This window comes from Mya arenaria, chromosome 17, assembly GCF_026914265.1.
Source record: "Mya arenaria isolate MELC-2E11 chromosome 17, ASM2691426v1".
Lineage (NCBI taxonomy): Eukaryota > Metazoa > Mollusca > Bivalvia > Myida > Myidae > Mya > Mya arenaria.
This window is the reverse complement of record NC_069138.1, coordinates 16811536-16949331: the sequence shown is the minus strand read 5'-3', so window position 1 is coordinate 16949331 and position 137796 is coordinate 16811536. Positions and strand designations below refer to the sequence as shown.

Sequence of the window (137796 nt, the reverse complement as noted above, 5' to 3'; positions counted from 1 at the left end):
TCGTTTGGAAGGTTGTGTCTATATAAACATCATTGTCTGATGTGCAGTTTGCTTAACTTGAATAAGACAAAGTTTGTAAGCATGAACAACACTTTAAACAGGCAAGTCTGCATTAGAGCAGGCATGCAGAAATGTAAGGTACAACACTTGCAATACCCATTTCGTGAGTGGTTGCCTTCTATGGTTTTCCTTCTAGGTCTATGGCAATTGAGACCTCTATTCAGCTTTTGGTGATAATTTAATCTAGTAATATAAGTGCTGATGGAACTGTGGGCCAACCCCCTTTTTCATGTAAAACACAAGAAACAAAACTGTTGTATTGTCCGATGGGCCAGAGTGGTTGCAGAAGTGAGCTTAGAGCTGTTCTGGAAGCAGAAATTTGCTAAGCTCTTGAGTGAATATGTTCCAGAAGAGCTCCAGAATTGGATCTGGTGCAGTGTTATTCCCTGGTGCGAGTTCCCTGTATTTGTCCATCTGGAAGCAAGATGGAGTATCCCAAATATCATTGTATATGCAGGGACATAACTAGCTGTATGATGTTTAGATAAAGACATTTGTGTGTCAGTGCCTGCACTAGCCTCATCACATTTGCAAAATTAAGTGAGCTTATAAGGATGTGTACAACAGCAATATTGTCACAATTAAAACGAATATTTTTGTTGGAAAGAACCAAAACAGAAGTGGTACTACAGTGGGAAAAAGTTCACACCCTTGATGTCAGACAATATTCCCAGTGGTGCTGAATTGGCAGGCCACTTCGTGACAGCGACTGGAAAGCAACCCCGAAACTCATACCTTCCCTCCCTGAACCATTTTAAATCAATTGGATGTGTTTGTTACTGACCATACACTTATTTGCAAGTGTTTGTATTTGTTCATTATTGTGTGCGAATTAAGAAATTGTATAAGCCGGTTGTTTCTTGTCTCACTCTTGACAATAAAGTCCCTGCCATAGCAGTCCTGGCTTTTCTCAATGAGCAATCCCTGCAGTTACTAGCTAAGGTCCCAACCTCAGCGGTCCCGGCTTTTCTCAATAAGCCATCCCGGCAATAACTAGAAAAGGTCAACCTCAGCGGTCCCTGCTTTTCTCAATAAGCCATCCCGGCAGTAACTAGAAAAGGTCAACCTCAGCGGTCCCTGCTTTTCTCAATAAGCGATACGGGCAGTTACTAGAAAAGGTACCAACCTAAACGTATCCTGTTTTTCTCAATTAGCAATCCCGGCAGTTACTAGTAAAGGTCCCTACCTCAGCGGTCCCTGCTTTTCCCAAAAAGTGATCCCGGCAGCTACTAGCTAAGATCCCAACCAAAGTGGTTCCATCTTTTCTCGATAAGCGAACCTGGCAGTTACTAGCTAAGGTAACGACCTCAGCGATTTCTGCTTTTCCCATAAGGGATCCTGACAGTTACCAGCTAAGGTCCTGACCTCAATGGCCCTGCTTTTCCCCAAAAGCGATCTCGGCAGTTACTGGCTAAGGTCAAACCTCAGCGGTCCCTTCTTTTCCCAATAAGCGATCTCGACAGTTACTGGCTAAGGTCCCCACCTCAGCGGTCTCTGCTTTTCTCAATAAGCAAATCTGGCAGTTACTAGCCAAGGTCCTGACCAAAGCTGTCCTAGCTTTTCTCATTTAGCAATCCGGGCAGTAACTAGCTAAGGTTCAGACTTCAGCAGTTGACTTTTCTCAATAATCAATCCTGGCAGTTAACAGCTAAGGTCCCGACCTCAGGGGGTTTGGCTTTTCTCAATCCCGGCAGTTAGTACCTACAGTCCTAATCAGAGCAGTCTCAGCTTTTTATGCTCCCCTAAGGAAGAGCATATAGTTGCCGCTTTGTCACTCCGTCCGACTGTCCTTACGTTCGTCACACTCTTGTTCCAAGAATAACTTAAAAACTATTGATGTGATTGAAATAAAACTTGGTATAAAGATAGATGGCATTGAGAGGAAGTGCAGTGCACAAGCACCATAATCCTATAAGAGGTTTAAAAAAATAAAAGACAACAGCTTATATTGAATATATTTGGACTATGAACGTATAGAATCTGTCTGGTAACGTCCTAGTAATAGAAGAATTCTGGATCTAGGATCTTCTGGTATTTTTAAAAAATAATGTACTTATATCCAGCCCGAAAGCGTGACTGTGTCTGCATGAAATAAATTGTCCTAGTACATCTTTGAATAAGCCAGGTCTTCCTCTTAGAAGCTGGTTATATGTGTGCTGAACATGTCCCAGCTGGTTAAATGTGTGCTGTACATGTCCCAGCTGGTAATATGTGTGATGAACATGTCCCAGCTGGTTGTATGTGTGCTGAACATGTCCCAGCTGGTTATATGTGTGCTGAACATGTCCCAGATGATTATATGTGTGCTGAACATGTTCCAGCTGATTATGTGTGCTGAACATGTTCCAGCTGGTTATATGTGTGCTGGATATATCCCAGCTGGCTATATGTATGCTGTACACGTCCCAGCTAGTTGTATGTGTGCTGAACATGTCTCAGCTGGTTGTATGTGTGCTGAACATGCCCCAGCATGTTATATGTGTGCTGAACATGTTCCAACTGGTTATATGTGTGCTGTACATGTCCCAGCTCGTTCTCTTTGCTAAACATGTCACAGCTGGTTATTTGTGAGCTGTACAAGTCCAGCTGGTTTAATGTGTGCGAAGTTTAAAACTAGAAGCGCCGCAATGCGACGAAACCAGGTTTTTGTTATGGGCAATCAGGAATTATAGCCAATTAATTTGTTGTATGACTTTATCTTTACTTTTATCAAAAAGAGACGTAACTGAAAATTACTGTTGGCAGAAACCATTTTCTATTTTTAGTAATAGTGACCTTGACCTTAGCCCCTCCCCACTCAAAAGCAATTCCAAGTTTCGTCTTCACATACGCTACCTACACACTAAGTTTCATCAATATCTATCAATGCTAACTTATGTTATTGGGCAGAAACCATTTTTCTATTTTTAGTAACAGGCGACCTTGACCTTAGCCCCACCCCCCTCAAAATCCCTATCTAGCTCTGTACATAAGCTACCTACACACCAAGTTTCATCAATATCGGTCAATGCTTACTAAAGTTATTGGGCAGAAACCATTTTTCTATTTTAAGTAACAGTGACCTTGACCATTTTTCTATTTTAAGTAATAGTGACCTTGACCTTAGCCCCTCCCCACTCAAAAGCAATCCCAAGCTAGCTCTTCACATAAGCAACTTACACACCAAGTTTCATCAATATCGGTCAATGCTAACTAAAGTTATTGGGCGGACGCCATTTTTAAATTTTTAGTAACAGTGACCTTGACCTTAGCCCCACCCCCCTCAAAAGCAATCCCAAGCTAGATCTTCACATAAGCTACCTACACACCAAGTTTCATCAATATCCGTCAATGCTAACTAAAGTTATTGGGCAGAAACCATTTTTCTATTTTAAGTAACAGTGACCTTGATTATTTTTCTTTTTTAAGTAATAGTGACCTTGACCTTAGCCCCTCCCACTCAAAAGCAATCCCAAGCTAGCTCTTCACATAAGCAACTTACACACCAAGTTTCGTCAATATCTATCAATCCTAACTAAAGTTATTGGGCAGAAACCATTTTTCTATTTTTAGTAACAGTGACCTTGACCTTAGCCCCACCCCCCTCAAAAGCAGTCCCAAGCTAGCTCTTCCCATAAGCTACCTACACACCAAGTTTCATCAATATCTATCGATGCTAACTTAAGTTATTGAACAGAAATCAATGTTTGACAAACGCCCGCCCGCCCAACGACAACCTCATTCTAATAACCCGGTTTTCGTTGAAAACCTGGTTAAAAAATATATTGGAATGCTTTTTGAGAGGTCTAGTATCTGCACAGCTATGCTACCCAAATGGCACCAAGAGTATGCAAATACATGGATTTTCTTCCCCGAAATACAGACAAACCAAGATACATGTGCCCAACCACAACTTTGTTACAATACTGTTCATTGTTTTCCTTAAAAAAACTTCAGCACTGGAACATAAATAGAAAGTTACATGAAGCAATTGGGATCCTGGTTGCTGGTCGACGAAAACAACTTTGCATTATTCAACCACGGGTAACGAAATATGTTTAAAAAGTTTATACTTTGGATTCTTGAAAGAGCTGGGCACTACACTAAACCCGACTTTGACGTGACACATCGCTTTATATGGTAAACATTTATGCTGGTACTTCAAAATCTCTAAAAGCAGGATCAAGTAATAGCCTGGAAACATAAATATGAAAGTGGTGTAAAACTACACCCAAATAATTCCTTTCTTACATGCTAGGAGCCCGAGAAAACCCCAAGTTACATATTAGTGTACATGATTATACACCATCTTGAGCAATATTTTTAATTTCAAAGTCTTACATAAAACTGTTTATTCATGTACAGCTGCTTTGCTGTTTGAAATATCAAAACTTGACGAACATGATATATACAGTAGAAATTGGAAATAAACTGTAAAGGATGGCATATACAAATCACAACAAAGCTACTGACAAGTAGGAAGAATAAAAGAGGTTCTTTTTGTACCTGTTGCTAATATTTAAAACATAACACTATTGATCATATGCTGACTTGCATGATTATCTTTAATTTACTGAATACAACTACATATAAAGTTACCCAACCAAAGCATATATAATAATTTTCCATTTACCTCATTCATTCAGCCAAAAGTTAATCTTAACTTTAATCGAACTCTTTTAAAAACCTTGAAAATACCACTTAAAAGAACAAGATTACTGAAAAGCAGAATAAATGTATGTGTAGCTATGAAAGCACATCCAGTTTCCATGGAAACAATAATTTTAATGGAGTGATGCAGTGTGTGCTATTTTTTTCCAGGTTTCGGAGCCATAGGCTGTCCTTTATCTTTTCCACGAAGCTTAACACCTGAAAAAGAACAGAAAAGCTAAATCTGTGTGTGAAATAATGTTTTGTTAGTGTGTGTAATAATGTTTTGTTAGTGTGTGTAATAATGCTTTGTTAGTGTGTGTAATAATGCTTTGTGAGTGTGTGTAATAATGCTTTGTTAGTGTGTGTAATAATGCTTGTTAGTGTGTGTAATAATGCTTTGTGAGTGTTTGCAAAATGCTTTGTTAGTGTTTGTAATAATGCTTTGTTAGTGTTTGAAATAATGGTAAATGTTAGTGTTTGTAATAATGCTTTGTTAGTGTTTGAAATAATGGTTTGTTAGTGTTTGTAGTAATGCTTTGTAAGTGAGTGTAATAATGCTTTGTTAGTGTGTGTAATAATGCTTTGTTTGTGTTTGACAAATTGTAATAAATTAATGCTTTGTTTGCGTTTGTTATAATGCTTTGTAAGCATGTTTAATAATGTTTTTTAATGTTTGTAGTAATGCTTTGCTAGTGTGTGTAATAATGCTTTGTTAGTGTTTTAATAATGCTATGTTAGCATGTGTAGTAATGGTTTCTTATTGTTTGTGAAAGTGCTTTGTTAGCGTGTGTTAAAAATGCTTTTGTAAGTGTTTGAAATAATGTTTTGTTTAATAGGGTGTGTAATAACACTTTATTATTGTTTGTAATAATATTTTATTTGATAGACAATAATATGTCACCGGTCTAACAAAAAACAAATATGATTTAATGGTTTGCTTTCTACCTTTAAGCTGGGATCAATAATCTTACTCCCAGCTTTAAGGTGTGAAATTTAAAAAAACTATCTTTTATGAACTGGATGAATTCAATGATATTAATAAATTATATTAAATGAAAAGATAGATTTTTTAAAAAAACTGAGGAGGTTGTTACAATGGATTGTGAAATAATCTAAATAAAAAGCAAACTTAAACTTGACAATATAAAACTAGAAGCGCCGCAATGCGACTAAACCAGGTTTTTGTTATGGGCAATCAGAAATTATAGCCAATTAACTTGTTGTATGAGCAAGTTCAATCTGCAGCTTCATATAAGCTATATTCACACTAACATTCATCACTATCCATCAATTCTAACTGAGTTGTTGGGCAGAAAAACATTTTTTCTATTTTTAGGAACAGTGACCTTGACCCCACCTCCCAAGCTAGCTCTTCACATAAGCTACCTTCGCTCTAAGTTTCATCAATATCTATCAATGCTAACTTAAGTTATTGGGCAGAAACCATTTTTCTATTTTTAGTAACAGCGACCTTGACCCCACCCCCCTCAAAAGAAATTCCAAGCTTGCTATTCACATAAGCTACTAGTACCTACACACAAAACTTCGTCAATATCTATCAATCCTAACTAAAGTTATTGGGCAGAAACCATTTTTCTATTTTTAGTAACAGGCGATCTTGACCTTAGCCCCAACCCCCTCAAAAGCAATCCCAAGCTAGCTCTTCACATAAGCTACCTACACACCAAGTTTCATCAATATCTGTCAATGCTAACTAAAGTTATTGGGCAGAAACCATTTTTCTATTTTAAGTAACAGTGACCTTGACCATTTTTCTATTTAAAGTAATAGTGACCTTAACCTTAGCCCCTCCCTACTCAAAAGCAATCCCAAGCTAGCTCTTCAAATAAGCAACTTACATACCAAGTTTCGTCAATATCTATCAATGCTAACTTATGTTATTGGGCAGAAACCATTTTTCTATTGTTAGTAACAGTGACCTTGACCTTAGCACCACCCCCTTCAAAAGCAATCCCAAGCTAGCTCTTCCCATAAGCTACCTACACACCAAGTTTCATCAATGCTAACTAAAGTTATTGAACAGAAACCAATGTTTGACGAGTCCGCCGCCCGTCCGCCCAACGACAACCTCATTCTAATAACCCGGTTTTCGTTGAAAATCTGGTTAAAAAGTAATTGTTTTCAAAATTTTTACTTAAGGAATGAATTGCGGTATTGATGTCATTATCGGGGTATAAACGCAGATGGGGTGGTTTAAGTATGTGCAGAGTCCTTCGGGCTGCGTTCATATCCCAAATAATGACATGAATCACGCAATTCATTACTTATACTTACAAAAATAGTTTATTATTTCTTTGAGTAATTGTTAAAAAATACTTCCTTTCATTTAAAAAAAACCTTACAGTGATTCTTTCTCACCCATTTTGTTAATAGAACGATCTGATGGTAACCGGAAACAGTTCATCAAATTAAGTCTTATTAACACATGAAAAAATCTTTGAAATCAACTTTAAACGTAAAACTGAAATGCTAATGACAACAATACATTTAACATATCATAAATTTACACTTTCTAACATGTTGATTTAATTTTTTCGTGGCCTGCTTGCACATGCAAACAATTACAAGAAATACACTTTTGAATTTATATGTAAAATATTCGCAACTGCTGTAAGGCAGTTCATTTAAAAAAGTTGAGGAGTAAATATTAGATCTTAGAGGACAAGATATTGAAAATTACATATAATACATAAATTATACATGTTAAAATATAATATTTCTGATTCTTTGAAATAAAGATTAATTGATAAAACAAAACTGCCATCCAATCATATCAGATGGGGATTTATCTTAAATTGATGATGAAATCAAGGTTTTTTAACTTAACACAACCCAGTACTTTTATCACAATTTTTGATAAATGATCTAAGATCCATACCAACCATGAAAGAAAATTTTATAAGCTGACCATTTGACTTGATTTCCAATCCATGAACATAAAATTGTCCAGTGTTTCATTATAAATCCAGTTCCATAATCAAACATTGAAAATAACCGTCATCCCCATTTTGATTAATCGTAGGCATAGAAAAAAGAAAAACACTCAAATTAGCAATTATCAATTAAAATAGTTGATTATTTAAATTATAATCGATCACCATGTTGACACATTTACGATTGATCATTGGAGAAACATTACCAATTACGTACCCAAGTTTCTTTCAAGTTTCGAGATTATCTGTTGATTCGGGATGGCCTTTCCGGCTTCATACTCATTTATCACTTGCTGTTTCTCGTTGATTTTCTGAGAAGGAATATCAATATTGAGTATATGCTTTCAGGTGATTTATAGAGAATTACCAGTGAAATAAGAATGACATTTTGGAAAGTACATTGTTGAAATATTGTCCTAGCCCTGTGCATGCTGACGGTTGATTTAAAAGTGAGAGCTGGCTATAAATTCAAATCAGTGAAAAATATCTCGAGTTCACATACTTTAGTAAGTTTGCAATTCTAAAACTTTTGTTTGCAACTCTTACAAAATTTGCTATTATTGGTAATGGTTATAAACAATAATATAAATGATTAAAAAACTAAACTTACAGTAGCAAGATCTTTCTGAGTCCATCCCTTTGCCTGCCGAGCCTGCTGTATGATCTTGGAGACATCGAGGGCCACGTGATCATGGTGAAGCTCTTCTGTCTCTCGGTCAAGCTTCGCCGTGTTCTTCGCTGCAGAGAATTGCTTGTTCTGCCCTCCAGCGACTGATAAAACGAGCAAATAAGTAAAGACGGACAACACTGAACAATTCATGACTCCAATGTAATCAAAACTCTACATAGAGTATGTATTAAAAGTTGTCATTTTTCATATGAAATTAGTAAAAAAATTAATTTGTTTCCTAGGAGATATGCTGATGTGAGCTCACAACACCTTTATATTGATTAGTTATATTCACCCCAAACAAAGGTATCGCTTCAAAAGGAAAAAAAAAGTTTTTCATTACAATGAAATGGTAACAATAGGGAAGTACTGATCTTATTTAGGCAGAACTAATGTGCAAGCCTTTACACTTTTACTATACACACTCAAACATGTAACTTAGGTTTAGAGCTCTTACACTTCTTTTCTGTATCGATGGCAACACCTTGCCTCTGGGCTGCACTTAGTTGCTGAAAAAGAAGATAAATATCCACTAATAAAACTTATTTTTTACGAACGTAAATATGAAAACTGTGATATGATATTTTGGCAGTAGTCTTATGTCAATAATTGCCAGACATTAAAGCAAAAAAATTGGCTAATTCCAAGACAAAATAAAAAGTTGTCAAAACAGCCAATCTGTGAGAGTGCAGGTTAGCATCTCTTTATTCAACTGATTCAAGTAATCTCAGGAACTTCCGTAAAGATCTGGAGATGGAAATAGAAAGAAACATTTACTTAGATCTTGGGAATGGTTATGCAGTTTGTGTGTAATGTTCATGGAATCATGTAGTCCAGAGCCCGGAAAATAATCATTTCTGTTTTAGTGAATTTTATAGAGTATTTGATTTTCGCTTTATCGCTATGACTTCTTTATGATGATTTCGTGTATTTAATACTAATGTTATGGTTTTAGTATTAAATGTCTTTAAATTTAGCTAGTAAATGATTAATTAATACGAATAAATTGTATTCTTAATAGTTTTCGTATGTTTGATAAACTTGACACCCCTACTCTGTAACGTTAGTTATATATAATGGTTTCATCCGTAGAGTTTGTTAAGAATGGACCATTTTATTTTGGTCACGTGATGTTAGGGTATATAAGAAGCGAAAGGCATAGAAATAGTTAGTTCGTGTCTCGACGCCGATGTGAGAACATCAAGTTAATAATATATAGGGAAGCTTTGAAGTATCTTTTTGTACTGTTTAGGGCGGGTTCTGAACTATTGGAGGCTAGGAGAATTAAAGTGAAGCATTGCGCTACAGCTTCTAGTTTCCAGGTTCGGACATCCGTGGGGTTTCTTTTTGGCCTCTTAGTAAGCCTGGATCATTGCGATACAGACGGAACAGGGTCAATGGTTTGATTCCCCGTAAAAGCTATACATTTAGGACTGTGGGTTTCGCTGATATTTTGTGATTGGTTTATAAGCGTTTTGTATGCTGGTCCTGTTTGAAGTTATAGCATAGTTCTTGTATTGTTTCTGTTTGGTCGTTCTTGCTTTTGGGATAATTGAACGTTGATTCTTGAACCATACCAATTATTTCTAATCATTCGGTTTTGTAAGCAATCATTGTCAATCACGTGTATATAATATTAATTTCATACTTAATTTTTGGGACAATGCAGTCCGAGAATAGGTTTATAGTTTAATTTAAGGTAGCGTGTCCGAGCTAGTTAGGGAAGAAACGTTACATGTGTTGGTTACATTGTTTGACTAAATAAGTGTTACTGTATGTCAAATGTTTTTTCAATTATTTTTGATATGGCAAACCTTGTCCAGGAAAATGTAAATTCCACAAAATAAGGTCTACAGTAATTATTTAGACTAGTAACATGATCATAAAGTCCCTATGTTCACCATGACACCAGACCTGTTGAGTTTTAAGAGTCCCAGATTTGGGCTGTCTCTTGCCAATGTATCTAACTTCGTCCCAGTCAGCTTCTGCCATTTTGTGATAGTGAAAATGTGATAAAATACAGATATAAGACGGTATTTCAGCAAAATGTGCAACAATAATGTGTTCTGGTCGTAAACAACGTAAAACGGAACTTTACGACATTCAATCAATGGAAAGAAAAAGTCCAGAAAAGAAAACTGACGCAATTTTTCGGGGGACAGACAACAGTTCTAACGTTGTCAGAATTCGCGTAATTATGTATATATATGAGTAAAGTATAATTATACTCTTTTTTGCGATATCGGCATGCAAGTATGTTGTTTAAATGATGTTTTTTTATTTATGTATACGATGTGAATGGAGCCATTTTTGCAATGGCATGGTTTGTTGTGGCTCTGGTACACAGATACTCCGTCGTGACTAGCTGGCGGCACCACAGTGGCTTGATGACAAAGGCTCATTAAAGTCACAATAAATATTTTCATCTAGCCAAAATTATATTTTATACATACTTGAACATGTATATCACCAAAATAAAACATTGCCATAAACATAAAATGAGATTTGACAAATTATGTTTATGGCAATGTTTTATATGTTATATACTTTAATGAGCCTTTGTCATCAAGCCGCTGTTGGCGGCACAGGCGGCGAAGGCTTGACGAGGGTGTCCGATCGTGCGTATCATCGTAACGCCCCGGTTGATCTGTACGAAAAATAATTTGAAAGCCCCCGGGTCCACGTGCTATAGCCGCGGCGAGTGTCTTCGTTTTCAAGCGGCACCGTACCACATCAACCTTGTTTTTAATGCACTAACTTTTATGTGTGAAACGGGGTCATGGGCAATGTTAAACATATTTTGATTTGACAACGTGATACCTTGTATTGATATTTCGAAAGACCTTTTTTTCTTACAAGAGGTGTACATGTACGTGTTGGTTATGTTTAGACGACCAGGGACGTGTTGTTGTGCAGAACTTTGAGGTTAAACGGCGCGCGGAAATGGACAGTTTCATAGCATAATCGATATCATTGCTGCCGAGGATTACAATTACAGATGCAGTACTGGTAATTAACACGCGGATCGCCCAGCGGAGGTAGTCCATCATGTCTTTTTAAATGCTAGTCTTCCTTGCATGGAAGAGGCGTACAAGTCTTCTCCGCTAAAAGCCCCCAATTTTCTGGCATGCGAGTCTCCAAAAAGTACGGCGGTACGAACGGTTCGCCATGATTGCAATATGCTTATTTACCCGCGTCATCGGGTAATATCCATTCAGCGAGTAAGCTACAGTATTCAGTTAATCTACACACTTTAAAAAAACCATAACTAAAAGTTCGGCAACAATATTAATAGCGTGGATGCTTTGGAATATAAAATACATCAAAAGCTACAACAATATAGGTGAAAGATTACTTGATCATTTCACTCTGGCTCGATTGAAATGATATCATTTGATCATTTTACTCTGCAGACAACTCGAGACTACTGTTTCCATCTTTTATAAGACTTCCCATGACTTGAAAAAAATCATGTATGTAACAAGTAGAATACTTGTCTTAAGTAAAATACTATCTTAAGATTATATCAGGTACATAATGAAAACGAACAGCACAACTATATCAATACAAATTTTTAAATAAATTTCATTTAAGGCTCAGCCTAAAGGGAACTTAGCCTAGGTTACCTGTCCTTACCATTTCATTATCGGACTCTTGTTGTGCAGAGTACGCTGGGAACCAGACAGAAAAGGAACTAGCTATTTCGTACCCTGACCATTTCGTACCCTCCGATTTTCGTTTATTTCGTACCCTTTTTGTAGTCATTTCGAACCCTACCCTATTTTATCTATATTTAAAATAAGTTTTTCATATGAAATACATTAAAAAAATGACAAGTTTCCCATTGAAATATGTAGTGCAGTGATAGCCACATTGGTATATCATTGTCAATATCAAATTACGCAAGAGTTTTAATAAAACAAACATTTTTGCAATTGATTATAACTATTAAAAAGAATGAACTTACCATTGTATGTATCAACTATTTCATGGAACATACTGTTACAATTAACCCGATTGATAGGTATCGGTTGAATATTTACTTGGCCACATGTGCTAGTAATAGAGTTGATAGATCATTTCTACCTACAAACTCTAACCGCGTACAGGTATGCACAAGCATTTTGAATTTGATTAATTTCCTTCAGCTGTTAACCTTCATCAGTTCAACAATTCATTTGTCTTTTTAAAAATGATGCTCCGTAAAGGTTTGTCCAAAAGCGGTCCAGCCTTATCAAATACTAGTGGTTCAGATCATCAGTTATAAAAACCTGAACAATTATAGCAGATTGTAAACCAACCAGGCCATGGTTATTTCCGACATCTTGTCGAGAAAACTTCGTAGGTCTGCGCTCCATCCTTCTCAAAAGCATCTTTGGGCAAGTCCTCGAAATTTCCATTGGGGTTTTCGTAAACCCAAAATTTAACGGAAATGTGACATTCAACTTTAATAGATATAAAACTAATTCGCTGTCCCCACAACAAAACATCCTTTGGCTGCACAGCATGACTTCATCCCGAAAAAATACCGTAAAATCCAGAGCCTGAGAACGACAGTGAATAGATATCAATTTCGAAAAATACTGAACCCAGTCTTCCGTTTTTACGCATACACACTATTATAAGTCCCCATTTGTTAATCTAAATCTGTTGAACTTGTTGTTGAATGAACAAAAACTGTCATATGCCCTAGTTACATTAAAATGTATTTCTACGCGTTTTGTTTTTTTAATTTCCGAAATGCTTTTGATTAAATACTTGTTTTGTGCCTCAATAAATGTTAAACATGATGTTTCGTTGAAGGTAGTGGAGTTTTATCTAAAAATAATTTCAATTGCAACAACCATTTCCATAAAGTGTAGAACTTTTTTTAGTGGACGGACTACTCACGCAAATAGGAGGTAATCTTGACATAGCGGTCATGCCGCTGTTACTGCCCTTCGCAGAGACAAAAGAAATGGACTATCGTCAAACAAATTTAACTCCAGCGGGAAAATATATTGAAAAACCACGATAAATGCATGAAATAATAAAAAAAATTGTTGCAATCGGTGTAAGATCGTATTTGATTTCACTCGTTGGGACAGATCAAATATTTGATAAAGGGCCGATATGTGACACCGGTATGTAATAATTCCCATCTAAAAACGAACGCGATCAGATCCTCTTATATAACATCAAATATTGCACTCTATTCGAATGCGAAATGGCTTCAGGACGTGCCAATTAAGCTGTGGTATGGACATGTTTTCAAAGTATTTAACGTATTCCTTCTTATTAACGAGCCGTTGTCTGTCGCCCTGTATTGCTGACTATTTGCATTGGGCGCAAAAAGCAGAGGGCGGGAGGTGTGAATGCGTTCATATTTTTTTTAACGCAGAAAAAAAATCGGAGAAAAGGTAGACTATATTTTTTTTTTTTTCTTCTTAACCGTAAGATATCGGTGAATAATATTATGTTAATAAATCGACGGTCATCAGTCAAGTGTCCACATTATAAGCAAACAACCGTGCAGCCGGCGCCTCGAGCAGGCTACCCTCAAAGCCTGCCATGTTAGTATTAATAAAACTCATGCTTGGTTAAAAACATATTATAAAAACATTATTGCAAACAGGGTTAACATGCAGATAGATGCCCAAATGCTTGATGAGCACCGTCAGACAGGGAGACAGGCCGATTATTCGAGAGTCTTGGCGAGCGAGCATCTCAGGAAGGCCTGGATCGATCTGTTGATTCTAGTAGATGTAGTGGCAAGGACGAGTGAAGGCTTAACGAGGGTCTTTGCTCGCGAGTATCTTAGTAGGATCTTGGTCGAAGTTGAAGTGTTAAGTCAGATCCCTGTGTCATAGTCGCAGCGAATCGCCGAGGACGGTGCCAGCAAGAGCCGTTTCCCAGGCTAAGACAGACTCTGGCCATGCTTGCAAGGCAGGCAAGCCTCTGGGCAGGTACGGGGATGCAGTCAGGCAGATAGGCTCGCAGTGTGGGTCTGGTATATCAGAGGCTTCGCTTCTGCCCAGGCAGGCAGACAAAAGAGTTTGTGGCCGTGCATTTTAACAGGTTAAACAGGTAACAAAGTGCAAGTTTTGTTTATCTATTTGTGTGTAAATCGCATGCTTAAAACAAATATACAGTGAATACAAACAAAGGTTACATGCAGAAAGAATTAGCAAACATTTAACAAGAATCGTGCAGTGGCTGTGGGGTGTCTCCGCATCGTCGCGCTACATCCATGGCATTTGGTTTGAAAATGCGTCCTTGTTGAAACCGTGGTCGAATGTTAATTTAGTGCCGGATTTAAGCTGTGTTAGCTGCGAATATAACAACCAACTTTCTGCCATGACATGAAGGTAACGCCCTAGATGTGTGCTAGGGTGCTTCCTATCGTGGTTGAACATCGCGCCTTTTAAGAACTTTACATCATGACAGGGACCATTTACAGCATCTATATGCTTAGTTTGATCTTTATGTTAAACATACTAGAAGTAGTTTTCCTAATGATCATTTTCCTCATCCCCATGTTCATACTTCTTAATGGTCGATATTGGGTCATAGTCATCAAGACTCAAGGTTTTTGAGTTCGGTGCACATTCACTTGGCCGAGGACAGGTATGCCTAAACGATGGGGGTATGGCTTGCGAATGCTCCCTCAGAAAGTGCCTTGTTGTCGCCAGCGTGCCGTGCATAATACACTGTTTGACCTTCGGGAGGTGTTCTCTTGAGACCGTTTCGAGTGTTGTCGTGCAGCGTAGAGGGACGGGTGGCTAAAACTTGCCCGTCGGAAGATGCATCTTCAGAGCAGTCAGACGTTTCAACTTCGTCGTGTAGCGGCAAGAAAAGGGAGGTCGAAAATGGCCTGTCGCTCTGCGCAGAAGATACATCTTCCGAGCAGTTGGACGTTTCAATTCCGTCGTGCAGCGGCAAGGAACGGGAGATCGAAACTTGCCCGTCGCTCTGCGCAGAAGATACATCTTCCGAGCATTTGGACGTTTACATTCCGTCGTGCAGCGGCAAGGAAAGGGAGATCAAAACTTGCCCGTCGCTCTGCGCAGAAGATACATCTTCCGAGCAGTTGGACGTTTCAATTTCGTGGTGTAGCGGCAATGAAAGGGAGGTCGAAACTGGCCCGTCGCTCTGCGCAGAAGATACATCTTCCGAGCAGTTAGACGTATGATTGGGTACGTAGTATGGCTGTGTTCTTAATTTTGGAACAGGCAGCGTCTTCTTACCGGTGACTCGATTGTTTGCAGATGCTACCAAATGAGTAGCATTAACCCCTGTTTTGACAGCCCTTATGAGTACATCCGTCTGCCTCTAAACGTTGGTAAAGGGGTCTGGTCAGTAGGGTCTGCGAGCTGTGGCGGCTCGGAGGTAGGATCGGCCGTCCACTTGTCTATGTCTTGCATGGTCACATGCTGCACTCGTTCGAAGTCGCGTGGGAGCCATACAGGGACTGAAAAAGACACGGGCAAAAAAGACGATTGGGTACGAACATTAGATAAAACAAAATCGGCGCCGCATTTTACACAGACAGCTGATCAAAAGTAGACAAATATGGCTGCAGTTATACGCGTTAGTTTACTGTTTTCAGAATGTATCATATACCAGAAATATAAGTTGTTTTAAACTGTTTACATGTGCACATTATATGTTAGTCATTTCTTTTAATAATGTCATTGTTTTCCAACAAGATATGTGTGTGCATGTCGTGCATTTAACAAAAGTTTAAATTCAAAACGTTGCCGCTTTGAAAATTTCCATTCCGGCCTTTTTTATCGTCTAGTTCTCTGAATTGTGCTAGAGCCTTTGTAAATTAATACATAATAATTTATTTGAAACCCTTTTTGGAATTTGTTGTCAAGTTGTTTTTACTTAAGTTAACTTAAATTTATAACAATGAGATCCTTATTTCCTACAGTATCAATATACTGTAGTGTAGGTTTATATAGCACTAATTTTAAAGGATATTATGTGTGTCTCAGGTGGACGAGTGGTTAACGACTTGGCCTGTTAATCCGTCGACACTGGTTCGATTCCCCAAATCTGAAAGTAACTTTGTTGTTTTTTGAAGGGTTTTCTCATAAAATGATGTCTTTTTAGTTCAATTTATCTCCCAAACATTATTGACAATGAAGACAAATGTTAATTCCATGTCATTATATGATTAATATAATGCATTCAAAAAAAGTTTGATATGTTTATAATTAGTTGTGCCCCCCCCCCCATTCTTTTAGAAAGTCCTGGATCCGCCGCTGGTAGCCATATCTCCGGCAGAGACCGACTTTTCGTGGGATCTCTTAAGGTGATCACACAAATAAATCCTCCTATACCGGCAAAACGGGCAGGACCTCCATTTCCTTGTTAAAGTAAATTAAGGTTTAATATGTTGTAGTATTGCTTTTAATCTAGACATTCTTAAAACATTGCCAACTTGGAGCTTATCATGCTAACGACGATCTTTATCGATTTCTCCTTTCCGTGCAGTAGAAGCGTAAATAATGAAAGATAATGAAACTTTTGATTTAGTTCCAAAGAATTTACGTTTAAACCTTGTTACAGCGAGAGTTTCTGCACATCCGTTAAGATACAAACAGGACGATATTCACGTAATAATATAACTCGTAACAGGAACGGGGGTGAAAATCACCTCATTTGTATTTGTCGATGTAAAGCACATCCGTCCCTCGGCCAATAAAATTATTCGCAGGTCGGTCGAATATTCGCATCTCACACCCTCTGCATTTTTCGGTCTAGTGCCGGAAGCTCGCGGAGGCCGACCAGGCAGGCGTGTTCAGCTAATAAAAGGACCGGGCGTTCAAGCCGACAGGCAAGCCTCGCACAGTATACACTATTTTACCCCTTTAAAAGAATCCGAAAGCGGAGAGCCCTTCGGAAAATTCCCTTTTTGCTGGCCAATCTTACAAAAAGACACCGAATGCGTTCAAGTTTGGTATGTTATTAAAGTTATATACGGATAACCTGATTGTGAACGAGGTTTTAAAAAAATAGAATATTTTTTTACGAAGATAAAATAAATCGAGAAAAACGTATTATTTTTATTTTTTTATTTTTGAATGTTTTTTTTTTTATTTACAGAAAACAAGTTTTATCAGCGTTTTTAATTTTTTATTGAAAAAATTTAATAAAATATTAGAGTTTGGTTATTTTCCTGAAAAACTGACAGATGGATTGTTCCAATTCATAGAAAGGGAAGCATTGATGAGGTTAGTAATTTCAGGGGGAAACGTTTCACAGGTCTGATTAATGAGAGGCTTTGTCAATTGGCAGAATATTATCATCTACACATTGAATCAAAGGCTGGGTTTAGGGCAAAAATAGGAACCATTGAATATATTTTTGCATTACATGGGTAAATTAATCATACCATAAGTCAAAAAAGCTATATTGTATATTTGTTGACTTTTCCAAAGCCTTTGATTATATCTTATGAGAGAATCCTTGGTTTTAGATATATAGAATCGGAATCAGAGGCAGGCTGTATAACCTTATAAAATAATTGTATGTTCATGTAAAACCAAGAGTAAGACTCAACTATGAGCTTGGTTATATTTTTGAAAGCTGTTGAGGCGTACGGCAAGGTGAATACCTCTCGCGGGCCCTATTTTAATGTATATCACTGACTTAGAAGAGGTTTTACATTTACAAGGCGCTAAATGCATTGGCACATACATGTTAAAGTTTATCCTGCTTATGTACGATGACGACATAGTCATATTTGAGGAATCAGGTGAAGAATTACAATCAAATTTAAATATACCCAGTGAGTATTGTAACAGGTGGAAACTAAACCTCAACATTGACAAATCAAAAGTTTATTTGAGACACTATAAAAGTATGAAGAAGTTGTAGTTTTATTTCACCTAATAAATTATCTTGAAATGCATTCTTTCTGCAACCTGATGACGACCCCTAACAGCTGTGGCGCAACACTATTTAAGATATAGTCAGCAATTTAACGTATTTCGGTGAAGTTTTTACAACAGTTGGTTATTTTCTGCAAGCAGCAACAACACTCGCTGGACAACCAATAACAGCAATATTCCATTTGAAAATATATTTAAAGAAATTTACAAATATAACATCCGGTAATAGTTAGAGCTGTTTGATAAACTAATTAAACCTATACTATTGTATTGGTCAGAACTCTGGGGTACCTAAAAATGGATAGCCATTGAACGCATCCATACTCTTTACTCTGTGCTTGGTGTCAGAACAACAGCACAAACTGACTTTGTTTACGCCGAGACTGATAGACTTGATATTTATTCATATAGTATAATTAATATGGTACGGGTTTGGTTTAATGTAATTAATGCACAAGCACACACATATCGTAACACGGTTTATAAAATAATACTGCATGGTATTGAAACACGTATAAATTGGGCAATATGTATCAGGAAGATTCTTAACCGATTAAGGATTTTATCATGCGTGGCTTAACCAGGATGTCAATGATATCCAGCTTTTAATGTCTCTGTTTAGACAATGTGTCAGAGTTATTTCTATTCAAAACATGATTTAGGACGCTAAATTAGAATTATTTACTTTTCTTTCCACAAAACAGAGATTTTTTTTATATATGTTTTACCTAAAGAAGAAATACAGAATCAGTCTTCGGCAAGACCACTTGCATGGTCAATACGCCACCATTATCTAAAACCATGGCACGGATAACAGCCATGATTCGGGAGGCGGAAATGATGCAGCGTTTATCAGCTAGAATGATATTCTCTGAAGAAGAAGCAGCGTCGCAACCAAGCTGCAGCAACTCCTGTTGCCGACCCTCCAGAAGCTCAGAGCCCAGGATGTATGGCATTGTGTACAACCTGTCTTGACTTGATATGGACAATTTTGACCGCAATATAAATATAATTAATATAGATATAAATATACATGTATACTTTAAAAAAAACAGCATCTAGTTTACCTGTCCTTCCCCGACATCTTGCAAAGAGTCTGAAACTGCCACAACGATGAACATGTACATGTCGAGTATGACTGTTCAAGACGGGATACGTCTCGAGTGTAGCTCTTTATTGTTGATCTAAGAAAAATGTAATGTAACTGGATACAAGTATTAACTTCCTATATATCTGTTAGTTTACACGACCATATCGACTTCATACAACTTACAACACTACTTACAAAGTAATACAATGCGTGCAGGGATTTTGTTAGAGCTGAAGACAATTTACCGCTAAAATACCGACATTTGTGGTATTATATTTCACTCGATAAAAGCAGATTTTCTCTTGGTATTTATTATCTCATAAAAGTTGCATCAACAAGTCTACCGACTTGTCTTTTTAAACTTGTCTTTTTAAACTAATAAACATTTACTTTATTTGTGTTTTTTGGTTGTTGCAGATTTCTCATCTGATTTTCTCACAGTAGAATGTGAGTTCAATACAGGATTTTCTTTCGGCCATATTTATAACCGATATTCAGTTTTGTTCCCAAACTGCTGAATAAAAGTGCCCAATCAGAAATTCCAAAACAAATAATGTTTTCTGTTTGAAGTTTTGGTTTAAATCAATACAGTTAGTGTTTTTGAAGTTTTACTAAAAAAACAACAACAAAGAGTTAAAAAGAGTACCTGAGTATAATCAACTTAACTGATTAGTTATCAAAAGAATCCCAATTTTGTGAATAACAACGCCAAACAACGCCAAAATTCCCATTATCAAGGATTTTGGGCTGTTCTCTAAAATTCCGTGGCATATCTGTATTAACACACTTGAGGGAAGTAGGTTAGAACTTTCGACAAGACACTGAAATCTTTATGATTTAAGCGGTGATCAATTGTACCACGTGTTATACTAAGAACATGTTTAGAAATCAGAATAATTAAGCCCTAACCAGGGACACACCCTAGCTGTGCACTGTGTCCAACACTCTTTAACACGTCTGATCTTCACCATCCATGGGATCGGGGGGGGGGGAGTGGGGTGACGCCGCAGGATCTGGGGCGGGTCCAGGATATGTCGTTAGGGAGGGAGTAACGTAGGGGCGAAACTTTTGACATGCAACCCCTTCCTCGGAACCAAACTATATATGGTTTAAATGTAGGAAGGGGGATTTGGTGGTCCTCCGTCAAGAAAATTATTTTTAATCTAAAATAGAGCATTTGATGCTGCTTTTTAAAGAAGTAAACATCGGCAGTCTTAATTTCATATTCATGTGGTGCCGTTAAAGCACGTTTCCAAAGCATTTGAAGATAAGCTGTCGTTTAATTGTTATTTGTATTCAAAGCTTTTACTCCTTATACAACGAAACGTAACAGCAATTAACAAACAACTTGTAGATTGTTTTCAAAAACTATGGATATTGCAGCAACGTGCTATTAATTTTACAAAATATACCTCCCTAAATGGTCCAATAATATTCGGTTGACAGTTCAAAACTGCTCCATTTTCATGGCGCTGTGTCATAAGCTCTAAATTAACCATAAATCACAGTTCAAGTGCTTACTTCCTTCCCCTTTCACAGATTCAAATAAGTAACAGAGCAAAACAACTTTTAAGATTTTCGTTAAATTTTGGAGCTAAATAAAACAATATAACAACAACAACAACAATGCGACACGCACGCACGCACGCACGCACACACACACACGCACACATATACACACACACGCGCGCGCGCATTTTTATTCATATCAAAGTCCTTGATAAATGTGTTACGTTTTTTGATGTTGTTTTATCTAATGTATTTATGTCCATGATAATAACTCCCCTGTGTGTTGCTTACATCATGCAGAATAGTCTATGAAATGTATTTGTTTAATTAAGTAACGATATATATTGTAGCGTATGAATATGAAAACCATATTCTTATGAAAACCTCATTATTCACTTTAACAAAATATGTACACACTAACACGGTCAAAAGTATTAATAAGCTTTTTTTTTATCATTTTGCTGAAATTCAAAGATAAACATAGTCTTGTATATGTATTACATTCACCAATCATAATCTCTTTTTTTACTTCTGTAACCGCCTGAAGAAGATAATGATCAATAAGCTGTAATTATTTTCAATATTATTTTTCGTTTAAGACGCATTGTGTTACGATGACTTGCATTTAATGTTTCAAGGTTAAATCGAGGGAAATCACCATACTCTGTAATACTTCATCAGAAAGAATTAAGAAGAAAAAAATCCACCATAATTTAGATTGAGAGTCATTAAAATAGTCCTCCCGAGATGAAGTGTTTGTTTACCGGACTCGAAAATGTTGCGCAGAATAGTGTCAAGTTTGGCCTTTAAGATGTAATCTTACTCATGCATAATATCTACCACGATTAATACTATTGTTTTATTATTCCAAAAAGGATGAACAAATGTCGAAAACAATGGTTCTTATGAAGGATACCTATTTTAATTTGAAAGAAATGTGCATAAACCACAGTATTACTACTTTTTAGATTATAGTAGATCACAGTAAATCTTTTAGCATTCACCAATCATTTAATGTTGTTTTTTTGCGGTTCAACTATTAAATATACAGTTACAATCTTGTTATCATTAATTAACATTTTCCATAATTGCATTATTTAGTAAGTAGTTAAAGATTTATGACTCAAAATGTATGTTTGTTATACAAGTGTATGTATCGATTTTAAATAAGAGCGTCACTTTAACAGTACTGTACATAACTGACTTCATTCATGATCCGATGTTATAAATAGCATGTAGCTTAACACATATGAGTGAGGAGGGATATATTCATGCCTGTGCGAGTATTGTATCCATCTTAAATCTAAAACGGATGACAGAACAAGAATGTTTACTTTAAAGAAGTTTAAAACTATTTATAAAAAAATGAAACTTAAAACATTGTCGATGTCGTTGTTGTGCGTTGTTGGTGTTGTTCTAACAATGCGTATACTCCAGCTGAAAGGTAAAGGATATTTTTACGCTTTTCTTAAAACTATTATAATTTTTTTTAAATGAAATTCACAATGTGCTTTTGTCGTGTACTATCATTATATTTATTATACTACAAAGGATTATTATAGAAGCGTCATGTACATTCTTATTTCTTCCTCTTTTGATGTTATATTAGTTACAGCCATCATGCATGACTTATTCACATAATATACCCGCAAGTAAACGGGCGCATGGTGTAAGACACTGAAACTCACAAAGTGTGTTAGATATATTTACATGGCATGCAAAAAATACTACTACTACTACTACTGCTACTGCTGCTGCTGCTGCTGCTGCTGCTGCTGCTGCTGCTGCTGCTTCTACTACTACTACTACTACTACTTCTACTACTACTACTACTACTACTACTACTACTACTACTACTACTACTACTACTACTACTACTACTACTACTACTACTACAACTACCACTACCACTACCACTACCACTACTACTACTACTACTACTACTACTACTGCTACTGCTACTGCTGCTGCTGCTGCTGCTGCATCTACTACTACTACTGCTACTACTACTGCTACTGCTGTTGCTGCTGCTGCTGATGCTGCTGCTGCTGCTGCTGCTGCTACTGCTACTACTACTACTACTAAAATTCGTCACCTTAGTGCAAGAACTCAATATCTGTTTCTATATTTATATGCAGTTATTGAGTTATTGCACTAAGGTGACGAAATGTACTACTACTACTACTACTACTACTACTACTACTACTACTACTATTACTACTACTACTACTACTACTATTCACCTAAAATCACTTGAATGATAATGATAAAGAGGTTTGTTTTACATAATTAAAACAAGTAATGGTAAGAAATCAAGGCAACCCATGTCTCGCATATTCGATTAACATAGCTTTTGATATTTTCTTCAATATATATTTGATCAACAGAACTGTTTCTTTGTTTGGAAATATGTTAATATTCTTGCTATTTGATATCTGCTTAGCTTTATAAACTTCCTTCATTCACGCTTGCGTTCATTCACCATTGCTTGCACGAATATTAATACATAAGGACCTCGTTATTCAACACGTGATTTAAATTAAAACTTAAAAATGGAATAGCTTTTTTTGGTTCACATTTCTTTTAGAATATAAATGTTTCACTTCAATTTATATATGAATTTCTTTCTTTTTTTATATTATTTCCACCTGTCACTGTGCATCAAAACAACCTTTGTATAAATGTGTATTTTATTGAATAACATTGTGTTGTTGTAATGGGGGAGTGGAGGAAGACATTTCATATTCGGAGAACCTTCCATGGTCATGTATGTCTTAACACAGTTGCAATAACTGAGTAAATTATAAACTAGATTGCATACACTGATTCAAACAGTAAGTCATAATACATGTTCTTTAGCTCAATAGTATGCATTAACTGACCACTGTTATACATGTATTAGTTTGTAATTTATGCAGATTCTTTTAATTTTACAAAATCAAGTATGGCTAAAAGGGTTTAATACATTATCTGGCTTTTTTAGTTAAACCCGCCGTGTTTATGATATATTCAATCTGTCACGAGTCATCATATAATGCACAATTGTATTACCCGATTACAGGAAATATTAGTCATCGATCCTTTGTCTAGCTAACTATTGTAATATATTTCCTTGGCGAGTTGTATATAATTGTGAATCATATTATGACGCGTGTCCGATTCTTTATCATCACATGCTTTTCTAGTACAAAATAGCATACACTGTACTCGCCTGTTTCACTTGCACTAGTAATGGGTTGAAAACCACTAAGCAATGTTTTTCCCGCGCTACATGCATTGCAGTAATGTTGTACCCGCGATACATGCATTGCAGTAATGTTGTACCCGCGCTACATGCATTGCGGTAATGATGTTCCCGCGTTACATGCATTGCAGTAATGTTGTACCCGCACTACATGCATTGCAGTAATGTTGTACCCGCGATACATGCATTGCAGTAATGTTGATCCCGCTCTACATGCATTGCAGTAATGTTGTACCCGCGATACATGCATTGCAGTAATGTTCCACCCGCGCTACATGCATTGCAGTAATGTTGTACCCGCGATACATGCATTGCAGTAATGTTGTACCCGCACTACATGCATTGCAGTAATGTTGTACCCGCGATACATGCATTGCAGTAATGTTGTACCCGCGCTACATGCATTGCGGTAATGATGTTCCCGCGTTACATGCATTGCAGTAATGTTGTACCCGCACTACATGCATTGCAGTAATGATGTTCCCGCGTTACATGCATTGCAGCAATGCTGTATCCGCGCTACATGCATTGCAGTAATGTTGTTCCCGCGCAACATGCATTGCAGTAATGCTTTACCCGCGCTAAATGCATTGCAGCAATGTTTTTCCCGCGCTACATGCATTGCAGAAATGCTTTTCCCGCGCTACATGCATTGCAGTAATGTTGTTCCCGCGTTACATACATTGCAGTAATGTTATTCCCGCGCTACATGCATTGCAGTAATGTTTTTCCCGCGTTACATGCATTGCAGTAATGTTGTACCCGCGTTACATGCATTGCAGTAATGTTGTACCCGCGATACATGCATTGCAGTAATGTTATACCCGCGTTACATGCATTGCAGTAATGTAGTACCCGCGTTACATGCATTGCAGTAATGTTGTACCCGCGTTACATGCATTGCAGTAATGTTGTACCCGCGATACATGCATTGCAGTAATGTTATACCCGCGTTACATGCATTGCAGTAATGTCGTTCCCGCGTTACATGCATTGCAGTAATGTTATACCCGCGTTACATGCATTGCAGTAATGTTGTACCCGCGCTTCATGCATTGCAGTAATGTCGTTCCCGCGCTACATGCATTGCAGTAATGTTGTACCCGCGCTACATGCATTGCAGTAATGTTGATCCCGCTCTACATGCATTGCAGTAATGTTGTACCCGCGCTACATGCATTGCAGTAATGTTGATCCCGCTCTACATGCATTGCAGTTACGTTGTTTCCGCGTTACATGCATTGCAGTAATGTCGTTCCCGCGTTACATGCATTGCAGTAATGTTACACCCGCGTTTCATGCATTGCAGCAATGTTGTTCCCGCGCTACATGCATTGCAGTAATGTCGTTCCCGCGCTATATGCATTGCAGTAATGTTGTACCCGCGTTACATGCATTGCAGTAATGTAGTTCCCACGTTACATGCATTGCAGTAATGTTGTACCCGCGATACATGCATTGCAGTAATGTTATACCCGCGTTACATGCATTCAGTAATGTCGTTCCCGCGTTACATGCATTTCAGTAATGTTATACCCGCGTTACATGCATTGGAGTAATGTTATACCCGCGTTTCATGCATTGCAGTAATGTTGTACCCGCGTTTCATGCATTGCAGTAATGTTGTACCCGCGTTTCATGCATTGCAGTAATGTTGTACCCGCGATACATGCATTGCAGTAATGTTATACCCGCGTTACATGCATTGCAGTTATGTTGTTCCCGCGCTACATGCATTTCAGTAATGTTGTACCCGCGCTACATGGATTGCGATAATGTTGATCCCGCTCTACATGCATTGCAGTAATGTTGTACCCGCGTTTCATGCATTGCAGTAATGTTGTACCCGCGATACATGCATTGCAGTAATGTTGTACCCGCCTTATATGCATTGCAGTAATGTTATTCCCGCGCTACATGCATTGCAGTAATGTTGTTCCCGCGCTACATGCATTTCAGTAATGTTGTACCCGCCCTATATGCATTGGAGTAATGTTATACCCGCGTTTCATGCATTGCAGTAATGTTGTACCCGCGATACATGCATTGCAGTAATGTTGTACCCGCGATACATGCATTGCAGTAATGTTGTACCCGCCCTATATGCATTGCAGTAATGTTATTCCCGCGCTACATGCATTGCAGTAATGTTGTTCCCGCGCTACATGCAGTTCAGTAATGTTGTACCCGCGCTACATGGATTGCGGTAATGTTGATCCCGCTCTACATGCATTGCAGTAATGTTGTACCCGCGCTACATGCATTGCAGTTATGTTGTTCCCGCGTTACATGCATTGCAGTAATGTTGTTCCCGCGTTACATGCATTGCAGTAATGTTGTTCCCGGGATTCTTTAAAACCACATACACCCACTCGTTTTAATGCGTTTGTAACTAGAATGTACTCTATGATGAAATCCAATAAGAATTAAAAAAAACACTACATTATCAGTCAATTAAATTGCTGATTTCAAATTGCATTAAGTACTACGCTTTTAATCATTAAGAATTTTATCTTTTGTGGGTGTTTGAAGGTCCGCCTACTGCCAATCATTCGAAACACACTCCCTGCGTCAGATTTTGCGTTTACAATGTGTCAGCCAATTCGGTTGTATTCTAGTTCTAGTCAGTTAGATGACCTGAAATAAGATTTTAATGATTCAAAAGGGCTCGTTCGCTTTGCTCACTCCGGCTTTTCTTAATCATTAAAATCTTCATGTCATCTAATTATTAAGCAATTATTATTGGCAAATAATTTGTTTACAAACACGTTGTTTTCCTGATCGATAGAAGTAGAGCAACGTAATACTACACATGTATAATACAGAATGATATGTGATGGCTATATTAAACCTGAAACAAGGTTAGGCATCTGATAATCATGATGTATACAAAAGTGTGTAATATTGAATAAAAATTGAGGGTGTTCTTAACTGAAAAGCATCCCATATAAATGCATATACGCAAGTATAGGCGGGACATAAATAAAGGTAAAACGAGCTTAAATTCAACATATTCATATTTATTTGTACATTCCTAAAGATGGTGATGTCCTTTATAATATTTGTTTTTTAAGAAGAAATAACTGTCATGAAATAATTACTTTACGGTCAACTAATTTGAGTAATGCAAAAAAGCAAACATCCGTTTTTATCTCTATTAAACCAAATACTAAAATAAATACAATTTGGTTGTACATTTTGCAGTCATACCGGTGACATCAGAGACCATAGCTGAACCAAAAATCTTTCCAAGCATCGAATTTCCTTTCATGGAGCCCGAGGTTTCGGAGGATCTCCCAACCGATGTACAAAAAGCTCCGAAAATTCCGCATATAATTCATCAGACGTACAAAGACATGTTTATACCAGGTGAATTCGAGGGATACGTTCTGTCATTCGTGAACATGAATCCAAAGTGGACGTATTACTTTTGGACGGATGCATCTGCTAGAAAGTTTATTGAAGACAAGTATCCAGATTTTCTTCCTGTATGGGATGGATACAGAGTAAATATTAATAGAGCAGATGCTCTGAGGTATTTCGTCTTGTACGAATATGGAGGAGTGTACGCAGATCTGGACTATGAATGTCTTCGACCTCTAGACCGAGTGACAAAACTGTACTCCGCTATTTTCCCACCGGAACCGTTTGAGCACAGCGTCTTCAGATTGCATTTACCTTTTTTAATAAACAACGCCATCATGATGTCAAGAGCGAAGCATCCATTTCTGAAACTGATGATAGACAATCTTGCGAGTTTCCAAGCAATGTTTGAACAACTTGATGTTGCGGGTCCTTGTTTTGTTACAACAAATTACATGATCTATAACAACTTTTCGAATGGTGACGCCTACAAACTGGAGCGAAGACCTGATGGAAACAGTTCACCGTATTTTTTCCAGGGACCATTAGATCCCATGCATGAGGATGCAGTTTATATACCAAATACGCACTATTTCATGAATACTTTGTCGACATCGGGCGTAAACGCTGAAAAGATGCGCGAAATATGTGTAAAAGCAGACGACGAATCTTATGTATTGGTTAAGCGTGGTTGCAATGAGCTCGCAAAAAGAGATAAACGAGACGGTGAAAAGGAAATTACTAGAACTTCACCAAAGTTTACATATACTGAACACCATTGGGCAGAAACGTACTCTGCAAAAGAAGAAAGTAAAAGCTATATACATATTAAAAATATTAAATCAAAATATAAAATTTACCCTGATGCTATCAGCATTGAAGAATGACATGACTACATGATAGGATTTTAAAGAACTTTATTGATAATATGAATTACAAACACTAGAAAACTGTCGTCAGTGAAAAGAAGTTTCGTGTTAGAAAATAATAAACTCAATGTCACAATTGATATCCTATATACGTAGCTTCTGACTTGAATTATTTTAAATATAAATGCTAAAAAACTTATGCCAACAGTGTTGTGGAGAGAGGAAGAGTGTCTCATATGACAAAGTGATACTTTATTTATTTCAGTATTGTTGACCTATTTTCTCTCTCATTTCTTATACATGCACACATAACAACTTTTTTACAATGTTAAAGCCATTTAGATAAAAACGTCTTCGATATCTGAAATAAAATCATTTTTACCCTAAGTATTTCTTTCTCAGATAGTGACAAATGAGACCAGAGATGGTGATTTGCTTATACCATCTCTGGTCAAAACTGGAACCAATGCATTATGATAAACCAACATAACCCATTCTGGTCGAAACTGCTACCTATGGCTAACATAGTTATAATATCACAATCATTTAGATTAGAAAAAGGAAGGCGTTCGACAGGATTGCCCCTTGTCTGCGACATTGTTTATTATCTGTCTACAGCCTCTCTCCAACCATATAACAAACAATCCTCAAATCGAGGGGATTACAATTAACGGGAAAACTATAAAATAGACATTTTTTGCAGATGATTCAACTTTCTTCAATAATGATAGTAAGCAATCGTTTGAAACGCTTGTTATGACACTTGATTTGTTTTCTGACTGTTCAGGCCTAAGCCTCAACATTAATAAATCTGTTATTCTTAGAGTGGGATCAGTGAAAAATACAAATACACATTTTTGTAACACTAAAAACTTTATATGGACATCTGAAAGTGCAACCACATTGGGAATGACTTTTACAAATAATAAGCAGTTAAACTTACAGAGAAATATAGAAAGCAAGTTTAAAGAATTCAAAATCGTCTTAAATCAATGGCAACACAGAAAACTCACCCTTATGGGGAAAGTTACAGTGGTTAAAACGTTTGCTCTTCCAAAACTTATATACCCTTTTGCTGTCCTCCCAAACCCAAGTAAACAAACAATTGATGATATTAAAAAATCGATGTATGCATTTGTATGGGACAATAAACCTGAAAAAAATCAAAAGAAAAGTATTACATCAAAACCAAGAATACGGTGGTCTGAAACTTACAGATATAGAAAACTTTATTCGCTCACTAAAAACACTATGGATAAAATGGTATCTAGACCCATCTAATACAGGGGATTGGAAGATTTTTATGGACGAAAAACTAAAAAACTTTGGAAATAAGCTTATTTTTGAATGTGACATAGACCAACGATTCATCAATCGAATCGCTAGTGAGAAAACTTTTCTTAATGATGTTTTAACGTCATGGTTAAACATAAAAAATAAACATGATGAAAATCTTGACACACCTTTGAGTAAATCAGTCATACGGAATAATAAATCATTGAAACAAAATGAAAATACATTATTTTATAAAGGATGGTTCCAGAAAGGTATAAAATTGTTTGAACATATATACGATTACAGAACTCACTCTTGTTACAAATTTGATGAAATTAGATTTTTATATGATATTCATGAACAGGATTTCTTAAAGTACCTAACACTTGTTAACTCTATACCAGCAGCCTTTAAACTGAAACTTAAAGGTGAAACCATCAACCAATTAGCAACAGCAAAATTAACTGATAAAATACAAGCATCAAAACAAACAAATAAACTTCTTCAATACAGCAAAAATATATTTTCAAACCACCATCTGAAATTAAATGGCAACACGTTTTTCCAAACTTAAATGACAATATACCATGGGAAACTATTTACAGACAAACGTTTACAACGTCAATAGACTCGTCCCTACGAAGTTTTCAGTATAGGTTTCTGTTAAGAATAATACCAACAAATAAATATCTGTATATGTGTAAATTAAAAGAAACCAATCTATGTCACTTATGTAACATGGAGATAGAAACTATAGAACACTTATTCTGGGAATGTCTGAAGATACAACCATTATAGAACGAACTAAATAATTTCATTACATCTAAATCAATGAGTATTTGCATTACCAAACAGGAGGCGTTTTTAGGAATTCTTGTTAAAGGAAAAAACACCCTCATTTGTAATTTCCTTATTCTGTTAATGAAATTTTTCATATTCTCAGTAAAATATAAAAAAGCAGTACCAACATTTCAAGCATATAAACAATACTTAATACTGAGAGAACAAATTGAATCGCAAATTGCACTATCAAACAACAAATATGAAACCCACGTAAGGAAATGGCAGTGTTTAAAAATCAAATAATAAAATAAATATCACAGCAATAATAGCACAAACCATAAGAAGCTGTTTTTCTACTATTTATGATATACCAATACTCATACAATCCATAGGGAAGAGCAAGAATATATATTGTGTGTCGATGTGTCTGCGTTTGTGTGTGTGTGTGTGTGTGTGTGCGTGCGTGCGTGCGTGTGCGTGCGTGCGTGTGTGTGCGTGTGAGCGCGCGTGTGTGCGCGTGTGCGTACGCGCATATAGAAAATGCATAGATTTTTTGTTTTTGTATGAATCTGTTCTTAAACTGTTTGTTAAAATGAATGCTATGCAAAAAAAAAAAATGAGAAAAAAACACATAGTTATCAATACATATTGTGAACACCACCTTGTCAGTGAAAATACAAGGGTATGAAAACGTTTTCTCAGACCACGTGTGATTTGAGGAACATGTACTAACAATTACGTACTTTTGGTAAAATACATTTAGTATCTGTGTCCATCCGCACGTGAGGTTCATTTAGGAAAGATTTGTTATTTAAATGAGTAATTGTATACATGCATGAATTATTAATAACAAACAGTTTGTATTTTTGCTTTCGTTTTATATTCAGACGGCCACATTGACGGAAATATCATGATTTAAAGTCAACACTGTAGTTATATCACAAAGATTTTACCGTCTTAATACAGTTAATATAAGTCTTAAGCCAAGACGTGTTTTAAACGTATATTTGAGAATGTATCAATAGTTTTGCAGAGGATGGTCTATTTTTAGACAGGCGTATTGAGTTTAAATTTATTTGTAAACCCTTTTAAAAACCTAAGACGTTGTTCGAACATGTGGATTTAATGATAAATTTATTAAAAGATGAGCGAAATCAAATAAAATTCAGCACGCTATCTTTATTTACTTCAGAAAAATAATAATTAGAAATATACACGCTTTAATAAACTGACGATAACTTTTCTATGGTATGCGTCATGCTTGGACGATACGAATGAGAAGATGAAGAGCAAACCTGTGCTGAAATGCTCGCATGAGAGGACTAGGTAGTACAGGGTATGATGATATACATCGATATACCATAAATTATCAAATGCAAGTCACCGTAAAAAGTTTTTAAACGAAACCAAATGACGATGCCCCCGGAGTTGTCAAGAATGAAAATCAAATTAAATATTGGTAAACACTGTCAAAAAGAATAGAGATTGAATGATTTGCAATTCTGCTAATTTAAACCAGATGTCTGTGATGATACCTGTTACATGCTATACAAGATGTTTGTGGTGTTTTTATAACGCTTCTTGTACACGTTAGTTGTGAGGAAAAATAGTTTTTGATCCTAGCCTTAATTCATTCACTTAAAGTTATTATCGAGTTACCCCCCTTGATAAACAGAATAAAATACTGGAGCAGAGGCTACATGTCTGTGATACGAAAGTATATATATATATATATTATTACTTTAACAACAAACATGTACAAGCATATTCAATTAAATTATGAAAAATAGTGGATACCATTCATTTCCAGGTTACAAAAATGCACATATATTTCTCAAATAGATGCAGTCAACACACACATCCTCAATACATTGTTGATAGGGCAGTATTGCCCATTTTGACTTAAAAACATATTCATTTTGTATAAAGACATTGCGAAAACTGCAAATGTTTTTTTATTAAAAATCTGATAAAATCTTCTTTCGTAAAATTTGCTCTACTCCGTACACCTACACATGTTACAACGGATACATGTATTATGCTTGCTAAAACTAAAAGTAAACTAAAAATAAAATGATTTTTTTAACATGTTTTTAGTTTTGTTTTGGTCAATCAAACGATTATTGCACTGTGAACGGCCCTTTACACTAAATGTGTTAAGACGAATTACATCTAAAGAAACACGGACGTAGAACAAGAACATATATGTAGTTTATCATACAATTTAACTATATACGGGCTACTGCAGTAATTCTATCAAATCGTTAATGTATCGGTATTTTGTGTATTGAACCGTCATTGGAAGTAGATGAAACCCGTGCTTTTTTGCCGCACTATTTCAGCTCAAGGGGTCAAATCGATAGAGCCTTGTGGAAAGTAAGGCCCCAATCACTCTAGGCCACGTTCCCACTACGTCCTCAAAAATCTTGTAGGACGCAGTCAGAACTTGGTCAACGTAGAAGGAACGCAATAGACACCGATAAGGACGTGGCATGGTCTCTATGGACGTGATGGACTTGAGCGGACTTTGAACATGCTTAAAAAACGTAGAGAGGATGTGGTCGAATCAGGACGTAGTAAGAACTAAATAAGAACGTATTAAAGACGACGTGACGGCGTAACGTAGTTCAAGCGTAATACTGGACGGGAAATACATGTATTGTAATAAGAACATAATGCGGACGTGATAAGCTCTTGGTAAGCGCGTGGTGCAATTTTCCTGGTCATAGTAAGAACGTTCTAAGAACGCAATGAACGTGGTGCATATTAAGAACGCATTGGACGAGGTGCGCGCGCGAAGATGCGCGCAGCAAGAACGTATTTTGAACTTGTGAGGCGAAGTGGATGCCTGACAGGGATTAGTAGGGACGTAGTATGAACTTGAGTAATGCATTATTTTTTTTAGAATTTGACCGCGTCCTCGCTGCGTCCGTCTAAATTGCCAAGACGTAGTGCGGTCTTCATGGTCTTCGTCTAGTGTGATGGGAGTATAACAGCAACATACACTGTTGTGGCATTTGTCTGGAACCATACCCAACATTACTATGTTGGTCTTGCTTCTTCCGCACCAATTTCTTTTCTTGCAACAGTTATTTGAACAAACTAAAACGTTCATACATATTGACTTATTGCTGCCATATATAAGTCACCAGAAGTGAAACACCCCTTTCCCCTTTTTATATACCATGGAGCTGTAAACTCGTGGATTCCCGCCAATACTACTCTGCCAAGCGCCAAACCAGTTGACAGCTTTCAATTTTGAAACCGAAATATTTATAATAAGCGGATGCAAAATTGTCGATATACAATCTGATTCAAATGGAATGAGTTTTTTGAATAATAAACAACTATAAACGTACGATACGTGAAATATAAAATGCCCTATTGATTCTGAAAACATGAAGATGTAACGCGATATTAAGTATAAATTCAATGTATTATAGTTGCTTGTAGGACCATGCAACTTCTTCACCGATCGATATGGTCTCACGGTATAAAGAAGTATTGATTTAACATAAGCAAACCTTTTTATCACTTATAATTAATTAATATACAATAACAAAGGCTATCGTGTGGCTCTAATTGCCAATAAACAATAGCAAATGATTACCATATGTGATTTAAGAAACCATTTTGAGTCATATAATATTTTCTTTGGTAAGCTATACAATCAGTATTGGACTCCAATTCATTAACAAAGGGAAGGTAAACAATCGGAATGCCTAAGTTTAGATGGAATTTGAGACGTAGATTTTGTACGAAATTCTTTAAAGTGTGTTTAATATTTATAGTTTTTACTGTAATAGGAAATTATTTGTTTCTGCAATCAATAAGGAACAATAAGGAAAAACAAAAAGCACTTAAGTATACATTTCCTCAAAGGAATCTACAAGTGAGTACATTAATAACAAGTTATAAAAATAACCCAACTACGTCACTTCCGTGTAAGGCAAAGGATATCCGACTATCTGATCATGCACTTCCGGTTACTGGGCTTATCAGCTTTCCGGGCTCTGGGAATACGTGGCTTCGTCATCTTCTTCAACAACTGACAGGTTGGTAGCTTTATAATTGAATTGTCGGTGTAATATTGCGCCATATTTGAGGATATTTTCTTTGGGTTTGTATATATATTAACTCCCATATCGCAATTGTAACGAGTAGGCGGAGCTTTACCGTTCAATAACCAGCATGCGGATACATTGAAACGTTATTGACTGATATTGCACGCTAGTTATTGAACGTTATCTTGTCAACCACTACCCTCGCAATTGAAAGTAAACACCCGCGTTGAAACGCTTGTGTACACTTTCAATAACTGAAGTTTTGGGTGCAGTAACTATTACTCATTGTATTGAAGTAACTATTACTCATTTTACTGAAGTAACTATTACTCATTTTACTGAAGTAACTATTACTCATTGTATTGAAGTGACTATTACTCATTGTATTGAAGTAACTATTACTCATTGTATTGAAGTAACTATTACTCATTTTATTGAAGTAACTATTACTCATTTTATTGAAGTAACTATTACTCATTTTATTGATAACAGTTACCGTGGCTTTATTAATAACGAATAGTGTGTATGCTGTCATAAAGTGAATGTGTTTAACAATGTATGTTTCTCGTTGAGTGTCTGTACAGCCTTGATCCTTATAACGGAAACAATATCGGTTGATGCATATATATATATTATATATTTTTTTGTTAAAAACAAAAGAAAGGCCTATGATTTGTGTACAACAAATAAAAAACATTAACCTTTATAAATGTTTTTTTTTTTAATTAATATCTTTGGGGCCACAAAATCTGTTAAAGGGCGCGTGAATATCGCTAATAATTTTGAATCTGTAAACAAATCACACACACATATATGTGTTTTGATCAATAACATGTTGTAACAAAGGCTGTCTCGTAGAATGCGTTCACCTTTTGTTAATATTAAATAAAGTAAAAAAGTTAAACATTATAATGCATTTAAGATTAAAATAAAATGCATCCACCTGTTTTGTGACCCTTGAAACAGGATCACTATTAAATAGAAGGTTCTTAGGCTAGTTCTTTTATGTTTTATTGATCAAACAAATAAACGGCTTTCTACTATTAAGGAAATTAACATTCTTCTTTTAAAAGACGCGGAGTTCTGATTATATACATGCTATAAATGATCATTGAAGCAATACATCATCAACGCTTTTATGCTATTTTCGTCTGCGTCTTGAGTATTTCTATATCATATTACCAAATATATTCGTTGTTTAACGTTGGTTCTATACATTGAGTTATACATTTGATCTCAGAGAACAATGAACAAGGTTAGCGCTGTGCATATGTAATTAAGGTTTAAGTTGAATAGACACACCAATGCTAAACACAAAAATACGTATCCAAGGAACTTGGATTACGAAACGAGTTCGTGATATATTTCAAAGCAAATGCTTCTTGGGGAAGCAGTATTCATTTGAAACAGTCCAGCGTTCCGAGGCCTAAAAGCATACATCACATAAAATATTTTAGTTCAATATTTGTTAAGGAAAAAAAAAACCTGTCTTTGTCATGAATTCGATCTCGAGAAACTGTTAAAAACGTGACGTTTTTTATTAAACGTATAAAACATCACAAGTATTACACTGATTGTTAACCACATCGTTTTACATGTATTACTAACACTAGTGGATTAAGGGGGAGGGCACCCGGCGCAATCGACCCCCCCCCCCCCCCCCCCCCCTTCGCCTAAATGTTTTTTTTATGTCAGTCTCTAAAATTTGTTAATAAATCTCGAGGGAGTACCACCAAACCTCATTGCCAACATTTTAAACCATTGGTTTCGATTCTGAAGGAAGGGCGAATGGCAGAAGTGTGTGCCTCTAAGTTATGCACCCTCGAACGTCAATTCCTGGATCCGACTCTGACTATCCCCTACGGAAAGAAATAATAACTTCTTTGAGTATAATTTTCAGGCATTGGTACATCGAGTGTCTATTGCGACCGGTCCTTGGCGACAACGGGCTTCCCTTTTGAGTGTGAAAAAAGGTGGAACAGAACTCTTGCCGTAAAATCACACCTTTTCAACGTGAGTGATATACACAGTTTTGACAGGTAAAAACTTACTTGTTTGCTACTTCGAAACTTCTAATCAAATTTGTTCGTCTATATTCGTTTTCGAAGAAAAAAATGTAGAGCTATGTATATATCCATTTAGCCCTTTCGGTCAAGGATATCCAAAGCACTTATTTCCAACGGCGTCCTTTGTTTTCGACGAAGGGACAAAACTCGGACGAAACAGTGGTGGGAAAGGAAGTGGGGTTGCAGTACGATAATACCCCTTGGTTCTTTTATGTGTTCGGTGTAAAGACTTTCCTGGGTTAAACCAGTACTGAGTACACCTCTTTTTCAAGTACCAACCTTTAAATGCCGAGATACAGGCAATGGAGCTACTTGTATCAACATTTTACGTCTATTGGTTAGACGCGGCCAGGGATCAAACCCACGATTTACCACTCCGTAGGCGGACGCCTCAACCAAAAGGCCACGGAGACGGAGGTTAATATAACTTTAGTGTCGCTTTCGGTGTTGTTTGATATGAAACATAAATATTTATATTATTCATTTTACAAAGTTTCATATACTTGTTTTTGAATTCACAGGAACATTTTGCTGATACGAACTCCAGCAGACGCCTTTCTGTCCTACTTCACCTACGCAGCAGGCTCTAGTAGCCATACTAAAGTCCCCTCCAGACAGGAAATAGCCAGGTGTAAGTATGTTCAGTTTAATGGCATGTGTCTTTACCCAACTTCAAACGTATATTGACTACCGAGCTTGTCCCTGCAGTTTTCATTGTTTTATTGATTTAAACTGCAATATGCATAAACTCAAAGTTGATATTTTTTGTTGAAAAAGCGCAACACTGACAAGTGAGAACGACCCCTAGCATCGGCTTAGATTATAGAACAGAACAGAACAAAACATCTATTAACCGGAAGGTCAATGTGGCCGAACAATGTACAACATGGCGACAAATACAAACGAATAACATTTTTATAAATCGAAATTACAAACAAAATATAAAAGATAAAATAATATTATATTATACACTAGTTGATTGTATGTAAATTATACCCCCCCCCAAAAAAAAAAACACAAAAAAAACACAAAAAAAAACACAACAACAACAATTGCAATGAGCCGTATATTAATGATGTTTTTTTTCCATTCGAATATACATTATGTATTTAGACATCTCTATCTTAGAATCTCTTTTTCACTGTACAAGATATGTAAAGTCTTGTATTTATTAATAAAACAGCTGTTTCATACATTATTGAGGGAGTTGTGCTATAAAGCAATTGACATATAAAGTTATAATCATCATATTTACAGATGCTAGATGTTATTCTATACAGATTCAAGTGTTTTCAAAGTCGATTCATTTTCTGTATTAATTAACGCAACTAATTTATATATATTTGGATGTTGTCTAGGTATATATCTAATTCTAAGATCGTCATACAAAGTGCATTCAAGATGAAAGTGATACTCATCTTCTTATAAGGTACAAATAGTGCATATATTATCACATGCAGAGTTATTGAATGTCTAATCCATCTACCTGTTTCAATGCTTTATCTATGTGAGGATAGCCGCAGTTTAGACACAGACACTCGAATCTTAGTAACATTAAATATTTTGAGGTATGGCTGAACTCGACATATTATTGTGTTGAGTAAATCCCAAACTTCTTAAGCATTATTTAAAATTTGGGCAATGACTTTTCCAAACAGATTAAGCATATGCTTAACTAACATTCTAACAAACATATATATATTAACTAACATTCTAACAAACATATATATATATATATATATATATATATATATATATATATATATATATATATATATATATCTACTTAGGGCATTAAGGAGACCGTATGTATTTTACGGAGACCAGTGTATATATAATATTATTTTTGAGGCATTAAGGGGACCATCCATATTTTATGGCATTAGGGGGACAAATTATATATATCTTACTTTTGACAGTGAAGGCTCCCGTAACCTTAAGAGACAACTTTGTAATAGTATTTTTATATAATTGTGTGTAATAAATCCACAAACATTGACCGGTCGAAACGGGAGGACTGCAAATTTCATAGGATATTCATCAGAAATCTTTTACAGACCATCTCATTCATTAAATGAAATTCAGCTTCAGTCACTTGGTATATGTACCGTTTGATCAACAAAAAATGTAATGGCCAGGGGCGGATCCAGGAATTGTCGTTAGAAGGGGGCGTTACTAAGGGGCGTTTGCAGGAGGATTGAGGGTTACTCAATCAAGAAATTTTTAACAATTTGTAGTCGGAAATGATGCATTATGTGCGTATTTATTTTCTTCTCATATATTGACATAAAAAGTAAACTTGGACGATTTTAAAGGCAGCGCACGCCGATTGCGCCCCATTCTCAATCCGCTAGTGAATGGTGACTTAATATTTGATATATTATGGTTAAATAGAACTTTCAGTTGAATTATATAGAAACTGTAAATTCTAAATACAAGTTCTGTGCTTGTAAAAACAATAAAAGTTTTGTCTGCACAGGAATGTGTCTGTTAACGCTTGAACAGTTAGCTCATGATTAAAGAACATTGTTCATTGGGTTCATTGTGACCCATGGAAGTTTTTTTTTATTAAATTCCAACTTCCCCTTAAATTTTACTTGCCTAAAACTTTAACCTAAGTCAATCAGGGGCCATAACTTGTATTATGGAGTTATGTAACCTCATTGGCTGATGGTCCTGAACAATTGTGTGAAGTATTAAGTCAATTGAATGAAGGGTATAGAACGCCTTAACCAATAGGCTACGGAGACGGTTTTAATGCATGTACTTAATTGCAGATTTAGGGGGGGGGGGGTCGGTCCCAGCGCGCGCGCCGTCCCCCACCCCTTTGAATCGTCTGTTTATAATACGTTCTCAGTCAATATCGGGAAAAAATACAATATTAAGATAAAAATGCACTATTTCGGACTATAAATTAGGGGAGTCTAACCCCCACCCCGGTCCAACATTTTAAGCCATTCAATTTCTGTTCTGAGGGAGGGGCGGATGTGGAAAGATTAAGCCCATGAGTTTCACGTACCCCTTCTTAAGTCAATTCCTGGATCTGCCACTGATATCTGTAATCAGATTTGTTGTTTCATAATGTTATAGTTCCTTTAAACAGTTTAAACCTTTTATGGCATCAAAATAAACAGACGCATGTTCAGTAAAAACATACTCTGTATACAACGTTCTCGTACTCCAGAGCGATGATGCTATGCATTATATTTATCATCATCTGACTGACTGAGTAACTGCCAAAACTTTTCCGTTTAAAGAGACTCTCTCATGTTTTGGCACCAAACATAGTTTTCCTCGTAATGCATCTAAAAACACTTACATGTATATTTATTTTACTCCTTGGTACTGAAATTGCAGAAATAATAGTAACCAGGTTGATTTTCTTTTATACTTCAATTGCATTTTTAAAAAACCGATTAAAGTATTAAAAATTAATCTTGTTCAAGTTGGGAGCAAGCACATGGGGGTGCAGATAACACATAGAATAAAAAACGGATCGCTTATCCACTCGCCCACAGGGACTCATACTAAGGTGTTGAATATTTTAACCTTAATGGAAGTTATTGGTTTATCACGTGATTATGTCAATCAACTGATTGTGCAACAGCCTTTTGTTGAATCGGGTTAGTAACGCATGTCAAAATTTTGGACTTCAAAGACTATGTTTTAGCACATATCAACATTTATTGAAGGGTTTCAGCCATCAATAGCTTGGCTTTAACACTTCGTTTGATTCGCCATACTTTATTTCGTAATAACAATCTATAAAATCCAAGTAAAAGATGCATTTTCAAAACACTTAACGCTTCGCTTATATTCACTCAAAAACTCATGTTCGAAAGATTTAAAAAAAGTATGTCATAATCATATGCTTTTTAGCGGCTGAGTTTCTTAATATTTAAATCTCTTATAAATTTGCCAAATAAAATTCAACATGGGTAAACAATTATAACAAATAACGTATTGCAACATATTTATAAAAAGATAAAGTCAATTGAATCAAATGACCATTTTCAATGTACTTTCTTTCTCGCGGAAAGTGGACATTTCATCTTACTCCAACAAGTGTGGGGTATGGTTGATTCTCTTCGTGACTGAAATCAACTTTTTTAAACACTTGGTGTATTTCAAATCTAGTCCATATAAACAGCCCCTTCAGATTCTTTGACGATTGCATTTCCATGGGAGATCACTGCGTATGATAAACATACAAGTGTTGTTTAGCCACACTGTGGTTTCAATTATGTCAGGGGCGTAGCTACCCCTCTATTCATGTGAATTCATGTGCTGGGGGGTTCAGGGGCGTGCCCCCTCAGAAAATTTTGAAAACCATGGTGCAATCTAGTGCATTATTTAGTACTGGAAAATAACCAGTTTTAGATTCATGTAGTCAAGTTCGCATACTGCAACTTTGGTTGATTTTTTTTGTCAGAATCATGTGGATTCAGCCGCGTATTCACGTATAGGCGGCTACACGCCTGTATGATGTGCATATGAATGTATAATTTGGTTTAAATGATGCATAATTAATGTAACACCTCCTTGCTGCTACACCAATAGAAACTTCATGGGATGTTAATAGTAAAAGAACTAGCACTGACGTTCCCATTTTTGTCCGAGTCATTTAAATAACAGATAACAAATTACAAGGTAAACAAATTTGTTTTGACTTCTTTAATGAATTATATAAACACATTGTACAAAGATATCATGACATATTTTAAACAATAAGTATGGTTGTCAATTAAACAGTATGCTAGCTTTAAAGATTTAGGCAAACCATTGGAATTTTACGGCGGTCTTAAAAGGTGTATTTAAAGCTGCAATCTCACCGATTGATCGTTTTGACTACCGGTACTCTTTTATTGTTTGTCAATAAATGGAGTATTTTTTGCAGAAATGTCTAGACCCAATTTTAAGTGATATAAGACTGCTGAAAAAAGATCAGATTGCAGTTCATCATATTTATGTTAAAAAAATGATGTTTTATGACTAAAAGCATTACGAACAATGACTAAAAGCATTACAAACAATTTAATGTAAATTACTTTTTCGGCAGTTTTACCAAACATTTTTGATTGGTTCTATTGTGAATTATCTAATATGACTGAATTAAAGGAATGATAACCAAATCAGCCGATTTTGAGACAATTTTGTGTCTAAACTGACAATCTGTAAGAGTGCAGCTTTAAGTTTTGATCTAAAGCTTCATATACACATTGTTATATTGTCAATAACTGTTTAAAAGGTCTCATGTACTAAATAAGATAATAATTTTCATAATATCTAAAATTGATTAAAATAAATAAAGTACCATTATACCTAATTCTTAATAGTGCCGTTTCTCATCTGACAATATCATTCAAAGCCATCATTTCAACTATGAATTTATTTTTAACTTTCAACTTTTCTATAGCATATGCAACAAAATATACCAAAAATACAAGCCATGAACAATATGATTGTTCAACTTGCATTATCTTTGACCTTTTGATATGACCATTTTCCAGTTTTGTCTATTTGTAAGTTGTGCCCTGAAGAATAAAGTATGACTGTATGAATCAAAAACAAGCAATAAAAACACTAAAAATATACCCCAATCCCTGTAATTTCTAATACAGTAGTAAAATCAAGAAATTAAACATTTAGAGCTGCACTCTCACAGATATACCGTTTCCACAAATTTTTTTGTCTTCGAATGAGCAAGTTTTTGCGTAATTATCTGCAAACCAATGATAAAAGATTGCTGACAAAAGATCAGATCGCAGATTTCATATTTCCGTTCGAAAATTAATGTTACTAACGGTTTAAGAAAAGTGCATAAAAAATATCAATGTTTTAACTTAAATAGAAAAATCTGGGATTTAATTTTTCGCAAAAATTGGATGGTTCCAATCCGAGACATAAAATGAAAAAAGTTGTCAAAACATCCAAAGTGTGAGAGTGCAGCTTTAACGTTTGAAAGTAACTCTGTTTGCCTCGTGCCCCTAAACAGGGTTTAATTATATGCCCAGTGGGCTTGTCCCTGTATATTTGATTGTATGATTGCAGTAATGGATACTGGTCTAATGATCTTCTGACAATTTTTCACCAATTTTAAAGAATGAGAAAACATATTAAGCTCATATAACGCTGTACAATTTAATCTCATTCAGTTGAGAAAAATTCCCTAAAAATATTAATTGTGGAGACATATCTTATTTAAATACATACAGAAAATGGCGACATCATTTACCCTTTAGTATGAAAAAGGCAGTTTCCTGATATTTGAATAGCGGTTTTTTATTTAAGTATCTCAATTCATAGTATGTATGAAGTTTCAAAGGAAACCAAATCATTGTAACGATTGTTTTCAAAATAGATTCACACTCTTGATAAACTTCTTTTCCTAGTTTCAACTTTTGAGACTTTTTGATGAGCCTGCACCTTCCCCCTCTTATGCAGTGGCTTCAAGCAATAAAGCTACCAGCTCAAGTTGCACAGCTGGTGAACAAGACTGCTGATAGTCGGCAAACTACACACTTGATGCCATAATAAATCATGTCCATCGACTTCCAGAATGAAGAAATGACAGCAGCACAGAATTGATTTCAATTGGACCTCTGTACTTTCATCACCTTGTTGTAGTCAAAGACTATGTCTTAGTGTGCAGTGCGGGATCTTGAGAAGCTTTCTGCTCGTCTGATGAAGTAAGTTTGGCAGAGTGTGACACTCCTATCTGAAGTAAGTTTGGCAGAGTGTGACACTCCTATCTACTCATATGGCTAGACACCTGTGATCTATGTCTTCTTGTGTGTGCCCAACCATCACCTGAAGAGAATTTAGAGGAAGTTAGTGCTTGATAACAAGTCAATGTGACAAAACAAGGTCTTTCATTTATGCCACCAAGAACTATTATTCCAAGTTTCATAACTCGTATGTTAACTCAAAGCAATTGAGCAGAAACTGTTTGGTAATTAATTTTAAGTCACTGCTTCCACTTATAATGCAAGTAATATTGAACGTGAACCGACGGACCCAAATGCAATTCTAAATAATTTTTATGTGCAGAAACCTTAATCCTATTGACACAAAAGTAATCCAATTGTATGTTTTCACAAAACATTCTACAACAATATTTGTCAATTTAACTCAAAGATTGATTATTGTTTTTTAGTCAGACAAACACAGAGATGGCCCTATATCGCTCACTTGATTTGAGAAAGGATTCTAACTTAGTTATTGTTTGGACACATACTGAACACTTTTGGTCTGACTTTATAATGCAGCTGGTGAAAATATTAAAAGTCCCTTAATAATGGGCTTACAAAAACATAAAAAAATGTATTTGTTTAAAAAATTACAAAGGGCCATAACTCTTACAATATTTAAGTTTGTATTGAGCAGAATAAAAGGCTTTGCCTAAAATACAACCTTAAAACTATATTTACAAATAAAACAAAAAAATCTACAAATATGTTTTTAGTATCTGGTTTTTGAGAGTGAATGATCAGAAGAAAACATCACACATTCACAATCATATTAAATAATAATTTAGTTTTTTTTTAAATTATATTATATTTCAAAAACACTGCAAAAGACAAGACACTTCCGTTTCAATTTCTTGATTTAATACAGTGATGATTATCAATTCTTATGAAGGGAGATGGGTCTTACACTCTAACCAGTGCAACTTGCATGTTCTTAGTCGCTCAGTTATTACCTTTCTTAAAATTCTCCTCTTGATCTGAGCCACGCCAAAATGATGGGAGATGCTTTTGTTTTTCCATCAGAATGTATAGCACCTCTGTGTTTCTGTTTGTCTCCTGAAATAGTAAAAGTTTATTAATAATAATAACAATAATAATAATCAGTGACTTTTATTGAAATTATTTTCACCGATTGTGCCTTGCACATTGGGGAACAAAGTTGACTTCTGAGGAGAAGATTTTTCCATATAGACATATAGCAAAAAATAGCTCCGCACCCTGGAGCAATGTTTTTTATAAATCAATATCCAGTGAAGAAAATTCATACAGGGTATTGAAACATATTTTGCTTCAAATAAAGACTTTTAACAAAGATAACTTAACTAGCTCTTCATCATATTAAATAAAAATTAACACAGTTTATGCCACACACGGAGCCCCGCATTTGATCTTTTACCAAAGTTTGATTGAGAGTTTAGTTTCACAGGTCTATTAAAGCTGCACTCTCACAGATTAAACATTTTGAAAAAGGTTATATTTTTTATCTTAGAATGAACCAATGTATGCGAAAATGATGACAAAAAAATGTCTTTGAATTCCCGTCAAACATGTCCGAACCAAATTCAAACTATGGATAATCACTGTCATTCACGATGAAATTCAGCATTTCTTGCCCAGTATATATACCCTTACTTTAAGCAGAAGGCAAATTAAAACAAACACATTTGTACGAAATTTAATCAAACTTTAAATGGTAGTAGGATTGTCATTTGTTCACGTAATTTTCAAGAATCAGGAAGTGGGGAACATTATAAAGCCATTTAACAATACAAACAGGACGATTTTCTATTGAATGTACAATAGTAGTACCGGGGTAATATGCAAATGGTTATTATCTCAAGAAAAGGACATCAAGACCAGTTCATTTACCAGTAGCATCTGACAGTCAATAATGGTTCTGAGTTTAAAGAGCATAATTTTCATTTTATTGTTTGTTTAATCATTGTATATTTAACACCAGTTGTGAAGAAGGAGTTATCATTATATAATATTATATTATCTGGCAGTGGTTGAAAATGTAAAGTGAGACCAGTTTTTTACCTGTTATTGAACAAACTGTTATGTTGGCAGGACTGTCCTCCTCAGCAATGCAAGAACAGCAATGACTGGCTGGCACTCTGTAAAATGGCGATTAAAACATTTTGTCCAATTAAAACTGTCCCTTTCTAAACAATCCATCAGCAATATATATAAATGAGCTGCGCCATGTGGAAATGTATCTTGGGAAGTTTCCATTCCATGTAATGATGTCATAAAGATGAGCAGAAGACATTACTTACTATGCAGTAAAAGTTCTTACTTTAACAGTAAAGATATCTTTTTTTGAGAAAATTTATCAAAGTGAGCTCTTTTATGTCATGTTTCTAAGTCTTGTACACATCTATGTTACATATATAAATAATAAACAGGAATAAAATGAGGAGTTGTGTACACACTTATTCCTCCTTATGTACTGTGTAACTCATGAAAAACAATCCATAATTCTAGTAAATCTCTAGAATTCCCTTACTTTTCTCGCTGTACAAAAATGAATGAGGAGTTGCAAACAAGCAGGGCCATAAAACTTTTGCTATTTAAACTGTACCGCAACAGCAATTTAAAGACAGTGATACTCATTGATGGAATAGGCACTTAGACAGCTACATTTTCTGAGAAATGGAGATCAGACTAAATTCTCCAGAGATAATTTATAGATTTATTTGAAATAAAGAACATGTTACAGTGTTTGTGTTAAACTTGTTACTTAACCCTGATTTAACAAAATCATTACCTTCAAACTGGTGATAAAATAAAAACAAATATACCTTATTAAACACTGTTTACAATCACATCTGTACCCCCCCCCCTTCTTACATACTTAAGCGGCTGTTACCAAAGTAAAGAATGAAAGGTCCACAAGGCCAATTATAAACCATGAACCATGAGAATCCTGTTTATTAATGCGATTTTAAATCACCCAAAAGGCTTTCTACACATAATGGTTCCTTAATTTAAATCTAGTCTCCAAAGGTGTCACAGTGGTGATTTCATTGAAAGACTTGAGATACGTTATTTAAAAAAATGACGACAGGAAAGCTTAAACGCAGAAGTCTGGCCGGGTATATGAGCCTGAAAATAAATACGCAAAAGCTCACCATGCTGCTAAGGAGTCTTATAAATATAATTCCCGGCCCCAGTTCAGCTGGAGATTCCACACGGCTGGAAAACCGGCCCGGTGCATCCAAGCTTCACCATCAGCAGTATCTGCAAGAGGAGGGTGTAAATCTGGGAAAACGCATTTATAATCAATTTGCGAAAGTTCTTATCCGTCATAAGTAGTGAACATGTATGTGGCTTATAGAACATCTGAAATTAAGTTTAATGAAGGAGACAAAGTTCGGTCTGGGATCTAAACCTGGATTTTGATGGTGAAATTGTAAGGGCCGAATTCAGAACATCCACTCTCACTCACACTCCAACCACATTCCCGTAAGGGACACTCAAATGATCACTTGAGTGGAATATGGGGAGTGACACTCAAGTGATCTGTTCGTATTCACACGCCTCGCTAACACTCCACTTCATCAAGTGAGCAATACAGTATATAATTATACATGTATGTTTACATGATCATATCGAATTATCTGTTTGACTATGGTGATGTTTACATTATACATTGTAAACATATGTTTATTTGAGATTTGAGTACCTTATTGTTAGTTATGGCAACAAACAAATGATAATAAGCGTTATTCTAAAACTGATATTTTCATTTTAAAACAATTGGTTAATAAAAATAAACGTTTTGGGTTGTAAATAACTGTTGCAAAATACGTTTAAATGCATGTTTTTTGTTGTCATTGTTGTTGCTGTTTTAAATATGTAGCCGTTTTCCATTGTATCACGTAATTTAAATATGTATTCATATATAATCTTGCTTTTGTATTCTACATAAAGCGGTCTTGGGCGTTTGAAAATAATATATGCAAGTTGAAAAAATGGAAGTTGAAAAAATAGCAGATGGATAGAATTAGCAAATGAATCTACTTCTTATGGGGAAATAACACCTCGGAGTGAAAAACAACTCAAGAAATGTAGGGGAAAATGGATGAAGATGACGATAATAATAATAATAATGATGATGTTGATGATGATATGGTGGTGTTGGTGTTGGTGGTGCTGCTGCTGGTGTTGGTGGTGCTGCTGCTGCTGATGAAAATGATAATAATAATAATAATGATAATAATAATAATAATAGTAATAATAGTAATAATAATCCAGCTGAATGTAGGCTGGAAAATACATATCAATTCCCTTACCACGCTATGAAATGGCCTAGCGGCGTCAAGTTAGCGGCCTGGCGGCCTAGCCGCCTCATGTGACTAGCGGCCTAAAATTGTTTCCTATTCCAAAGCATTTTATATGCGTTCTTTTCTAAAACAATGATAAATTAAATGTCCTTTTCATAAATCAACATCCTTTAGCGAATATCAGCATTGCCCCCTTTTCATGGGCTGCTGGATGAGTTTTGGGGATTTTTAGGCCGCTAGGCCACCAGGCCGCCAAGTTCACGCCGCAAGACCGCTCAAGCGTGATGTATTTTGCATAGGAAAACAATTATTTTAGCATTGTTTTAGAAGAAAACTCATATAAAAATGCGCTGAAGTAGAAAACAATTTAAGGCCGCTAATGTACGACTAAAAACATTGATTTATATTATTTTCCATTTAAACCATTGAACCTTGAAATAGATAACAAATTTAGGCCGCTAGTCCGTCAACCTCACGCCGCTAGGCCGCTAACTTCATGCCGCTATGATGCTAACTTCACGTACCTTTAGCTGTCTTTGCAGCCATTGATGAATTGCAAACATCAACATTGCTGGGGGTTCAAGATCATTGTGAGACAAAACAAATATATGATAGGCGCATCCTTTTGAATTTGTTTTGTTTATAGATGGCCACATTATTGAATGAACATGTACTTCAATGGATTATCCCGGTCTCTTAAATATTGTCTGGGAACGAGCATGTCCCTTATTTGTTCCAAATATTTGATATATTTCATCTTTTCTACTTGCCATGTACTTTTTTCACATACACTCATTCAATTCCTATTCACAACCAATCCTCGAGGGCGGTTCATGTGGCCTAGCCGAGCACTCACAAATGTCCCACTCACGCAAAACACTTGAGTCTCACTCACACCTGTGAATACGGATATACCTTTCACTCGAAAATATCTCGACCGTTATGTGATTAACTCATTGAGTGTGAGTGAGAGTGATTGTTCTGAATTCGGCCCTATGTTTTGTTCAAATGAAGTATAAACTTACAGTGAGTACAGAGATATCTTGAAGTCCAGATTTATCGCTTACCTTAAGTTCGTAGGGCTACAATTGAGAGCTTTTCTGTAAATTGCAGGAACTGTCCCCTTGAGCCTATTGTCTGTTAGGGGAATGGTGGCTTAGGTGATTGGTGGTACCACTCTGCATTTCTTATCCACACAAAACACAGTGTATCTGAAAATGACAGAGAATGGCCATGCACTTATGAAAGCTATGCTAGAAATACGCCGTTATGAGTGTATCAGATGACATTTCCACACAGAAATTGTGAGGCCTCCAATACAGCAGTACTGACATCAATGACGAAAACATATATATCTGTCATGGAGCTATGCTGGTTCTGTGGCGTCAAAACCACTGCAACAGGGCAATTCACTAGAAACATCTTTTCAGAAAAAAGAAACAACCAATACTGTGTAGCCTTTGTCACCCAGTGAACACCCAGAGCATCTAGTTACTTTGAGCATCTATTTACTTAGAAGTAGCCACATTAAGATCTAAAATTAACAAAAAAGTGTATCCGTAAGCTTTCAAATACTGAACGAAGTGCAACTTTAAGGGGGGCTGCGAGCAAATATTGTCAAGGGCAGAAATCTCGCAGAAGTTTGAAAAAGATTATGCAAAGCTCTAGCTTGATGATTTTGGCCCAATTTCAAATTGTTACTCAGTAACACGGCGGCGTAAATTTAATCTAACATCAATATAGTTAGTTACACAGGAAAATAAGAAATAGCTTTAAACTCTCTAACATTCATGGCAGAGTGTCTGATGACGGTCCAGTATGCCAAAAGGATGGAGAATATGTGAAGCATGCACATACACACCTTTACAGCCCAACATTTGGTTATGGTTTCACAGTTATTCATTTACACAAACTCACAATCAATCAATCAATCAATCAATGCACACCCACCTGGAAAGGTACGACATCCTTTGGAAGAGATGAATCTTGCAGTCTGGTAGACGGTTGCTGACTTAACTTTAATGTCCCAAGCAGCAACTGCAATTATATAAACATGTTGATGTTCGCACTAAAACAAAGCTTAGTATTGAGTTAAATTAAACATGCAGCCTGTTGGCTGGGGTAACATATCTAAATCCCCAAATGGATGATCTGATCCCAGCCAACAGATCAGCGAAACACGAATTGTATTGCGTGTCCGGGGGGGGGGGGGGGGGGGGGGGGGGGGGGGGGGGGGGGGGGGGTGGGTCCCAAGGATATATCTTGACGCAACTTACCATAGCCGCCTTGCGTTTTTGTTCACAAAGCCGGCACACACAGTTCATTCTCTGTTTGCATGTTGTGTACTGAAAAGTTCCAGCTTTCCATGACACTGCAATAAACCTATCCATGAATTAAAACAAATTAACAAATAACTACCAGGTAATTATGGAAAAATAAATGTCATTTTTTACTTGATTGATAAATACAACTTATATTGCAGTCAAACTGGATAAAATATCAGAAAAATGTGTCCTGTTCCAAAAAGTGTGTTTTGAAGTTGCAGACAATAGTCCAAAGACCAAGAATTTAAGTGTTTAGACAGGGGCAGGCAAATCTTAAAAAAAATGTCAAAATTTTAAAATTTAAATAAAACTAAAATTGTACAAACCTTATATAAATCATGTGTACACTTGAGAATATATACAAGGATACAATGTACAAATAATCAAACGCTACCTGAGAGAATCATTTTTTTTCAAGAACTACTTGAAGGGGTACTGTGACCCGCAAGCATTTCGTTGTGGGCGGACACCTTTAAACCTCTTTCCCGCACATTAATTAAACACATCTTATGTTTTGTCAGTGCCGGTTTTGATGACCAGTATAAATCTAAAAGCAGTTTTTCTGCCAATATTTACCCAAATGATTTGGATGAATGCTTAACAAGAAAGTGCAGTGTACACAATCAAATAAAGTATTTAGTGTTCCAGAAATAATGAGCAATCTGAAATCTGACCCCTTACATTCCTTAAATATTCACAAAGAGTTAAGTTCAAATTTATTAAGCAACATAAATCACATTCAAGCAGAATAATTTTAAGCAAAAATGAGCATGAAAATAGAAACCAACTGAATTGTATTTTCAAATGTTCCATCCGTGTTTGTTTGTTATCTTTTTATGATTCAAATGGTAAAAAATGGTGCAAATGTGAGAAGCTCTGAAGAAGAAAACTGATATTTTAATAGAAATAGTGATGAAATCACTGACATTATGTTTACTTAGCGTCTAAAGCAACAGACCAACCAGACCTACCAGTATGCTAATCTATATTTAACTGCTAAATTTTAAAAACTCTAAACATACAGATAAGATAGATCTGTGGCGCAGTTGTTTACATTGTGTGATTAAAATTAAATTTTTGGTGGTGATTAGTATAAATCCAAGATTTGTTTTCAGAAGATCAGCAATAATGTTTTTTCTTTGTCTCAATGAAAAATGTAATGTTCAAGTTCATAAGCGCTGTTTAATCTGAGAATTTCCCTTGGTGTGAACCGCTTACTGTGTCCAAGTTATCCAAGCTGGATCTAAGACATTACTACAATATGGGCAATTTGCTCTGCCATTTTTATAGATAATTGTGTATTCCAAAGGTATTCTTTTGGAACATTGAACTCACAACAATATTTGAACTCCTGACGTCCAGCACCGCTGTCAGATTATCTAATCCAACCACTATGCCATTGCATGCTCTTTACTGAATGAAAGATAAATGAATACTCACAATTTTGAACAGTATTTTTTTGGTCACAGATAGCAACCTTTTAACCCCACTTTAACCTGTCTTCCCTATTTGGCAAACAGAGAATTTTTAGAAAATTTGTTATCTGATGATCCTGTAAATTTTGTGTGGATAGACTAAATACTGTTCGAATTTAGCAAATCAAAACTAACATTTTGGGTTTATTCAGTGTAGACCCTAAAATATCAATTTTGATTTATAAGTATGTAGGTTTGTTCAAAAGCTCAGTACAGTTTACTTCACTTGTTAAGTTATCCAGTTCAATTCTCCGACGTTTAGACGGTGGTTGAGACATGATTAAAGCACTTGCAAAAGTGATAAGCATAATTAAACATTTCTGCGTTTTTATAACCATCTTTTTTCCAAGTCTTGAAATAAAACAACTCTCGTAATTTAATGCTTGTTTAGTATGTTTGATAGTTTAATTAAAGCACCGCTCTAATTTGATTCAATCATAGAAGTCTTTAGATAAAAACAACACTTCAAAATGATCACTAAAAAAACCGTTTCTAGTTCTTTATTTTCTGCAACAAACAAATAAATGTTTTAATCAATTTTCTTTTCACAAGTTTGATTATCGTTTGATTATCGCGTGACAGTCAATCCACAGCGCAATCATCATTATCGATTATCGTGTTAACACAACATCACAGGTGTAATATTTAACGACGTACCGGCTGTCAAAACAAAATGACACGTGATTCGCGAATTCCTAATACACAGAATTATTTTGACATGTTTGAACAAAACGTCTGGTTTTGTAAGGTAAAATTACGTTGACAACTAACAAATTTTCTCGATTTTTTGTCCGGTATCCGGAATTCCGGGGTTCAGGTTTTGTAGGGATTTTTTTACATTGAAAATAGAAGGGGAAAACCGGGACTCTGATAAAATTCCAGTATCCCGAGGATTCCGGTTTTGTGGAGATCCGGTTTAGTGAGTTTCCACTGTACCATAACTAATAATTTTAGGCTGTTTTTTTGTCGGTTTCGGATATAAAGTATGCAGAATATGGATCAATTGAGAAAAGAACAGAACAATTTTTTTTTTCGTTTTAAACAATTCAAACAAATATAGTCAATGAAATAGGTCAAGAATGATCATTTATGTAAACGTAATTTTACTCAAAAATACATCGCGATCAGTCTTAAATTATTGTTTATAAGTAAGCAAAATGTAAGAAAATAATTAACATATTTTGGTAGTATAACAAATCATTTCTAATTTACCATGATATATATCTAATAACTATTGAGTAACATAAATTATTGGTGTCTTGGTTGCTGTGCCATATACATCCAGGTTCGAACAATACACTTAACGAGGTGCTAAGTGTACTATTTATCACCTTGTTAAATGGTGGTTACCATATGAGCAATTGATTTATTGATGGTTACGAATTGACTAACAAAATGGTTACAAAATAACCAAGATTCAGCAGTTACGAAATGGTAAGGTTACGAAATGACCAGATCCCCGTCAAATGCCCCTGGGGGCATCCTAGGTTAGGCCCATTCCCTGTTTTCAGCGCAAAAACAATAACACTGCATTCACTCAGCACTGCCGGTCCACCTAAAACGTAAAAACATGGCCCATTTCCCCTGCTATCCCTGGTATAAACAAGACCTGCCTGGGGGCCATGGTTACAATTGACTGGTGCATAACTGTGGCAGAATAAGGGAAATATTTTATTGTTGCATTTATTATCAAATATGAAAATTTAAGACACATGCAAAAAGCCACAATACGAATTGGTGATAGTGTTCGTTCTGTTCTGCTATGCAAAGGTGATGAGAATGACAAATGACATGACATTGACAAACAAAATGTAAGGCATTTGTATCATTTCGTCTTTTATTTATTAAAATCTGAGATGTTAAGGGAGCAAATCCCTTTTTAGATTGGAACATACCAAATAATAATAAGCGACGATGTAGTGGTAAACCAAGTTTGCTAGAAATCAATCGAGTTTCTCCAAAATACAAGCAAAAATTACACCGGATGTTGATACTATTGATTTAGTTTCGGATGAACAAAATCCGGATAAATCATTTGCTTTTCATCCAAAGGGTGGACGATTTATACTACTGTACAAAAGTCATAAAAATAAACGAAAAAAAACGTTGAATATGTATTTTAAACACTTACCAAGTTACCATTCTCTTTCCGTAAGAGATGAACGCCATACTGCATAATTGCACGGAGATGGTACCACGGAGATACCCGAAAATTTCCGTTATATTCCGGAAAGTTAAATTTCTGTATACTTGAAAATTTGGATGCTGATGGTACACGAAATATCGAATTTCCTTATTTCTGTTTTTTATAGAATGAAACTTCGGGATAATATACAATAGGCTTTAAATAAAGTAAAACAAATAAAAAATGCTTAGTATATAGCTATTTTTGACCAAAATTATGATTTTTTTCCCTGGTCGCCTTAATAGCTATTTTTATGGATACACAAATATACACGCACAAAAGTTTAAGGATATTTTTTTTGATAATAAAAGATTATAAGATTTAAAACAATGAAATGATCTCGTAAATAAACATTCAAGCTTATCAACTTACTATCAATGGACATTTTTATTGACATTTGATACATCAAATCTGGACTGAAAATATTAAGGAGACCAATTTTTGTCGCCTTAATCCAGCGGTCCCCATAATGCCTAGATTAATATATATATGGTCACCTTAATATCTGTAGTAGATATATATATATATATATATATATATATATATATATATATATATATATATATATATATATATATATATATATATATATATATATATATAATTTAAGCCGTAATTTCTATTTAACTTTAGCAAATTTTCTGAGTTTCCAATTATGATTATATAAGACAGCATATAAAATAATAAATATTTTAAACAAAACAACGTCGATCCCATCTAAACCTAAGCGTATTAATATAACTTCTAAATGATTAAAAAAACATTGGAAATAAAAAGGGAGGCAATCTTTCGCCTTGTCGTACGCCTTGCATGCGATAACACCCTTCTTCTAACGAATTGTTATGTTGTTATACATAAATTAAGTTATATATATTTAACATGTCAATTATAATTTCAAGTTAATCAGGTTGTAATGATTCATCTCACAACCTTATCAAAGGTTATAGAATCACAATAATAGCTTTTACCTTGGTTTAACATATGATTTATAACACCATGCAAGACATAACTATTATCAACGGCTCCGATATGTGATGTGTCCTGAATCTATTTTATTTAGATGCATTTTATGATACCTTAGGGCTAGCCAATAGATAACTTCATTTTAATTGATAGTGAAATATCACACAGTGGTTGTTTTTTATACAAAATTTATTGTCTTGTTTTAGTGGGTAACATCTTGATCTCTCCAAGTGCTAGCTGGCTTGTTTACAACATCAATATAACGTTGACACAGAGCCGTGGTCGCGTGCATGTTGTACAATACGAGAACCTGAGAACAGACTTGAGGAAGGAGCTTAAGGATTTGTCAGGTAAGAATGAGGCTGAACCCTTTTGGTACGCAGTATTCATGTTTGTTTTTGAAGTGATGTTCGGTATGAAAGTGGTTATGTGTTGTACGCAGAAATAAAAGAGAATAGTGTTCAGTACGCATAATTTTAAGAACTAAAATAGACAATAAGACAGTCGTCGTCTGGTATGACCGCAATGGTCAGTAAGTAAGTCATCGTCTTGTATGACCGCAATGGTCAGTAAGACAGTCATTGTCTTGGATGAAGGCAATGATCAGCGAGACAGTCATCGTCTTGGATGAAGGCAATGGTCAGTAAGACAGTCATCGTCTTGGATGAAGGCAATGATCAGCAAGACAATCATCGTCTTAGATGACCGCAATGGTCAGTAAGACAGCCATCGTCTTGGATGAAGGCAATGGTCAGTAAGACAGTCATCGTCTTGGATGAAGGCAATGGTCAGTAAGACAGTCATCGTCTTGGATGAAGGCAATGGTCAGTAAGACAGTCATTGTCTTGTATGACCGCAATGGTTAGTAAGACAGTCATCGTCTTGTATGACCGCAATGGTTAGTAAGACAGTCATCGTCTTGGATGATCGCAATGGTCAGTAAGACATTCATTGTCTTAGATGAAGGCAATGGTCAGTAAGACAGTCAGCGTCTTGTATGACCGCAATGGTTAGTAAGACAGTCATCGTCTTGGATGATCGCAATGGTCAGTAAGACATTCATTGTCTTAGATGAAGGCAGTGGTCAGTAAGACAGTCATCGTCTAAGATGAAAGAACATTCAAAGAGTCATCGGGATACTCCTAACGGTCAACAAGACAGTCATCGTCCGGGATGCTCCCAATGGTCAGTAAGACAGTCATCGTCTGGGATGCCCCCAATGGTCAGTAAGACAGTCATCGTCCGGGATGCCCCCAATGGTCAGTAAGACAGTCATCGTCCGGGCTGCCCCCAATGGTCAGTAAGACAGTCATCGTCCGGGCTGCCCCCCAATGGTCAGTTAGACAGTCATCGTCCGGGATGCCCCCAATGGTCAGTAAGACAGTCATCGTCCGGGCTGCCCCCAATGGTCAGTAAGACAGTCATCGTCCGGGCTGCCCCCAATGGTCAGTTAGACAGTCATCGTCCGGGATGCCCCTAATGGTCAGTAAGACAGTCATCGTCCGGGATGCCCCCAATGTTCAAGACAGTCATCGTCCGGGATGCACCCAATGATCAGTAAGACAGTCATCGTCCGGGAAACCCCCAACGGTCAATAAGACAGTCATCGTCCGGGATGCCCCCAACGGTCAGTAAGACAGTCATCGTCCGGGATGCCCCAAACGGTCAGTAAGGCAGTTATCGTCCGAGATGCTCCTCACGGTCAATAAGACAGTCATCGTCCGGGATGCTCCCAACGGTCAATAAGACAGTCATCGTCCGGGATGCTCCTCACGGTCAATAAGACAGTCATCAACTGGGATGCCCCAAACATCTATAAGATTGTGATTGGGAGTCTCCCCGCCTTATGGTCAATAACACAACCATCGTCTGTGTTGCAAGGACAATTTAAGAGCCATCGTCTGGGATGCCTCCGATGGACAAAAAGACATTCATCGTCTCGGATATCCCAAAATGGTCAATAAAAATGTCATCGTCTGGGATGCACGTACACTTAGAGTCATCGTAGAGAACCGAACAGCCATCAACGCTCAATAAAAGTCATCGTAGAGAACCGAACAGCCATTAACGCTCAATTAAAGTCATCGTAGTGAACCGAACAGCCATCAACGCTCAATAAAAGTCATCGTAGAGAACCGAACAGCCATCGACGCTCAATAAAAGTCATCGTAGAGAACCGAAAAGCCATCAACGCTCAATAAAACTTATCGTAGAGAACCGAACAGCCATCAACGCTCAATAAAAGTCATCGTAGAGAATCGAACAGCCATCAACGCTCAATTAAAATGTCATCGTAGAGAACCGAACAGCCATCAACGCTCAATAAAAGTCATCGTAGAGAACCGAACAGCCATCAACGCTCAATAAAAGTCATCGTAGAGAACCGAACAGCCATCAACGCTCAATAAAAGTCATCGTAGAGAATCGAACAGCCATCAACGCTCAATAAAAGTCATCGTAGAGAACCGAACAGCCATTAACGCTCAATTAAAGTCATCATAGCGAACCGAACAGCCAACAACGTTCAATAAAAGTCATCGTCTGGAATGCCAAACCATCACAACATTCAATAAAACACGCAGTATCTGAGAAAGCCCCCAGCTTCTCAATCAGCACTTACTTAAACATGTCATGTCTGGTATGACCAAATACACACTACAGACGTCATATGCATGGGCTTCGAGTTGATAGTATGTTATTAAATACCACATTTGCTTTCCATGGGCGCATTTTGAGAATTATATAAAAAATCACCGTAAAAAAGAAATTCTTGACTGTATCGGCGAAGGCTCGCTCCCCATTACTACCAGTGTTAATATATTTCAATTATATTTTTTTCTGCAATTTCGGTATCAGATAGTAAAATAATTATAAATACAATGCAAGTGTTTTCAGATGTAAACTCATTTTCGTGCCAAAACATGAGCGAGTCCCTTTAAGTATATCTGACATATAATGTATAATAAATCATTTAAATAACGTAGATTTAGAATCACACGCAACGGCTAACTGTGCAAAATATTCATATACTGTAAGGTATTTGCATTGTTAAATTACAATACATGTTTGTATATATTTTTTTCACTATTTCAGAGTTCCTACAAATGGGCATCACAGAACAGGACATAGATTGTGCGGTTCAGTTACAAGAAGGCTCAAACCATAGACAGACCAACGCGTCGTATCACAGAGAATTACTTCAATATGTGTTTGATGGAAGAAAGCAAGAACTATTGAAGACAGTAACATATCATGCTGAGAAATTACTTCAAACGTATTTGAATAAACATATAGATCTAAGTGACGTATTTCGATAAGCATAAAAACAGTATCATATCATGTTTGAAAATTAATTGATTTTTTTTCGGTTATATTAACCAAGAAACACTTACGACAGTTAAAGTAAAGACATGTTATAAGTTATTAAAGTTGCACTCTCACAGATTTACCGTTTTGACAACTTCAAAAAAATAATAATTTTGTCTGGAATGAGCCAATTTTTGGGTAAATAGCTCCAAACCAGTGATATAAAACTGCTGACAAAAGATCAGATCGCAGGTGTTCATATTTCCGTTTGAAAATTAATGTTTTATGGCTAAAAGCGTTACTAACGGTTTAAGAAAAATGCATAAAACATCATTTTTTAAACTTAAATATGGTAATCTGCACTCTGATTTTTTGTCAGCACTCTTCTATCACTGGTGTTAATGCATTTTCGTATAAGTTGGCTCGTTCTAAAACAAACAATAAAAAAAGTTGTCAAAACAATCAATCTGTGGGAGTGCAGCTCCAAGTTATGAAATGTTTTTTGCTGTGAAATTACTACTACATATAACTAATTTGAATAAACATTAAACAGATAGACTTCGTATATTATGTCAGGTTTCGATAAACGTAAAACACCTCATGAACAAATTATACAATATGGCATACGCGGTAGGTACAATATCTGGATTATATATGTTCACAATACTTGAAAACAACAACACACAAATAAATATATAAAGTAAACAAACACAGACAATGGTACACGAAAAAGAGGACAATCAGATGGTTGAACCAGCATTATGTTCTGGATAGGGCATTGCTTCAATACACATAGCTTAATTTGAATTTATAGTTCCACCTCACATTGCCTTCAAAATGTCGCCCAGAATCCAGGTGCCATGCTCGCGAGATGTGTTCCCGAGGGACATGCCGCTCTCCCTGCGCCCATCTTAGTTCATCTGTAAAGTGACTCGCTCATGGTTTGTATTTTTTCGATATTTTATTGACTTACCGGCGTAGGTTCGAACCCCACTAAAACCAAAATACTTTTATATGCTATTACTGTATTTTTTGTGCAACTTCGATATCATAGAGTTACATAATGATTAAATAAGTTTGCATTACCGGGAAAACTAATTTTTTTTGTCCAAAAGCATGAGCGAGTCACTTCAAACGAAGCAGTAAAAAATGTTCTTGTAATATTACAAGTAATGTAATGTCACATTACAAATACGCTCAAGACGATTTGTATAGATGTTATCATATTGGACGTGAATCGAAACTAGAACATCACAACTGATACACATTCAGACGCCAATTTGTAAATAAGTACTTATACTGTACATGAGACAAAACAAGGATACTAGCGGATCCAGGAGAGGTGGGGTGGGGGGCGCAACCGGCGTCATATCATCCACCATGCACCCCTTAATTCGGCCAAGTTTACTTTTTTTTTGCTACAGGAGAAAAAAGTAATATAATTCGCCCGAAATGCACAATTTCGGACTAGAAATTGTTTACTTTTTTTACCAGAAACCACAATACAAACATTTTAAGCTAACATTTTAAACACAATAAATTTCGATTCTGAGGGAGGGGGTATGTCAAAAGGTTACGCGCCAAACCAGCATATGTTAAATCAGTAAGTACTAGTTTCTGTTAACTGTATTTATAAAGTGTACGGTTAATGTGACTACTCGCCTGAGACCGTTAATTCGTTTTGCTTTGATAACATTTGTTTTGATCCTTTACACAAATTCTTAAAGCTTGATGGATCAGTCTTTAAGAACATTATGCTTTTAGATATTTAAAATATAGTTTATTTTCACTTTTGACTCACAGTTTTATTTTCAGTTTTCAATACAGTTAAAACAAATCCATTCGAAGCATATGAAGAGCAATTAATTAATATTGGGTTCGAATATTCCAGCTTTATAATTTAAAAAATAAATAAATAATATATCTTAATAACTGTTTATATTTATATTAACGGGGTAACCTGGGAAATCTTGGATATACTCTTTGACCTAAATTATCGTAACTGTATTGGTAACTGTTTCATTTGATAGAACAGATCGTTGACCCTGTAGATAACATAACCAGACATAAAGTTTAGACGTCTCTACATGTCACTACTTTCACAACCGTATAACTTATACAATACAATAATACCGTAAAGTCATGGTCAACGGCGAAGTATACCATAGTATATGAGTTCATATATATGAAGTAATAAAATTAATCACTATCATAGTTGTTATAGGTAATTGGTCGTGGCAGGAAAGCATATCATGGTGGAAATTAAGTACATATAAATGTTATATTTACTTTAAACAGCACGGACATATAAACCATGTATACGGTTGTAAATGTCCATGTTAGCATTCTGAATGTTTTTGGTGAATGAATATGGTTTTGTCGGATGACGAAATCCATGTTATAAACCCTTGTTTCATTTTCTTAGGAGAAATGCGACTATATTTTTTCTGTTTCAATCATTTGGCCGTTAACTTAATTTTAAGGAAATTATGGTTGATATATACTCGAAACACTAGAAATTACATGTTTCCCATCTGATGTCTGGGAGTAGAATTCTGCGTGTTTACATTAAAATGAATAGGTTAATGAATTAGTAGTGTATAACCTACACGAAATATGCAGTGATAACAGCCCGCTAGTACGATATGTCCTACACATTGTTTATCATTATTATAAACGTTAAGTGAAGTTTATAACCGTATTAAAAATGGCGTCTAATGGAAGCCTGAGTTTTGAGAATGAATTGTTTTCCAAGTTTGCGTTTTATGCTGCGATAGTTTTACTGAAGACATTAGTTATGAGTGTATGGACTGCACGACACAGGATCCCGAGGAGAGTAAGTGTGTTTTCTTTAAATATATGCAAGCAGCTTAAACTCTCTTGTTGTTTTCAAAACTAAAATCGTCGCATCAGTACTGCATGAATGTTTATGCTGTGCAAGTCTCAACGAAGTGTGTGCAAGTATTTCCTTTCCATTCTTTTCAAGTTTTGTAACTTTTCAAAACCGCATAATGGCATATATAAAGTGCATATCCAATACGTAATTTAATATTAAATGCGCAAGTTAAATGTGTATGTCTACTTGAATACAGATATGCGTTATAGCTCTACAGTGAGATAGTGTATTGTTAAATCCGCCGATCGACTGCTAGAGTGCAATATTTTCACATAATGCGCGTTATGGTAACCTCTGCAACATTTGTACATTCAAACATACACTTAAGTCAAAGGTCTGAAAGAAAAAAAAACCCAGCAAAACAGAATCGTGTGGCTAAATCTAGGGACTAGAGGGCAGTTACCATACGGTAAACTATTTCTCATTTCACGAATTTGTATTAAAGCTGCACTCTCACTGGTTGAACGTTTTGACAACTTTTTTTTTAATTTTTTGTCTTGGAACGAGCCGATTTTTGCGAAAATGCATGGAAACCAGTTATATAAGAATGCTGAGAAAATAAGATCGCATATTTTTATATTCAAGTTCAAAAATTGATGTTTTATGTATTTTTCTTAAACATTTAGTAACGGTTTAAGCCATTAAACATTAATTTTCGAACGGAAATATGAAAATCTGCGATCTGATCTTTTGTCTGCAATCTTTTATCATTGGTTTGCAGATATCTACGCATACATTTGCTCTTTCCAAGAAAAAACAGTTGTAAAAAGGTATTTCTTTGAGAGTGCAGCTTTAAAAGTGTATATTGTGTCGGTAAAGTTAAAACAGTACACAAATGTCGACGTTTATTTGTGTAGGGTACGTCTTGACTGTTCTCAAATATAAACTTCATTAATGCCTTTTCAAATAACATGACCTACATTGATACCTTCAGATATTGTTATCTGACAGATGAGATGGGTTTAAGAACGAATCAGCCTTCAATACTTTATGTATGAAAACAAATTTCTTTTTGCAATAAATCTGAGTAAAAATTCAATGTACAGTTTCACAGGTAATATCCAAATGTCCAATAAGAATCTTTAAGTATCTGTTGCGTTTGGCTAGCAGTTCGCCATTTAAAAAATGCCGACAAGACCAGAATACATGTTTTAGTAGTTCACGAGTCAATGTACTTTATATTATTTTGTTGTGTTGCAAAATTATACGTTGTATGTAACCTCCGTCACTTTGTTTTGAAAAAGCCGATACCTTTAATATACAGGGGTGATTTAGAATAACTTGTGGGTAATAAAGATGTTTTAATTACGTTGATGATTTGTTAGCAGTTCGCAAAAAGTGTTTAACAATAGATAGTTCGATTTTTAATATGAAAACCGCTCAGACGAACGTTTCATTTATTCTGTTGTAGTTTATCAGTTCAGTTAACACCAAATTATTACAAGGAAAAAGTTGATGCATAGCATCAAGTCGGCGCAATGAAATAAGAAGAAAACCGTGCATGCAGATAACCAAAAAATGGTTATTAATTAATGATATTTTTTTATGTTGGTGCACATTTGCTCGAAGGACATCATGGCTAATAATATTGTTACAAAAGTTTAAGCCCGGAATTATAGATATTTTTTTCTTTTTCCCAAGCTAATCCTCCGGTTAAAACTAAATTATAACAAAAATATACATACGTTTCTTCGGAAGAGATAGAGTCAATGGTCTACTACATAGATTTCAATAGCATGAAATTCACCTTTTATTTGTACCGGCATGTTATGTGAATTCCTTGCTTTATATTTTGTATAAGTTTTTGTAACACATTTCACTCATATGAATATATAAAACGGGGATAAAAAATACTACACATCAAGAGGTTATTTTCTGAGTTCATTCATTCGAATGCGATTTCAAAACAAACAATTAAGCTTAAGGTTATTTTTTCAAAACTCGGCATTTTTGCTGTCACCAAGTGAGATTACTGCGTAGGAGGTTAACAAACATAAAGGATATTGTAATAGTACCGTGTAACCTTCATCGTTTTGGGCGGAAGTTGATATCAATCGGAACACCTCGGCCTGTATCTATATCGGAGATGGCCGAGTTATTATGATTGAGTTGGTATTTAAAATCAAAATTTTCAAAATGATAAGCAGGGCTATTATAATTTAAGGTTTCATGATCAATTAAAGTGTACAGTTTTATAAAACATACTAAACTTCATATTGTATCATGCAACGTGGAAACTTTCAGGTGTTTCCAGCGCCAACGGTAATTGTATGTATTTCAGGTGTTTCCAGCACCGACACGGTAATTGTATGTATTTCAGGTGTTTCCAGCACCGACACGGTAATTGTATGTATTCCAGGTGTTTCCAGCGCCAACGGTAATTGTATGCATTTCAGGTGTTTCCAGTGCCAACACGGTAATTGTATGTATTTCAGGTGTTTCCAGCGCCAACACGGTAATTGTATGCATATCAGGTGTTTCCAGCGCCAACACGAAAATTGTTTATGTTTCAGGTGTTTCCAGTGCCAACGGTAATTGTATGTATTTCAGGTGTTTCCAGCGCCAACACGGAAATTGTTTATGTTTCAGGTGTTTCCAGCACCAACACGGTAATTGTATGTATTTCAGGTAATACCAGCACCGACACGGTAATTGTATGTGTTTCAGGTAATTCCAGCGCCAACGGTAATTGTATGTATTTCAGGTGTTTCCAGCGCCAACACGGTAATTGTATGTATTTCAGGTAATTCCAGCACCATCACGGTAATTATATGTATTTCAGGTGTTTCCAGCACCAGAGGATTACACCTTTTTCAATGCAAAATCGCCAACAGCAACGATAGCATTCGACGCTCAAGTTGAACGAATAAGAAGGTATACTGTTGTCGAAACAACTGGGTGTGGAGGTGGTCACACCAGGTCTGCAAATTTTGCTGTCTAAATCCTTCTCCTGGAACTGTGAAATTTGTCATAACCCAAGAGATCGAGGGTCTCCTGGCATCCAAACAACGGCCGGTTTGGAAACTTTATTTTCTGGATCCCTGTCTTACGGAAATCACCCCATGTTATGAGTCCTTCATATGCTAGCCGGTGTAGTCCAAATAATTGTACGCTGACTGATTTTTTTTTATGGCAAATCCTTCGAAGAATCCCGTATAACACGTCTATTATTTTAGACTACCCACGGTAGGGCAAAACATTGATAGATGCATTTCAAACGATTCATTTTAAATATATGTCTTTTGATACCATTAAGGCGTAAAATGACAAGTGGTACTATTCAATATGCATTGTTAAAAAAGGATAACACATTTAAAATATGCGAAATAATTTATGCTTCAAAACGTGTTTTACTATCGTTCCAGGTGCCATTTGAATGACATCGAAAACGTTATCCCCTTTATTCTGATTGGTTTATTTTATGTCCTCACTGGCCCGGATGTAAACACTGCAGTCCTGCTCTTCCGAGTATTTGCCGGTGCCCGGATACTACACACACTAGTCTACCTCAATGGCATTGGACAGCCGTTCCGGGCTATTATTTGGTCTGCTGGATATGGTGTGTGTATCTTTATGACGATAGTCGTGATAAAGGCTGGATCGTACTAACAGATTGATATGAATTCGACTTTGCATTGGACTTTAGTTGGGGTACATCGCTGAATCCGACCCACAATTAGCTACTTCCATGATAGCTTATTGAACCATAATGTAACATTTCGAAACCTGGTGACATTATGCTATTTTGGGTATCATTTAAGAGTGCTGCTCGATGAACGTTAATAATATGTTAATTAAATGATCAAAACTTCTTTAAACTTAAAGTTTGTGTTCCCTCTTTATTTCAGCTAGAATCTGATGTAAAATGATTTTTAGCAATGTTTCAATGTATAAAAAGTTTGATTGTTATATGATTTTCTGTCTATGTTTCACATTTTCTTTTTCTTCACATAAACTCCTCTCAAATTATGTAAACATAATATGATGTTGCCAGGCATCCGACAATCACATGGCTGTACCACGTTTACCTTCATTAGATATACATGCGTGAATAATGCAAAACACACGGACACATTTCAACATTTATTGTGTTCTGTTTTCATTTTGTATATAGGTATAATTGGTATAGTTTTTATTTATTAAATACCAACGTAGATGTACACAGATGTTTTGGATTTATCTAAAAGGAATTAAAATTGAAAGCTAATTTCAAAGACAAATATGAGAATACGCGGACAAAAAACAACAAATTGAAAACCTGCAATTCTCTGTTATTAGACGTATTTACCGTGACGCAAACCATTATAGTATATCGCTCGTCTTTTGGTTTATACGTATGAAGTGAACTAACTATTAAGTGACATGAATATATTATTAATGCAATATTCAGCTATAACATATAGCAGTGTAAATGCTGCAAATGACACTTTTAAATAACTAAATGCCGACAAAAATCCTGCATGATATTGCCATCTCAAATGCAATGGAAACATGCATGCTTTATTCCTCTAAACGAAGCAAGAGCTCAAGCGACCACAACCGCTCGTCTGGTTTATACTTATTAATATGCTCGACTGTGATAACAGCTTTAAGCTCATAAATGAATAGCTCTTGGGCGGGCATAAAGCAATAGTTTGACCTTTTTTGTGGTGGCAAGAGAACTCTCCCCTGGTTGGGATCGAACCCAAGACCTCTGGGATGAGAGGCGGACAACTTTTCTACTAAACAACACTAACAACTATATCGTTATAAGGACGGACTTACACGATTAAAAGAAACAACAAATGATGCAAGATAATCAACAGAGGTATGTCGCATATGAACGTGATTAACGTAAAATGTTTGAAGGCAGTGACATTTGTTGAACACAAAAAATCAAGAACACAAGGCAAAACTTAAAGCATTCATTGTATACTGCCAAGAAAATAAATATTCTACTCAACGTTGTCTAAGTCTCGCTAAAAACTATTCCTTACAAATCCCGATATAGAATATGTTGACGAAATCGACTAGCGATATCCATACAACGCTTACAAGTCAATCTCAACTGAACTGTTGCAGAATTACAGGGGTTTTACCCAAAATCCTGTCCATAATACCAAGGGCCGTACATCAAGTATGACTAACTCAATGTTCAGTAAGAAACGTTTACCAAAAAATCACTTACTTGATAAAACCAAAGGCCATACCTCAAGTATGACTAACTTAATGTTCAGTTAAGAAACGTTTACCAAAAATTCACTCACTTGATAATTAACCAAGGGCAGTACCTCAAGCTCGACTGGCTTATCAGTTACGAAACTGCGACACTTTATTTGCCAGACTTACGATAATAACAATCTAATTGCTGTTTTTTTCTTTCGTTCTAGGAGATGTTTTAGCCTTTTGTCATATTTTGAGGAAATTTCACTTGATACTAACATTTGAAAAAAACTTTTTTGATTAACAATACATGTCTTACTGTTGTTGAGAACGTAAAGTCTAGTAGGTAATATTTCCTCTCATATATATATGTAATATAAACAGCTATATATTCGTAAACAAACATAATAGCATGTGATCCTTAGCAAGTTTTGAGTAAACTACCATACCATATAAGAGGAACATTGCACCTTAAATAAACAGAAAGGAATGATTAAAATATTTTAATGACATTATGTAACGCTAATGTTGGTGTTTCACTTTCCCACAATATGATAAATAGTCCAGGAACAAATACACTATACACATGAGACACCCACCCACGCACACACACACACGAGGACCAACGCACGCACGCACGCAGGCACGAACACACGCACACACACACTCACATACACGAGGACGAAAGCACGCACGCACGCACGCACGCACGCACGCAGCACGCACGCACGCACGCACGCACGCACGCACGCACACACACACACACACAAACAACACAAAAATGTGAACTTTGTAAATGGCAATTTAATAAAAACAACTCGTTACCAACAAAATAAAGGCGTGTCAATGAATTGTACAACATGTATGTTGCCCCGCGAAGCGACCGCCAACACTCGTCTAGTCTCGTTTTTTCCACAGTCAACCAAGGGGTCTTATTAACGCCATAGTTATGCAGCTTGCTATGCATACATGTGCTAATTGTCTCCGAAAATATTTGTACCAAGTTATATTTGAATATCTTAAACGGTGTTTCATTTGTTGCACAACGGCAACGCCGACGACTACAACACCCAGGCCATGACAACATTTCGACCTACAAAAACAAGAAAAATGGAATGTACATTTGTGTAAATTACTAAATGTAAGTGAAATATGTAAATGCAACGATTCAACACAGAAGACATATGGCGACAAATGTACCGTGGTTGTCATGGCATATCAAGCGGCTCAAAAGTGTACTATCAATATAAGAAAGATACAAAATACGTTTACAGCTGTAAATTTGTTGCGACAGACGTATTTTCTAGTTACAACTGTGCATAAAAGGATAGATATATTTTTTTTATAAAACAATATCTATCAATATCAGCTATGCACAACTGCAGCCACTGTTGTTGTTATAGTGTGACCGTTGAGCAACATTGCCATAGATATACACTCTCCTGGATTACAGCCCCGGAACTCAGTGTAATACCGGCCAGGGTTTCCGACGATACAATCATTATACAAATGACCTGAAATACGCAGTGGTGGAGCGCTCATGCAAACACTGCGGCGATGACGATCATGCAGATCATACAAACAACAGCTGCAATGTTTGATACAATTTTCCATCTTCTTTTCTCTGTGATGTCAACCATGTCTATTCGTTGTATCTGAAGATGAATACAATTTCCTAGGTAAATAATTCTGTACAAATTAATAGACTTACTGTATTCTAACGAAAAACAAATGTATATGAACATGTATGATGTGTCACAAAATGTCTTAACGTGTAGGTACATGTATGAAATAACTTACATTTGGCTGCGAAATAAGACCTCGTTTTGTAAATGTAAATTGATGGAAGGTTAAAAATAGTGTTTTAAAAATACCTTTCTTGTGTTTATATGTGTCTGATCGACATTTTCTAAACCACAAATCCAGTTGAAAAAGAATCGGAACCAACCCTTCCGACCTGTAAAGAGATGAACATAATTTGAAACACCAAGCCATGATTAAAGCCATCTGGTTGAACTTTTGTTTTCTGTCTCAGATCTCTTTTCTGCAACAAACACGGGTTATAATTTTCATTATTTTTCTTAGCGTATACCTACAAGGTACCTTCCATTTGGCTCAATAAGAGGTACCGACGGGGCTGCCTTCCATTCGGCTCAATCAGAGGTACTAACGGGGCTGCCTTCCATTAGGCTCAATCAGAGGTACTAACGGGGCTGCCTTCCATTAGGCTCAATCAGAGGTACTAACGGGGCTGCCTTCCATTCGGCTCAATCAGAGGTACTAACGGGGCTGCCTTCCATTTGACTCAATCAGAGGTACTAACGGGGCTGCCTTCCATTTGACTCAATCAGAGGTACCGACGGGGCTGCCTTCCATTCGGCTCAATAAGAGGTACCGACTGGGCTGCCTTCCATTCGGCTCAATCAGAGGTACCTACGGGGCTGCCTTCCATTCGGCTCAATCAGAGGTACCTACGGGGCTGCCTTCCATTCGGCTCAGTAAGAGGTACCGACGGGGCTGCCTTCCATTGGGCTCAATCAGAGGTACTAACGGGGCTGCCTTCCATTTGGCTCAATAAGAGGTACCGACGGGGCTGCCTTCCCTTTGGCTCAATAAGAGGTACCGACTGGGCTGCCTTCCATTCGGCTCAATCAGAGGTACTAACGGGGCTACCTTCCCTTCGGCTCAATAAGAGGTAGGGACGGGGCTGCCTTCCATTCGGCTCAATAAGAGGTACCTACGGGGCTGCCTTCCTTTCGGCTCAATCAGAGGTACTTACGGGGCTGCCTTCCATTCGGCTCAATAAGAGGTACCGAAGGGATTACCTTCCATTTGGCCCAATAAGAGATGCTAGGTGTAACCTTTCTTCGGCGTACATTAAAAGTAGTAAGGTTATTTAATAAATCACAAACTAACAGCATGATGAACTATGTTGTTAAATGTAGTTATGATTTATACACTTACCATGGTAGGGACTATGATCAGAATCTTTCACAATGACCTCTATGTCTTCAACATTGTTTTCAACGTTATCTTTTTCTGTTTTCTCTTTTTCTGCAAAAAAATAAATATTTTTGTACGAGCAACTTCAAATTTAAATATGAAGACCGTTTATGTACGAACTTGAGGAAATACCTATAACATGTTTGGGATATTATTAACGTAACAAAGATGAAAACAACGGATTTCGTAACAGTCTGAAGTAGTACATCTTATGAAAAATCCCGCGTTTAAACAATATCGTCACTTTAAGGGTTTGTTTTAAGATATGAGGTGAGTAAGATACATGTCTGTTAAGGAGACAAGACAGCGAATATGACGACCACAAAAAATAATGAATAGTATACAGAACGCAAGTTTATTTCCACACTTAACGCCACGTAGAAAGTAAACAATGATAGCCTCGCACAAGTTATTTTGATTATTATACAGTTTAAAACACGGAGAAGGAGTTAAGTTTGAACTACGTATCTCAACATCATTTTCGAAATAAAAGTTGAAAGTGGAAACATGGTTTCAGTGAGATACCTGGAGGGTTTAATTCTTCTAACTCTTTCTCAATGACGCTTGAAGACATCTCGCTGGCTGATGGTACAGAGTCTGACTGCCATGTGTCGATTTCCACCCGCTTTCGCTTGCTGTGTCGCGTCCAGAATGTCAGTCGCTCAAGCTGTGCGGTAAACACATATGTATCTATCAAAATGGCGGTAATAAAGGGGGTCATAGTTGCAAGTTATTTGACATTGCATTAGAAAATACATACACGATAGTTCTTGAAGAAGCAGAACTTGATCACTAAAACTGGTGATATATAAAATTAATATATGATGCTGACACTACATAAAACAGATACAAAGTTAAGACAACATTTGCTGTATAAACATTATGGAAAAATAATTACGAACAATACAAAGAAAGAAAAAAAAAACAGACTGTGAACGTCTACGAAAGCACGCTCAAGCTCAATTTGTATGCTGTGTACTTTAAAATGGTTACATGTAGTATATAATCTGCATAATCCAAAGAAAGTTGTCTCGGCAAACAGTCTCCAAAGGACACGCGTACATAAAACCGTCACGAAAGTGTTTGGTTAATATCAGATCAATGACAAATATGCAGCCGACATTAACAATGTTTGTCAGTTGAGAGTGTTTTCATTTATTATGTTAAATGACTTCAGAGACCATTCAAAGTTAAGTGCTTTCGAAGTGTGTAGACGCAACTAAAAAATTGCATTAGACTCAACTAAATTATTGCATTACATGGAACTTCTCGAAAAGGCATTTTCTGCTTATCGTATGGAACCGTTTTGGGACCATCCCATTTTGCCGTATAACAATTTGCCTAAAAGTCGTTATCATAACAATTTGGTGTTCTCATTATAATGCATCAATATCTCGTACATTTGAGTTATTTCAAAGATTTTTCGACAAACTTACAAAAAACAACATTGGTAACATGAATCCACTTAGCCCTTCCGTAGTTCTTATATTTGAAACAAGCGCAATAGATGCTTTTTTATTGCAAATCAATATAACCCCTCAATTCAATATCCTACTTTCTTATTATTCATGAACTTATTAAAAGCCTTTAAAGCTGCCGTGACTCTCACAGATATACCATTTTAACAACTTTTTTTTATTTTTTTGTCTTGGAAAGGGCAAACTTTTAAGGTATCTCAAGCCAATGATATAAGATTGCTGACAAAAAACAACAGATCGTAGATTTTCATATTTCCGTGCGAAAATTAATGTTTTATAGCTTAAACCGTTACTAACGGTGTAAGAAAAATGCATAAAACATCAATTTTTGAACTTAAATATAAACATCTGCGATCTAATTTTTTGTCAGCAGTCCTAAATAACTGGTTTCCATGGATTTCTGCAAAAACTGGCTCTTTCCAAGACAAAAAGATAAAAAAAAGTTGTCAGAACGTTCAATCTGTGAGAGTGCAGCTTTTAGTGTTTCATACCGAAATACAGCTCTTGCACAGAAGTACGTTTACGAAGCAAAGGAGTCGATTGTTCAGAACCTTGTTAAATCTTTCAAAAGTTGCTCATTTTATCGTTGTTAACTTTCAAATCTGTATTGCTCTGCAACTTTTATTGACACATTTGTGATATGTAGAATTTCTAAGGACCAAGACAACTGATTAAGCTATATTTGTTTAATTCAAATATATATTTATATCATAAAATATTTCATCTTTTAAAGCTAACAACTATGCTGGTATAACATTAAAACATTAGAACTTTAAGTTCTCAACAATCGACCCAAGTTTATATTATACACATACAACGGTCGTATGATTTCACTTACGCATCTTTTGTCAATAGGTTTTGTTAACATAGACACCACTGCCGCCACGAGTGCTGTGACTACAAAGAGGAATACGGAGAAGTAGAGGTAGTGGAAGTTGCGGATGATCCCTGGACGTGTGTCCTCCTCACCACACGCTGGCGCCCTGAACGAGTACTCGCCTATAAACCTCAATACCCCCAGCAGCATACCGAACACGAGACCGAAGAACGCACCCTGCAAGTAGATCGGAGTGACGTCCATTTTGATGACTGTTTATACTAAAAAAAATTTAGGTTATAATTTAAGGTCATACATCCATCATTAATGCTGGTAAAGTTTAGTTTTAAAGTTTAAAATGTTAAGTTTGTATGCTTTTGAAGTTTTCACAGGGAGCTTTTTTGATATTGACATTATTTTATTCAAGAAACAAATCAATAAAATTTCTACGAAATCCTCCCCTCTTTAACACAAAAAGAGAAGCGTCGTTATGGTGTTTATTCAAAAATGTAATCCATGTAAAAATGATATAATGGTTAATCCTTATAAAAGTTTAGAGTAATAGTTTTTAAAACGTCGAAACTTAAAGCCAATTTAAGTAGCACAAATCCTCAACCCAGGAACATCAATATTGGGAAATAGTTCTGTCAATGATTTGGATACAAGTGTGAGATGGAGTAGAATACTATAACGAAGATACCGCTTAAAGGCGCAAGGATTACGGCCTGTCACCCATCAAAGTTTTCAGGACAGACAGTGTTAAAAGACAACACATATTAAGCAATTATCAGAATATCGTCACTGACAGATCATGGGGTAAGCTTCTTGGAATGGTCAGTAAAACCCCAGTAAGAGCACACAGGTGGGTTAAACCGGTATGCGAGTTCCCTACTCGATATATCCATTTTTAACCCCTAAGGACTGAACTTAACCTACCGGTTCGTTTAATCTTGGCCAGAACACAGCCAGCAGGAATATTGCGCATATTGGTGGTTGCAAGAAGCTGGACACTTCTTGGATGTAAACATAGAGCTGGGTACTGGCAAGTCGCAAAACCGGGATCCAAATGATACTGATGACCACCAATACCACCACAAATAATCTGCAAGTAAAGGCAAATCTAGTGTGTGATAACCTAGATCAAAGTAGGTCGTGCAGTGATTAGCATGCACACATATATTAACGGCTTCATATAGAACGCTAAATCCACATTAACTATTTTATAAGCTCTTCTAATAAATATACTACTAGAACCGTCCGCCTTGTAAAAATGATGAGAGGGTTTATGTCCGCCTTACAAAATTGATTTTTTTTTGGGGGGGTGGGGGGATATGTCCACCTATACAAAAATGAGCGGGAGGGATTTTGTCCGGGGGGATTTTGTCCGGGGGGATTTGGCCTCCTCTCTTAGAACTATTCCGTTAAACTAAACAAAGCTCCAAATAATGATATCATCATTTGAATTGGAGATATCACTTAATCATTTGGAGAGCTCTACAATTCAAATTATTAATATACAATAATTCAAATTAAGATCTCCACAAGAGCTCTACAACTGAACTAGAGCTATCTCCAAATCCACTCCATTCTAAATCAAATCATTATTATGATACTGTTGTTTCGAAAATTAGCCATATTTATGTTCTCAACAATTGAATAAAAGAGCTTATCATGAAGAGTTTTCTACTTATTTGAAGAGGTATCTACTTCTTTTTGAAGAGCTCTTCAAATATTTGAGTTTATGTAGATTCATTGCTCTAGATTATATAGCTTCAAACTCATAAAATTAAATAAAACATTAAAATCATCTACAGATGAAGATTTATTTCACATTGGGGGTCGATTGTTCAGAACTGTGTTAAAGGTAACAACGTTGTTAACGTCATCATTGTTTACTTTCAAATCGTTACTTATCTGAAAGTTTAAGGTATACTTTTCAGATCTGCAGTATTTCTGTATAAGCACACCATCAAATAATTTACGTTTAAAAGTTAACAGCGCTTAAGTTAACCACGTTGTTAGCTTTGACAATTCACGTTTAAGAGTTAGCAGCGCTTAAGTTAATCACGTTGTTAGCTTTGACAATTCACGTTTAAAAGTTAGCAGCGCTTAAGTTAATCACGTTGTTAGCTTTGACAATTCACGTTTTAAAGTTAGCAGCGCTTAAGTTAATCACGTTGTTAGCTTTGACAATTCACGTTTTAAAGTTAGCAGCGCTTAAGTTATTCACGTTGTTAGCTTTGACAATTCACGTTTTAAAGTTAGCAGCGCTTAAGTTAATCACGTTGTTAGCTTTGACAATTCACGTTTTAAAGTTAGCAGCGCTTAAGTTAATCACGTTGTTAGCTTTGACAATTCACGTTTTAAAGTTAGCAGCGCTTAAGTTAACCACGTTGTTAGCTTTGACAAAGTTTTGAACACTCTGCCACATATAAGATTAGTCAAGTTCGAAAGTTTGACTTGAAATATCTTACCTTCCTACAATCATCAGCTCTAGTTCTGACGCCTTCTTTCGAAAGTGTGTCCAGATATCCATTGCGAATATTGTGGAGGAGGAGTTAAAGATTGACGTCAATGATGACATCAGAGCTGACATCATCACAGCGAGCATCATTCCACGAGCGCCTGTGTCAATGAAATATACGTCAAACATTACGTGTAACTGTCCGTCTCGATACGACACTAGTAAACACTGTAAGTAATATATTGATTGACAAGAGGTCATTTTCTGTGAAGAGTTGAAACAAAAAAGACATAATTGTATTATTTAAAAAATAATAGAGCCTGAAAATTGTTTTCAGGGGGACAATATAGGTTGATGGATTTATCATGCATTATTATGTTTACCTCTCTTGACTGTAATGGTCAAAACAAAAAAAGAGTATGATGTGTGTACAGATTTTTTTGCGCTTCTTTACTGGGGAATTTGTGGCCACGTAGCTGTATATTTTATAAAAGCAAATATTTTTGTTAAAATGTACAAAAATCTTTTTATTTTTTTATTAATCAATATATTTAAATGAGTTCAACATAATAATACACTAAAATATAAAAAATAGCAACTTTTATTGTGCCCCTTTAAGGTTGTTTAAGTTAGCTAACCTGGTGGCATGAGGTCAATGACTAGAGTGGGGTATGCAATGTACTAACCTGGTGGCATGAGGTCAATGACTAGAGTGGGGTATGCAATGTACTAACCTGGTGGCATGAGGTCAATGACTAGAGTGGGGTATGCAATGTACTAACCTGGTGGCATGAGGTCAATGACTAGAGTGGGGTATGCAATGTACTAACCTGGTGGCATGAGGTCAATGACTAGGGTCAGGTATGCAATGTACTAACCTGGTGGCATGAGGTCAATGACTAGAGTGGGGTATGCAATGTACTAACCTGGTGGCATGAGGTCAATGACTAGAGTGGGGTATGCAATGTACTAACCTGGTGGCATGAGGTCAATGACTAGGGTCGGGTATGCAATGTACTAACCTGGTGGCATGAGGTCAATGACTAGGGTCAGGTATGCAATGTACTAACCTGGTGGCATGAGGTCAATGACTAGGGTCAGGTATGCAATGTACTAACCTGGTGGCATGAGGTCAATGACTAGGGTCAGGTATGCAATGTACTAACCTGGTGGCATGAGGTCAATGACTAGAGTGAGGTATGCAATGTACTAACCTGGTGGCATGAGGTCAATGACTAGAGTGGGGTATGCAATGTACTAACCTGGTGGCATGAGGTCAATGACTAGAGTGGGGTATGCAATGTACTAACCTGGTGGCATGAGGTCAATGACTAGGGTCGGGTATGCAATGTTGGTGCAGCCTGATGGACTACCGCAAACCTCCATGCAGACCTCTGGATCCGTACATCCAACAGTCTCTGAAATAAGTAGCTCATACCATATAGAGTGGAAGGAAGCTTCAGGTTGAATCATCGATGAAAAGTTGGCAATCCAAACATTAAACATGTAAAAAATTAAGATATCTTGCAGTGCCGATGACATTGCTTTTCAGACTTGTCAACACCATGATTCTTGAGTTTGAAAACATCAAAATGCATGATTGGACATTGTTCAAAGTCAGAATTAATGAAAAGGTCCATAACAGTTATGCAAAATATATGCGCTATTAGCTTATTCTAATTTCTTTTAGCTCGATTGTGACTAAAGCTAATAGAATCACTCTCGTCTCCGCTCCCTGGGTCGAAACCAGTACTGTTGCTTAATTTGGAAGGCCGTGAGAAAGTACCCCTGATCGAACCCACAACCTCTTGAGTGAGAGGCGGACACCTTTACCTCTAGACCACATGAACTATTTACCTGTGTAGAGGATTCTTGCAATCATCCCCGGGAGTACCAGCATGAAAAGTGGCAGTATTTTGATATAAGCACACAGGATGGTTCCTGCCTTAGCGTGGTCGTACGTCTTTCCTGCAAGCGCTCTTTGTACTATAACCTGTAATACGATGACATAGTATTTTGACGTCATAATTTTGTAAACATAAAATCAGAATTAAGTTGGTGACCAAATAACGTCCCAGGCGCCCCGACGGTCGCATTCCGCAGCTCCCTGAAGAACACAACTGGTCCCAACTCCCGCACTGGCGGGGTTGCTGAGATATCTCCGACAATAGCTATCCCATTTTAAGATATTTTGGCGCCATGTTTGAATGACGAATAAACCAATGCTTAACAATCTTAACGATATTCACAAGTGTTGGTACTTTTCTATCTTCACCACACTAAAAATTATTCTCTTACTTGAGAACAGTGCAAAAACAGAGCCATTTTACCGATTCAGATCAACATTTTGATTCAGTACTACATGCATATCATTGTCAAAATGGAGGTTACATTTGAAATCAAATCCAACATATACGTGTGAATTACAATGATTGAATCTGTTAGATGGAAACAGCTGTGATCAAAATGTAGCGACTACTTACCTGGTCGGAACACCAGTACCAAATGGAGTTGATGGTGATGCCGATCAGACCTGGCCATGGTATATCTCCGGTAACTGAAACAGTAGTAATGGGTAGGTAACATGTTATTGATGACTAAATATGCTATAAAAGGCTTAGACGTTGATAATAACCCTTTAGCTGTGGAACCAGTCTAGATGTCAACCATCGCAGGTCTCGCGGCATTTAGGCAAAAACCCCATCAACCGGTGGGGGTAAAACTCCCCCTTTGGATTCAAAATTGTGTTTTAGTCACACTTGGGGATGTGACAAGGTCAAGCCATAATGCAGCCATTATAGGGCGCGGGCAGACATTTATAACAACAACAACAACAACAACAACAACAACAAAAACAACAATGAAATAACCTTTTGTTCTTAAAGACTTGTCATAAAGACAGATCTTATTAAGCATTTATCAATAGTAACTGTTCCATAACTGTAATTACTGAAGCGCTCGTGTATGATTTAAATCACGAGGGAAATGGGTGTGGCAAACGTTGTGTACCATGTTGTAATGGACAACGTTCAATAACTCTCGTGCGTATAAGTGAATACCGTTGTAATTTATCCGCACGCTAGTTATTGAACGGTTAAGCTCCGCTTACTTGTTACAGTTCAGATATAGGACCTAATCGATATAAGTTTAGAAGCAAAGCAAACACCGCCCAACATGTTAAAACGTATGTGATTGATTGTTATACATTTTGTACTAACTTATTTAATCGTGGTCGTTCCGTTCTGGTATTGTTTTATTTCTCTTCAATTATATTCCTTTAAGAATTAAAATCATGTCCATATGTAAATATAGCACACACTATTTTTACTAATTTTAATTCTGACTGGGATTCGGTTTTGGAATTTTTATGATTTGCAACCGTGTAAATGTGAATATAGCCATTTACAAGATATTTTTGCTTTACAAAATATTTTCTTCAGTTGAATAGATTGCATTTTTCTCTCACCTGGATCTCTAAAGAGGTGCATGTAATCTTCTCTCGGCATACCACAAGTGTCATTGTTATATAGAGTGTAGTTTGAGATGGCTTTTGGGTATCTCTCTTTGATGCCTTGTAATCCTCCAACCTTTAGGAACGCTAAACAAAACGACGGACATTACAACAAAGAAGCACATTTCATAAAATTTGTTTACCATAATTTCTAACGAATTATGTTTGAACTTTAAACTTATTTATTTTACAACGATTGTGAAACAAGTTGTTCAGCATTATCATTAAGCATTAAGTTATCACTCTTGTTGGCACGTTTTACGCGAGAGTGTGGTCTTGAGTTGTGACGGAAACCGGACTACACTGAGGAAACCCACTTGTCCGGCTTGGTGACCACAAACCAAACTCACATGCGCCCAGGCCGGGAATCGAACCCGGATCGCCCAGGTAAGAAGCGAGTGCGCTAACCACGGCGTAAACGGGACAACATGAACTTTTTCAAGAAACCTAACATCGATTTCAGTTGTTCGCAAATGAAGCCAAATAAAACACACAAATGATCCACGTAAGGATTTTGATTAATAAGCTTGGTAAGTTCTATTTTTTAAATATTTTTTCAGACAACTGTGAACATTGGGAACTCCAATTTTCTATGTTTCAAGTTTATGGTGTCACTTACCCAGGATAGCCAGGGCTGTAGCTCCAAGGACCATGATGATTGTTTGAATAAAGTCTGTCCATATGACGGCCGTTAAACCACCTGGAAAAATAAGGTTTAATATTTTGTTCAAATACTTAACAAATGAATAGTAAAATTAATTCCCAATACATAGCATTTCATCTTTAAAGGCTCTAAAGAAGGCGCAATAGTATTATCAAATAAATGCATAAGAGATAGACCATATATTTATTTCAAATTTGTAATTAAGGCCTAGTATAAGTCCCCCCCCCCCCCCGTATGTATACAGTACACACAACCTCTGTACATTGTCTACTTGCATTGATCCCTCTTATCAGATCTCTGATCTGAGTATATTATAAAAATGGACCCTAAATGGTCCTGAGCCAATAAACATATACATGGGGAGGGGGGGGGGGTCGCTTATGGAAGGCTTAAACTAGGCCTTTAAGTGAAAACCAATTTCATACGGTTCACAATTGACTTCTGTTTCGAAAATTGAATTTTTTACATTGAACTATAACAGGAAAAAGACTGCATGTTTTTACCGAAAAACATATCCTTTATTAAGATAAAATCACGGAGCAAGCTATCCTTCTGCTATCGATACGTACCAGCAATTGTAAAAATGGCGGCCACAGCCAAGAGTAACACAATGGAGACATAGATGTTCCACTTGAGTGACTGCTCTATGAAGATTGCACCCGCATACAAGTCCGCCTAAACACAAACATATATCTTCCATCATATTGTATAACGCGATGATACAACGAGCAACAAACGTAACAGTTGAGCGAATATTTATAAGTTAAGATAAAACTATAACTTTAATGAAGCTTTAAATTTAATAAATTTTCAAAAAATGCATGCACGTGTATCAGGGGCCGTATACATAACTTTTTTAAGTGACCATTTTCATACATAAGCATTACAAAAAAAAAAAATGACTGATAAACCTTTAACTACTTACTAAATAATGCATTTATGAAAAATGATAATTACTAATAACAAGATTGTAAACGTGTACTTCATAACTGAAAACGCAAAAAATATTAAATGATTGGTGAGTGCTAAAAGATTCACTAAGAGCTACTATAGTCTCATATGGAAGACATAACGTGTTTTCTGCATATTCTTTCAAATTAAACTCGGGATCCTTCATAAAAATCTTTGATTTTGACAATTATTCATCCTTTTTGATATAAAAAAACAACAATTATATTAATTGTGGGAAATCTTATTTCGGAGTAAGAGTGTATCTTTAAGTAGCTTTGATCAAAATCAATAGTTTTGATAAACAGAGGATGCAGAACAGAAACATTACCATGTATCTACATATACATATAATAACATTTACAGAGATGTTTGCATAGATGTAAACCAGTAACAAAAAGAGTCATAATACAATAATGGCAATATTCACCGAGATCTTAGTGAAGATGTAGACCAGAAGGGCGAGAACGGCGAGATAGATCTGTATCCTGTTTCCCCCAAACCTCAACTTCAGATATTCTGGCATCGTGAACACCTGAAGAAGCAGAGCTCAGCATGGTAGTGTTCAATGCTTAAGTTTTATGGTGGGGATAATTGTGAGGTTACATGCATATCAAACGAGTCTAAACCCCCAGTTAGCACGTGGTCCAGTGAACATCATTCCAAGGCGGTGATCCCATCATTCATTCATTGATAAAAGCTATTCTGATGCGTGTCTTGTACTTAAGTGGTGTTTTTACGTCAGCGGCTCTTGTTCAGTGACGTTTGGACCTTGTGCATTGCCCCAAAACAGGGGTTTCATTTGATATTTTACTAGTATGCTTGGCCCTTTAGTTTCCATTGTATAATATGTGTATTGCTTGCAACTGTAAACAAATTAACGTGCGCAATGTTTATTATTAACAACACATTAGGCATGCGTTTTGTGACACAGTGGCATAAGTTGTTCATACGGAGTACATAATACATACAGATAATATCAAACAGAACCAAAGATGGTTGTTGATGTAAAAACAGTGTTCAGCCTTACCCCTGACGCCACGTAGACTGGAAGGAAGATGTACGCCAATATCATCAACACATACATCGCCTGAAATCAGATAAAACACTTTCTTGAATTAAAGTTCATAATTAGTGTATACTGATTTATTTTGGGACAAATGTGAAGACAGCTATACGCTGATATTTATCACCCTCGTGTCCGTTTCCTAGGAAACACCAGCACTAGGCTTCTGTTTGATAAAACATGCAAACTTAAACCTCGTGGAGCCCGAGCCCAAAACCTCTCGGTGGGAAGCGGGAAGCTTAACCGCGAGACCAGTGTGATCAAGGTGAGGCTCGAAAACAACCAGTTTGATGAGAGACGGACACTTCAGCCACAATAACCACAAGATCACCTCTTGGGTGATAGGCGGGCAGCTTAACCACAAGACAACTCTTATCATGGTGGAGCTCGAACCCACATCACTTGGGTGAGAGGCGGGCAGCTTAACCACAAGACAACTCTTATCATGGTGGAGCTCGAACCCACATCACTTGGGTGAGAGGCGGGCAGCTTAACCACAAGACAACTCTTATCATGGTGGAGAGGCGGGCAGCTTAACCACAAGACAACTCTTATCATGGTGGAGCTCGAACCCACATCACTTGGGTGAGAGGCGGGCAGCTTAACCACAAGACAACTCTTATCATGGTGGAGCTCGAACCCACATCACTTGGGTGAGAGGCGGACACATTTTCTACCATAACCACCAGACAAATCGTATCATGGTAGGGTTCGAACTCACAACCTCTGCGGGTAAGGCGGACAATTACCTCCAGACCTCCCTCATCCTGGTAGGGATTGAACACACAACCAGTTTGGTGAGGGGCAACAATAACCACGAGACCACTCTATCTCATTGGAGGTCGAACCCACATCCTCAAGTCTTAATACAAACGATGAAAAGTGTTTTGTTGGTACTTATAAATTCAACTTTCACTCACATTCAGCTCATACAGGTATATAGAAATACCGGCGGCCGCTCCTGATCCCACCATGCCGACAAAATGGAGACTACCAATGTTACTCGCAAATAACGACGCCCCAACCTGAAAAAACAAGGGGTTTGTTAAACACGAGTGGTTTATGAAGATAACTATATGCTTGACCGCCCCAATCCTCGGCGCTCAGTTTATTCTTAACGTAAAAATCATTTTGAATACCCCGCGCAAACTTACTGCAGAAACCTCCTATTTATGAATAATTAATTATATGACACCCTTAAGTTTGGGTGGTCGTCTGAGACACACCTCACACAATACGATTGGAATGTTCATTGCGTTAAGAAGTTTCGCCACGGTATATTCTGTAGAGTACTTGGACCAATGCAGTACATTTTTCTACTCAGTGCACCTCCCTTAAAGGGACTTGTTTGATACTAAATTGAAGAAAACGATACAATCATTACAAAACGTGTGTGTGTTTGTGTGTTGTGGGGAAGGGTAGGCTAATCTAAACCGGTAAAGTCAAGAAAAAAGTAGAAACTTTACACCGAAACCACTCGCCCACAAGGACTCTTTAATAAACAGATGGTTTATTTAATATTCAGCCTTTTGTTGAATCGCACTACTTATATTAATGTTGTTCAAAGACAATATTTAAGCATATATCAGCATTTGTTGAAGGATTCCACTCGTCAGTATCTTTGTTTTAACTTTCCTTATGATTTGCCACACTTTATTTCGTCATGAAAAAGGTGCATTTTTTACAAAACATGAGCGAGTTCCTTTAACTAAGACGCTCTTATCGGCATCAGTCACAATTCTATTTTAGGGGCCATACATTTAACTTCTGGGTGTTGTGCTTTTACTTATTATATTCAGGAAACTGGAGTGTGTAAAATTTGAAAAAGGAAAAGATAAGGGTTAGGACCTTAAACCTACCGGTATCCAGTTCATGTTTCTGCCGGCCAGAAAGTAGCCACCAGCGCTGCCTCTGTTCTTTCTGGCACTCTAAAATGGAAAATAAAGATCCAAATTGCCAACAAAAAAGTTCCCAACAACTTTTTCAAAGTCAATTTAAGAAAATAAACAATTTATGAAAAGAAATATAGCTGCGTACACAAATGGGAGACGGTGACATTGCTTTGTAGTTGGACAGATCAAAGCTTACAGCGTCAATTTATATCCAGTGATCATGACAAATAACATTCAGTTTTTAACAATATATACGAGATAACAAGGTAAAATTATCTTTTCTAAAAAATGTAAGTTAATCGAATGTTTCAATAAAGGTTTCTAAAACCAAACATGCTCACCCATAATCCGACAACAAGGACGAAGATGAAATAAGCGATGATGACGACGATATCGCCAACATGAAGTGCTGTTCCAGCAACCGTTTCCATGGTGATTGTCCCCTAGTAAGTATAGCCTTCTCTGAAATGTAAGTATTCATATTATTTGATGAGTTTTAGTTTAATGTTTTTTTAGGACGATGATGAAATAAACGTTGACGGCGAATATATCGCAGAGATCTAGAGCAGTTCCAGCAAACGCAATTATTCCACCAATCGTATACAGCCAACATGGTTAATTCTTGGGTTTGGTTAAAGTTAGCCAAATGTAATGATTAGGAATATGTTTTCAATAATTAATGTTGGTTAATCATAGATGTTTTATGTGTACATTAGCCATAAGAAAGCATTGGGATAACCATTCCAGTTGCATATAATTAGTTGCAGAGATACTTAAATAAATTACGTAACTGAATCACAAGTATTCAATAATTAAAATCAAATAATCTATAGCCTATAGAACTACATTTAAACCGCCATTTAAATTACAACAAAAGATTACTGCATTACGCTCGTCGCTCGATCGAATCATTATGGAATGGTTATCTTTTGAAAATGCAAAATACATAAAAAATATAAAAACAGATGTAACGGTTTGTCTGAGACTTTTTATTGATGGTTTTGAAGCGTACAGCACAATGAGCGCACCTAGCCCCGGCTTTAACCCCAAACCAGTGTTTGTGGGTATTTCGGATGAATGCTTAGGCTTTGTTTTTTTTTTCATCTCGTCTTATTTTAAGGCTATTATCTTGGTACATGTAGTTTTTTTTTGCTCCTGATACAGGGAATAATTATCCTTCGTATCCAGAATAGTTTTGTTGTGTTGTTGATGTTTTTATTCTGAGGACCTATTATTGTTAAAAAATAGGCATCATCAGAATAAAAATCAAATCTATGCACAAAGCTATTTGTGGGACTCTCAACAAAAGCATTCAAGTCCTTGTCGTTGTATAATGTATAATGCCATTGCCATGCTATACAGTGAAACTCTCATCCGCGACTGCACACGCGTCGTATATCATTATTTTGAAATTCAGCGTGCTATTGCCATACACTAGTATGCAGGTTGCGCTGTTTAAGATTGAGCTTTGAGCTTATTTTTGTTTAATTCATATGGTTATTTTTAAGATATAAGTGTATGGCCACACCCAGCAACATTTTGGGGTCCATATGGAAAGCCTATATGGATCGTTTATGGGATGTACAACAGGAGGGAAAATTATTATGCAACTTAAGTTATGGTCATACATCACTGGCTCCATTTACCGAATAGGACCATTATTCACATCGAGCAATTCGATTAGGCCAAATAGAAAAATAGGTGCGTTTCAGGTAACACTGCCAAAAAAATTAGGGTAGGTAGGTCGGAATATTTTTTATATATATATATATATATATATATATATATATATATATATATATATATATATTGATATAATGATTTCAGTAACTGTTGACTCAGAAAGTAACAAAAACAAGAGCTGTCACAGTATGTGACGAATGCCCCCAAATGTGACATTGACCTACGAACAAGGTCAGTACATGAAAAGTTGATCTTTCATTTATGTGTCAAATACATATGGCAAGTTATTTTAAATTTCCTCTGAACATAAAAAAATACCACTCATACTTGACAACCTACACTGTTATGTCCTTATATTCAGAATTCCCTTGTGAATAAACACTTAGTGTATCTTTCACCTTAGAGGTAGGGACATGGGTCTTGCACGCGACACGACGTCTTGGTATCAGGAACACATGTGGCAAGTTATTTTAAAATCTGTCCATACAAGGGAAAGTTACAGCCCGGACACGACAACCTATACTCTATGACCTTATATGCAGCACTCCATTGTGAATAAACACTATGTGTGACCTTGACCTTTGAGGTAGGGACACGGGTCTTGCACGCGACACGTCGTCTTGGTATATGCAACACATGTGGCAAGTTATTTTAAAATCTGTCCATACAAGAGAAAGTTACAGCCCGGACACGATAACCTATACTCTATGTCCTTATATGCAGCACTCCATTGTGAATAAACACTAAGTGTGACCTTGACCTTTGAGGTAGGGACACGGGTTTTGCACGCGACACGTCATCTTGGTATATGGAACACATGTGGCAAGTTATTTTAAAATCTGTCCATACAAGGGAAAGTTACAGCCCGGACACGACAATCTATACTCTATGTCCTTATATGCAGCACTCCATTGTGAATAAACACTAAGTGTGACCTTGACCTTTGAGGTAGGGACACGGGTCTTGCAGGCGACACGTCGTCTTGGTATGTGGAACACATGTGGCAAGTTATTTTAAAATCTGACCATTCAAGAGAAAGTAACAGCACGGACACGACAACCTATACTCTATGTCCTTATATGCAGCACTCCATTGTGAATAAACACTAAGTGTGACCTTGACCTTTGAGGTAGGGACACGGGTCTTGCAGGCGACACGTCGTCTTGGTATGTGGAACACATGTGGCAAGTTATTTTAAAATCTGACCATTCAAGAGAAAGTAACAGCACGGACACGACAACCTATACTCTATGTCTTTATATGCAGCACTCCATTGTGAATAAACACTAAGTGTGACCTTGACCTTTGAGGTAGGGACACGGGTCTTGCACGCGACACGTCGTCTTGGTATGTGGAACACATGTGGCAAGTTATTTTAAAATCTGTCCATACAAGGGAAAGTTACAGCCCGGACACGACAACCTATACTCTATGCTTATAGGCAGCACTCTATGGTGAATAAATACTAAGTGTGACCTTGACCTTTGAGGTAGGGACACGGGTCTTCACCGCGACACGTCGTCTTGGTATGTGGTACACATGTTGTAAGTTATTTTAAAATCTGTCCATACAAGGGAAAGTTACAGCCCGGACACGACAACCTCTATTCTATGCTTATATGCAGCACTCTAAGTGTGACCTTGACCTTTGAGGTAGGGGCACGGGTCTTGCACGCGACACATCGTCTTGGTATGTGGTATACATGTGCCAAGTTATTTTAAAATCTGTCCATACAAGAGAAAGTTACAGCCCGGACACGACAACCTATACTCTATGACCTTATATGCAGCACTCCATTGTGAATAAACACTATGTGTGACCTTGACCTTTGAGGTAGGGACACGGGTCTTGCACGCGACACGTCGTCTTGGTATATGCAACACATGTGGCAAGTTATTTTAAAATCTGTCCATACAAGAGAAAGTTACAGCCCGGACACGATAACCTATACTCTATGTCCTTATATGCAGCACTCCATTGTGAATAAACACTAAGTGTGACCTTGACCTTTGAGGTAGGGACACAGGTTTTGCACGCGACACGTCATCTTGGTATATGGAACACATGTGGCAAGTTATTTTAAAATCTGTCCATACAAGGGAAAGTTACAGCCCGGACACGACAATCTATACTCTATGTCCTTATATGCAGCACTCCATTGTGAATAAACACTAAGTGTGACCTTGACCTTTGAGGTAGGGACACGGGTCTTGCAGGCGACACGTCGTCTTGGTATGTGGAACGTATGTGGCAAGTTATTTTAAAATCTGACCATTCAAGAGAAAGTAACAGCACGGACACGACAACCTATACTCTATGTCCTTATATGCAGCAGATCAATGTGAATAAACACTAAGTGTGACCTTGACCTTTGAGGTAGGGACACGGGTCTTGCACGCGACACGTCGTCTTGGTATGTGGAACACATGTGGCAAGTTATTTTAAAATCTGTCCATACAAGGGAAAGTTACAGCCCGGACACGACAACCTATACTCTATGCTTATAGGCAGCACTCTATGGTGAATAAACACTAAGTGTGACCTTGACCTTTGAGGTAGGGACACGGGTCTTCCCCGCGACACGTCGTCTTAGTATGTGGTACACATGTGGTAAGTTATTTTAAAATCTGTCCATACCAGGGAAAGTTACAGCCCGGACACGACAACCTCTATTCTATGCTTATATGCAGCACTCTAAGTGTGACCTTGACCTTTGAGGTAGGGACACGAGTCTTGCACGCGACACATCGTCTTGGTATGTGGTACACATGTGCCAAGTTATTTTAAAATCTGTCCATACAAGAGAAAGTTACAGCCCGGACACGACAACCTATACTCTATGTCCTTATATGCAGCACTCCATTGTGAATAAACACTAAGTGTGACCTTGACCTTTGAGGTAGGGACACGAGTTTTGCACGCCACACGTTGTCTTGGTATGTGGAACACATGTAGCAAGTTATTTTAAAATCTGTCCATACATGGGAAAGTTACAGAGCCGGACGGACCGACGGACGGTGCGATTTTAATATGCCCACCTTCGGGGGCATAATAAAAGTCATCAATTTTCAGGTTTATCGGTAGTTTTTAAACATGTTCCATGCTTCAAAGGAAACATTCTTTATTTGTCTGGTTAAATACTTTGACAATGATGGTTGGATTTCAACTAAGTTATGGTACATCACTCTGCTATTATTTAAGACTTTCCAGGAACGGTTTTACTTTTCTTTATGCACCCTTTTGCTTTCAATCACCCTCTGTAGAATGCTAACCTCCCTGTAACATAATTACATGAAGAGTGGGACAGCAAATTTACCATATAAGCCATCAGCCAAGGAAACCTCAATGCTGTCAAGAGGACCTGGGGGTTCAGGTTTGAAGAACAAGTAACATGCAGGTTTTATTACCAAAATTGCACACTTAATTCTGACATATCAATCCGAAAGTCAGCATACATGCCATATTTTCTGGAGACCATTCAGGGGGATTTGTTCAAAAGGCTAAAAATTCAGGGGGATTTTGGTTGTATTCAGGGGTTTTTTTTAGCAGGTCTAAGTTGGCGAAATTTTAAAGTATTTTTAGACGCAAGTACGAAAAAATGTATTCAGATATAGTTCGCTTTGAAAACCTCTAACTTTTTCATTATACAGAATTATTTTATGTCATGATTTATCATATTCTTATGATACACTGTCATGTTATACTGTAATGCACTTGCAGAACAAAATATGTCATTGGAAAAATATGTTTTCGAGACAATTAAATTAAATTTGCCTTCCTCCAAAGTCTTTTAAAAAATTGTGCTTAATTCTATCAGCTTGATGACTTTCAAACAATAAGAGAATAGAATAAATATTATTAATTTCTTCCTTCCAAAATAGTAATATTTCTTTGCCTTTGATAATTACTACAAATTAATTGATCACTTGTTGTAAAACTTTCCTTTTGGCATTTCACCCTTGTGGGGTTGTTTCTTTACATTCAGTTTCACTCACATACTGTGGTTTCACTTACTTTGTCATTATTGCCTGATGTAAAATTTCTAAAAAAAAAAAAAAAAAAAAAATTTAAATTCCGGGGGATTTTTTTCTCCCGCCGGGAGACCGGGGGATGGATCGAAATTCCGGTGGATTCCCCCCCCCCCGCCGGGATATGGCATGTATGAGTCAGTATCTGGCACATATGTATCTGACAAGAAAATATAGTTCAAGAATTGAAATATACCTGCCACACAAGCACAAACTACCCGTAATTCACCTTTGAGTTCGGACAATCTAAAAATTCGGACATCCATTATTATTTTCAAAAATAATTAATTTTAGGTACCTAATTTTTGGACACCCAAAGGACATCGATTGTAACTTACAGTTACTAAGTCTCACAAACAAAAATTATTGATCTTTATCATTACAATGCCTGGCTAGATTACCTAACCGTATACATCACTGTGATAAGTTAATTAGTTACTACCTACTAAACGATTTATTGCCTTTTGAAAAGGATGTGTGATATATTTAATGGAGGATTAAAGAAAAAACAAGGGCAATCAGGATATTAAGAAAACACAGACATGACATGTTTGTAAAACGATCCGCCAGTAAACTTTGAAACTTGTACCACACTTTTAATATAGACTTTATGAAGCAATAATCGTATAGTAATACTCATTGAAACACCAATAGAACAACAAAAGTCAACACATTCAATGATACAGGTAACTATTTAATGTGATGAATTAAAGTTAAAAATGCAATACTTAAGTTACAATCCAACACACCACCCAGACACATTAATCCTGCATAGCAATATCCATGCTCTCCATGAGATCCTCGTGGGTAAAACTGTGAGTTATGTGACGTCACACAGAGTGACTGTTTGATCTGAAGCCGATAGAATGTGTTATTCATTTCAATGCATGTATACAATGGTGTTTAATGGGACTTTAATTAACTTGATAAAGGAGTTACACTTAAAGGCGTAATAACCATTGATAAGTACGGATAAATTAATAAGTGGTAAAATGCAGCCATGAAGAAAAAAGGCTTACCATACATGTAGATAAAATGTAAAAATGGTTATTTTCTATGAATTCGCAGAGCGAAAATTAATTATTTCAAGGTGTCCGAACTCTAAGCTGAAGTACGGTAAATACAGAAATCCAACTCTAATATTGTCAACTTTACGTACATACATTTCGTAACAAATGCTTTTCGTACCCAAATCACATTTTTTCAGGGTAAAATAGGTTAGGGTCGGCGGGAAAAAATAGGGTCGGTCGGGTAACCTGAAACAGACCTATTTTTTTATTTGGCCTTAGCTACATCGTTCTTATAGCCAATACAGACCAGTATTGAATACCACCCCTGGGCTAAGAATGATCATGTCGCCATTAGTGTACACTACTGGACAAACCGGCCTAATGATGATAATTGTTTCTGGAGGACAGTATTAGACCAAAGCACCATACATCGGATTAAGTAGGCATTAGTATAGAAGAAAAATGCATCTTCGAAAGGATCATGTACTTCATTACAATTAAATTGTTACACAATGATTTCGGCTTTCGTTCCTTATTTTTCAGTTTTGATAAGATTTCGAGCAGGTTAGTTCACATGCCATTTTGCTAATTTTATGAAGACTTTGGAAAGGACCGTAACTGACATTTCACAAATTGATGAACCTATACCTATGCTTTATTTAAAATGCACTTTCACGATGTCGTAATTTACTGTTTTTTCCCCTCTATTTCATCTTTATTAAATTGTGTAAATGAATCTGCATGCCATGAAATATAATTACAAAAAAATATGGTTGCTTATTGTGCTGCAGACTTTGTGCGACAAAGACACGGTGAAACAATAATTATACCCAATGAAAAATATGTAAGAAAGTTAAAAGAACCCTACCTGTTTAATATGTCCAAATCCAAATAATGCAACTATTGCGCGCAAATTGAAGTAGGGCTAACACTCTAAGACCGGAAAGACAAATAAGATAAAAGTATCGAGGTCAATGACACTAGTATTAAACAAAGGGTTCTGTAATGATAAGGTACCACAATAGACACCATTTTCATTTATAAGCGTGTTTGTTTTGGATAAGACGATATCTAAACATAGTTTGATATTCGTGCTAAGATCAAATGGATGAACGCATGAATTATTGGTTGTAAAAATGACAATGAAGTGTTATATATATATGTTGCTTCGTAGATGTATATGAAAAAGTTCACTTAATATGTTATATAATGTACTTGTCCAAAGTAGTTTGTATTTCTCACCTTTGCAATTTGGATACGTCTATCTAAATATGTTGTTGTTCATGACCAAACGCTTAAAAGTATTGCCAATAAAACTGGACATTATATCAGTGTTTATGATATTCAACTTACACACTGGTAACTTATCAAACATGCACTCATCCAAATTACTTTAAAATTTATTTTTCTCCGAAACCGTAATTAACAAATAGTTACGTTATTTCTTTAAAATCCTGTTGCACAGTTTAAATTGGAGCATGTACGCGTGGTTTACTTGTTGCTTTTATTAGCAGCCCTTGTCAAAATGTGTTGTAATATATTTCAGTTGTTCAGGAAAAATGAAAATTTAATAATGGTCTAAATGTAATCTAAGAGATGATTTTGTTCAGTCATTATATTGAAGTTTATAACGTCCATAGATATATATGACTTGTTGAACTACAAAACAAGAGGACCCGAAGGGCGCTGGAATCGCTCACCTGATATATATAACTCTGGCCATGGCATTTGGTCAAATTGTTTGGTCAAATTTGGCCGAGTCATATATTTTATTTTTTAATTATGATTAAGATTAGTGAATAAAGAAGGTGGTGGAGTGGTAACAAGTTAAATAATGGCATTGTTTATATATCAAGGACAATAGCTGTTCTGGTCAGAGTTGACACATAATCGAAATAAGCCGACATAATATTTATATTATGATAATACATATTCGTTTTACATATCGTTATGGAAGGTGGAGAACTGAAAATGCGGTTGAATAAAGCGGTTTTTATCAATCAAGGGGAATAACTTCTGACTTTATGGTCAACTTTGTCCCATAATCGAACTAGGCAGAGACACTCTAGTCATACCTATTCTATCAAAATATGTTTAGGATTGGTGTATGAATGAAGGTGACAGAGTTTAAACAATGTTAAATTGGCCTTTTGTTTTCGATTAAGCAAGGGAAATAACTCCCGACCTATTGGTCAGATTCGGCACATAATCAAACTTGTCAATATTTTAAAGTCATAGTTTTCAATTTTAATATAATTAAGTTTGTGGAGGAAACTAAGGTAATAGAGTCGTCACAATGTTCGATATGGGGATAAATGGCATGTTTGTATAAATCAAGGCCCAATTGACTCATAATCGAACCTGGTCGACCCTTGTGGTCGGACACCGGACAAACGTCGATCTCATCTTTGATCACTTCGTAATTAAGTGAGCTATAAACCGTTTCATATATGCCGTATGCTGAGTATTTGAAAGAGACCAAAGAAACCCTCGCGTGAGAGGCGAACACCTTAACCACAAGACCGCTCTCATGATCGTGGAACTCACCCACAACCTCGTGTGTGAGAGGCTGCCACCATAACCTCAAGACCACTCTCATCCTGGTGGGTATTGAACCCACAACGTCTTTGTTGAGAGGCTGACACCTTAACCATTATACCACTCTCGTCCTGGTGGGACTCAAACCCACAACCTCGTGTGCGAAAGGCGGACACCTTAACCAAATGACCACTCTCGTCCTGGTGGGAGTCAAACCCACAACCTCGTGTGTGAGAGACAGACACCTTAACCAGAAGACCACTCTCATCCTGGTGGGACTCGAACCCACAAACTCTTGTGTGAGACACACCTTAACCAGAAGACCTCTCTCATCCTGGTAGGACTGGAACACGCAACCTCCTGTGTGAGAGGATGGAACCTTAACTACAAGTCTACTCTCACCCTGGAAGGACTCGAACCAATAACTTTCTGTGTGAGAGGCGGACGCCTTAACCACAACACCACTCTCGTCCTGGTGGGACTCGAACCCACGACCTCTTGTGTGAGAGGCGGACGCCTTAACCAGAAGACCACTCTCGTCCTGGTGGGACCCGAATCCACGACCTCTTGTGTAAGAGACAGACACCTTAAACACAAGACACCTCTCACCCTGGTGGGACTCGAATCCACAACCTCTTGTGTAAGAGACAGACACCTTAAACACAAGACAACTCTCACCCTGGTGGGACTCGAATCCACAACCTCGTGAGTAAGAGACAGACACATTAACCACAAGACACCTCTCACCCTGGTGGGACTCGAATCCACAACCTCTTGTGTAAGAGACAGACACCTTAACCACAAGACCACTCTCACCCTGGTGGGACTCGAATCCACAACCTCGTGTGTAAGAGACAGACACCTTAACCACAAGACAACTCTCGTCCTGGTGGGACCCGAACACCCGACCTCATGTGTGAGAGGCGCACACCTTAACCAGAAGACAATTCTCGTCCTGGTGGGACTCGAACCGACGACCTCTTGTGTAAGCAGCGGACATTGTTACCACAATACCACACTCGTCCTGGTAGGACTCGAACCCACGACTTCTTGTGTGAGAGGCGGACGCCTTAACCAGAAGACCACTCTCGTCCTGGTGGGACTCGAACCGACGACCTCTTGTGTAAGCAGCGGACATTGTTACCACAATACCACACTCGTTCTGGCAGGACTCGAACCGAAGACCTCTTATGTGAGAGGCGGAGGCCTTAACCACAAGACAACTCTCGTCCTGGTGGGACTCGAACCCACAACTACTTGTGCAATAAGTGGACACCTTAACTAAAAGACCACTCTCGTCCTGGTGGGACTCGAACCGACGACCTCTTGTGTAAGCAGCGAACATTGTTACCACAATACCACCCTCGTCCTGGTAGGACTCGAACCGACGACCTCTTTTGTGAGAGGCGGACGCATTAACCACAAGACTGTTCTTGTCCTGGTGGGACTGACCCATAGCAACTGTGCACACAAGATTCCGTTCAAAAGGCGGACAAAACGCATATTTTCGTAAGTACATGTATATGAAAGATAACAGCGGTGATATTTCGTAATGATTCGGAAGTTTTAACACACACATAAATAAAAAATGAGTCTCTCATTAACACGTTAATGGCCGCCTCATGTATGCCATAACTGTCATATTATTTAAACCCGGTTTTGAAAATTCATTCCCTCACGAATTCAGTTTTCAAACATTTTCATTTTAAGGTACAAATACAATTGAAAGTTACCTCAAACAAATGCATTTGTAATAGTTATTTTTACAAACATGATTTACAGTGTATTACAATAATCATTCAAATTGAAAATTTACACGTTATATTGGATAATCATAACATAAACAGGTCGCTAGAATTTCTATGAGACGTTAGACATTCTTTAACCAAATCTCATGTCCGTAGTAAATACAGTATTGATCGGTCGACCACAGTGTACAAGATTGATCGTGATATTATATTCGGTGGAGCGAAATATTACTCTCCTTACTTTATATACATGTATTTAAAACACAAGTTATAATTCTGAAAGTGTTAAATAAAACAATTTATTGGGGATAATAGTGTCCATAATGATAAATTAACAATACAGCGAATCAAATAAAGTATTAAAGAAGTACTTGCCTGATTAATCCATTTATTTATGAACTACTTCAACAAAAATGGTTTAAGTACATGTACCTAATGTATACTGAATTTATTGGTATAGCAAGTCTAAACGTCTAAAGTCGATTTAGGTTTGTTTTATACGATGTTTCCATAAATAAAGCCGGTCATTTGATAACAGAAATAACAATGCAATTATTGAGTAGTAGAATTTTAGTTTCACTTTGAACTAAATAGAGTTCCATCCGGGGCTTTAAGGGCACAATATAGGTTGATCAGAAAAATAGCCTCTATAAATGTTTTTCTTTAATAATAGCAACGTGGCCACACATTCCTCAGACCAAAGGCACCATAACTCTTATATGTTTTTGTTTGTACACAAATCATATGTTTTTTGTTTTGTTTTTATCATTAAAGCTGCACTGTCTCACAGATTGAACGTTTTGACATTTTTTTTATTTTTTGTCTTGGAACGAGCCAATTTTTGCGAACATCCATGGAAACCAGTGTTATAAGACTGCTGACAAAAAAAAATCGCAGCTTTTTAGTTTTAAGTTCAAAAATTAATGTGTTATGCATTTTTCTTAACGGTTTAAGCCATAAAACATTAATTTTTGATGGAAATTTGCAAATCTGCGCGATCTGATCTTTTGTCAGCAATCTTTTATCATTGTTTTGCAGATATTTACGCAAAAATTTGCTCTTTCCAAGACAAAAACAAAGTTGTAAAAATGGTATATCTGCGAGAGTGCAGCTATAAAGGCAAATGAGTTAACATAGTTTAATGCAGTATTTAAAAAAGGAAGGCAGCAACCTATTTTGTGCCCATTTAAAGCCGCAAAAAAAACGACTGTCACTTTGTAATTAATCATGAGAAACTTGTGAAGGTTTTAGAACTGAAACCACAACAAATGTAAAATGAAGAATATATGAACAAAATTTACTAACAATTGATCCAAAATTCCGCGATTTTTCTTTTATAGTAATTAAGTCCCGTATAACAATGTCAGATAAAGCTCTGCTGAATAAAGTGGGTGGTGTTCCCTTTGAGTTTTGAGTATCTTTTTATTAAGATAATTAAGGTTTAACTTTTAAACTATAAAAATGCCATTTTATAAAACCAAGTTTAAGTAAGTTATTTGAATAAATGCAAGAAGATACTTATACTTGCTATATGCTTACGATATTATAAGAAAATGCATGGGGTCTGGGATTTGACAAAATTTTAAAATACCCTATACTGTTTCATATTACAGTATAGGGTATTTTTGAATTTTGTCAAATCTAATTTTATGTTTTTGCAATGTATTATATTGATGATATACATGTTCAAGTATGTATAAAATATTATTTTGGCTAGTTGAATTAATTATTGTGACTTTAATGAACCTTTGTCATCAAGCCACTGTGTTTTCAGTCAAAACTATTGTATGCATATCTTTACTCAAGAATTGATATCGTTGATTCCATTGTGTACAACGCATTGAACCTTGCTTATTGATGTTCTACAACGATTACTACATATGCATTTTTCGCAGTTTTTGCGCATTTTCGAATTTACTCGGATTGTCTCCCTCATAAGTTAGTTTAATCAAAGTGCTGACAGCACTGATGGACTATGGCTACATTTAGGGACAAGATGACAACTTTATTATATGCATTGAAAAAAAAAACATAAATGGCTTACACCACAAGGGAGCACTGTTGAATGGGCTAGTTTGTACATGACACCGAAAATGCGTGCGAGCTGCATAGAAAATGGTTAAAGCCTCGTAAAGGGTGGGTGGGTGGGGGGTGGGGGGTTCGTTCCATCTTTATGTATGCTAATGCTAGTGCGTTAGCTTTACCATGGACCTATAAATCATGGATTGGCAACTCTCATCTGTGTTAATGCGATAATCTCAAATTCACGCGTGCAGCGGGATTTCATTCCGAGATCTTACCGTGTGGTCATTTTCGAGACGTCCGACATCGGCCGAATATATACATGTAGGAAAACATTAATTCAAATTGACTCAAATGCGCGGTACTTTCATCTGAGTTGATAATAGTCCAATTGAATCTGATTAAAATCACAGTTATTAATTATAATTAAATCTATAACGAACAAGGCATTATTAGCAGAGTTGGCGGAAATAACCAAAGATCGCCGTTAATCACCGATCAGAGATTCGGCGGAATTTTCCGATATTTGCCGAGCGTGCGCTGAGGATTGTGGGTAAATTATTATTTCTTATCATTTCACCGATATGGGGCAGTTGCCAGTCCATGGTTTATAGGTCCGTGGTTTTACATATCTCGAAATGCATTCATATATAAAATTCATAGCACTGAGAGTGCTGAATGCGGCAATACATTTATTATACTGTCAGTCAAGTTTGTTGAATAGAAAAATATAAATCTTATATCCTCGAAAGTTGAATGAAGGGAGCTTGCACGGAAGTAATGATTTCAAATGAAGTCTTTGAAATGCTAAGGAAGTAAGGTGTTGATAAGGAAGTTATTGGTAAGTATGAATGAGTGTAGTTGCTAAGGTTGTCATTTGTAACTAGGGAAGCCATGGGTTGCTGAGAAAGTCATGGTTGCTCAGGTAGCCATTGGTTACTATGGATGCAAGTTGCCGCTTAGGAAGTAAGTGGTTGCTAAGAAGGCGTCGGATGCTTATAAATGTATTCGTTGCTAAAGAAGAAAGTGGTCGTTAAGTAAGTCAATGGTTGCTATGAAGGTCATTGGTTGCTAAAAAGTTAATCATTGGTTGCCATTGATGTAAGTAGTAGCTGAAAAAGTATGTGGTTGCTAAGGCAGTCATTGGCTGCTACAGAAGTAGTAAGTGACTTAGTAAGTCAATGGTTGCCAAGTAAGTCATTATTTGCTTAGAGGTAAGATGGTTGCGAAGGAAGTCATTAATCACTTAAGAAATCATTGGTTGCTCAGTGAGTAAGTGGTTCATAATAAAGATATTGATTACTAAGGAAGCCATTGGTTATTAAGGAGGTTGCTGGTTGATAAAGAAGAAAGTTGTTGCTAAAGAAGTCTAACTTTGTTAATGAAGTGACTGGTTTTAAGTTTGTTACAAAATACTACACGAGGTGACATACCAAATACAAAGGGTCTCAGGCGGGGCCTTTAGTTTCTTAGATTTTTAACGATTTTACTATATTTCGTTCCAGACCCTTGCATTTGGTATGCTAGCATCTGTGGTAAGGAAAAGGTTTGGAAAAGTGAATAATTATTTTCTCCGTCTTAATTTGTATTCACCGGATAGATCAATAAATACACAGGCTTGGCCATTCTTGAATAGTCTTCTGTAACTGCCCCAAGAGCTCAGTACCTCATTGGTTGCGTAAGATTGCAGGTTCATGATCCCCCAACGTGTCATACCGAAGAAGACGTTGACAATTGAATCCAATTCATCGGAATTATTGCTTCTCACTTGAATGTGTTTAACGAAACACATTCAAGTGAGAAGCAATAATTCCGATGAATCTGATATTGCAAAATATTTTCGATACTGTGCTAATTCTTATCATTCTCATAAGTTTCTGTTTTCTTGCGTTAGTTAAATTAGTTTCTGTTTCTGCTTATTTCTTTCTCGCGTTAATTAGATAAGTTTTTATTTTGCTGAAGTTTTTTTTGTATTGTGTTTATTAAATAAGTTTCTGTTTCTGCTAAGGCTTTTTAAGTTTTCTTAATAGCTGGATTTTTCGTGTGTTCAATAAAGTGACTAATGTGTTAATTCAGCAGGTGTGGATATAATTTATTGTGTTTATTAAAGTGTTAAACTGACAATTTGACAAGTGTGCTAAGTGGAATAGGCATACTAAGGACAAGAAGCCGAAGGTTAGTTCCGAGTTTTACCTCCCGGTGGAATCAATCTAGCGGCCAAGTCGAAAATTTTGACAATATTGCGGACATGACCATCATATATGCATTTAAAAAGGTCCAATTCTGAGCGGGTGACTCTCGGGGTAGAGAGATAAATCAACCCTTATAAATCGACCCCTGAGACATTCAGGCCCCTTACTTTTTAAGTTTCTATTTTAAATATAAACAAATATAACATAGTAGAAATGAAATGTTAAATTTTATCACAATGATGTAGATGTAATGCAATACGTTTTTTGAGTGAATTCCAAAGTTAATACTAGTATTGTCCCTTGAGAAGGCGGCCGTCTCCCGCTTTGCAATATATACTATAAATCATAGATACCAGTTAACTGTTATAAAATAAAAGCGTTAGACGTGGATATGAGGATATAACACCACCAAGATCTGCTGTTTATGTATGGTTTTGGAAATGTGTGTGTCACTCAGGATGTATGTTTTACAAACTTGAGCATCACGTAAAACTTTGCATGACGCAAAATTTGTACAACGTAATAAGTTCGCTGTACAACTATTTTAAATCACTGCCAAATCTTGTCTGGTACCTGCTTACTGAAGTTCAATTACAGTTCGGCAGTGAATGTTGAAGGAACTCCAGGCTGTGCTCCTGAAAATATCAAAAGCAACTTTGGCAACCTTTAGATGAAGTAATCATAAATTAAAGATATTACCTTACGATGTACACCGTGAATACCGATTTTGTTTGCATTTATTCACACACTTGGATGTCATGCCCTTTTCCAGTGTCCTCACTATGAGGGTATAAGGACAGAGTTTTAATTGGTATAGTGGTCAGAGTGACTACGTATGATTCCTGTACTAATAAACATGTCGCATTTTTGTTTCACTACGTTTAAACTACATAACACAGTCAGGTCAGCAAGGTGGCACTAATTATATTATTGTTGTAAACATGTTTTTTCTGTATTCTGGCACAGAGAATGCATTGAAGTAAAAAATATACATAAGTACAATAAGGGCCGAAAGTTACCCGTAATCAGGGGCCGAAATGTCTTCAGGGTGGGGCCGATTTGGTAAGGAACCGAAAAGTCTTTCCACAAGTGACCGATTTGGTAAGGGACCGAACTATTGATATAAAGACGCCCGCGAACTGATGTCCAAAAATGCGTATATCTCGCGCATCTGAATTTGTCAGGTTCATATAATTTGTCTAATGTTTTATATAAAGTGTATATCATATATTTGGAACAAGATGCACTGTATAGTCCGAGTTTCTGAATGAGACTATTGATATTCATGATGACACACGCTATCAACTGTCCAAAATTGCGAATACCTAGCGTAAATAAATGTGTACTATCTCGTAGTATATCTAGAAAAGCTAGATATAAAATTGTCAATGGTGTTAAACGATCTGTTATGTTATATTAATTCCTCAGGTATATACATAATATTCTATTCATGCTCCGTGAATTCACATTATCGAACCATGTACCATAGTAGTGTTTGAGCAATGGAAAATAATTTCTTTCATAGTTAAAATCAAACAATACATAACTTATATCAAAGAGTAGATGTTCAACAGCTTTAACCCATGATCGTTATATATTTCACCGAGTCTGCACCAAAATTTATATTTCACGAATGAGTGGCGTAGAGATAATATTCACTCTTGATATTTACGAGAAGAAATATGTTGCTTGATCAAATTTATATTTTCGCTGTTTGTAAGAATGAAATATCAATTTTATTTCACCGATAAATCTTTAAAACCACCGGAAATTATATCAATTTTTTTTTTATCTTAAATGGTAGATTTGGAAAAGATAAGGGCATAGACAAAAATACCGCTAAACAACTTCCGTATAAGATCTCATAAGTCCGCCTGAATAACATACTATAATTTGATATACATTATTTAAACTCACTTTCGGACGTAAAAGCTCTTATAATAATCCCACGGCTTAGACCATGGTTCGGGCCAAAGTGTATACAAACAATTAATTTGAGATTGTTTATAACCGAGCAAAACGGCAGTATAATATTGTTAAATCGGAGAATAATAATGTTGCTAAACCGTACATGCCAGAATTATAAACGTACGATGAATTTCTATATCAGGCAACACAAATTTAATAAAAGCTAAGACCTTGAGGAAAATGCAGCATAATCATCCAAAAACATACTGGTCTTAAACAAACTGGCCTTGATATAAAGCTAATGGCGAAACGTCAAGAGAGATTTTTACAATGACAAAAATCTACCGATTAATACCGAAAATGCTGTATTTTATAATTCAACCAAGTTCAAGTTTTATTAAGTAATTTACGGCCACCGGCCCATAATACAGAACATATTTACATCAATGTCATTCAAAAATACCATTGTCATTTCCATGTCTATATGACAATATTAACAATATTATAGAAACCTATCAACATTTAGTTATTTTTCATAATTGCATGAATGAATTGGCATGTCTTTAACAAAGTGTTATAATTTTTACATGACAGTTTGCTATGAAATACTTCCACTGTAGAGTTTGCAGTTGTTATACTACCTAAGTAAAAACATCGTATTATATCATATTTCTTGCATTCAAAGAAAACATGGTACTCATCTTCAACTACATCTATGCCATTGTCAAAACAAAAGGCACAAAGTCTATCCTCACGTACAATTCCTAGATGTCTACCAGTCTCTATACCAAATTTGTGACTAGAACATCTGAATTTTGCAAAACTTTTGCGTAAATAGAACGGAAAATTTGCACAAGGATAGTATTCAACATCGAGTAGAGTTTTAAAGTATTTATAGTGCTGGCATCTAGAAGATTCGTTTATGTTACGATACCAATCTTGTTTTAAACTATCCGATACACGGCATTTAAACGTTTCAATGAATAACTGTATATCGCCAACTTCCTGACTAACCCATACGAAGCCAAAATCAAATTTAAACAAGGTTTCCCTAACCTCAGAAGCCCACGTTCGCCTACCTATGTCATCTAGCCGTTTTAACATACAATAACAGTTTTTGGGATAACGATAGTTCGGCATAATAAGTAATTTGCACCAATACTTTATAAATCTGCATGTATAGTCCAAAAAAAGAGGTAAACGACCACATTCCCCAAAAGCAACATCATTATTGACAGACTTATTCACTCCTAAAAACCTTTTACAATATTGAATCTGAACACGTTCTACTATAGGTGAATATTTTGTACCCCATATTTCGGATCCATAAAGTAATACAGGTTTCACCATTGAATAAAATATTTTAAAGCTTTCAGCGTAGTTAAGATATCCAAATTTACGTTGAAAACCTTGGATGCAGTTAACCGATTTGGTAGCTTGCATAGCTAGCTTACTTAAGGCTTTGGACCATGACAGCTTTGGAGTAAATATCAAGCCCATGTATTTATAAAATGAAACAACCTTAATTGGCGTAACACCGAAGGACCACTTTTCCGTGCCTCACTATTATAATGATTAAGATACACTTAATTCATCTTCTTTAGGAATTTAGAACATGTTTAATAAATGCAAAGCCTCAAGTCCATCTGATTATATATGTCACGAATATATAGTCAACCATGCAAATTACGTTTACTTATATACGTACAATTTCATTAACATTATTGCATAAAATGTGTGTTTTCGGTCCGTTATCGTAGTCTGTTAAAACGTAAAAACCCGGTCGTTATCGGTAGAAATCGTGCATTATTCATGAAATTTACTGGCTTTGTTTTACATAAGCGCTATCAGAGCCCGCTTCATAACAATGGACGTTTTCAGTACATTAACCGGCTTTTTGTTTTACATAAACGCTATCAGGGCCCTCATCATAACGCTTAGCGATCTGGTTTCTGACCGAAAGTGGGTCAACGATGCAGACTTTTTCACAAAAACATCTTTCAGCATATATATAGCTGTATACAATTATTAAGAAAATGAAAACAAATCACATTGCACTTACACATTTTCTTCTGAGTTGTCTTTTCCTGGCAAGCTGAGGTGTGTTCACTAGATAGTACTTTTTGCAGTTGTTTTGATTATTGGTTTGCTTTAAAAGCTCTTAATTAAGTATATTTAAAACGTTTAACTCCTCCCAACTTAAGTTATATGAGTATCTGTCGATCGTATTCAGAACCGACGACTTATATGGAACATGATTTCATTACGTCGTATGCAATGAACAAAGAGTTTTCAAATGTTTTCATTCTCTGATGCTGTACATTTGCCAGAACTTTCCAATGGACCATAATCCGTTGCGGCAGGGTGACTTCCGGTTTATTTCCGGGTTGTTAACGAAGCATAATGACAGCGATTCACACCGACTAATTATCATTCCAGGTTTATTATAATTCATCTATTTTTATTAGATTTGTCATTTTAATGGGTTTATATAACATTGTAGTGTTACTATATGAATATCATGAGATATAAATCGTTTGACTGTCTATTCTGGATTTTTATTTAAAACAAACCTAAAAAAAAAATATTCTCAACTATTTAAAAATAAAAAATAAAAAATAACACAAATTAAAACATTATTCTGTCTTTCTGTCTGGCAGTCATAATTTAATGAGGAATTGTATGCACATTACCAGGTATATCTAATAGTCTTTTAAAAAAAAACATATATAAATTGTCATCAATATACATTATATTTATACTGCTGTTGTACTTTAATACTATGTAATGAACATGGCACATAGAAAGAGTTATTATGTCATGCTGTCACATGTGTAGTTTTCTGAATGATTTGTTAACAGTTAGTTATGTTTAAATATTATGATAGCCACCAAATTAGTCTCATACACCCAGGCCAGGGGTCCAGATTGTCTTAAAACTCCTCCATAAATCAGACTGAGAGTTACTTACCTTTTCTAAAAAAATAAACTTATGCTTATTATATGTCATTCCTTTCTTTACAGATATGATTCAAATATGCTGATGTTAATTTTTGAGAACATTGCTTTCAATGAAGAACATCACTACGATTGGTTCGGCTGCTAGATGGGTAGCAAGTGGACAGTGATGGACAGCTAGTGCTGATTGACATGCTACTGTTGGTATGGAAGCTATTACTTTTTGGACAGGTATATTGGATGGACCATAAGTGCTGGTTGAACAACTATCATGTTATTGTTGGACCGGAAGTGTTGGTTGGACCACCAGTGAAGTTTGGACTGCTTGTTGGACCGAAAGTGTGATGGACAACTAGTGCTGTTTGGATGGGTACTGTTGGATAGACAGCTATTGTTTATCGGACCGCTAGAATTATTTGATTCACATTTAAGTTTTGGTTGAACAACCTTTAATGGATGGACAGCAAGTGTTGGTTTGACCACAAGTGTTGGTTGGATTGGAAATACTAGATTGACCTCTAGTCGTGCCATTGGTTGAACTTTAAATGTTGGTAAACATTCATTAATGGATAGACCATTAGTGTTGGTGCCTGATTTGACCGCAATGAAGTGATGGTTGAACCGCTACTGTAGGTTGTACAGCTCATATTGGTTGGATTGCCATTGCTTGCATTTGTTGGACCACTTTCGTTGGTTGGACTGTTATTTTACTGCTATTTATAATTGATATTCATACATGTAAAATATTTAAAGTGCTAAAGTTTTTGCAACAGGTGTAGCTGCAATTAGGAGTTGAGCAAATATATAATCAAAGAAACGAGTAAAGTACGTGCAAACTTCTTAAGCTGTGTAAAGCGTTGTATTATATTAATTCCCAATATCATGACACTTGTTAGAATTTTGTCACTGTACCCGGTGGTAAAATTGCCTTAATTTGAATTTTCCGTCATGTTGTTTACCAAACTGTCTGTGTTATGTATGTTGTAACAATTTGTTACCGAGTAAAAATAGTGTGTGTGTGTGTGTGTGTGTGTGTGCGTGCGTGCGTGCGTGATATTAATTTCCTTACTTATTCATTCTTTCAACGGTCAACGCGATTCCCAGTGGAATCAATCTAGCGACCACATCGACAATTTTGGCCATGCAAAAAATGGCCATCCATTGAAATGTTCACCTTATCTTCCCTTTTTTCTGTTATTACATTAAGTCTTGAAACTGTTTTAAAACACAATCTTTAATATTTGCAAGTGGTAAGCTATTGCTCTCTAAAACATGTAACATTTAAGACTACACGCCCTTTGCCCAAACTGGTACAGCCACGTACCAACCATGGAAGAAATAATTACTATCAAGTTGTCAATACAATGGTTCGTCTTGTTCAATTCAACACCAGGCTTGCACAACACTGTGTACCGGCACCAAGCGGTTCCCCTGTCTGCATTCCTTTATCAGTGCCCATGTCTGCATGCGCTGTGTGTATCTGATTAAATCGTGCAGGAAAATGATTTCCCACGTATTTTACAGCAATACTCAATCAATATATTGCAGGAAGTACAAGGCCTGTCCCTACTGCAGGATACGGAAGGTTGGCATTGCAGATCACATACGTTCCACCCACGAGAGGCGCATGTGCTCCACTGATGCCCGTTACAACTGGCTTGCGGAAACAGAACGAGCTAGCGAGGCCAGCCAGTCTTCCATCTGTCTACTGACCATCAAGGAAATACGCCCGGCCGAGTATATGACAGACGCACAAATGTTATTGGGACTTTCCGTACCAGTTTGGCTTCTTGGAAGTACCATCTGAGTGGGACATGTTACGCTGGACGATCTCTTGATATGGACGGACATTGCGGATCTCATGCCACCGGAGCTGACTGACCCGAATGACCGGACCACATCTCCGAAAGAAACACTTTTCCCTGCCACCACAACAATGCCACTCCCGCCAGATAGAGCCTCCAACTGCTTCGGTGTATCAGATTATGTTTTAAATCCGGCCCCAAAGCAGGTCGCCGGAAACAAGGATGTCGCCCGTTCCACCACCGCCACTATGCCAAAAACACTCCGTCAGATCGTAGTTTGAATACGTCTGATGTTAACATGGGTGCTGTTCCACTTCCAGACACAGAGCTCGCAAATGCACCTCTTACGGTTCTACTGGGCCGATTCCGTCCACTGAATTATCTGTTTCAAGTTTTCCGAAGACTCTTAGTAGCCGCCGGGTAAGACCATGTCAAGCAAAACAGGCTTTTAGCAACTAAGAAACGCATGATGTTAAAATGTTTAGTTTCTTATTTGTGAAGATCGTTACTTACTGCTGAAGACGACTCTTCGTGTTTAAGTTAATTGCTATAACTACGCATGCCTTAAGCCACGCCTACTGTTTGTATATGGAAAGGCGCAATTTCAGTGTCAACACAAAATAAATTACGTCTCAATATATTGGGGTGAGGGGCCATGCAGTGGTTTACAGGTCTATTAGACAGGCACACGGCATAATTATAAAGCTGAAGCAATTTCGGAGAGGCTAACACTAAGTCGGTTAAAATTTATTAAGTAAATGTTCGTGAATATGAAATCACTGTCGCTTCGCTGCGCTTCGCCCCCTAAGATTACTCATTCACAAAGAAATTACTTAATAAACTCTAAATACTATTAATATGGCTGTTCAGACAAGAAACAAAGTAAAATTAAATCTGTTTTAGCAGTCAACCGTAAGCGGTGTAAGGAATACTAGCAACGGGGTAGTGTAGGCCATGGCAACATTGATTCAACATTGATTCAACATTGATTCTGTGTTTCACGTACATTAGATATAAGCAATCAGAATGATATTTTGACCATAATCATAACTACGGCTGAATAAATGAAATAACAATCTCAATTAAGAAGTCCATGTAGGACAAACAGCGAAAAAATCCAAAATGTTTCCCCATTGCCTGTTTTCCCTGCCGTGTTAATAGGTTTAGGAATTTAAACCTGTCGCGAAACACAATTTGGTATGGCCTAGAGACGGTCAATTCATATCGGTAACAACTGACAACATGCATTTCCGTTACGGTACATTGTTGAGCTGAGAAAGTTGACACAAAAGGCATCGACCTTGTATAGCTAGTGCTAATGCGCTGCCCTTGTCTAGTGTTCTGAAAAAGTCAAGTGTTCGGCACTTTCTTCAGCATTAAAGTGACTTCAAAACAGATAATCTCTGAGATGATTATTTAACAAAACTAAATTAGATATTTATGCTTATTTTAAAAACGCATATGACAAGAGCGCCAACTGTCGCAAGATACGCCAGTCCTTTTTCAGGACACCAAGTTTAGTGAGAAGTGGTTGTACATTAAGCCAAATACACTTCAAGCGGACACTGTAAATACAGTTTAAGCCATATCAAGGGTCATAACTCTGGAGGGACTGGCCCTGATTTCTTGAAACTCCTAAGCCTAAGACTTAAGTAGCTTATTTTGTGCAGCAAAATGTCTTCCTTTAACATGATTTTGCTAACTTAAACTCAGTTTTTTTATGATTATCAGGCGGATACCTTCAATAAACATAAACAAACTTCCAAAATATTAAATATTTCACAACTTATAGAAGAACTAAAATAGTGAGCTTATCTTTATTGTGTTATAACAGACTTGAGTAGTTTTAAGAAATTGGCTCCTGAGGCTCAATGACTGGTTATCGAACATGACCGAGAATTCTGATCATACACATTTTGACAATACTGATTTTAGTCGACTAGAGGCAATATATATAAATATAATTAATAACTAATGAGTGACTTAAGCGATATGGCTGGTTTACGAAGTTGTCCAAGATATTATTCACAAATACTTTTTGTCCAAATTTGGTAAAGATTGGACGAAAATTAATCGGACAGGACTGATTTTAGGCAATATATATGTATAGTTAAAGGAAGATAACAGGGAAATAACTCTCGAATGACTCAATCAATATGGCTGGTTAATTATCTTGTCCAATATATAATGCCCACACATATTCTGACTAAATTTGATGATGATTGGACAAAAGTTCTAAAGTTATACTTCGGACAAGACCGATTTAAGACATTTCTATAATTAAAGGGCGATAACTCTCGTGTGACTCAATATGGTTGGTTATCGAATTTGTACTAGGTATTATTCCCATGCACATGCTGACAAAATTTGGTGATGATTGGACAAAGGCTTAAAAGTAAATGATTTGACAAGACCGATGTTAGGTAATTTCCATAGTTAAAGGGCAATAACTCTGGAGTGACCAAACTTATCTGGCTTGTTATCAAACTTGTCAAAGATATTATGCCCATACACATTCAGTCCGAATCAAGTATTGCTTGGACAAATGCTTCAAAAGTTGTTTGGACAAAACTGGTATAAGGTAATTACTATCATTATAAGGCAATAACCTAGAGCTACATGAGTTATATGACTGGTTATCCAACTGTTGCCTGCCAGTATGTTGCACGTGAAATTCTACATCAGTACCTTGCCATATCAAACTGAAAGACAGGTCATCTAAGGTTACCAAATATGCATATACTGAATTAAAAAAAAACATATATGTACGTACATAGTAATTAAGAAATATCGAATGAGACATATTTTATTTATATTCTAATATTTACATCATACACTGATTGTTACAAACCTTTTCCAAATCTTAATATGAAATCATGTACTCATATGCCAAACATTTCTATACTTTCATTCTCATTTATTTACCTACCAAGATTTACCATACAGGAATCAACAACAAAAATGATTAAATGAGAGCACAGTTCAAAATCAATGAAACAAAGTTTGTTAGAGGCTTAACTCGACAAATGTTCAAGCCAGAGTTATGGGCCTTACTATACATGTGTGCACAGTCTATAGCACCAGGACTGGTGTACCATATGTCTTTAAGCAGATGTTGATGTATGACAGAGGTTCAAGTATTTGGCACGTCACAGACACCAGCGACAACAACAGCAATAATATTACAATACCTTGAGTTTTCTTCTCCGAAAATCAGACAAGCAAAAAAGAATTTTAATGAGTGTACACATTAAAATCCATGAAACAAAAATATTCACATATTACTGTTACTGAACTATGGAACCGAAATATTCTACCAGACTTGACATGAAAAACTGTGATTAGTTTGAATGATATTGCAATAGTTGGTACATGAATAATACAATTCTGAAAATATTGGGCCGATTGTTTAGAACTTAACAAACGTTAAAGTTTACTACGTTATTAACGTGATTGTTTTTAATTTTACTGGTTAAGAACTTAGAAATTACATGGATGAACTTGTGATTTGCAGTATTACAAACAAAATATGAGACAGCTGCTTCAGATGTACTTGGTTTATTTAAATTTAGGACCGCAACAGTAACTAGTTCATTTTTAAACTTTAACAACAATTTGTTTAACAAGTTGGTAACTTTAACAATGTTCTGAACAATTGGCCCATTATTTTATAAATAATAGTAATAATTGATCATTTATCAATAAACACTGCCTATTTGAATGCACATTCATGTATATTCCATGCATTAAAAATTACATGCTTTAAACAATATTTACCATAAACAATCACTTATTTCATAGCAGCTATAATGTAACAATCGAAAGGAATTTTCTAATATTTTTCATTCATGTTTGTTGAAAAATCAAGTTTTATAATGAATAAAGCACTTTAAATGAATAACTACAGCACTTCGCATATATAACATGTGTCAGAACACACATCTTGAACAATGTCATGAATCGTTAAACATTTTTCAACACTAATGTTTTTTCTTCAATTATACATAAACTGAAACTGAGCATACCACAAATCCTGATATGCCCTCATTTAGAAAGCAATAAAAAACTTTAAATCTGAAACACTAAAAAACTCTCCATTGCTTTGAAAAAAATCCTCACAAAATCAATAATATTAAGTTTTTACATGAACTTTTGAGAAATCAATTTATGATAAATATATCGAAATTAAGACATTTTTTTAATTAATTGTTTCAAGCTTTTATCATTTAAGGAACAAGTCATGAGCATAACACTTTAATCCTTATCTCTCTATATATATATTTATATATAATAGAACTCTGTCAGTGTAGAACGTCTTCATAAAATCCAGAATCGAATGAACAGTAGGAACACAACTACAACAGCAACAATGGCAGCTATTTTTGCGTAAGACGCTCGCAAGTTCAAATATTTAGCATCTTTTTTATACTTAGATGACATCGATGACAGATGACTAGCCTTCGAATCCAATACTGAAAACAGAGGAAACATTCAAATTAGATATTTAAACAGGATTTGTTCTTTAAATATGTTTTCCTATGGGTATGGTATTGGTGGTTTAAATTTCTTCTTGTTCAACAACATAATTTCCCAAATGTCTTAACATAAAGATACAATCTGGTGTGCTTTTCTGAAAAACTAAAATTATATGTCTGTTTAATGCATAAAAAGAAAAACAATTGCTCAGATGAATACCGGTAAATTTCACCTTGAGGACACCAAAAGTAGATAGTTCACCTGTGGCATAATCAAACAATTCTGTCCCACCCCAGATAAGTAGATCCAAATAACTTGCCCACAGGCAGACGAAAAGAACCCGTATGTAAAAATAAAATACATTCTACTATATTTTGTTTAACTAAGGTGGGAGAAAAAGCAACTATGATTGCTGTTGTGTAAGATAGGTTCATCCCAAACCTCATACAGGGTAGTCTGGGAATTCTCAGCAAACCTTGTTTCCGCAATACACCCTAAGCTCAGGTTGGAATGAACCTATCTTACACTCTCGTCGAAGGAAGATACATATGATCCTCAATGTCACCATTGTTAAACCACTCTATAAGAGCTTATTAATTAACTTATACATGACAGGGAAAATAACAGACAGAAAACCTTACCGAAAAAATTCTTAACATTTATTGGACTAGGAAGGATTGAAATTGTATCCAAAGCCATTTTAAGTTAGTTCTTACTATATTTAATGCAATTGTTAAGTAAAAAACAAACTTGATAAATGAACGGTAATCTGAAATTAAAAGCTCTTAATCCTCATTTCAGGAATAATATGAAATCTATCATCCCTATTTATATATAAGGTACATGTCTGCCATAGCTAATTTAATCCTAAATGAATTTAAATAAATGCCTCTGTCTTCAAAAACATAAATAGCTAGGCATAAATTACCACATATTCCATTGACAAGTTATTGGGGGTATATATTTGTTTATGCTAAGTTACACTCCTCAATATTAAAGCTTGTTTGTCTGCCATAATCTTAGTTTACATCTTGCAACACTAACTATTCAATGGTGGTTTTTGAGGGAAGTTTTTTCTTGACAAAATTTCATAGAGATACGGCTTGGAAACAATTGTCAATTTTAATAAGACTAATTTCCAGTACACCTACAATTGCACCTACGCCACATAACGAATGCCACCGCTCATCTGTTCTCATTTTTTAAGTAAAACAATCCATTGCAGCTAGAGTTCTGGGTCTTGCTTTTATGTGTGTGCATTATCCTTGGCAACATGTGTACATCTGGCCAAGGTTAAAGGGCTTGGAAATTGATGCTACTGCTTCATTATCAAGACTATCACAATACTTGAACTTCTTTACTGCAAAAACATCAGATGAGTTTTAAACAAACCAACCTGAAAGAGAGTCCCCTCTTTGTAAAACATCATCTATGTTTTGTACCATGATTCTCTGAACATCTTGCAACTCCGTGTTGATTGAAGTTAGGTTTTTACGAGCCCTAGAATCCATGTAATTCTTGCGGACTTTTTGTATGTAAGTATCTGAAATATTTTATAAATGTAATAATGTATAATATACAGTGATATGACGGTAGATAGAATGAACTTAAAATAAAAAGGTGCATAGACATCAGATTAAAAAATATACTTGAGCATTGATTTTTAATTAAGCAAATCTTGATACACAATATGTATCTTACAAAATTTACACTGCCAATAGCAAGTCAAATCAGCTGATGTCTTCTTAGGCAATCAAATTACCTATGATAGGATATGACAGTTTTAAGAGCAACATTATTTAAATTCACATCATTTATAAGAATTGGTTCTGGAAAAATTCAGGTAACATTTTAGAAGACGGGCACTTATTAGTTAAATTTACCAAATTCAATGAAACTGTATGGTCTGGACACTGTTTCCACTTTAGCCCCAAAGTTGGATGCAAATTCTGTCTGTAAATCCTCCAGGAAGGAATAAGCCAGTCTCTTGGAGAAGGTTTTATCACACAGCACGAGGTAGCAGACTCCTCTCTCTATGAAATAGCTAAAAGAGAACCACAGATAGATTCAATTGTAAACTGCATTGACAGTGTCTGACATTTAAATTCTGATAAACCGATGTATGAACAAAAGAGTAGATGTAATTTTGATTACGGTAAATTTAAAGACTAAAAATTTGTTATGAATATTGATGTAAAGTATTTCAGGTGGAAAGAGACTTCTGTTTGCAAATGCTTTTCAATGAGATTAAACTTAATGGTTTCATATTTAATCAAGTAGTATATATTATTAATTCTAACCTTAAGTAAACTATATTCCATTTAATCATTGACTTGACCCAATGGTAAACTTACTGAAATATATAAGGACCCGACTCTAGACTACACCTTGCAGGAGGTTGGGGGTCGCTAGAAATCTTACGGAAGAGTTGCTTTGCCTGATTCTGATACTCCATCATACCGCGGCCAGCCTGACAACAAATACACAGATTCACATATAGACATTATTTCAGAAATTATATTAATATCAGTAGTGATAAATAACATAAATAAAACATACTAATGAGGTGGGTATACATGTCTAGCCTTTTTTTTTCAGTCCAAATGGTAAATGGCTTAACTCCCTGCAATATCAAAACTCACACATCACATAATAAAATTACATTCTGTTCATTTTACTTGGAAGGGCAAATAATGTTAATAAAGCATCATGTTTGGCATAAGCATTTTCATAAATGCTAATTGAACAAGTGTATTACAGGATATCTTGACACCCTGCATTTCTTTACAGTAGCCTAAATATCAACATATACAAGTGACATATTCATGACTATAAATAGCCTCTGAGGTAATGGTGGACAATAGCTGGGGCAGATATAGAAACTGGCGTTAGAGGGGGCGTAATTTAGGGGCGCAACCTTTTGACATGAGCCCCTCCCTAAGAACCAAAATAATATTATATGGTGTTAACCATTTGCATGTAGGTTTGGGATTACTTCCTCAAGACTATTGTAACAATTTGAAGTAAAAAAATAGTGCATTTGGGACATGTTTTATTACTTTTTTCTCTCCCATATTGAAAGAAAAAGTAAACTTAGAAAATTTTAGAGAGGGCGCTCACCTCTAAATCCACTAGTGGATTCGGCTGGATGGACCAATCCCAATAAGACTCAAATCGCAAACTATGGCCCAGATTTAAAGACCTCACGCCTCAAATTGGGAGATGCATAATTTTAGTATTTTTTTCAGCTCATCTATCAATCACAATTGTACTGCAATTGCCAGTGGTTCGGGGTAGTATGATATGGACACTCGGAAGAGGAGTTGGCATTATACATAGATATGCAAATCTGGGACAATATGGTCTTACGAATTGTGCCATACTTTCTGCCAACCAGATTTGTATCAGGTATGGGCGGTATCAACTGCATTAGCATTCTAACAGGCATGTTGACATGACTTAAGTTTATTCTGTGCCCACTCAGTTTGTGTATGTGTATGTATGTGTATTTCTTTAGACCTTGCGGTCAAGGATTACCCGTAAAAGTGCAAGCACTTATTTCCAATGGGGTCCTTTGTTTTTGCTAAAGGGACAGCAAGCTGAAGAGACAGTGGTGGGATACAAGAGGGTCCGGGTGCGACACCCTAGCTCTTTTTTGAAGAGACCCCTTGGTTCTTTTACTTGCTCGGTAGTGTTGTGCCGATAATTGATTATAATCGACAATTGATCAGAAAGGCCTACGTCAGCGACAATCGATAGTGAAATTTGAATAATCAATTACAGAAACAAGGGACGTAACCGCTACCGACTAATTTTCTTTTTCTGGTTAATGCTAGTTAATGTTGAAATGTTAAGGTGTTACTATGTTAAGTCATCTAGTCATATTCTTATCAAGTCAATAAGTCATTACAGTACCTAATTATTACAAATTGTCTTGGTAATTTAACTGCAAAAGGTTTGGTTCTCAACTTCTCATGTTTGTTGTTTAAAAGTGATTTTTAAAACATGTTACCATTTACATCTTACCATGTAAGAATTGAGTTTTCTGGAAGAAAATGTTTTTGTAAAACATATTGAATATTCAATTGCTTGTTGTACTTGTTACTTACTGTTTTTTGAAAAAAGAATTGATATCTTTCTTTGTGAATGTAAACAATACTAAATGTACACATGTAAGACAAAAATAGAGCATGTGGTCTCGTGTTCTGTAATAGTAACTTGTAAACACTAAAGGATAGTGGCGTTCTGAATAAATAATGTTATTTATACAAAGAAATGTACAAACAATATTGCAAGGTAACATTGATGCTTAAAACTGTTGCATGTACTGTATCAGAGTCTGTATGCCTTAAATATGATGACAAAAGATAATCAAATAATGATTTAATCGATTAATAATCGATCATTGATCGGTTTCATAAACCGATTATCGATAGTAATTTCTGTGTCCAATCTTAACACTAGTGCTAGGTGTAAAGCACAGGATACAACTTTCCTGGGTTAAACCAGTACTGAGTAAACCACTTTTCAAAGCACTACCCTTTAAATGCCCAACGCCAGGCAAGGGAGCTTCTTGTACCAACTTTTAACGTCTTTTGGTTTGACGTGGCCAGGGATCAAACCCACGACCTCCCTCTCCATACCGAACACTTAACCTTTAGGCCACAGAGACGGTTTACCGTATGTTTTCATTGTAAAGTAAACTTTGGAGGAAAAGTACCACTGGTGTGGGGCTCGAACCCAATGACCGCCTGAACACTAGCATGGAGCTCTAACCAACTGAGCTAACTGGGCACCTGGTTCTAACCCACAGACACTACACTCCTCCCCCAATTAACCGTTTATGCACCAGTCAATTGTAACCACGGCCCACCCAGGTCGGGGAATAACAGGGACTTTGACTTTCTGTCTAGCCAACCCCGGGTAAAATCTCAGCCCTGCGGGAACAAACTTTTGGTAAAATCCCCGCCAAATGCCCCCACACCCCAGGGACCCTAGGTAAGGCCCATTCCCCGCTATTTATGGCGCGAGGACAAAACCACTCCTGTCGACTACTGCCACCAGTAAAGTAAACCTTGGAGGTTAAGTGTGCCCGGTGTGGGGCTCAAACCCACGACCGCCGAAACACTAGCACGGAGCTCTAACAAACTGAGCTAACCGGGCAGTTGGTTCTAGCCCATACACACTACAATTGTAAGCAGAATGACATATGCCAAAATGGCATACAAAACAGTCAATCTAACCTTCTTTTTTTGCCACTCAAGCTGTATAAGAAAGCGAGTTATCTCTTATAGAGATAAATTTAATTGATGAATATGCGAACTTTGACATTTATGATTTAATGAAAAATAAAGATTTAATGAAAAATAAATAAATTGACCAAAGTTACCAAACCTGTTCGTCTTCCTGTACTGATGCTGCGAGCGGCAGGCCGTCTGCCACCCTAGCAATCATCGTCATTATCACCATCTTTCTACAAATGTTGTAATAATATTGAATAAATGACCTAAAACCAACAATTTTAAGCAAATTTACTATTGTTTTGACGTGGCCGCTTCCATATCATGGTCGCGTTGATTAGGATAATGGAAGCTATATGCTAAACCGGATTTCAATTTAAGCAATAAGGTGAAAATTGACTAATACATGTTTCATATAAAAATCATTTCATAATGTGGTTATAAAAATATATCATTTTATATGCTTAGGTAAAAAAATCCTATTTTTAGGAAAATTATGTCGCAAAATATTCGATTAAAACTGTAACTACGCGATCACAATCATCAAGCGCTCATTGGTTTGCTTTTGCAAAGTAAGCGTTTGCGACACTGACTTATATCTAAGGACGCCAAAATGGCGGGTGCTAAACCGTTTGTTGACAATAAAATAAAGCAAAGAAAGGTTTTGCTGTTTTCTAAAACATATTCTCCCGCTTGCAATGAAGTAAAAGCCGTTTTAAAAAAATATGGAGTGATGTTTCCTAGCTACGAAGTTGTAGAAATTGAAGCTCGTCAAGATTGCAACCAAATAGAAAACTATTTTCAAGTATTATGTCTCACGGACAGAAGAGAGGTACATGTACACAATATAGGAATATAATGAAAGGACGAATGATTTTTTTATATAAAAAAACTAATATTAACGTTCTGAAAAAGTTATATATTTTTAAATGTAAATGAGAATATGTTAAAAACAAAACGGGACAGAACAAATATTTGTACTCATCAGTGCATTATTCAAAACAATTATTAGAAATGATGACAGGTTTTTCATTATTTAATCTCAGCAACCATATTCAAGTAAATATTTTTAAGCTGGTATGATGATAGCAATATTTTCTCAGAAGGCCACTGGCCCAGTTGTTTATACCGCATTCTTTTGTAATCACATGTACAATAAGTGTGAATATTTCTGTTTAAATTTTTTTTTGTTAAACTATTTGTTTCACTGTGTTGACTGGACAGTGTCATAAGGAGGAGTAAATGAATCATCTATTTATATACTAGGTTTAGGATCTGTAGGGATACACTTATTTCCAATTCTTTGTATTGTTGTGTACCCTTCAAATAATTTCATGCATATAATTTGCTTATTATTTTCTGTGTAATGTTACTTATGATTATATACATGTATATAGACTGTATATTCTATTATATGTTATAAATATGTTATGCTCTCCCTTTTTGGAGGAATCATCTATCCATCCATCCATTCATCCATCCATCCATCCATGCATGATGTGTTTGAACAAGGTAACCTTACAATTGTTAAAAACAAAATTGTTTTTCAGGTCCCACAGCTGTTTATTGGTGGAAAATATGTTGGAGGAGAGAAAGAGATTCATCTTCTACAGGAATCTGGAGAACTTAAAAACCTGCTAGTCCAATCTGGAGCTCTTAAGACACTTTTTTGATTCTTCATTCCACTGCATAACCAAGGAATGCAGTCAATATGACTGTTCTAATCCATAGATAAGCAAATAGACAGCTGTTCATTAACTCATTTACAAAAATAATCTATTAAAGATGTGATTTAATTTTATTTAACCTTAAAATGTTACAAATAAATCTATAATTCTAATCTGATACGATGCTCATTGATTTCCATTAAAGCAAAACTTTATGACATCTTACATTATAAATCATTATTGTTATTTTTTACTCATGAAATATATTTCTTTTATTATACCAGGAGAACATAGGCAATGCTGTTATATTTTGTATTTAGTTATTTCTTTTTTGATATTTATTTTACACATTTATTTTGAATAAATAATTATGAATCTTCCATTTTAGTTTCTTTTTAATGTAATTGCGTTAAGACCATGGATTGTAACGTTAATCAGTTGAAAAAGAAAGACAGCACAATGTATATAAAACACATTTGATTGATCTGAAAGGCTTACTTGCCAGATTTCTTATTTGTTTGATTTGTGATTTGTTTTAAGGAACACTTGGCAAACCTTAACCTTTTCTCATTCTGTTTGAATGCTGTAGAGAATGAAAACAAGATTTAAAGCTGCACTCTCACAGATACATGTATACCATTTTTACATTTTAATTTTTTGTCTTGGAAGAGCAAATTTTTGAGTAAATATCTGCAAACCAATGATAAAAGATTGCTGACAAAAGATCAGATCGCAGAATATCATATTTCCTTTTGAAAATTAATGTTTTATGGCTTAAACTTTACTAACGGTTTAAGAAAAATGCATAAAACATCAGTTTAATCTGCGATCAGCAGTCTTATATAACTAGTTTCCAAGGATTTTCGCAAAAAATGTCTCGTTCCAAGACAAAAAATAAAAAAAAGTTGTCAAAATGTTCAATCTGTGGGAGTGCAGCTTTAAGATACAAGAATCTTTATATAGAGTTGGATATCTAATAACAATAAACATAGGATGGTTGAGTCATTTTCCAACCAAAATAACTTTACTTCTACAGTATCACAATTGAATATTGCTTTTAAGTATTTGGTCAATTTATGGCATGCATGTTTTTGTATGCAAAAGCCACAGACCAATTCAACCAAAGTATATTTGCATTTATGGTCAACATTTATGTGAAGTACCCTTAGAAACATAAGTAATTTGAACGATTTGTGGCACATGTGTATACATGTATAACAAAATTGATCTCCAATAAGACTTGCAGACCAGTTTTACCAAACTGTTAAAGTGAATTTACCCTCAAAGTCAAATTGTTTTGGACCTGCTTACAGCTACTAAATGTTTATACGAACTACTGAGAGATACAATGTCTATGTTCAATTTATGCGATCTACAGAAAATAGAAAATTTGCCAACATGGGTAGCCTGTCATATTTTCTGTAGATCATCAAAATTGGGCCCTGACATTTTTCGTGTTTGATGGTTCGTTAGAATCATTCTCTTTCATCAGACGTTTGATAATGATAAATCAGCAGTACGCATCACAGAGACTTGAATGTATGATGCAGATCCCAACAGCTGCCCCTGGCTTACTTTTAATAGTTGCCTGTGGCCTCAGTTGGGTAAAATCAGTCTTGACCCTGAAAATAAAGAAAATACACCAATTTATGGGCTGCTTAGGCAACTATTAAAAGTAAGCCAGGGGCAGCTGTTGGGATCTGCATCATACATTCAAGTCTCTGTGGTACGCATAACATAATCAATCCTGCCTGTACGAGGATGGTCAGAAAGGAAAATTATATATATGTGACGAATATGTGTATAGCTTATTTTTAAGGGCCCAAAATATTTTCTGATAAACATGCTGATCACCTGATGTGTATCAATTCTTATTAAAGGGACTTGCTCATGTTTTACCGTAGTAAAATGCACTTTTTTGTATGACGAAATAAAGTGTGGCAAATCATAAGGAGTGTTAAGAGGATACTGACGTCTGGAACCCTTCAACAAATGTTGATAAATGCTATGTTTTTGTCTTTGAAGGTTTGAAAAGTTAAGTTATCCTTATGCGTGTGTATGAGTCCTTGAGTGCGTGTGGTTTTGTTGTCAGTTTTTAGCTTGACTATCCGAAGAATAAGGAGGGCTTTACTACTCGCCCCAGCGTCTTCGTCTGCATCTGGTTAAAGTTTTAGGGCAAGTTGGGATTTTCACTTATAACTCCAATACCCTTCATTCAGTTAGCTTAATACTTCACACAGTTGTTCAGGGCCATCACATTTTGAGGTATGATATAACTGTATATTGTCCTTTATAGAAATTAATATGGAACTTAGGTTAAATTTTAAGGGCAGGTTGGGATATTTATTAATACCTTCTATATCTTTCATGCAATTGACTTAATACTTCACACAGTTGTTCAGGACCATCACACAATGTGGTTACATAACACTTATTCTTAATACAAGTTATGGCCCTTGATTAACTTAGGAACTTAGGTTAAAGGTTAATGGCAAGTTGGGTTTTTATTTATAACTCCAATACCCTTTATTCAGTTGACTTATTACTTTACACAGTTGTTAAGGGCCATTGTGATGTTAGATAACTCCATATTATCCTAAATCACAAATTATGGCCCCTGATTGACTATTGAACTTAGGTAAAAGTTTTAGGGCAGGTTGGGATATTTATTAATTCTATATCCTTCATTCAATTGACTTAATACTTTACGCAGTTGTTCAGGACCATCACACAATGAGGCTATATAACACCATATTATCCGTAATACAAGTTATGACCACTGATTGACTTAGGAACTTTGGTTAATGTTTTAGGGCAAGTTGGGATTTTAATAAAAAAACTTCTCTACCCTTCATTTAATTGACTTAATACTTCGCACAATTAATGGCGACCATCTTACAATAAGGTTACATTACTCCATTTTAACCCTAATTACAATTTATGGCCCTTGATTTACTTTTTTTTTAATTTTGTCTTGTCAGGCACATGTTTATATTCTTAACCAGTTTTCACAAAGGGAAACACATTTATTAGAATGACTTGCGTCATTGTTCGGGCGGGATGGTAGGAGGGTAGCGTCAAAGTCACCTTATCTAATGAATTATTTTAGGTTGGTTTGACATAACGTGACCAAAATTGGTATATATGAAGAGTTTATGGAAACCTTTTGAGGCCCCTAGGATCAAGGTCAAGGTCAAAGCTACTATTAATAGAAAAATGGTTGGCATTGAATAACTTGAGTAAGGGTCGACATACTGCGACCAAACTTAATTGGTAAATAAAAAAGAGTTTATAGAGACCTTAAACTTAATTGGTAAATACAGAAGAGTTTATAGAGACCTTTCATAAGATTGTGTTTTGGATTTATGGTCTGGGTCAAGGTCACTGTTGCTAAAATAGAAATATGGTTAATACTGAATAACTTAAGTAAGGGTTGACATAGTGTGACAAAAACTTGGTATATAGGACACGTTTTCTGGAGAGGTTTCATTGGATTGCCTTTTGGTCCCATAGAGTCAAGGTCACTGTTACTAACAATAGAGTACTGTTTGGTTCTGAATAACTTTAGTTATTGTTGACATACTGTAACCAAACTTGATATGTAGGAATAATTTATGGTAGTACATCCATGGGATTGTGTCTTGGGCGCCTACGATAAAGGTCACTGTAACAAAACAAATAGAAGAAAGCAGTTGAAAACTCAATCTCTTCGGCCAATCATTAAAAACCGTATTTGTCACATCGCGATTCTTGTTTACTTTTAATTTGATATTTTTATTGCTTTTGACAGACATAATTATTGCATTCACTTCTAAGTCAAAGCGGCGTAGTCGACCGTGCTGTCTAACGGCAGCTCTTGTTTTAATATTAAAGTGTATTTTTCTGCATGTTGATGGCAAAGAGTAAAATAGTTATGATTTAAGTGTTTTCAGATGCATTACCGGGAAAAGAACTTGGTAACAAAACATGAGCGAGTCCATTTAAACACTACATAATAAAATTAAAGTCAACATTTATTTTTATGAGTACTTCAACTAAGCCTTATAAAACAAATTCTTCAATATTTATTTATAATGTAAGCACGTGCTTTGTGTTTTCATTGCTCTCTTAAATCAAAGACAATGACCCTCGGCGGTTAAGAGAGATACAAGATACAAAATACAAGAATCTTTATTTAATGTCGGGTATGTGTTAACAAGGAACATTAGCTCGATGAGCTACTTTCCGACATGAATAACAGACATACATTACATATAAATAAGTATGAATGAGCGTGTGACCTGGAAATAAAAGCATATATGTTAAAATGAACACATATTAGAGCAAGTATTTACAAAAGCCGTTCGTTATCATATTCATGCATACAAAATTCAAATAGTAAAATTGGATTAGAGCATCGAAAACAGTGATAACATCAACAAGTTTCCCCGGCTGTACGGCCAGTCCACACGCGCACGGTTCCACTAGTTGATATACCACTGTAAAATGGTTAGTTCTTTCAAAAGTGTAACTTAAATGGTAATCATATACAATGAATTTGTAAGTAGCAAAATATAAAAGGGAATTACAGCTTTGTACATCGATGTGTAGTTGGTAAAAAACTTAATAATGAATCTAGTTTGATAGAAAAATATTTGGAAAGTTTTGCTTAGAGTAGGTATTATATGTATCATGTTATTTTGATATTACGCCTATCACTGTAAAAGAATGTTAATTAAAAAGTAAAGTCGTAACACCTAAACAAAATACTTGCCGAAAGAAAAACACAAGTAGTTGTATGTGTTCCACAGATGTTTTATAAATTTGAAACAATCATAAATATATATTAGCCCATGTTATTTAATTCAAGTTGTTATTTTATTCAGAAAGTCCGCTGAAATCTTTTCTGGTACATTGTATTTGAATGCCATATCTTGTAGGTCGTAAGCCATCCCACTGAAAACAAAACTCCTATTCCTTTAAGATAAAGGATAAAAGATGTTCATTGAAACATCTTATAATTCTCAATTTCTTCTATTTTTTAAAGCAAAAAGGTATGATTTGCACATTGAACATTTACAAGAGGGACCTGTCCAGGTGCTGACCAGCCTTCTAAATTCCAGGTATTTTTGGGAGCACCTTATTTCTTTTGGAAGGCTGTTCCATTCCAGTCTGGCCTCAAAGCGGAAAAAGTTTTTCCCATATTTAGTTGTTCTTACTAATGGAACACAGTTTTCGTATCTTAGATTGAAATTACATGTCATAAAAGTAACAAGATTTTTAACATACTCTGGTGAGATACCATACAGACATTTGTAAGTTGCAATAGCAATGTATTTTTTCCCCGCTCAAATGTAATGTCGAGATTTTCACGGGGGATGAAACAAGAGTCTTTTTTGAGATTTGAGCAAAATATGGGTGAGTAAAAATAATGAGCTACCTGTGATTACTAGGCGCAATAGGAGTGTTAGGCGTGTCGTGTAGACGCCTTTTTACTGTGACAGATTGTTGTCCGAGTCCCTGTCCCTGATCAAAGTAGTGTCACGAGCATATTTCATAGGGATCATGTTTACTTGGCTGTTATTGACCATTTTAATTCCAAGCGCCCATACACCGGGATGTGCGGAATTAAGCTGTTGCACGATAATACACTCGCACAGTACAATCTCCAAGTTTTCTCAAATCCGCAACTCAGCTTGGACCTCTCACCTGAATCCCCAAATCAAAAAGTGTCTGCACGGGCGTGGTTTTGAGAAGTGCAGCGTCGCTGGATGTGCATTTTACCAGTATGTAATTTTAAACAGTATGCCAAAAAAGAGTTTACCATAACATTTTCTGACTGGATTGTACGTTGATTCCAAAGGAGAATAATTTGAATGTCTCAGTTAGGCATTTCTGCCACGACACAATTTATGACGGTAACGAGCCGCTGGTGCCACTATTTATAAAACATTATTCGTAGGTGTAAACATTTCTATGCCAGTGTAGATATTTTCCTTTAACTAAGGTTGATCATCGACCCTCTCACCCCAAAGTGAGAAGAGCATTTGCGGTAAATCATCCAAGCTGTATTGCGGATTCCGGTCCGAAATTATAGGTATTCCGTATTCCAGTTCAACATCAATGGGGTATTCCGGATTCCGGACGAAATTTAGCGGTATTCCGGATTCCGGTCCGAAATTTAGCGGTATTCCGGATTCCAGTTCAACATCAATGGGTATTCCGGATTTCAGTTTGAAATTTAGCGGTATTCTGGATTCCAGAGAGAAGAGAGTGAAACCTGCCTTTATCACAAAAGTATCCAACTGATTCTACATTAAAGATGCACTCTTACTTCCAAATGAATGCAATTGTGTAAATATACCGAAAAGGAATAAATGTCGAAATCAATGGGTTTTTTAATAAAGGATTTCGAGTTTAATTTGAAAAAAGGTGCAGAAAACATGGTCATGAGACGAAAGTAGATCGCAGTAAATATTTTAACACTAACCAATCACTAAATATTTTTGCGTATTCAGCTATTTAATACACGGTTACAATCTTGTTTTCAGTAATTAATATGTTCCATAAATGCATTCTTTAGGAAGTAGTTAAAGGTGTATTACTTAAAATTTATGTTCTTTATACATGCGTACATGTATGTGTTGATTTTGAATAAGAGTGTCACTTTAAGTGTAAGGTTCTATTTTTAATACCTACACCACGGACCTGCCTTGAAATAAGCCATTAGTTTCTTAGATCATTTGCGTGTTTACAGCAGACGATTTGACCATAAAATCTTAATGATTAATTAGGTCATATACTTGAACAGATCCATATCTGACAAGAACGAGTTTTTTGTATGGTAATTTATATTTTACTTGACACCCATTTTGATCATGAGTAATTCCTATAAACGCTTATTTTTTGGCTCAATGTTAAGTTGAGTTTTATTCGGAACACCTCGGCCATTTACATAAAAAAACAACTTCGGATGTATGCCGGTACACCAGTAGAAGTAGTTCGTAAAATTTTGAAAAATAGTAATATTTAATTGTAGTTAAACGTTTAAACGTGTGTTTTTAATACTAAGTTTAAATTGATTGCTAGTAAAGTGTATTATTGCATAAATAATTTAGATTATCGAGAATAAAGCCAACTACTTGCAGCGTAGTTAAACAGTAAATATTTCTGACATTGTTAACCGTCAATATACATCCGAGGTTGTTTTCGAATGAATATGGGCGAGGTTTTGCGAATGGTTGAGATTCATGTTTGTTTTTGTTGTATACGGGCAAAATGCCGAAATCCATACTGCTCGATGAGGCGACAGTAAACATATATGCTCAATTTAGCACGGACTAAATAACAGCGGAAACTTCGACCAAAGTAAAAGAAACACTCACACACAGATTAATGTTTAATGCAGTAGAACAGTTAGTAAAACAAACTTAATACTGTACAAAATCACATAGTTGCTTCGGATAAAATACTCAAGAAGTAAATAAAAGTGAAAGTGTTCTCAGAAAGACAATGGAAAGTTTGTATATATAACTATTCTTACATTACATATTAAGTGCTCTCGCTGGATTATAAGATACAAAATTGAGGAATAAAACTTTGTTTTCATCAATCACAGTCTCGGACACGATAATTATTTAACCGTATGAAATGCATATATTCACCATCAACACTTAAACAATTCATTGACAACAGACAGACTTATAGTATTTATACAGAAATGTTGTCTTTTCAAAATATCATTCTCAAGTAAAAATGCACTTGTATCTGACAAACTAAAACGAAATACAAGTCCACTTTATGAAATGAAAACTTGACCAGTGTTTATGATTGTTATGGAAACTAGGGTTGCTATGTTAACTAGACGGATGCGCGGACTTCGGAGAGTTTCGCGTTCTCGGTACTGTGTCCAAACGTCTCACCATATCGGAACTTCTGGCCTGAAAAAAAAATGCTATTCATTATTTTGATGATTTTAGTAATACCAATTTTAAGCAAATTATACAAATGTTTGTAAATATACTTAAGCAAAACGTGACTGCCAATCAGTAAAACAAAGCACGATTGCATAGCCATTTTGCACCAGTGCGGCTTCGGACAGTCAGTTTTAGTTTTTTAAGGCGTTCTTGTGAGCGTAGTTAAACGCTTCGATTGAATTGCAGTTAAACCAATATAAATTGTAAATAAATTCATGTTTTGCGGGTTTTCCACGTGATATGTTAAAGAATCGGTAACGGCGGCAGACGATTTTTTTTATGTATAAAGTCAATTGCCAGGCCATATATGTTGCGATTGATTTGATGGGGTTAGACGGAGAAAAACATCCCGGTCATTTAATGTTTCATTACCTTGAAATGCTAAGTTCATTTGCAGAAACAGTAAAACGCAAAAACACCCAACCACTTATCAGTCAAATTCAATAAAAACTTTTTAATAGACAAATCACTCTGAGGCAGCGCGTTGGTACGGCCTACTGTATATGTTACATCATTAACACGTGTAGGTCCGGTCCTGATTTACGACTAAATAAGGTATGTGTGATTTACAAGCACAAATCAATTCATTGTCAAGCAAAGTCAGAGAAAACTAATGCTTTCAATGAGTTATAGAGAGTTCGATCTTTGGCAGCATAAACTGTGTCGCCATAAACACCGGAAAACTACGGAAATGCCGAGAAAAATCCGCCCATACCTGGTATATGTCCGGTGTAGTGCGGGACGAGTCCACTTTCAGTCGGGTAGATCAATTTGCTATCCCTTACAATGGCCTGGTCCCGGTGAATTTTGATTGGTTGTGATTTGAGGGCCTTTAGACGGGAAGTATCCGAGGTGAACTCGTTAAGGGCCTCATGGGTTATTATGGGGTAGCCCATTCCGAGCCTTGGGCGCGCCCTCGGTACGAAACCAGTGTAGCCTGGAAACAGAAGATAATTTTTAACCACAGTAATTATTTTATAGCGGTTAACATTACGTCTATAATACTATAAAACTGTATCATACAATAACGACGTCTGGACAAATTTTACGTTTTAAACACCTTGTAATCGGAACACCTCGGCCATTTTTCCATCTAAAACAAGCTCGGATATATGGACGGTTTACACTGTCAGAATACTTTACATATAACTACGCTGCAAGTAGATCGCGTAGTGATTTCAGTATAGCAGTTTAACCTAAGGACTTCACTCTTGGAAATCTTAATTATTATGCAACACACTTCACTGGCAATCAAATTGAACTCTGTAATAAAAAAATACACGTTAAAACACTGCAATTCATTAATACTATATTTTTACGAACTACTTCTACCGATGTTATGGCATACATCCGAGGTTGTTTTCGATTGAAATGGCCGAGGTGTTCCGAATGAAACACTGTGCTATCTGATTCCGTATCACCAGTAGTGTGATGCGCATGTGCAAATAAAAACAAAGTCCTTTTTAAGTGATCATATTGTACCTGACATGAATCTCTTCATCTCGTTCTCGTTGGCCATATAGTAGGGCGACTCTGCAGACTTGGAGGGGTTCGCCGAGATGTAGGGTTTGGCACTGGCCGCAATCGGCTTCAGAGGAGTGATGTGGCGGCTGTGAATTGGCTGGAAAAATATCGAGTCAATGCTTATTTGATTTTATCTCAATATAATGAGAGATGATGACATGAGATGATGACATGTGATAATTCAATTAGATGATGAATATTATTCACCCCGCAATCAGAAGATTTTTTGTGATGAAAAGAGGTTATAAAATAGGAGCATGAACACACGGGTTAATTCGGTCCGTCAAAAATGTAGGCCTTGGCTTTTGCGGCCATCGGCTTGACGGGGACAAAGTGGCGGTAAATATATATATAACAACGCAGACATGCTTTGAAAAGAACATACTAGTATTTAAGCGAATCCATAATGTGACTCTTCTCGGACGAACTCCGGTGTATACATGTTGTCTTTTTCGTTGGAGAAGACTCCCCCATAATGATTTTGGTTGGTCTTTCGCTTGAAGTAAGTTTGAATTGCCTTAATGTTATACTACATGGCCATACATATCACAAGATGTATTCAAATGATATTAACAGGAAACAAGTGCCGATTTTAAAGACATCGCATGCCTAAGCAGACGGCAAGAGATACTCATGAACTGTGGTGGGGGGAGTCTTTTCAATTTACTTATCGTTCGCTTTTTCGATATTTCTGAGCAGTTTAACCATATAAATTGACATTTTAGTCAATGCTTATTTGATTTTGCAAGTAAAACTTTCAATAAAGATGGTGAATCCCATTTCTTATGTAACTGAAATTCTTAATTTTGACTTGAGTATGTTGAGAAAATGAACCCATATCCGTCAGATTTTCTTTGGTGCTGTGCATCATTTATCGCCTTAACGACCTTGAGGATGAGGATTGGACTGTTGCTTATGACACCAGAAAATGAAAAAACAACAACACAGTACTCACTGGGAGGCTTGGTACGGCGTTCTTGTCGATCTTTCCCGACTGAACAGCTTCTGTCAATCGGAGCTCCTCGGCGTTCCGGAGCTGGGTTCGGTGATCGCGCTCGAAGTCGGAAATTGCACCCTTGCAATTGACAGCATAACGCTTACCGAAAAAGTGCTCAGCACGGGGAATGAAGCCTGGAAAATAGGAGGATTTTAAACATGTTGCATGCGGGATTCCATTGATTACAACAGTATATAACTATGCATTTATGTGGTAAATTTTATGTTCACAAAACGAGAAATTGGCCGTGATAGTTAGTATAATGCGCATATAATGTGTGTGACCCGTTCGCAATGCAAGCACATCGATGAAGTATTTTTTGTTGGTTTGCTTATTCATTATGGATCTAAAACGAGTTACATACGAAATAAAAACAATCATTTCTTCCTGCCGTCAAATAATGACGCGGAGCAGTTAAAAGAAGAAACTGGTTTTGGTCTTCCTTATAATAATACAACTGAAAGTGAATTACCTGTATATCCGGGAATCATCTGTTCCATAAGTTTCTGGTCGCCCCAGCTATGTGTCCGGGAGCGCAAGAGGGTGTTCCTGGGGTCCTCATCCGGCATTGGGGCAGAATTGGCCCGGATTTCCGCCAGAACCAGTTGACCGGAACTTGCTACTTCATTGTTACGCAGGAGCGTGGATGTGGTCTTTCCAAAAGTCTCACCGATCTGGTATTTAAACTGTGGGCAGAATCCGCCATAACTGAAATGTTTAAAAAGGCAGAAATAAATATGTGTATGACAAAACATGTAAAGGAAAATAACCACAAACATGGACATACTACTTCTCCCTTTTCCTCTTATCAAGTCGTTTAAGGTTTGCCAGCGTCCATTGACTGCGTTAACAGCCTGACCCAAACCCACACACACCCTCCCCAATACTAATGCAAAATAGGAATAGGGAATATGTTGTCGTTACCAGTGCAAGGTTGTTTGAGCACGCATAATGTAGTCTTATAAAGTTTAGAATACAAACCTATATTTACAGCCAATAAAATGGCGGATAGGCAATCATTTTATAACTGCTATAGGCTTAATCATTTATAATTTAAACTTCCGCAGGTGTTTATAGGTCCGCCTACAACCACTCATTCAATACACACTCCCTACGTCAGATTCTGCGTTAACAGCCAATAATGTTGTATCCTTAGTCAGTAAGATGACCTGAAGTAAAATCTTAATGATTAAGAAGGGCTTGCTTACTCCACCCATTCATAATCATTAATATCTTAATTTAAGTCTATCTACCTATAACATAGCACAGCCTTATTCTAAGTACTATAGCGAGACATGTCCATTTTATAAACTATCGATGAGTACTTTAATTCAATGCTTTTTTCTACGATTCTTAATAGATTCTTTTCTCACATTGTTTGCCACCCATCTCAATGGTTTTCATGCAAATATCTGCGTTTAATATATTGTGTGCAAACAAATCAAAAAGTTGAAAGCAACTTATTGCGCAACATGCAAAAACGTAACCAACAGTATATTTGCATTATTTGACACATAAATCCAGCTAGATTATATAACCTTGATTATTAAGGATGACATATTTCTTATCTGGGATTTAAGATGCATTTAAATGCTTGCTTATCAGCAGAAAATGTTTGATGAATTGAGGTGGCACACAATTACGGTATAACATTTTTGTGTTTTTATGTCACAGGAATTTCTACCAAAGAAATCGAAACGCTGCAGTTTTGTAATCCGATCATCACGATTTTATTTTAAAAATATTTGTTCGGATAGAAAAGGCCGCCATACAAAATAAAGTGTGGCCTCGCCCGTCCGAGGGTCGGTGAAGATTATAATCGCGTCCGCCGCGTGGAGGGCAGAATACACCAATTTGGAAGTGACTTCTTATTTTTAAATGTTTTCTTTTTCTTTTTATTAACACAGGACAGGGTTATACCATCTCAAACCATAGTCGACCTTTCATATTTAAAGGGGTTGAAGTTGAATGGTTAAGCTGAATGTTTGTGATTTAAAAAAAACTTTTTTTAACATGTGTTTACACTTACACCGCATTGTTTGTAGTCCAACTAGGAATTTGGTTATTCAATTGAATACACGCTACCCTTTTCTAATGTTGTTTAACGCTTAGTACACAAGTTGAACTTTTTCCCCCATATATGGTGATGGGAATCGGGAAGCTTAGAAATCAGTCTTATTTCGCGTGCAAATTAGTCATTTGACTAAATAATAAATAGGGGATTTATTTAGTGGTCCCTGACTTAGAAGAAGTGGCGGTCCCGAGTGGAGACTTCGTCTACCGGGAATTTGGACCAGAAAGCGTGTCGTGTCAGCGTCCGTGCCGGCCCTTCCGGGTATTTATTGTTTACAAAATATCAGATCGATGTTTTTTTAGAAATTAACTGAAATCGCAACAAACGATTTTACATACTGGAAGCTATTTAAAAGCCAGATAAAGTAAATATTTCACACGGGTTTACGTCAGTCGTGGAAAATTCGCGTTTGGTGCTCAATATGGTTTATTGCGAACATACACTGAAATAAACGAATATCCTCCATAGAGTTGACGTTAAACCAATTTTATATGGACAGCAAAGCTTTTGCCTTGGTTTCATACAAGCTTAGCTCGACTTTTCACCAGCATGGATTAAACACTTCATTATTTCAATGAAATTTAAAACCTTTCAGAAACCGTCATTGATTCGCATTTATTTCACGGTGGACTCAAAATTGATTTGGGCTAATTGTTAGGCTGGTTTGTTTGAGAAAATCGGTATCATTTTAGTTTTGTAATGTCATAAATATCCTTTCTATTGATTAAAGACCTTGGAGGGATAGAATTTCATGAGCTCCTGATGTATGCTTTTTTTCCTGACAAAATGTCTTAAAGATAAGGATTGATAACAACTAGCAGCCTTTGATAAAGACCACCTTTCAGTACACGTTCACATGCACGTATATTTAATACAAGAGCGCCGCAGAATGAACGCAAATGCTCGTCTGTTGTTTTAGTTTTAGTCGAGCAAGAGACATAACTTAATAATTATTAAAGCCAGAGGTATGGGCCTTAGTGTACAAATTTCGAGCTGCCACTGGCGAAAAGTGTACGAAATTCACTTGATTATCTGATATGGTTTTTGTGTTATAACCAAGTTCATTTTTTCACAACGACGCTGACAAGGCCGAAGACGAAACAAATGTTTCCAAAATACATCAATCTCTACTACAGTAACTGACCTGTACCACAATACCTAGACTTGTACCACAATATCTAGACTTGTACCACAATACCTAGACTTGTACCACAATATCTAGACTTGTACCACAATACCTAGACTTGTACCACAATACATAGACTTGTACCACAATACCTAGACTTGTACCACAATACCTAGACTTGTACCACAATACCTAGACTTGTACCACAATATCTAGACTTGTACCACAATACCTAGACTTGTACCACAATACCTAGACTTGTACCACAATACCTAGACTTGTACCACAAAACCTCGACATGTACGACACTACCTCGACATGTACCACACTATTTCGACCTGTACTACAATACCTCAACTTGTACCACAATTCCTCGACCTATACCACAACACCTCGACTTGTTCCACAATACCTCGACATGTACTACAATACCTCGACTTGTACCACAATACCTCGACCTATACCACAATACCTCGACCTGTAACACAATATTTTGACCTGTACTACAATACCTCAACTTGTACCACAATACCTCGACATTTACTACAATACCTCGACTTGTACCACAATACCTCGACCTGTACCACAATACCTCGACCGGTTCCACAATACCTCAACGTGTACCACAATACCTCAACGTGTACCACAATACCTCAACCGGTTCCACAATACCTCAACGTGTACCACATACCTCGACCTGTACCACAATACCTCGACGTGTACCACAATACCTCGACCGGTTCCACAATACCTCAACGTGTACCACAATACCTCGACCTGTACCACAATACCTCAACGTGTACCACAATACCTCGACCTGTACCACAATAACTCGACTTGTACCACAATACCTCAACGTGTACCACAATACCTCGACGTGTACCACAATACCTCGACGTGTACCACAATACGTTAACGTGTACCACAATAACTCGACTTATACCACAATACCTCAACGTGTACCACAATACGTTAACCTCCACCACAATACCTCGATCCGAATCAAAATAGTTCAACCTCTACCCATATGAAGAATTAATTACCATAATCAAAATTCTACTCATATGAAGAATTAATTACCGTAATCAAAATTCGCAATAGTACCTAAAAGATGTCCTTTATGATCTGTTGTCACATACACGTGGACAAGCGTTGACGTACTCGTCCTTGTGATGCTCTCACTTAACTGGAAGCGTCGCAGACGCTTGAATTTCGGCAGAAGGTTATTGACAAAATGGCCGTATTTAGAAACGTTTAAATTATTTTTGATAGTCAAAATCTTTTTACACGAAACCTACATGTATGGAAACAACATGGTGTTAATAAATAAACATCTTAATTATCCTTTTTCTGATTCCATGAGAATAGGATCAAGGTAACTACGGACCTCCCCCCCCCCCCCCCTTAAAAATCAATATAGTAGAAAGAGGTTAAGTAAAGCGCAAAAATGCACCATTTCGGACTACACATTGTTAAAGAAATTGTCAACACTTTAAACTGGAAATTAATTTTGGATCTAAGAGAGGGGCGCAAGTCAAAAGTTAACATCCTAAGTTACCTTACAAGTCTCTAAAATCGAATCCTGGATTCGCCCATGACTTCCGTGAGACCTAAACGCATAGGCTGCTGTTGAGACAATCTCCGACATTAAAGCTATTGTGAACACGCATTGTTGTCTTCACGAGATTTGTTTGTGGCTGGTTCATATTTATTATGATGCATATTGACCGAAAAAATGGAAGAAACAAAGATCCCGACTTATTTCAACACAAGAATAAATTAGAATTAATTAACGCAACAAACAACGGAAAGATAAGAACATTACGATGTAGAAGCATACATTAGAATTTAATATGGGCTATAAACGCATATCGATGTTTTTAAGGAGATTAAGACAAGCCTTAGGCTAGAGATTATTGTTAAAGTCTTAAATAAAAGTTAAAACGCTACATGTATTATCAACCTACATTCGTATGCTTTTAATGTATTGATATACCTAACCTGTGACAAATACCACTGCATGAAATGTACAAAACTTGTAATATGATTTATTGTAGAACCAAAGTCGTTCAATATCTTATATCATTAATATTTTTACAGCACATTTTGACAGATTGTTTGAGCGTTATTATGTGAAAACAGAAGACCTTTCGATAAGCGTGTATGAAAGATTGCCTTCTAAATCCACCTTACGCTGTATTTATATTATCGTCTTTGAAGGTTGTAAATTATAAAAACCGGATGAGATGTGTGCAATGATATTGGGCAATTATTTTGAACAAAGTTATAATGTCATACATACAATGATTCTACCAATAATTTACTAGCCCATTTTCGCAGGCAGTAGCGACTTTGAATGAACTTACTTATCGATTTTAATTGTACTTTATTCCATATTATCAAGTAATTTCCAACAGAAAAAAGCATAGCATGATATATACAAAAGGGTTGGCCCGCACGTTTTAGAGATGCATTCTTACTCCGAAATAAGATTTACCACAATAAATACAATATTTTTAATATGCCTGAAAGAATTAATAAATGTCGAAAACAATCTGTACTTGATGCCGAGTTTAATTTCAAAGAAAGGTACAGAAAACACGGTAAATCTACCTTATAAAACGATAGTAGATCAGAGTAAATCTTTTAACACTCACCAATCCATTAATATTTTGCGTTTTCAGCTCGTAAATACACGGTTACAATATTGTTATCAGTAACAATATTTCCATACATGCATTATTTAGTAAGCATTTAAAGGTTTAACCCTCATAATTTATGATTGTGATAAATGTGTATGTAATGCTTTTGAATAAGAGTGTCACTTTAACAACGTTAGAAGAAATCGGCCCTAACCTCCTTAACTTCCCTATGATCATGTACTCCATCCCCTGTCCGCCCGGTTAGCTCAGTCGGTAGAGCGTTGGACAACCCGGGTTCGATTCCCGAGCGGACCAGGTCACTTCTGTTGTGATTGGTTATGAAATCCTTTCTACGACCATTCGCACTGTACCACTGCCCCTGGCATGTACAGAAGTTGTCAGTTCCTTGCAGAAGTGAAGGCACCTAGTACTGGTTCACCGCCCAGGATAGGTGTGCGGTGGTTGAACTGTCACTCTGGGACCCTTCAATGTGCTCACGCCGGGATCCGGAGTATAAACTACTAACACCACCACCACTCCATCCCCTCCCTCCCCCTCTCCCTCGATAGTCTGATATATATCTTACTAGACGACTGACTATGGACGATTACGATTTGCCAACAAAACAACTCATGAAATCAAGCTAAATATATTTTTCATATATGCTAGCATACGTCTCTATTATATCTGAAAGTCAACCGTAGAATCAGTACGTTTTTTGCCCTAGCCGACATGGCCTAGATCGACAACGCATTTACAATATGTTTTATTTAAGTGGTAGAACAAAAGTCGGGTTCCATATGTTAAACAAAGTTTCTTGAAAGTCATTAATAATTCATTGCTAGTCTAGTAGTAATATTTGCCATTGTATCACTTGCTTTGTGTTTCACGTTATTTCAATAGTTTAACATTCATTTAGCAGTTTGGTCAAATCATGTCGATATCAATTATTTAAAATCGAAATTTGTATTTTTGTTAGGTAATTACTTAAAATTGGTATTTCACTATAGGATTTCGTTTTAATTCAATATCAGATATACACCAAGTACATTTTTGTAATACTCTCTGCTATTGTGTTTCAACTACATTTACCCTTCGCAATGCCGTACAAGATTACGAATGTATATTTATCGGTGTTAAATAGTTTTTGAACTGCCAAAAAAAATTGATTAAAACAAATAAAATAAACTTACCCCGGTGTATGATAAGGGTCCGGTGTCATTAAAATACTTTTCCCGTTCGCTGGTAAAGGCATTTTTAATAAATTAATAAACAAAACAAATTCTAGCAAAATAAAGCGTCTACCCTAAGTTTAAACTACCACTATCTATTTTATTTCCTCTATTGGGTTTGAAAGTTGATCGCAGGCGATTAGCGTAGTTAAGGATTTGATTGTTACGTCATTGCTTTTTGCGCAGTTTGTGTACGCATGTTTCCAACGTCGCCTTTGGAGAGTCGTCTGCACATTTTGACGTCGACTTAAATAACGTAACGTGGCGAAGGAAAGAAATATTATATTGATAACGAGCGTTTTCTTTTAATGTTTTATATAATAAAAACACATTCATAGCAACACCGCATTTAATCGGTTATCTTAAAAACAGCATGTATATGGGGAGGGGGTATCTTAAAAACAACATGTATAGTATGATTTTTTTCGAATAATTTATTTTTATTGTAAAAACATAGACATTAAAGGATTTATTAAACAAGGTTATTTCAGTTTGCGAGTTAGAATCGTAGTTTGATGTCTGACGCTCACTCGGTCTGACCGTTTTGATATAAGGCCATATCAAATCGTTTCTATGTTTAACGTCCGCGGACGGATACGTTTTGGGCATCGTCGGCAACCACGGTACTTTTCTCCGTTACACTTCATACACAACGCAGCATAGTGTAGTGTGTATCGGGGGTTTCCGACGATGGTTTTTGGGCTTCTCGGTCGAGAAGAACAACAACGCATTTTATATGATCAACACTTTTGCCGCATATCTTAAATGTCTTTTTACTATAATTCCGATTACAGAACACAGGTGTAAACAACATGCTTTATACTTTGTACCTGTGTGCTAGTATTCTTGGCATTTGATATCAGATATTGATGCATGTCATTGATGTGATTCCCATGATCATCACACTTAAATAAAGTCATATTTGAACTCATTTTGCAGTGGAAATCCATCATACAATTGAAAATGGTCCAGAATTATCTAAAGGGGCTATGTTGCTATATTCTACATAGGATTCACTCATTTACCAATCGTTATTTTTTTAAGGTTCGTCTTTTTTCAGGAAAGCTAGATAGGTTTTCGTACTAGGGGTTGACACTAAACATAAAACTACAATTTGGTATGGCCGAACGATATTTTGTAGGACGTTCATAGATAAGGGTGTCTCTTCGTAGTTCTTACAAGAATATCTTAGATTAATAATACATTAACGCGAATTGCATTTTTATCAAGGCGTTAATAAAGTCAGGGAAGACCGTCAAATTAACTAGAAGTCACATTTCTTTAGTGCTTTTTGCTGTCATTGTATTGGCAGCCCGAGCATGAAGCGCATTTGTTGTACAACCTATACATGAACATATTTTGGAAATATTACCGCCGTACCACCGTATCGCCGTACCACCGTATATTACACTTGTTCATTTGACATTTAACACTGTTTTAATCATTTATTTAAATGTTTAATGTTCCGGTATGTATATTGATTTATAAATAAATACATGTTTCACATTAAAACCATAATGAGTGTATGTTTTATTAGGGCATTATCCAATATATATTAAAAGATACATGCTAATCACTAAATATTGGTTAAAAGTCATGTCTAATAATATTTTTCTTATTTCTTTGTACCGTAAATCCGTAAAACGGTCTCAAAAAATGGACATCTAATGTAAAATGTTTATTTGAGGAGAATGGATAAGACATTATCCGGGGAAATATGATTTTAAAAAAAATGAGCAATTTTTAAGTCAAGGATTGATTGACAGCTTGATTGAAGAAAAAAAAACAACCTTACATAATAACATTAAATCGACCCTTGTATTTATAATTATAGCAAACCGAACATACTTTTTGAGTGGTAAAACCATTAACTACTAACTTAATGATGCATTTATGGAAAATATCAATTACTGATAACAAGATTGTAACCGTGTATTTAATAGCTGAAAACTCGCAAATATTAAATGATTGGTAGGTCCTAAAAAATTAACGGTGATCAACGACCGTCTCATAGTGTAAAAATACCGTTTTTCTGCACCTGTCTTTAAAACCCCCACAGTATCCTTAATAAGAACCATTGCTTTCGATATCCATTCATCCTTTACGGTGAATTTAAACAATTGTATTAATTGTGGTACTGCCTATTTGGGAGTAAGAGTGCATCTTAAGTAAGCGCATTGGGTACGCATAAAAACTGGTAGGTTTGGGCAAAATAGACTACCGAGATATGATAGAGTATGTTTATTATGCAATGCACAGGAAATTGAAAATGAATTTCATTTTGTTATGAGATGTAGTTGTTTCAATGACCTCCGATCAATGTTTATCAAAAAGTGTTTCTTATGTAAAACCTTCATGTTTATATATATATCGCTTTACGCTACATTTAAATGTTTGTGTCACAAACTTGCAATGCAGTTGATATCATGTCAATATATGGTTAGATATAATTATGTTATAACCATAAACCATTCACAGTTTCGTTATATATAAAAATGATAACTATTTAATTATATATATATATATATAATTAAATAGTTATCATTTTTATTTTATTATTATACACAATACTGGCATAGATGAATATTCTCCACAGCTACATAGCTTGACATGCCTTGTTACGTTGACCACATTTATGAACTTTTGTCTACGTTAAATATCTGACAAAATGCTTTATTGCATAAGAAGAGGTAAATTCTGTTCTGTTCTGTATGTTTTGTCTGCTGTAGACTTGCCGTACGCATGTCCGTATATAGTCATCAAATTAGCATGTCTTGTAAATAAATGTTTAAACTCAATTTTAGGTAATACATGTAGTAATGTTTTTAAGGACAAAGATACACTTGCTTTTTGGTACAACACTGGCCTTTATGATCAAGTTTATACTGAATAACAAACGAATACAGTAGTAAGAACTGCAAAGCATTTCTCGTTCCCAAATAGTATACAGGAGGCTGAAACCATTTTAGTACGCAGTATGCATGGCATTTCTAAGATGAACTCGGGAGTGTGGTATGCGGTACGCAGGAACTCAACATTTGGCATTATTCGGTGGGCAGTATTCGGGCAGAAAATAGAGGATTATTCGGTACTCGAAGAGAGAGGTTAAGGATATTACATTTTATTCCGTCATACAGGAAGAGATTTTGATAGAGCAAGTGAAACCGTCACCCGGAAATTACTAGGTCGGGCGGGTTTTTCATCTGGAGATAGTTTTGCTATTGGGATACCCAATGACATTGATAAACCACTTTGTACCAGAAAACAAATGTTTCAAAATTTTCCCCAAACCCTACCTGGTAGTGTGTTTCAATGCACATTTATTGGAAACAGTGACACATTTTTCTAAGAATATTTGCGGTTATAATTCTAACGAAAATTAAGACAGCCAATTGCCGTGAGTGTAAATATGTGCAAAACATGTCAATCATCAATGCTAGTGTAGAGCAGACGGATAATTATAAAGTGCAAGGTAATAATTGATAGCAGCATAGGTCCGTGATAGCAGTTACTGTTTTATTTCACACGCGTTTGGTCCATGGGAAGTAACCCATGCAAGACTGAGTTTTGTGCTATGTGTTGACTGCAACTGTAGAGTCGAAATTGGTAACACTCGTTACTTTTAGCGTGCAGTGCAGTTCAATTTATTGTTCCTGATGCCAGGCCATCTGTTGATATAAATTTAAATCAAACTAACACTTGTTTATTTTATTTAACTATATCACCTGGTTCACCCCCTTATCAACATCAACCCTCAAGAAAACAGCGATTTCATTTTAAAAACGCGCACATGCTGAACCGGAAAACGGATTACATTGGCATAACAACCAGGTAAATAAACAAACAGCAATCAGAGCGTGACGAGCATGTAAAATCACGTGTTTACAGAATTGGACAAGTCAGAGCGACTGGACATCAACAATTGACCGATACTGCGTAATTAACATTATTGTTTAAATAGAGGTAAGTGGACACTTGGTTTTTGTCTTACTTTATTAATATATGAATGGACAATTTACAGGTGTTTCTTAATGTACAGGGCATGCATGTGTTTCAAAGTGCAATGAATATATTAATATATATATGTATGTGTTGATAGGCCATGCTTTATTTTTTCCAATGCACTTATCAAATGAATTGCGTGTAAATTATAAGAAATTCATGTGTTCCCATAATATTAAGCTTCATGTAGAGTACACTATAGTATATGTATATAAAATTTACCGTACAGTATTATACATGTAAGACCAATTAAAGACATGACCGATGGTCAAATTGAAAATGCTTCAAAATCACATGATTGCTTGTTGGAACTTATGAGTCATTACTAGACAGATGTCATACAGAGCTCAAAAGGTTTTGATATATATTGTAAAGAAAAGCGCAGTAAGGCTAGCTGTTTGACAAAATTTAAGCTCAAAATAACACTGTACTAAAACATAAGTTATTATTTGACTCTTGACTTTCTTGAATTGCAGTAGAACCTAACAGCGAACAAGATGTCTACGGAAGTTGAACTTCAAGCTGTCCCCTCTGATACATCTCAAGAGGAGAGGACGTTTGATCAAGTTGAAATTGAACCAACAGAGGAAAACGTTACAGTTGAAGGTGCAGATAATCCTGCATACACAGACACCGAGACGACAGAACAGACAGAGTCAGACTTCACTGTAAGTTACTGCTTGTTGACAGTGATATTATTATATATTTATTTAATTACCTTGGGTAATCGCAGTCTGTGATTGTCAAAATAAAATATGCCAGAATTGTCACCACAAAAAATATTTTAGTTAAACAAAATAATAATATGATTATGTTCATGTATACAGTGTGTTAGATGCAGTTGCATACATGTACATGTACTTGTTGTGTAAGTTTGCCATTTATATACTGGTTTGTAGATTGATTTTAATATTAAATCAAATGGATACCATTTAATTTTATATCTTTCAACTGATTTGTTTAAAGGGACATGCTCATGATTTTGATAGAAATAAAGTGTGGCAAATCATTAGGAGTGTAAGAATTAAGATACCAAAAGCTGGAACCCTTCAGCAAATTATGAATAATACTGAAATATTTTTGAAGACAACAGTTTTAATAAATGTTGGTCACTTATTAACAGGTTTGTTGTTACATGATTTGTTGATTGACATTTATCAGTTAATGTAATCAATGTATTGTTAAAAGGTCAAATTATCCATCACTTTGGTATAAGTCCGGTCGGCCTAGTGGTGAAGGTGCGGTTTTCTAATTTTTTATACTTGACTTAACCGGAGTGGGTTTGCACCCACTAAAACCAAAATACTTCTTTTATACCAGTACTATAGTTGTAAATTT

General features: G+C 36.2%; 9 protein-coding genes and 1 long non-coding RNA gene across 12 annotated transcripts in view; 5 read left to right on the top strand and 5 right to left on the bottom strand.

Moving 5' to 3' along the window:
• Positions 1-4376: 4376 nt before the first annotated feature.
• On the bottom strand, positions 4377-10416 carry LOC128222705 (endothelial differentiation-related factor 1 homolog). Its single transcript, XM_052931799.1, has 5 exons — positions 10231-10416; positions 8774-8825; positions 8257-8417; positions 7864-7957; positions 4377-4908 (listed from the first exon to the last, which is right to left on the bottom strand). Exons 1-5 carry the CDS (start codon positions 10306-10308, stop codon positions 4847-4849), a joined length of 447 nt encoding a protein of 148 aa, XP_052787759.1. The 5' UTR covers positions 10309-10416; the 3' UTR covers positions 4377-4846.
• An 11586-nt stretch (positions 10417-22002) lies between these two features.
• Positions 22003-28659, top strand: LOC128224833 (uncharacterized). Its single transcript, XM_052934913.1, has 2 exons — positions 22003-22240; positions 27245-28659. The coding sequence occupies exons 1-2, from the start codon at positions 22123-22125 to the stop codon at positions 28288-28290; spliced, it is 1164 nt and encodes a 387-aa protein (XP_052790873.1). The 5' UTR covers positions 22003-22122; the 3' UTR covers positions 28291-28659.
• Positions 28660-33807: 5148 nt separating this feature from the next.
• On the top strand, positions 33808-58296 carry LOC128224476 (WSCD family member CG9164-like). Its single transcript, XM_052934319.1, has 5 exons — positions 33808-34385; positions 36295-36433; positions 36982-37091; positions 54652-54795; positions 57539-58296. Exons 1-5 carry the CDS (start codon positions 34049-34051, stop codon positions 57760-57762), a joined length of 954 nt encoding a protein of 317 aa, XP_052790279.1. The 5' UTR covers positions 33808-34048; the 3' UTR covers positions 57763-58296.
• Positions 41120-53954, bottom strand: LOC128224477 (uncharacterized). 3 transcript variants are annotated; one of them, XR_008259486.1, is made up of 7 exons: positions 53193-53954; positions 49449-49535; positions 48566-48709; positions 46344-46452; positions 45250-45326; positions 44163-44265; positions 41120-43270 (listed from the first exon to the last, which is right to left on the bottom strand). It is a non-coding gene; the product is annotated as an uncharacterized LOC128224477 (long non-coding RNA). The 3 variants fall into 3 exon arrangements; XR_008259488.1 differs by having other exon boundaries at positions 53429-53954; XR_008259487.1 differs by lacking the exon at positions 53193-53954 and adding an exon at positions 49775-52851.
• A 2070-nt stretch (positions 58297-60366) lies between the features above and the next one.
• LOC128224798 (microsomal glutathione S-transferase 1-like) lies at positions 60367-64556 on the top strand. Its single transcript, XM_052934850.1, has 3 exons — positions 60367-60587; positions 63430-63521; positions 64013-64556. The coding sequence occupies exons 1-3, from the start codon at positions 60459-60461 to the stop codon at positions 64254-64256; spliced, it is 465 nt and encodes a 154-aa protein (XP_052790810.1). The 5' UTR covers positions 60367-60458; the 3' UTR covers positions 64257-64556.
• Positions 64557-64712: 156 nt separating this feature from the next.
• LOC128224797 (sodium/glucose cotransporter 4-like) lies at positions 64713-93178 on the bottom strand. The gene is made up of 19 exons (XM_052934849.1): positions 93015-93178; positions 81974-82094; positions 81600-81668; positions 80661-80765; positions 79705-79764; positions 79105-79209; positions 78296-78401; positions 77682-77762; positions 77018-77149; positions 76035-76108; positions 75409-75544; positions 74862-74969; positions 73562-73712; positions 72024-72189; positions 71109-71324; positions 69318-69459; positions 68754-68843; positions 67664-67746; positions 64713-67444 (listed from the first exon to the last, which is right to left on the bottom strand). Exons 2-19 carry the CDS (start codon positions 82061-82063, stop codon positions 67328-67330), a joined length of 2031 nt encoding a protein of 676 aa, XP_052790809.1. The 5' UTR covers positions 82064-82094; positions 93015-93178; the 3' UTR covers positions 64713-67327.
• Positions 93179-106315: 13137 nt separating this feature from the next.
• Positions 106316-113566, bottom strand: LOC128222871 (vesicle-trafficking protein SEC22b-like). Its single transcript, XM_052932029.1, has 5 exons — positions 113394-113566; positions 110354-110469; positions 109883-110043; positions 109396-109542; positions 106316-107995 (listed from the first exon to the last, which is right to left on the bottom strand). The coding sequence occupies exons 1-5, from the start codon at positions 113466-113468 to the stop codon at positions 107841-107843; spliced, it is 654 nt and encodes a 217-aa protein (XP_052787989.1). The 5' UTR covers positions 113469-113566; the 3' UTR covers positions 106316-107840.
• A 280-nt stretch (positions 113567-113846) lies between these two features.
• Positions 113847-115280, top strand: LOC128224904 (glutaredoxin-1-like). Its single transcript, XM_052934994.1, has 2 exons — positions 113847-114071; positions 114790-115280. The coding sequence occupies exons 1-2, from the start codon at positions 113853-113855 to the stop codon at positions 114910-114912; spliced, it is 342 nt and encodes a 113-aa protein (XP_052790954.1). The 5' UTR covers positions 113847-113852; the 3' UTR covers positions 114913-115280.
• A 6991-nt stretch (positions 115281-122271) lies between these two features.
• Positions 122272-132587, bottom strand: LOC128224480 (protein FAM166B-like). Its single transcript, XM_052934322.1, has 6 exons — positions 132418-132587; positions 125855-126090; positions 125341-125516; positions 124344-124482; positions 123577-123798; positions 122272-122825 (listed from the first exon to the last, which is right to left on the bottom strand). The coding sequence occupies exons 1-6, from the start codon at positions 132477-132479 to the stop codon at positions 122746-122748; spliced, it is 915 nt and encodes a 304-aa protein (XP_052790282.1). The 5' UTR covers positions 132480-132587; the 3' UTR covers positions 122272-122745.
• Positions 132588-136209: 3622 nt separating this feature from the next.
• The window catches only part of LOC128222938 (uncharacterized), a 10275-nt gene continuing 8688 nt past the window's right edge, over positions 136210-137796 (top strand). The window contains exons 1-2 of the mRNA XM_052932129.1: positions 136210-136419; positions 136935-137126. Coding sequence (XP_052788089.1) covers positions 136956-137126 — 171 coding nt within the window. The 5' untranslated portion in view covers positions 136210-136419; positions 136935-136955. The remainder of the gene's footprint in view (positions 136420-136934; positions 137127-137796) is intronic.

Coding starts and splice junctions, on each gene's coding strand:
- LOC128222705 (XM_052931799.1), bottom strand. CDS start 10,308: ATGGCAGAAGCTGACTGGGACGAAGTTAGATACATTGGCAAGAGACAG. Junction 8,826..10,230: donor GGACTCTTAAAACTCAACAG/GTCTGGTGTCAT, acceptor CTTCTTTTTCAG/CAACTAAGTGCAGCCCAGAG. Junction 7,958..8,256: donor CTCAGAAAGATCTTGCTACT/GTAAGTTTAGTT, acceptor ATTCCTTCTCAG/AAAATCAACGAGAAACAGCA.
- LOC128224833 (XM_052934913.1), top strand. CDS start 22,123: ATGTTTACTTTAAAGAAGTTTAAAACTATTTATAAAAAAATGAAACTT. Junction 22,241..27,244: donor GCGTATACTCCAGCTGAAAG/GTAAAGGATATT, acceptor TACATTTTGCAG/TCATACCGGTGACATCAGAG.
- LOC128224480 (XM_052934322.1), bottom strand. CDS start 132,479: ATGCCTTTACCAGCGAACGGGAAAAGTATTTTAATGACACCGGACCCT. Junction 125,517..125,854: donor GATGATTCCCGGATATACAG/GTAATTCACTTT, acceptor CCTATTTTCCAG/GCTTCATTCCCCGTGCTGAG. Junction 123,799..124,343: donor GATGAAGAGATTCATGTCAG/GTACAATATGAT, acceptor TTCTGTTTCCAG/GCTACACTGGTTTCGTACCG.
- LOC128224797 (XM_052934849.1), bottom strand. CDS start 82,063: ATGGAAACGGTTGCTGGAACAGCACTTCATGTTGGCGATATCGTCGTC. Junction 77,150..77,681: donor TACAGCCCTGGCTATCCTGG/GTAAGTGACACC, acceptor CGTTTTGTTTAG/CGTTCCTAAAGGTTGGAGGA. Junction 73,713..74,861: donor CATTGACCTCATGCCACCAG/GTTAGTACATTG, acceptor TCATTGACACAG/GCGCTCGTGGAATGATGCTC.
- LOC128224904 (XM_052934994.1), top strand. CDS start 113,853: ATGGCGGGTGCTAAACCGTTTGTTGACAATAAAATAAAGCAAAGAAAG. Junction 114,072..114,789: donor GTCTCACGGACAGAAGAGAG/GTACATGTACAC, acceptor ATTGTTTTTCAG/GTCCCACAGCTGTTTATTGG.
- LOC128224798 (XM_052934850.1), top strand. CDS start 60,459: ATGGCGTCTAATGGAAGCCTGAGTTTTGAGAATGAATTGTTTTCCAAG. Junction 60,588..63,429: donor GACACAGGATCCCGAGGAGA/GTAAGTGTGTTT, acceptor TATGTATTTCAG/GTGTTTCCAGCACCAGAGGA. Junction 63,522..64,012: donor CAAGTTGAACGAATAAGAAG/GTATACTGTTGT, acceptor CTATCGTTCCAG/GTGCCATTTGAATGACATCG.
- LOC128222871 (XM_052932029.1), bottom strand. CDS start 113,468: ATGGTGATAATGACGATGATTGCTAGGGTGGCAGACGGCCTGCCGCTC. Junction 110,470..113,393: donor CAGTACAGGAAGACGAACAG/GTTTGGTAACTT, acceptor ATTTGTTGTCAG/GCTGGCCGCGGTATGATGGA. Junction 109,543..109,882: donor ATACAGTTTCATTGAATTTG/GTAAATTTAACT, acceptor AAAATATTTCAG/ATACTTACATACAAAAAGTC.
- LOC128224476 (XM_052934319.1), top strand. CDS start 34,049: ATGCCTAAGTTTAGATGGAATTTGAGACGTAGATTTTGTACGAAATTC. Junction 34,386..36,294: donor TCTTCTTCAACAACTGACAG/GTTGGTAGCTTT, acceptor TATAATTTTCAG/GCATTGGTACATCGAGTGTC. Junction 37,092..54,651: donor CAGACAGGAAATAGCCAGGT/GTAAGTATGTTC, acceptor GTCTTGTTTTAG/TGGGTAACATCTTGATCTCT.